Source organism: Mercenaria mercenaria, chromosome 14 (assembly GCF_021730395.1).
Source record: "Mercenaria mercenaria strain notata chromosome 14, MADL_Memer_1, whole genome shotgun sequence".
In the NCBI taxonomy this organism is placed as follows: Eukaryota; Metazoa; Mollusca; class Bivalvia; order Venerida; family Veneridae; genus Mercenaria; species Mercenaria mercenaria.
The window spans coordinates 46,132,302-46,238,733 of record NC_069374.1 but is presented as its reverse complement, the minus strand read 5'-3'; the positions used below and the strand labels follow the sequence as shown (position 1 = coordinate 46,238,733).

General features: G+C 36.0%; 2 protein-coding genes across 6 annotated transcripts; both read right to left on the bottom strand.

The window, feature by feature from the left end:
* Window positions 1-16,482: 16,482 nt before the first annotated feature.
* LOC123527459 (protein mono-ADP-ribosyltransferase PARP12-like) lies at window positions 16,483-45,388 on the bottom strand. Of its 5 annotated transcripts, XM_053523392.1 has the most exons (9): window positions 27,181-27,597; window positions 26,895-27,003; window positions 25,244-25,366; window positions 23,811-24,992; window positions 23,466-23,668; window positions 22,861-23,109; window positions 22,101-22,297; window positions 19,748-19,972; window positions 16,483-19,548 (listed from the first exon to the last, which is right to left on the bottom strand). In XM_053523392.1, the coding sequence occupies exons 3-9, from the start codon at window positions 25,272-25,274 to the stop codon at window positions 18,441-18,443; spliced, it is 3,195 nt and encodes a 1,064-aa protein (XP_053379367.1). In that variant the 5' UTR covers window positions 25,275-25,366; window positions 26,895-27,003; window positions 27,181-27,597; the 3' UTR covers window positions 16,483-18,440. The 5 variants fall into 5 exon arrangements, with proteins under 5 accessions (XP_053379367.1, XP_053379368.1, XP_053379365.1 ...); XM_053523393.1 differs by lacking the exons at window positions 26,895-27,003; window positions 27,181-27,597 and adding an exon at window positions 45,258-45,388 and having other exon boundaries at window positions 25,244-25,358; XM_053523390.1 differs by lacking the exon at window positions 26,895-27,003.
* Window positions 45,320-103,234, bottom strand: LOC123527460 (uncharacterized). Its single transcript, XM_045306923.2, has 10 exons — window positions 103,102-103,234; window positions 83,020-83,117; window positions 75,627-76,154; window positions 69,610-72,765; window positions 68,470-68,675; window positions 65,810-66,028; window positions 60,048-60,244; window positions 54,760-54,981; window positions 50,015-50,712; window positions 45,320-45,489 (listed from the first exon to the last, which is right to left on the bottom strand). Exons 2-10 carry the CDS (start codon window positions 83,087-83,089, stop codon window positions 45,320-45,322), a joined length of 5,466 nt encoding a protein of 1,821 aa, XP_045162858.2. The 5' UTR covers window positions 83,090-83,117; window positions 103,102-103,234.
* Between the last annotated feature and the right edge of the window lie 3,198 nt (window positions 103,235-106,432).

The following is a 106,432-nucleotide window of genomic DNA, read 5'->3' as shown; positions in this document are numbered from 1 at the left end:
AGGTCACATTTTTCGTTGGATATTTATGAAAGTTGGTGAGAATGTTCATCTTGATAATATCTAGGTCAAGTTCGAACTGGGTCACATTCGATTAAAAACTAGGTCAGTAGGTTAAATAATAGAAAATCCTTGTGACCTCTCTAGAGGCCATATTTTTCAATGGATCTTCATGAAAATTGGTCAGAATGTTTACCTTGATGATATCTAAATCAAGTTTGAAACTGGGTCCAAAACTAGGTCAGTAGGTCAAATAATAGAACAACCTTGTGACCCCTGTAGAGGCCTGTTTTTCATGGGATCTGCATGAAAATTAGTCAGAATGTTCGCCTTGATGATATCTAGGTCAAGTTTGAAACTGGATCAACTGCGGTCAAAAACTAGGTCAGTAGGTCAAATAATAGAAAATCCTTGTGACCTTTCTAGAGGTCATATTTTCATGGGATCTGCATGAAAATTGGTCAAAATATTCATCTTGATAATATCTAGGTCAAGTTTGAAACTGGGTCACGTCCGGTCTAAAACTAGGTCAGTGGGTCAAATAATAGAAAAACCTTGCGACCTCTGTAGAGGCCATATTTTTCTTGGGATTTGCATGAAAATTGGTCAGAATGTTCATCTTGATGATATCTAGGTCAAGTTCGAAACTGGTTTATGTGCAATCCAAAACTAGGTCAGTAGGTTTTAAAATAGAAAATCCTTGTGACCTCCCTAGAGGCCATATTTTTCAATGGGTCTTCATGAAAATTGGTCAGAATGTTCAACTTGATGATATCTAGATAAAGTTTGAAACTGGGTCTTGTGCGGTTCAAAACTAGGTCATTAGGTTAAATAATAGAAAAACTTTGTGACCTCTGTAGAGGCTATATTTTTCATGGGATCTGCATGAAAATTGATCAGAATGTTTATCTTGATGATATCTAGGTCAAATTTGAAACTGGGTTACATGTGGTTAAAAACTAGGTCAACAGGTTAAATAATAGAAAAACCTTGTGACCTCTGTAGAGGCCATATTTTTCATTGGATCTGTATGAAAGTTGGTCTGAATGTTCATCTTAATGATGTCTAAGTCAAGTTTGAAACCTGGTCAACTGCCGTCAAAAACTAGGTCACTAGGTCTAAACATAGAAAAACATTTTGACCTCTCTAGAGGCCATATATTTCAATGGGTCTTCATGAAAATTGGTGAGAATGTTCACCTTGATGATATCTAGGTCAAGTTCGAAACTGGGTTACGTGCGATCAAAAAATAGGTCAGTAGGTTTAAGAATAGAAAAACATTGTGACCTCTCTGGAGGCCATATTTTTCATGAGATCTTCATCTTGATGATATTTAGGTCAAGTACAAAACTGGTTCAGATGCCTTCAAAATCTAGGTCATTATGTCAAATAATAGAAAAACATTGTGACCTCTCTAGAGGCCATATTTTTCAATCGATCTTCATGAAAATTGGTCAGAATTTTTATCTTGATGATATCTAGGTCAGTTGAGCTCCAAAACTAGGTCACTATGTCAAATAATAGAAAAAACGACATCAAACTCAGTTCATGAGGGGACAGGTGACCGATTCAGGACCATCATGGTCCTCTTGTTATTATTGTAATATTACACCAAACTAAATGATAATAATTAACGTCGTGTCTAATTTTCTTGAAATATGTAATAACTTAGCAAATAAACAACAAAGTAACGTGTGTATAAGTATATATATTTCTATAACTTAATTTGTATATTTTATTATGTACACAGTTCAATTTCATCATGTCCGTCCTCCGTCCGCGCGTGTTTGCGTCCGGTAAATTCTTGTCTGGGCTGTAACTCTTTCGTTCAGAAAGGGATTTTAAAATAAATTGTCATAAATGTTCACCATAATATGACAATGTGTCTTGCGCAAGACCCAGAACCCTAGCTCCAAGGTCAAGGTCACACTTAGAAGTTAAATGTTAACTGGGTATGCTTCGTGGCAAGTCCATAACTCTGCCATTCATTAAGGGATTTTGAAATTTCTTGGCATAAATGTTTTTCATGATCAAACGATATGTCATGAGTAAGACCAAGACCCTTAGCTCCAAGGTCTATGTCGCACTTGTCAAAGGTTAATATGGTCTGTTTTCTGTTCGGTCCATAATTCTACCATCTAGATGAAAGGATTTTGAAATTACTTGGCATAATTGTACCCTATAAAAAGATTAGGTGTCCTTAGCAAGACCCAGTCCCCTTGCTCCAAGGTCAAGGTCACATTTAGAAGCCAAATGTGTTTCTTGTCTGGTCCATTACCCTGCCATTTACCGAGGGTTTTGAAAATTATTTGACACAAATGTTAACCATATTGAGATGGGTCATGCTTATTACCCGGGCCTCTTATGCCAAGGTCGCATACAACTGGGCATTCTTAGGCCGGCTTTAGGGGCATTTGTCACTAATAGTGACAGCTTTTTTTCATTTGCTTTGAAGTAGTATATAGGTGTTCAAATAACTTTCTCGAATTAAATTATTAATTATTATAGAAAAGCTTTCTTTACCGTTACCAATGATGTTATTAGTGACACATTTGCAACATTTACGCATACTTGTATAAAGTGTTTATTTTATAAACATGAAGATATTTTTATTAATGCTTCCCGAAGGGCGAGCATATAGTTGCCGCTTTGTCCGTCCTTTCGACCGTCTGTCCGTCCGTTCCACTTCTGACCGGAATATAACTCTACCTTACCTAGTTTTTGAATATCTCCCTTTATTATACATAAAACGCTTTCTTGAGCATTACTTGAAAAGTATAATTTCACTGAAACTTCACAAAATGGTAAAGACCATTGACGGAAATAACAGTGTTAAAGAACCTTAACTCTACATAACCTAGTTTTTTAATTATCTACCTTTATTCAAGTTTCTACATTTTATTATCTTTTTTTTTTTTTGTTTCTAAATTGCGACAAGCACATGCATCGGGGAGCGTCATTTGGTTTTACCGATTTCTTGTTTCTTTTCAGGTTTGTGTATGCAATTTAGCTTTAGATTTATTCATGTAACCTTACTTATTTTACATACATGTAACAGCAATTTCATACCAAGTGTGTTGTCATGTCTTGTAAGATAGATATTAACAATATACAATTATAATGAAGTGATATTGAGAAAAGGCACTGCCACGAGTGTTATGCTTCTCCTATAGTCATGTAATATGATCCGTTTTATATTTTAGATTTAGATTGAATGGTGTGAAGTTAATCATTCTAACATGTGTTTGATATTTCTCAAATAAAAAAAAGCTTTTAAAACCAATCTCCAGTGAGTTAAACATTGAAATCCAGAATGTCATGTTACAATCTTAACATGGACGAAGATGCAATTTGAGCGGACGGATGAACGGCCTAATTATCCATCCATTGAAAGATATTGTTGTTTTGGCGTTGTCGTTCCCGTCCGTGCTTGCGTCCGTCCGAAATTAAAATAATTCAAACTATTTAAGATAGAATTACCAAACTTCAAATAGCTGTTAATTAACACATGGTCTTTGCTCACATACGGTATAATCCCAATTGACCCAGTAAAAGCAGGGATTTTTCTTCTTTGATTTGGTAAAAGAATGAAGATGCTTATAATTAAGTATTTCAGATAGACTCACCAAACCTTACAGCATTGTAAATTAGCACAAGGTCTTTGCTCTCATACAGTGTCCTTTCACTTAATGTTTATAAATAAAAAAAGTATATGGTTATAATTAAATAATCATAAAAACTCACAGAATTATTAATTAGCACATGACCTTTGCTCAGTTTAAGACTTCTTCACTTTACCCAGTAAACCAAGATTCTTTCACATTGGTTTGGTAAAAAAAAATCCGGAGTTTTCACTGTTTCTAAGTTACCTATCAATGAACCTTTATGGACTTCTACGCACATTTATACCACTTTAGGGCGATGGTGCACATGCAACTTTTGACAGGTTCATTTCTTAACCTATGGTACAATAATAAATTCCCACAAAAAGTAATGCATTGATGGATCTTTATGAAGTTTATGACAAATATAGATCGTTAAATGGCAGTGACGGATTCAAAATTTTCATCAAGATCTCTTAAATTATTGTAATTGTCAGAGTAATTTTTCTTGAATTGTTTTAAAATTTACAAGTTCCCACATAACAAAGTAACCCGTATACAAATATAAAACCCATTGATGGACCTTCATGAAATTTTAAACAAATATAGATCTCTATAGGACAAAGATTTTCCTGTTGATTTGGTAAATGAAGGAATCAACAACCAACGGCACAGTCCTATTATACCTGACTTGTTGTGTATATACAATGTATATGTGGAAATCAAATACCTTTTAGAGTATAGTCCCCTCATTCACAACAAAAAAAACTTGTTCGTCAGACGGATGTAAATCTACTGAATTTGCTAGTTATATAGCAATTTCAAGTTTGATTGCATGATGGTACAACTCGAATGCATTTCTATTTTCAACTAAAAATCCCTAATAGCTGGGATCAAAGTTTTTAGTGGAGAGAAACTTACAATACAACCAGTTGTTCTAAATATCTATAATCCAAACTAAGCAGCCATTTCAGGGTACATCTACAATCCTGTTTCTGTTAAATGCATCCAACCCACACCTGGTTCCTTTAAAGCACGATCGACATTGTGTTAAATGAAGATGTCTCTCCACCTAAAAGGCATTTACTTTTCCAATTCTTATGGTTTACAGGGGTAAAACTTCGTGAGAGAGTTAAAAGTGAGGCTTGTGTTGACTGGTGATTATTATATTTGAAGGGACACACCTCCATATATTTATCACAAAACATTTTTAAAACGGATATCACCGTCTTCGAAATACAAAATGTTGAAAACAAGTATCAATATATTAGTTGATACATTATGATTATGATCCTAAGAACAGCTACGGTTCCTCAATACCAAATCGAGCTTTTAAAGAAGAAACTTTTCTGAATATTTCACAGACTGATCGAGTGCTAAAAAATATAAACAGTCTAAAACTTTTTGAATCGTTAAAGGTTTACTTATCATTTACCGCCATTAAAGTTGTTTTTGTGGGACTGAATGTGTCATACCGACACAATTATAGGTACAATTATGGCCATGTTCTCCACATTTTCATGGTGATGGAACATAATAGTAGGGGCACGAACGGGCACCTGGGAAGAACCAAGACCTTCTACAAACCAGCTAGATGGTTTCCGCATATGAAAGATTCCTTCACTCAAACCCACTGAGGTTTTACCCCGTCAGTTTAATATGTCAATAATATAACTTTCCCACAGTATTAAAATCTTTGTAAACAACTTGTACCGCTACCAGTTAGTAATAAATAAATTTTAATGAGGGGATGTTGCACAATATACCATTTTAGATTGTTTATTTGTAGAATATATATTATATGATATGTAGACCGTGCCTACTTTATTCCCCTCATTAAAACTTATTCGTATAAGGGATATTAATTTACAAACTTTACTAAATTTGATACAGAAATTCCAAGTCTGATTGCATATTTGTAGAACTTTTATTAATTTCTAACGCTGAAAGGAAGTTTAAAGTAGGACCACTATTGGAAAAGATTTGACAGTTTGAAACTTAAGAGAAGGGCTGATTATGGAGGCATTTGAACGTCATTTACACATCAAATATTAAAATAAAAAATCCGCTATTTTTTGTTGCAATGGAAACAAAATGGCTGCCATTTCTATCAAATATCTAAATGTTCATAACTTCCTTATTTTCTGCCGATTTTGAAAATTCTTAAGAAATCCTAGCAGATGGATCGGAATTAATATAATAACAGCATTGCCTCAATAGATTGTGTAATAAAACATAAACTTCGTAAAAAGGATCCGTAGTAAAAATGTACCAGATATTTGCAGCCATTGCAGAAACACTACTTATATATCTTTTTATGGAGCACAAGACTCTTTTTTTTTCAAGAGAGCCCTTCCTTTAAGGTAGCGCCTAATTACATATTACTTCTGTGTTCATACCACATCTTACCTACCAGTAGGCTTCTTTTAAAAAAGAAACCTAGGAGAGGTTCAGTGTTGCTCCTTTTAGAATTATATCAGGGAAATAGATGACAATATTCAATTGTTATCAATGTCTCTGGTTAAATGCTAGGTTGTGCTATATACGAAAAACAGTTTACCTGATGCAGATCACTGTGACCTATTAGGGATCATCATTCTGTAGGTTTATAGCCAACCTTCGTGCCAAGGTTAGAGATTCTAGGCACAAACTTTCTTGGGTTATAGTCTGGAAACTGTAACCACGTAACCACAATCTAATGATCTCAAAATCAGCAAGTCATCTTTAGGATATGATCAATATCCGCCAATCCGAGGACTGTAGACCCAAGCATTTCCTAGTAACTGAATTTCATTTAAAAATGTTGTTTTAAAAGCTGCCACTGCAATAACTGTGCACTGAAGTCTTTGGTTCTAAGTCCAAACTTGGCCGTGGTGAAAGTTGTCAAACTGACATCTTACCATTTTTTGCGAAAACCTAACCTGACAAGATTCTTTGTCAACTTCCCCGTTCGTTTGGGCCCAAGAGAATAGCTTCCGAGAAGCTTTAGAAAAGCTTGGAAGAAAATCCCAATCGAACGGTCGTCTGCCGGAAGTGAAAAAAATACTAGTATTATTCTTTTCTTTTTATTGTTAATGTGCTATTTGAAAATGAAATACCTAACATTTTATTTGTTCTAGTCTATTACTTAGTTTGTAAGTTTTATATGTCGAATTGCCGCCTTGTTTTGATCACGTGATTAACATCTCTGCTACCTCTTTCGACCATCGGGCGGTAGATACAGAAGATTTAAAAACAGAAAACGCACAATCGAACATCTCTTTTTTCGGGAGATCTTGGTGGCCCAAACGAACAGGGCAAACGACTCGCCAGTTACGGGAACGCAGACTTTGAAATGAGAAAAAAGGTGGGTGGAGTATTATAAAATTTATCTGCAAGAAAAAGTACAAGTTTTTGGTGTATGAAATGGATACGGTTTCAATTGTTATTAGTATAGATCTACAAAGGAATGCTTACTAAAATAAAGATGAAAAATAAACTCAAACGTAGAAGGTTATTGTTGAATTACATACACCTCATTGTGTACATACAAGTCAACAATTTATATCTTTGTGTGAAAATAATAGCACATTACCTTGTCCAACAATTTATCAATATCCTACAGATTCTAAATTAAAGAAAAAAGTGAAATAACATCTCTGTCTTTATTTTCATTTTGCAAATGTAAGCTAAACCACTGTATTTCCTTCGTTTACGAAGTCGCGTATATGAAAAGATATGGTGGTCAAGGAAGGCCACATTCCAAAACTTAGAGTATTAAACATTTATTGTTACAGAAGGGCCTAGAAATGGTTCCATTGTTGCAATAGAGCCTAGAAATGGTTCCATTATTACTTTTCAACTTGGTATTCTTGAAATACAATGCACTTAAATATTAAAACACATTCAACAAACTTTTGAAAATGTATTGTCTTAAAAATCCTTAAAATAAGGTATGAATTTGGTTGAGAGGTGGAATCAATGTTAATATGTGCAAAATAAAACTTTCAAGTCAAATTCACAAGAATTACTAATATACAGAAGGAATGTCAATGATCTAAACTCGACAAAAATACAATTAACCTCACTTTTATGCCATTTATAATGTGTCCTTGAATTCTCCACCATACTTTTCATAACTCTGTTTGCACAAATTGCACGAGACTGCTGTCATTCACGTAAAGAAACGGGATCAGACAAATTGTAAATGCAATATCATCGAAACGTAATTAATTGATAACGCAGTTCAAGAAAAACTTTATCTCATAACGTAATGAACAAGAGTAGTAACATCTACACTTACTTTGATCCGAGTAGCAGTCGGTTTATATGTGACTTTATTAAATGAAGTAGTTGGGTAGCTACTTTTATGCTAATAGTATTGTAATGAATGAAATGTTCTTGCTTGTGTGTATATTTATTCGTAATGCTTAATATGTTTATAATTGATTATACATCCCACTCATACCATATATGACTCATACTTTTCTGTAATATGTGTATGTACCGCCACATTGTAATTGGCGATGAACATGTATATGTTTTTGCCGAATAAACTTTGACTTGACTTGACTTGATTAATTCATTTTGTATCAAAAAGTATAACATGTTCAGGATTATTACAAAATAAGTAATCAAATAGTAGGATAGAGCGCTCTAGATAACGAAATAAATCGCGAAACTGTACCTAGTCCTGGCTTCCAAAACTCTAAATGCCGCTTTTTCATATTTTATTTTTTCATAGTTGCGGCTTTAGAGTTTTAGACCAGGCCTACTATGAAACCATACCAAAATAAAAAGTTGTCCAACTTTTCGTCGCAAACGTAGTCAACTGAAATTTTGAACGAAGATGTTTGGATATCTTGATAAAGTAATCACTTCTACATCAGTTAACACCATTTATCAAATTCTGGAAGCGAATCCTACAATAAAATCGCCGATTTTTACAAGTCACTGCTAGATCAGCATCATTTCGGCGGCCATTGTTGAATAGCTACGAGATTCTCGCATGACGTAACAGCGCGAGCCGCTAAAAATATACATGTAGAGCACCTTGTAAACAAAAGAAATGATTTATACATACAAGTTTTCTAAAGGATTTATCTATGAAAGTAATAATTCAAATCAATTTCAATAAAAAAATAACCATTTTCCCAAGTTTTTGTGCCACCGGGATGTTGATGCAACTTCAAATACGAAGCGGCACATGTGAGTGCTCTCTTAGCGGTTCGCGCGGGTGAAAGGTCAGTCTCGTATTTCAAAGGAGCAAGATGGCGACGTAGAGTAAATGTTTCAGACCAGCTCTAAATTGTCAGGTAGTTCTGCCATCAATTATGGGTTTTAATGCGTAAAATTTGGCACAATGGTAGATTTTACTATATATTAACTGATCAGAAAGTGCTGCTGCCGATTTCTTTTAAAATGTACAAACGCGAGCGTGTCAGATTTCTGGCACGATTATTGGTATGATTTCCCTACGGAGTGCACTTCAGCGCTCCCGTCCAAATCCAGTATATAAACCGAGAGCGCTGAAGATCTTAAGCTAAACTGTACCTAAATTGTTAAACAGAATATGAAGTAAGCAATGATAGCGTATGAAGCAACTTCCGTTGCATGATATAGACTTCTTATTGCAACGAAAGAGATTAGCCAATTTAATTGTGTGTTTGCCAGATTTTCACTACGCAGCTGCGTATCTGCGTAAAGGCAGCTACGCGCCTGCATTCGGATCAATATTTTCTCCAAAGTAGAATTTTTTCTTTTTAACTTTTTCAAAAAACATTTGATAGATAATCTACCAAATAGAAAGATAGGGTCATGTACTTGATTTTTTCTAGACTGATTTGACAAATTTGGATCTCACACAAGTTTCCATAATGGGCGTCGATGGGAAAATCACAATTTTGATAACATATTTGTAAACAGAGTTATTTCTACAATGTCGAGTTTCATGAAATTTCTCACAGTCGTAAATAAACATATGGTCTGTAATACGGTGAAATAAAATGTTCATGTCATTGTGATTGTTCGAGATATTTGCCTACGATCAAAGAGATTGGATATTATACTCTGATTTTAATATATTATTCGGAATCATTTTAAGATATGTATGTTGTGACTCATGTGTCCTTTGTATGATTACATTATGCGCTGTATTTAGGTAAGATATATTTTACTGTTATCTCCAAACATAACATTTGTAGATATTTAAGAAATATACAAGTATCGAAAAGTTTGTATCGTAGAATAACCCAAGTTTGAGGTTCATATGCGTGTGGATATACCACGAAGGCCTGAGTGATATATGTCTACGCTTTAAAACGACAAAGGTTTATTCTACGATAAACTTTATTTAGATACTCATTATTTCGATTCTAACACGACTTGTAGCCCGCCCGCTTAGCTCAGTAGGTAAGAGCGTTGGTCTACGGATCTCGGGGTCGCGAGTTCGGAGAACAGGTTTGTACTGGTACAGGATCCAGAAATACCGGTTAGGTTAACTACCCGCCGTTACATGACTGACATACTGTTGAAAAACGGCGTTAAAACCCAAAACAAACAAACAAACAAACACATCTAACACGATTTACTTCAAATGAATTTATACGAAATTTTCATCAAACTTGAATTTCAGCTGCGAGCTATAAATGTTTGATAATTATGATTTGTTTCAATTTTCAGTATGCTCTTAAGGTTTAGCAGTATATCACAAAACAACAGATTGTTTGAACGAATGGACAGCATTTTGACACACAACTTATCTGTCTAATACATGTTTTACTGTTCTGTCCCATGTCTAATACATGTTTTACTGTTCTGTCCCACAGAGTTGGATACTTTAAATATTCTGAATGAGTTGTCCCCCTTTAAATAAGAATGTCATTTGTAAACAAATTAATGTAAAATGTGCGCGCACAGTATATTTCAAGATATTAACCGTAAATATTAAACCTGGCTGGCTAATTTTGGTCTATAAAATTTGGGTGATTTGGCCGATTTTCACTACATCTGGCGTGGAAAGCGGCAGGTGCATAGGACCGGAGAGTCGTCTTTATGTAGTCTATAGTATTTGCAGTGGTTTATAGTAGTTTCAAAGAAAAATAAGCAAAAACGAGATTTCTGTGGATATCTCAACACTGGTACCCACACGTCAATGTGGAATTCGCAAATCTGCACTCCCCTGCCACCTTAAGGAAAATAGACACATTTTTAAATAACTCAAATATTGACTTTTTGCATTTATTTAAACCCATTACGGAATGAATTGTAACATAAAGTGGTTTTTATTCATTTCTGAGTACTAAATTCGGTCTGGCGAGTCCCAAAATGGCAGTGGGTGGCCATATAGCAATGAAGCTAAGGACCCCCAGCCAGTAGGATTCGTATCATAAAACGACCAAAAGAAGAAAATAGTGCCTAGATAATGACTATTTATGCCATTTTGTTTAAAAGTAGCACACGTGTCTATATCTAGCAATGCCATCAAGCTGTATAGTGACGGGGGTGGCCCCAAATGATGGATGGGTGGCCTTTAAGGGGTGTCCCGATAGGTTAAATATGGTAATCTGCATTTGTATACCAAAATTATGTTAAAAGTGTATCGTTTTAACAATTGAAAGGCTTTAAAATGTAAATATCATGTTGAATTAACTTTAAAGGCAGTAAATAGTTTTTCGGGGTTACTTTGATTCAGAATGCAAATTTTGGCTGATTTTTGCGTGGAGGGGTGGGCATTTTTGTTGGCTTATTCACCGGCTATCTTGTAAGGTACGGCAACACTTTTTGTTCAGTTGATATCAGCATATGTGTCTTAGGATTCAGGACAGGTTACATTTTATTTCATTTAAACATCTAAAAAACTTAAGGTGGCAGGGGAGCGGTTTCGTAGTTTTGGCCCCGGTCGATTTTCTGTATAAACAGGACAGGGTAGATATAAAGGCATATCTATCTTACTGGTTATTTATCATTATTAATTCTTTAATATATCTGGGGAATGGGGAACGGTTAATGATTCAACATGGCGGGTGTTTTAAAATTCCTAGCTCCGTACTTCCGGTTGAGGCTAAAACATAAATATCAGAACAAAAAGTCGGCCAGACGCGCGGCTGTCATCCATCCACTTTTTTCAAGTGAAAATTAGGGAAATAAAGTGGTGGTTGGCAGACACATTCCACACCACCTGGGTATGCATCTATGTTCGTACTATATATATATGCTACGAAATTGGATTTAAAAATATAAAATGGATGAATGGCAGAGTTCAAAGTGAGGCCCGGTTAGGCTAATTTTGGTCTATAAAATTTGGGTGATTTGGCCGATTTTCACTACATCTGGCGTGGAAAGCGACAGGTGCATAGGACCGGAGAGTCGTCTTTATGTAGTCTATAGTATCTGCAATGGTCCATAGTAGTTTCAAAGAAAAATAAGCAAAAACGAGATTTCTGTGGATATTTCAACACTGGTACCCACACGTCAATGTGGAATTCGCAAATCTGCACTCCCCTGCCATCTTATTGATTACACTGGGCGAGTCTACTTACTTATTACTTGAGGATGAAAAAAACGTGCTTTTAAATGTTGGCGGCTGAACTACAAAAAGTACAACAACAGTTAATTCACAACAAATCGTACGGTATGTTTTATAATCAGTAGAAGCTGGTCGCTTATGAGACCTGTTTCACCCATAAGTAAAGAATTCACAGGTCCATCATGAAATATTTTCCCCAGCGCGCATATACTTCACCTATTCCATATGATCGCGGCCTCCAGGTATACATAAAAGTTTTATATTAAGGTGGAAAGGTTGCAGTTTCGAATTATGGCCCTGGTCGATTTTTTTGAATATTTAGGATAGCTTTGTTCAAAGTGTATTAATATTAATGTTTTAATTATTGAAAGTTTATTCTAAAAGAAATAAATAATAAATGTGTACATGCATGAAGCTATAAATAGCAGAAGATGCGAATATTTTGCTACACATAGATCCATAAATTTTGTGAGTCATTATTTATGGAGGCAGATTTGAACGAATCAGGAGTTTTGTACAGCGAAATGGACAGTAAGTGTCTTTGACCTGCTTTTTCTCCTGAAACTTGGTGGTTGACAGACACTTTGCTTAGCAGGACTTTGCAACCTACGGGTTGATTTATATGAAAACCTGTTGTAATTGTATGTAAATTTACAAACGAGTGCATTGCATGTGTTGAAAGTAAGGAAAAAATGCTCAAATTTTCTTGATTTTAAGAGGGGTTAGGAGTAGGCTGTAATGTCTACTCCTTTTAAAGTTGACCACATGGATTAAAATTAATGCTTTCATTTTGAAGCTTACCTTAGTGCCACATCACAATGTAAAGCAGAAGTACTGCTTTTTTTATACTGATAAATTATAAAGAAAATAGTTACGAACCATGGACTTGCTTAAAATCTAGCAAAAAAACTGCTCCCCTGCCACCTAATGTTTATCAGCATAATTGCACTAACTTCATTTGTGTTTAACTTTCATTTGTTCTTATTTAGATATAAACGTATGTGTTGTGGTAGATATTTAAATAATGTTAATAAAGTACAAATGTATTCAATCTACTTAATTAAGAAAGACCATTACGAAGTCGAAGGAATATTGTCTATTCTGTGGGCATGAGATACCGGTACATTAAGTTATAGTTGAAGCTTTTATTTCATGAAAATATTTTCTAATGTAATTCGCATATGTATAAACCTGCCGGTAATAAAATATGATTTTTGTGTGCTTAAGATGGGGTATAATATTTCACTAATTTTATTCACTGAAGTCTTCGAGATTTGTATCCTAATTACATTTACATTGTTGAAAAGCTCTTTTAAATTCCTAAACAGGTGAAAAAAAAGTCCTTACCACTGTAAAAGACAAAAGTCACCAAAGGGAATAGAGTCATCAATTGTTGAGTAATGTAACCCCTGTGCTCAAATGTTTTTATGGCAATTTATACAGAATTTCCTGCTTAAAAGAACTGTGTCCCAGAATTTACATATTTGTTTTCAATTTCATTTTATGTAGGTCCTCAAATATGCAGTGATAGTGCTTTATTCCACATTTTAACATACAAAAAAAAGGTAATAAAAATTGACACAAGAAAACTTACATTAACCTTACAACAAGAAATATCTTTAAAAAAAAGATGGTCGGCGTGATGTAACTGAAGTACAAGTTATATATGGGCAGAAACCTGTATTTTAAATCTTTTGGGAATGTTGAAAAGGACCTCTGTGAAGTTTTGTATAAGTGAGGACAGTAGTTCTGAAGAAGACTGTGTTTAGAAATTGTGGAGGGACACACGACGGACACCAAACAATCACAAAAGCTCACTTTGAGCCTTACCCTACTTCAACTTATTATCAAATTTGTCTATCATTCAGAATATGTACAGTACTGTTTTCACCGGAAAGATTAATTTAAAATTTAGAGTCTAATTTAACAGTATCGGACATGTTGTTGCAGGTTAGTAATGATTTGCACTGGTTATAAATTGTTGCTGTAATGCAGGGTAAGAGTTAATGACTGTATAAAACAAATAACCTTTTTGTAAAAACAAAACTTAAGGAAAGAAAAATTAACAAAACAGAAATAACTTAACAAGAAAGCTTAACAAAACAGAAATACCGGTATGTCCGGATAAGCAGAAGAGTATTTGGTTACGCACACACCTGTTCAAGTGGTACGCATACAACCCCGTATCTTTATGAAGCAGTTGCTCCATATTGTAAACATATAACTCCATATTGTCCACATCTGCTTGTCCTCTTTCATTGGTTCCGAAACCTTTTAAAAATCTTGTACAGATGTTTGTGCTAAAGGAAAGAGGAAATGCAAATCTGAGGACGAATTAACAAGTGATGTTGTTCCTCATAGATATCAAGAGCACATATGTGTCGTTTATTGGGTTTCTGAGTGCAGTCTTGTTTCTTTCTTTTTTTGTGTGTGTGTGTATACAAGAAAAGATGGCAATCCAGTTTGAATTAACAAATAATCAAGGCCTTCTTGAAAAGTGGTTTGTTGCCTATTTTATCACGACTCCGAGTTCTGATGCGCAAGAATTTAACATCTAAGCATAGGTATAGGAACGATGAATGTTGATTTTAAATTAGTTTTTTTTTAAATGGCATTCATTCTTATGATGTGTAAATTCCTAAAGACTGATATGACCAGACCCTGTCAAAAGATATTTGATTCTTTTTATTTGTTATCATATTATAGTGCACAGGAAGAGGCTTTAATGCACCCTTCTTTAATAAGCAGATGTTTAAACGAAATGTTGAAAATATGACTTTCATCATTGTAGTTTCGTGATTTCGAATTTCGAGATATGGGGTTCAGAAATAAAAAATATATCGATGGTCCAAACGGAACATCGGCGTATGAATCAGAGGGAACGCCATTCCAAGTTTTTTTACCAGTCTGTCCTCCGCATAACATTGTTCTATCATGGTTAAAAGCTGTGGAGCTCACGGTGTCACCTTAATCCCATGTTGTTGAAACATTAAATACCACCTGATTTATGTTTAAATGTTAAACACGGTGTTCATGCTTTTTTTTTTTTGGGGGGGGGGGGGGGGGGGGGGGGGGGGGGGTTGGGTTGTTTTTTTTTAAATGCCAGTATAAAATGCCGTCTGATCTGTATTTACAGGAGGAAAGGTTTAAGGTGATGATCCAGAAGAAATCTCTTTACCGGACTGGGTGTATTGCCGACCTCAGAGATTTGACGGTCAGTAACAGCATTGACGTTGCGTAAGTTCGCATTTCCTCAACGTACGTGCGTAATTTCTGTGTTCAATAGATAAATCCACAAACTGTTGGTGTCTTTTATTATTTAATCATGACTGCAATATAAGTATGACGAATATTTATTCTCATATTCTTTACATTTCATTTTTCTTCAAAATTAATAAACTAGGTAAAATTTTCTATAGTTAATGCTGAGGCACGACTACGGAAAATATTGCCGTCCTCTGTTTAGACTCTTAGCGTCATATACATTTTGCTTGTTCAGTAACGGCAACAACGTTAACGGGGGAACCGTCAAACTGACTGACATTGTTACCTTGGTCATGTAACTCGACGCTAATATCGGTATGTAGGCCCCTATATTCTGTTTCATTCATATCTGTAATTTTGGTGAAGAAAATGAATCAGTATTTATTGTTGGACAGTTTATAACCAGCACACTGTTTTATGTTTAGTTTAATTTTGTTACAGAAAACAGCGTTTGTTCTTCTATCTCCATAGCAACAGAGGAAGTTGTTATTCAGAGTAGGCTAAGTTTACACAACGAGTACATTTTACGGCATCAGTATGCAAAACAAAATAGATTAAAAATTTTCGTTAAAAATGATACCCACATTTTTTAGTTTATGCTTATTCATTTATGAAAGCTTTAAGATTATCTGAAACACTACTGGGTCCGCTTCCTGAAAACAAGTACTGAGATATAGTCATGATCCCAATGAAGCTCAAATACTGTGACCTCCGTGTTGAGAGGTCGACATCTTAGCCACTAGACCACAACTTTGCTCTAAAACTCATGTTTCGCATCAAGCCTATGAGGTTGGTATTAATAAACGAACGAAATGTATTATCGTTCATATACGGCGAAACATGCTGTCGAATTTCTCTGAAGTGGCGAAAAACTTTGAATAATTTAATATCAGTGGCGTACAAATGGCAGTTTAGGTTTTGGGAACATCGTTACATTTTGCAAATTAGGGGGCGTACTTAAAGAAGATTTAGAGCTGTAGAAAAAAAACTTCAGTGAAACAGGTAAATTAATAAAAATACAACAAATGTAAAGCAATGTGATGATGAATTTTTCCCGGAGAGAAAGGTCGTCATAAACGTCTGATGCATGTTGAGAAGACTTCAGTTACTTGATAAGAGCATTTGCTGCTTGATCGTTTGTTCTTTTTTTTTTTTTTTTTTTTTTTTGGTATGGCCCAGTTTTTCAACAGTATTTCACTTATGTACCTGTTGAATATTTATGATATAGTCATACATTTAAGTAGAACATAATCAAAACATTGTAGACTTCTGTACATATTACACCCTTTAGAATTTCCAAGAAGTAAAACATAAGCTTATCTTTTCAGTTTTTCAGTTTCAAACAATTCTTGAAAATATACAATTCTCATAAAGCTTTAGTTTCAAAAATGTACAGATATAGGTAGTGATACTAAAAAGATCAAATCGATACCAAGACATCTACAATAATTTTCGACGTTTCGGCGCAAGCTAAACAATTAAAATGGAAGTTGTAAAATTTCTATTTCAGCTTCACCCGTATACAGATGTTATTATTTAAAATTAACAACTAGAATTATTATGTACTCATCTCACGTTGTATGCTATTTACATCAGAAAGCCATCAAAGCTTGTGTTTCTACCTCCTAGGCTCCGATCTAATAAACAATTTGTGGGATCTTGATAGTGGGATTTGTATGCTGGTTATCTTCAAAGAAGACCGGTCCTTCTAATGACACTTAAATGATAAAGTCAGTGAAATGGGGTTGATGAGACCTGAGAATGAATGTTAATAAGGGACTCTTTTGTATTAAAGAAGAAGACATTGTCATACACTTCAAAAATCAAAATGATTTTGATACCACAGTCGCTTGAAGCTCTATCAATAAATATATTTACATTATCAATTCCCACCCACTTAATATACAAGAGGTCTAACCTGCACATAAATAAATTTTATTGATAGAGCTTCAAACGCCTGTGTTGACACAAATCAATATGTAGACAGACAAAAAAAAAACATAAAAAAAATGTAAGATTTCAGATGAAATCTACGAGCACAAAGATATAAATACAATACGGCAAGTGAATACTTGGACCAGAACAAGTCTATAAGTATCTTACCTGGTCCTGATATTTATGATTTAAAATTTCAACGACATTTAACCCACGAAAATATTAACCTGCTGGCGTCAAGTGATTCTGCCTTTACCAACAGTGCATACCAGGAACAGCCTTCACGTCCGCCTGCACTGTTCGCTATTAAGTCAGTAATTTTCAATGAACACCCCTTTGAATAATTTATAAAATGGTATTGCCAAAATTGAACGACGAACCAGTCCATTTTAGAAATTGAGCAGATCAAGTATGACTCGTGCTGACAATCGACAATTTTCGTGCTTTCCCGTAGCATTCCGGTATTCTTCGGACGTTTACGTGACCTTTTTGAAGTGACTTTCTAACTCTGATGAAACTAGAAACTGCGTACCAAAGATATAAGATCAGAGAAGCTATCGCTTATATTCAAAATTCAGTTTTTCCAAAAAGTTCTAGAAAAACAACATTCCAAGAGCTTCTCTCAAATTCTTTGAAAAACGGCGAACATTGATTCCAATGGTTCTACGCGAGGAATAACTCGACTATTATATGTTAAGGCAAATGAATATTGACGGCTACTACAACATCCGAATAATTTACATTTGAAAGAAACTGAGTTATAGATTATGATAATTAAATCATACATAACACACTGTAAAGACAGAATCACCTGCCGCTAACAGGCTAAATGTTAATAAAATTTGTTAATTTACATGCGTCTACTGTACACTCAATAATTTTTCACTAGTCAAAATTCTAATTCAGAAAAAAATTAATTCTATTAAATAACCACGTTAACTCTGATTTGTTAAACCAAAGAAAATTAATTCATTATATCAAAGCATTGTAACCTTTGAAAGTGTTTTTTTTTTCATTTTTGTCACTAAAGCAGGTTTAGTCCAGGAACAATCCAGTTGTTCTGTGGTATAAGTAGGTAACTCTGGTACATATACCCTAGATACAGTTGCAAGTCTTCCGTTGGACCATGACTGTTTCTAATCTTTATATTGGTTTATAATACGTCTGGATCTAGGTGGTGTTTTAGGGTAACGCTTTTTACCCGATGAATCCGATACTGTAGTCGCTGACCCATAGTACTGCACTGGATCGTTGTATCCAACCCTAGATGGATCATTCAGAGGATGTTGCTTTGGTTCGTATTGTTTTGGTTTGTTAATCCTGTCTTTTTTATCGTCAAACATTTCTCTAAGTACACGTACAGGCGGATATATCACTTGCTGCATTTTCCCGTCGGTATCATCTACATCTACGAAGATGTTTCCATGCCCTTTATCAAAATGATCTGATTGCCTTGATACAACGTCTGATTGTCGGCTGTCCTTCGTCGATGTTTTAATATCTTGTGGGGTCCATCCACGTCCGGCTGAATCTATATATTTAATTCCATGCGCCAATTGTCTAACACTTGCGTCGGAAACGCTGGATCCGGTGTCAGTATCATCTGAAGAGGATACGTGTGGTTTCTTTAATGATGGCGAATTATAAACATGAGAACTATAGTCTTGTATCATTTGCTGTTTACTCAAGCTATCGATTTTGTCACTACTCTGCTTTCTAACTGCTCGAGAACTACTACTGGCAACGCAAGGTGTAGACTGTTGATTGATCTTTGTAATCTGTGTTCTATCGTTCGCTTTTCGAGCGACATTTTCTTGCTCTTCATCATGATACGTTATCAAGTATTCCGGATAATACTGGTTCTTGTCAAAGACAACAAATATAGACGGATTTGTATCATTATCCACACATGAATCAAACAATTCATGGTCGCTTCCTGGTTTATGAGGCGGTCTTCTGTAAGATTTACTTCCCTTGGTATACTGTCCAACTAGGACATTTACAACAAACATGTATCTTTCTGGTCCTTTAGTGTAAGCATGGCTGTATTTTGCGTCCCTGGCAAAGTAGGCACCATCACCGTATAATATCCCAGATTTTCCAGATACGCGAACATCGAAGTTGTTAACACAGATTCCACGAACAGCATCTATGCCGTCGGTTCCATGGAATAAGTATCGCTTGTCAACCGGAATAGATGGACCTCTAACTCTCATGGCATTGGCTTCCATTGTCCTTTCTTGGCTGTATAATTAACGAGTCACATTATTACTGAAATTACGTTTCGATGAAATGAATGGGCGCATTTTTCATTAGGTAAGAGCAAATTAAGTGTTTTAAAATTACACGTTTTTCTGACCTTCATTTGAGATATATCTCTATGGCCTGATAGTTTTTTTAAACGTTATGAGTGTTAGAATTTAGTATTTATACAAAGACATACCTACAGAATAGCCCCCAGAGTTTATGATTTTGCAGTCGAGAAATCGTATCTATTTTCTCTTTTCGGCAATCTACAGTGTTGAAGAAAAGTTTCGTAACCTCCTGAAGTTCCAATGTGTTGCTGTCAGTAATATCTACCAGTTCAAATGGATGTATCAGATCCCATGGCACCCAAGATTTAGGAAGCGGTGTCTCTATCAAATGGATATCTGATAAAACATTTGGACTGAAACAAAAAATATAGGTGATACAGCAGAGTTTGGACTAAAACAAAGTGTGTGTGGTGCTGTTAACTGAAAAGCAGAAAATGTAAATAAATTACATACTTGGCCTTTTCAATGAAATCAGTGATGTAATGGCGTACGAGCGATATGCATGGAGCATGAGGTGTGGGGGTCAACCTTCCATAACTGTCCTCATTTCTTCAGAGGAGTTTTGGGATCCAAAATATTTTTTTCCTTTCTCTATTGTACTTCAATGTTGAGATAATAAACGTTTTTTTTTCGTGTATTAACGTCTGCAGAAGCACACGGGATTGTTACGCGGGATTGTTTGTGACCGAGACCAAAGGTCGAGGTCAGACACATATCCCAAGGGCTTCTGCAGACGTTAATACACCAAACAAACGTGTATTGTCGCTATTCTTGCATAAAAACCATTACACGACGACTAAATGTATTGTTTTCATATGTGATGACTTTACGATACCGGTACATTTTTACTTACCATTCTGTTGTTCTTGGAAACGGTAAACATGTTTTAAATATCCATAACCAGGACCCAGAAATCAACAACATTACCAAAAGCACATACTGAAGATTTTTAAACGGTTTTTGGTTGCGGGTTTATCCCGCTACCGAAGTTAAGTGTATTTCTGACAATCATGTAGCATCTTTATTTGATTCCAAATCACATCCAAAGGAATTTGTTCATGTGCTACACAAAGTATTCCCATTCATGAACAATGCGGATGAATTATCAATGATCAAGCAGTTCTTATTCATCCTCTATCCATTCACACTGGCCATTTAGATTATATAAGATCTGTCAATGATTAGGTATTCCAGCCCATGGTTACATCACAGACTTCCAGCTATTCATGTAAGGTCAGGCAGAGTTTATCTTAGATATGAGGTACATTAGTATTTGTTTCTTATACTTGTATATTTATAGATTGGCATTTAAAATGAAAATAACTCTAGCAAAACCCGCAACCACCAGACATCTCAAGGCTTTGATTTTATCTCTCGTTATTACAAACATGAAATTACCAATAAGTGTTCATATAACTTCAAAATTTGGTAAACAGGGCACAATTTAAATAATAATAAGTTTACAGTCGAGTTACTTTGAGTTCGGACACATTTGGAGTACGGATGAGTACGAACGTAGTGTCAAGCTTTCAAGCGGTTCATATAAATTCTTTGAAATATTAGATAAAAACATACCGACTGATACATACCAAAATCATACATATGATTCCTAAAAACAAACAATCGCACAAGTTACACGCGATTCTTAAACATTCACGGTTATCTATAAAAACTGAAACGACGCTGAGTTCTAAAAGGGGGAGTAAACAAGGGAAGAAGCGAATACGAACATTGTTGGGGGCAGTGCATTTGGCGTTGGTAACTGATACAACAAAATATTCTATGGTTTAGACTGCATAATTTATGCTATAAAAAGATATAAAAAGAGGTTATTATGGAAGAAACAAGACGCAGATACCAGATGTCAATCTGCGGAGAAATTCATGTACGTTCCTGGGAAAGCATTTTAAAAATCAAAAACATGTATTAATAGCACGTGAATTGCCTTGTTTGCACACGATTTTTCTCCAGTTAATACATGGGCGGATCCAGTGAAAAAAGTAGTTTTTATGCAAGAATATATTATCATATCAAAAAGTCGCACAGTTGTTTCTGCACGCTCTTATCTTTGTTTTTTCTTCTGCGAAGAAAAAACATACAGCGGCAAAAAGTCGGGAGACGAGACATAACCTACTAAACCCACCACCCGCTCACCAAATGCAAATGTTTTAACACAACACCTAGCTCCAAAGTATATGAATACCGCTTATATTCTGACCTGGTGGTCTAGTTGTAACACATTTCAATGTCAATCCAGAAGTCCTGGGCTGGAATCACGATACAGGCACTGGAAATTTCTGAAATGCCTTCGAGTGTCTCCCATCCAATTAAGAGAACAATACTGGTTCTCCCAGGAAATCGGGTTTCGTGTGCATCTTGGCTATGCACTGGGTACATTAAAGCATCTTGATCTCTGGGTAAATCATTATTAAGAATTTCAGTATTAGACTATCTAGACTAAGATGTTCCAAGCAAACTTACAACCTCTTCCTCTTCACATCTTCTGGCGTCACTAGAAGTGGGCGGCGCCTAATAGCCCTGCTTTTTCTAGTATCGTTGTTGGTTTGGTACATCGGATCAAATGATATCGTATAATTGAAGAAATAGTTCTCTCTTGAGAAAGTGAATGTCTTTTGCTTAGCCAAGTATTTTGCTTCTAATGTGTGTTGAAAAGCGTCCTGAAAGGATTAAATTTCAAAAATATCTTAAAAATTAGATGCTGTATATGAAAATGATACGAAATTTGAAATCATACAGTGTCATGTAAGAACATGTAAGAAATCGAAACTCAAAAGATGTTAACAAAGATCTTATTTTGTTTGTATACTCTGGTACTCTGCGGCTGGGCATATCTATAGACGCCGTATTGACTGACTTGACCATATTTCTGCTGTTTGAATTTCTTTACATTTATAGGCATCAAATAACCTATTAACTTTCGATTTAAACTGATGCTTCTTTAAAATATTCAGAATTTGAATATGCTAATAGAAAATGGCAATGTACTTCTCACGCATATTTTCAACCAACGGAAGTGGATTGAATCCGGCTTTGCAATGAAAACGACAAATCCGCGATAAAGGTAGAAATAGCTAGGTTCCCTGCGAGCGCAGGCGTTTTCATTGCCAAGCCGGATTCAGTCCACTTCAGAATCCGTTGGTTGAAAAAATGGCATAAGAATTGCCTTGTCCTTACACTCAACATAAAAAAAAAATTGTGAACAATAGAAAAGTAAACTGACTGGTTCAAACAAAAACCACTGATTGAGATCGTCCTTCCAGTACCACCTCCACTGGGTGTAAAAACCGTCAGTGTTCTCTTCTCGTTCATTTTCGAACGATGACGAAATATCATATACTCGATTGTAAGACATGGTTGACAGACGACGTGCTTCTGTTTCTGTGGGACTTTCATCAGTATAAACGATCACTCTCGCCTTAATTGTTGGTTCAAACAGCAGCAGGGTAACAAGTTCCATTCCATCGTAAGTCTGAAATAGTAATTATTTGCAATTGCTTCTACTGACTAAACACAAGCTAATTTATGTCTCGCGCCCCTCTACCTGTTCAAACCGCCTTGTATGATACGTGTCATAATGCCTTTATCAATATTTCTTTACATGCAACAATAATATAATCGTTTATAAATAGTTTTGGTTAATTGATCTTCTTTAGCTGACTGGTTAAGGTTATCATATAGGTTTAGTTATATTTACAAAAGAATGAATTTGTGATTGAAACTGAATACCCTTTTTAGAAATTACAAGTAAGTATATGCAAGTCCATTACGAAATGTTCATTTCAATTTAGTCGAACAAATGGTATACATAAATTCAAAGCTATGTACCATGCGAATTCTGTCTGACCTATACGCATTGTCTGCAAAGGCTTTTTCGACATCTTCTGATTCATTTAGAGATATCCATGTTCCAAACAGTTTTATTTGCCATATATATGGTAGTCTGCTATTGCTGTGTACATACTTGCAGCTGCGGTCATGACATTCCTCAAGAAGATGACGGGTACAGATAAACGTATCCCCGGCGGCATCTGTACGGAAAATGCTGTCGTTATAAGAATACGGCAAGTCATGATGTAGCACATGTATACATTAAACTCAGTGATTATAATTAAGGAACAACATAGATACAAAGAACTATTACTAAAACTGTGAATTAAAGCCAGAATATACCTGATTCCTCTTTAATAAGATTTTTGTTGCCGAATCTCGGTTTATTTCCCGGAAGTAACGGAGAAGCGCCATCTGCAGCAATCTGTTCATTTCTTTTCCAAGCTGGATTGTTGATCATGAAGACCCGCCACTTGAACACATTGTATTGCATTTCTGACATTTCAAATGCATCTAAGATCGGCTTATTATGGTCAGATTTTCTGTCGTGGATGTGGGAACAGTTTGGTCCCTTGTTGCATTTACCAAGTATGTATCTAGGGCAGATATGTAACTCAAAACAGTTGGGTTTTCCACAGAAGCCTTTCAATGCCCACTCGGTACAAACATGTGGAAAACTAACCTTAAGAATAGAACAAATCTCCTCATTTGTGTACAAGTTATTGTACCCTAACGCATTAGAGATTTTTAAGTTGTTTTCATCGAAACAATCATGAGAAAAGTTACAGTTCTTTCGGCCGAATACACATTTACCTGATAACAAGTTTTTGCATATGTGATATCTATGACAATCGCTTTTACTACACGAGACCTTTCGATAGTAATCTAAGCAGCAACTGACCTGTTTGCTGTACACAAGTACATGCGAGACACTTCCATTCTTTTCGATAAGTGTAAATCTACTTTTATTCTTACGGAACCAGTCGCTTATATCAACGTATGTCGGAAATAATCTAGACTGGGTCTTTATGTCTTCTGGAGTACCACTTCCTTCCATGTACTTTACCATGAAATTGAAAACATCATCAGGCGATGTTATCTCTGTGTAATGTGGACTTTTGCCTCTAAAAGCAGAAAGTGGTCCAGAATCTAAATTACTTGTCTCAGTAGAGAAGTTTTCTGTGCCTATTTTAGGGTTTGCAATTTGGTGATCTGTAAATTGCTGCCGCCCTCTGGCGGATGTATGCTCCCCTCGCTCCACCGAATTCCATCTGTTACCCGATCGTGTCCGATTTCTTTGTATGGATGAATGTCTACTTCTTCTCGAAGATTTAGAACAATCATTGTCGTTTATAGATACACAACAACTCCCTACGTTGGGTTGTATATCAGAGCTCAATACTGGAGGAGGGGTACTGAATTCGGAATATGGGCGCGTAGCTTTAATTGGTATCCTTGGAGGTTGTTTATTCGTATTTGGAGATTTAAACATTGGTGCCATTGTATCGGCATCGTAAATAGGTACTGTGGAATAAAAATGGTGTAATTATTTTTAAAAACGAACCAAGAACTATGTATTTGAATGCAGATATAATTAAGTGATCATGAAAAGAACTAAAAGAAGGAAATTCTAAGGCGATATTTATCGAAGGAATTTATGAGAAATGCAGAAAAAATAAAATCAGAATTTACATTCATTCAAATCCTGTTGCAAGTGAACTAAAGAAAGAACCACTGGTAAATTATAGAATAAAAATATTGTCTGTGAGGATTACATTGCTGTGGAATCCTTCTGGCTCCTGACATTACTTAGGTTCTTTGATACTGTTCAGCAAATTCGTCCGTCGGTGTTTCTGGATGTTCTTGCTGATCTCGCCCTTGTATGTTTACCTGTCTTTCTGAATTAAATAGATTACCAGGTATACTTGAAATAATAAAGCTCAAAATAAAAAAAAATGTAAAAAAAACAGTTCCATTTTGTAAATCGTGAATCAAAGCTTTCAGAACTTAAATTGATATTTCATTTAAAGTCATCAATAAACGGACATACCCTTATAAACTGTCTTATTTTGCAACTACATGATCATATGGGCAGTTTCATCTCAACAACATCTAATGTTTGGCATAGTAGAACAACATCTTTTGTTAGCATATTCTACTGAACTATTGATTTAATGTTACGTCCATTGCAATGCAGTCACTTAAACTAAACTAGGCAATGCTGATGTTTGTCTCCTATGTAATCAGTAGGAGATGAAATGCAAGATTTGCACAAACAAGTTCTTTGCGGTTTTGTAGCAAATTGCTTAATAGTATTCTGTACCTTTTACATGTTATGTAATTTTGAAAATAACAATATTTGAGAGAAATTATCCATATTGAATATTATGCCGCACAAATAATCTATGATAAAAATTTATGGCTTTTTACACCTGAATACATTGTTTTCAACCATTGTTTTATCATTTTAGAACAAATCACTTTTGATAAGCTTTTCCATCTAGGTAGATCAGGGGGGTGACTGACACAGGATTTTTCTAATGAATGCAGATGTACAAAAAAACATAAAACGCACCTGTATATTGTTACTTTCAGTAGCTATGATCAATCTCATTATGTAATTTTTATTCGTTAAACACCCTAAAAAGTCTCTAAAATACACGTTAAGATTTACGAATCAACGAATTTCATTATATGGAAAGACCACTGTATTAACACTGATTTTTGCAATGAAAGCAGATGTACAAAAGTATTGGAAAACGCCTGTAGGCCTATATATTGTTACTTTCAGTAATCAAAAATGCCATTATGTAAAGTTATTCGTTTTACAACCTTAAAAGCTTCTAAAATACACATTTAGATTTATTTACGAATTTCATTATCTGAAAAGATGATTGTATTACACATAAAAAACGTCAATATCAGCAGGAAGTTCTATTTATGTCTGATATATGATATGCCACCAACTACTCCCCTCTTTCTAACTACAAATGATATTCAATTGATAAAATATATAGCATGCCAGTGTTCGAGGTTGAAAGGATTGCTTTTTGAAAAATTTATATAAAAATTATGTTATTGACAACGTAAGTTTACCAAATCGTGGGCTGAGCGCGAAACTATTGTAACTGTATATAAATAAACAACAAGATACAATAGTTTCGCGCTCAGCCCTCGAAATGTTTTAAAGATATTGGCAAACTATCAAATGTTGCATTAAGAGATTTGTTTAATTAATTTATTTTTGTTCATTGGCTAGGTACGTTTTTAAATATAAAGTAGAATGTGGACTTATAATTTCATCTATTATTTCATTGACCAGGATAAACTATGTCTGGCTGTGAAATATCATTCTGCAGAAGAAATAATCAGAAATATATTAGCAGTTTTACAAATCCAGAACTTAAAGACCCCTTTAAATACAACCGTGTGCCATTCCTCTTCTAAACGTAAGGTGGCTTCTGAGACGACACAGCTGATATCAGTTACTCCACTGATTTATACACAGCGGATCCCCGTTAAAGAAATTGTCTTCCTGTAAAAGCAGCAAATTTGAAACTGATCAGGTATAACGATATTCGAGTCTTAAATTCATCATTTTGCTTAATGTGAAACAACAAAAACACAAACGTCGTTAATTCTTTAAAAGTGAAATAAAATACATTCAATATGCATAACAAGGAAACATTGTAATTTATTTTTCAATACTCACAAAACGTTGAGAAAATATCCTACATAAATACGCACGTCTTCACCCGATAATTCTATGTCGACGTTATTCAATAAAACTTCGTATTGGGCATATCTAAATTATAGGTCTTTGATTTTCATAAAAGTACGGAAACCTTTATAGGTTAAGTAAATGTTTATAAATTTGTTCACGCAGTAATACCGAACCAAATATACGTTTGTGTCCCTTTCAACGGTCATAACGTTTCCGTAGAAAGAGCATTCACGTCTGGCGAGAGAAATGGGCCTGACCAAATGTTTGGAGATTTTTTCCCCAATATGGAAGAGATGGACCGGTTTTAAAACTCCTTTCTAAAATTCAACTTTTGACAAACATGAGGCTATGTGTACATATGCGGACAGTGAAATGGCCTTGGAAATTGTTTCTTGTTTTCTTTGGATCTCCTCCGCCGTCATGTGCGGAATCTCCATAGTCGTTAGCGTTTAAAAATAACCCATACGTGTTAGGCGAAAAATATTTTCCTTAAAAATCTATCAAAAGTGAGTAGTCTGGAAGTGACTAGTGGTACAAACTTCCTGACATAAGAATTTTGCAAGATATTGTTATAAAGGACAAAGAATATTGTGTACAAATTAGAAAACCGTTGCAACGCAGAAAATTTACATTTTTTTGACGAATACTAGTATCTAAAATTTATTTTCACTTATTTATCATTTTTCAGTGTTCATGCCATGAATATACTACCACTTTAGATTTCATACAGTTTGCCGGGTTGTAGTGATGAATATAGCCAGTCTATCCATCTGGTCCGTGACATTCCGTGCAAAGCATGATTGCAAATTATCTAGATACATGTACACTGCTGACCAGTGTACAAAATAAACCAACTACAGTTAAAGCCCTGCTTCGCTGCTGTTCAAATTCTTTTGTGTGTATACAACCCATGATTACAATAGGAAACAGTTAACGGCCACGTGCCACACTTAGCACGCATAACCACAGGTATTTCATATAGAATTTTATATGAAATAGACTCTATTTTGACAGGCGCAACTGTTCATAGTCAGGATTTTCATGCTTTTTCAGTGACAATTCAAGGTTACAAGGTAGGACGGGAGCAGGGCTTAAATGCGGTCCCAGTCAAATTGAGTTTGCAATATTCACTATTAGCCTTGTCATCAGTGCTTCCGAAGGATCCACTTTTCAGATTTTGATAATATATTTTGTTAGTATTAAGTAAATTAGTATATATCTATTTCAAGAATTTACAAAAGCAGTTGATAATTTTAGGTTTTATTTATCAAAAACATCCTTACATCTTTTAACGATGTTTCAGCAAATAACTTCTTATTTACAGTATATATAGTACAGTATGTTTTTTTTTAGCTCATCTGATTTTTTGAAAAAAAAAAAAAAGAAAAAAAAGATGAGTTATTGTCATCACTTGAGCGGTGTCGGCGTCGGCGTCTGCGTCGGCGTTGCCTGGTTAGGTTTTATGTTTAGGTCAGCTTTTCTCCTAAACTATCAAAGCTATTGCTTTGAAACTTGGAACACTTGTTCACCATCATAAGCTGACCCTGTATAGCAAGAAACATGACTCCATCCTGCTTTTTGAAAGATTTATGGCCCCTTTTGTACTTAGAAAATATCAGATGTCTTGGTTAAGTTTTATGTTTAGGTCAACTTTTCTCCTAAACTATAAAAGCTATTGCTTTGAAACTTGCAACACTTGTTCACCATCATAAACTGACCCTGTACATCAAGAAACATAACTCCATCCTGCTTTTTGCAAGAATTATTGCCCCTTTTGGACTTAGAAAATCGGTTTTCTTGGTTAAGTTTTATGTTTAGGTCAGCTTTTCTCCTAAACTATCAAAGCTATTGCCTTAAAACTTGCAACACTTGTTCACCATCATAAGTTGACCCTGTACAGCATGAAACAGAATTCCATCTTGCTTTTTGCAAGATTTATGGCCCCTTTTGGACTTAGAAAATCATTTTTTTGGTTGAGTATTATGTTTAAGTCAACTTTTCTCATACACTATCAAAGTTATTGCTTTAAAACTTGCAACAGTTTATCACCATCATAAGCGGACGCTGTACATCAAGAAACATAACTCTATCCTGCTTTTTGCAAGAATGATGGCCCTTTTTAGACTTAGAAAATCACGAGTAGGACAATATTTCTATTATACAAAAAAAATCAGATAAACGTCAGCACCCGCAAGGCGGTGCTCTTGTTTATTTTTATGCCTCGAAGGTGGGCATATTAACTTCGGCTTGTCCGTCCGTCCGACTGTAATTTTGTAAATTCTTGTCCATGTGGTAATTCGATCTGCCATCCATGAAGGAATTTTGAAATGGTAATTCGATCTGCCATCCATGAAGGAATTTTGAAATAGTTTGAAAGCATTAACCTTAACAAGACAACGTTTCGTGTGTAATACTCAGACCCCTAGCTACAAGGTCAAGGTCACACTTTGAAGTCAAACGTTAATAGGGTTTGTTTCGTGACCGGTTCGTTACTTTGCCATTCATCAAGAGGTTTTGAAATTATTTAGCATAAATGCTTATCTTTATCAGACGACATGTCATGGGCAAGACACAGACCCCTAGCTCCAAGGTCAAGGTCAGACTTAGAATTCAAATGTTAACAGGACTTGTTTTTGTGTCCGGTCCATATTTCTGCCATCGATGATGGTAACAATAATCAGACAATGTATCATGCGCAAGACCCAGATCCCTTGCTCCAAGGTCAAGGTCATGCTTAGAAGTCATAGGTTAATAGGATCTTTTTCGTGTCCGGTATATAACTCTGTTATCCATGAAGGGATTTTGAAATAAATTGGCATAAATGTTTACCATAATGAGGCAATGTGTTACGCTCAAGACCCAGACCCCTAGCTCCAAGATCAAGTTTACACTTAGATGTCAAGTCAAAGTTTTATAGGGTTTGTTTAGTATGTAAACTCTGTCCGGTTCGCTACTATGTCATTCATCAAAGAATTTCGAAATTACTTTTTATAAATATTCCCCATAACGAGAAAACTTGTCATGCATAACAAATAGACCACTAGCTCTAAGAGCAAGGTCACATTTAGAGGTTGACAGTTAACATGGTGTGTTTCTTGTCCGTTCCCTAACTCTTCCATCGATTAAGACATTTTAAAATTACATTGCATAAACGTTCCCTATATCGAAATGACGTGTCAGACACAAGCCCAAGACCCCTAGCTTCAAGGTCAAAGTCACACTTGGGCTTAACATTGTACCCTTCTTGTGCAGTCAGTAACTCTGCCATTCATCAGGAATTTCTTGTCACAATTCTTCCCTATGATGAGCTGGTGAGTCATGCTCAAAACCCAGACCCTAGCTCCAAAGTCAAGGTTACCTTCGGAGAACGTGTTTAATTTGGTCGCAAAATGAGTCATACCTAAACTATGCTGGCATATTTTGCACGGACAACTGTAGCATTTTTCCTCACACTTCGTGATTTCGGGGGCGTTAGTCACTAATAGAGATTTTCAACTTACTTTGACGCGAACTGCGGACAGCGGACTGCGTACTTACAGTAGGGGTTTTCTCAAAATATTTAAAGCAAAAAAGAAAACATACTTAGTATATATGATTCTTTTACCTATATGTGTAGTAACTTTTGTCTTCACTGTACAAATTAGTGTATTGTGATATAATTATCTGCTATTATATGCAATACCTACGTTTGAAAATATATGGACAGTGGACAGGCTACATTTAAAACACGTAATCGCAATATTCAGATGTCATATAAATACTCTGTCGCATTTTACTTGCGCTAAGCAGGATCTTCAATTATCCGTATGCTTTAACATTTCGTTTTTTATATTTTGAGACATTTCTGGCATTACTTAACCTCCGCGCGAATCGAACGACAGGACTTGTGAAGTTTCGAACACACTTTACTATAATACCTTAATATATTCGTGCATTAAAAATATAACTTGAAACATGGATTTGAAGATATCGGCGATTGCTGGTTTTAATATGTGTCCGTCAATACAATTCCTAGACTATTTTTTTCCTAACAACAAAATAAGAAAAAAATGCGGTACAAAATATTATTGTCCAAAAAAAAAAAAAAAAACCTTCTGATTGAAATAAAAGTCCGTTTATTTTTGTTGCACAGTATAAATACGGTGTTCTCGTAGACTTCTGTACGAAAAAGTTTTTCATTAATTTTGATAATTGTATCTACTGTTCGATAAAATAGGAGTTTTATTGAAATATCTTGAATGATTTAGTTCAACACTCTGTCTAAACATACAGGAAGTTCTCATACATGTATCTTTCAACCCCGTCGAAATGAGACACAATAAATAACCGTATTTTAGCTAAAAACATCCTGAATGAGTCGTATATCAGCATGTTTGGAAATAAACAAAGGAAATAGCCTCTTCGTATTTACATAATCTGATATCAGAATTGCATGTTGAAAGTTGTTTTGAATTTACTATCTTAAAGTGACTACTCAGTATGGATTATCAGTTTCTACAGGAATTTAATCTTTAAGTACTATTAAAACTGGCTTTCAAAATGTCGATCTAAAACCCAGCGGAGACCGAAAATTGTTTGGTGAACATTAGGCATGGGACGCGTCCAATGTCAAATTCAGATCATATTCAAAAACTGTTTTATAGCCAGTGCATGCACAAAATTGTCAACGAATTTATATTTTTGACACCATCTGAGCAATTCTGTGTGGTCATTTGATGCAACCAGCTTAGTCCTAAATATAAGACCTGACATAACTCATATCACTTTATAAGTTCATTTTAATTGATATTTTACATTTTTTATTTTCCATGTTATGTCAGGACGTCGAAAAAGGCTTTGATAGTAAAAATGTAAAATGTCAGAATATTGACTGTTGAACGTCAAATGACAACTTTTTCACGTCTAATTATTTGGACTAGCAACCAGCTTAGTATACATGCATACATATGGTCTGTGTAGATACTCGGCTTTGGGGAACTTGGACAAATACTTAAACTCGTCAAAACTCTCGTTATGTATTGGTTTAAAAATTACAATGTAGCCATCTTTTATATCCTGATAACGTGACCGGAAAAACTGAATTAATTCAGTACCGTATTGAAATGAATTTGTAGGGTTTGAAATAGTTCAGAATATACATGTATAAGACACTTTTCACCGCGGTGCATTAAACTGTCACGCTTTGTATCGTGCATATTCAAAATTGTGCGTTGTACAATAGCATTTCAGCGACCCGAGTGCAATAATACGAAACTATGTTTCCAAAATCACTGTATACATTCTTTGATACTAAATATTCAACTAACTTGTAACATATGTTGTTTTGATTCCCTGATTTAAAAAAGGCGAACCTCTTGAGGCACAGGGGAAGCGGGTCTGTCTCCTTACCAGCTGGTCATTGGTTCATCCTTGAATAAAAGGTATGTTGATCGTTGAATAATCAGCCGTTTTCACTGCTAACGAATACTGGCTAGAACCTCACGAAATTGACTATAAAAGATAAAAGGATATATTTTTAATGCGCCCGCGCTGTTAAGAATGCTTGTAAGACAAAATTCATGACAAAAATCGGTAATTCAAATATACAATACAAAGGATATTTATAAATCTTATAACTGTCTTTTCTCGGATAGTATTACATGCTAAATATGCCGCTGTTCAGTTTTGCATAAAAAATGTATATACAGTTTGAGAAAACCCCTATTGTATGTTCGCAGTACGCGTCGAAGTAAGCTGAAAATCTCTAATAGTGCCAGCTGTTATTTGAGCTTTAATTTTAAATACTTAGTACATTTTGAGAGTTGTATCAATCTGACTAAAGTACATCTCCTATTACGCTACGCATAGGATCTGAGAACGACCTATTCATAGCCTCTGTTTGACGACCATGCCGCTGTAGCCTTGACTTTTGATATTTACAATTCTTATGTCATAATGTGGCTTTAAAAGCGAGGGATCCCGGGTTCGAGCCCTGGAATGGCTGCACATTTTTCTTTTCTCTTTGACATTCGAACAAGTCTTCTGATTGGTTAAAATAGAAATAGCAATACTGGAAATCCAAAATATACAGAAGACGTAAGTGAATGGTTCGTTCTCAGATCTTCGTTTAGAAGATCAAGTACTTAAGTCAGACTGAGAGTTGTATATACTTGTATTTTTTCCTATAAAATGCCAAGGTCATTAGTGGCTATTGTTAAGTTACCTTTAAGACACACCACAAAATAACTGTAATCTATTGTATTTCCATGATGGTAATTATACATTTTTATATGAAGAAATGAAAAATAACAAGTATCTAGTTATAATTTGACAGTTACAGATATAGGGCTTAGACAATGTATTTAATGTCTAAATATATTATTAAATGAATGTAGTAGTATGCACGATTATTTGCACCAAGTTCATGTGAGAGGAAAAGGTGGACCACTAGCTATTGGTGGGTCTTTAACACTTCTAATTTCTTGAATACCGATGGATAAAAATAAATGTTATAGCCTATAATTAACGGTTAAAGCCCTGCTCCGCTGCTATTCAAATTATTTTGTGTGTATGCAACCCATGATTACAATAGGTAACAGTTAACGACCACGTGCCACATTGTAGCACACAACAGGTATTTCATATATAATTATATATAAAATAGACTCTATTTTGACAGGCGTTACTGTTCATTTCAGGATTTTCATGCTTTTTCAGTTACAATTCAAGGTTAAAAGGTAGGACGGGAGCAGGGCTTTAATGCGAACACGATAATGTTACACACCGATAACCACACGAGAACTACATGCAGATATAGACTTGCCACAGTTCGCTACTGCGAAAATACAAAGTGGTAATATTGGACTTGGAATTCACGGCATGATATAAACATATAAACTTGGCGAAAAGGAACATGTTGAAAATTTTCATCCAAACAGTTCAGCAAGTAGCTTTAAACTCAGTGCGAAAACTTTTCGTTTCTGGTATTGACAAGGTCAGGGAAACTTAATTTGTACGATATAATTATGTAGGAAATTTAACCTGCATGCAGCATGTAAATATCGAACTCGATAACAGGTAAATCTACCTTTACTTCCCTTTAAAATACGACAAATGTGGTTCAACTGAGATGATGCGTCTTGTGACGCGAAGATTGAAATACAGCTATGGTGGTGGTTTCCGTTACAAATGACATATTAACCAGAGTAATCAGTGTAAGTTTCATACCTTTTTTACTTTATATAGATTCTATTGTTTTATATTCGACCTAAAATAAGTATAGTATAATGGGAATGGTCTTATTTAGTCTTTCGCTATTACCTGAAGATTTATTCTAGTGGTTCTTCTCGAACTCCGTATATCACAAAAACATGCCGAATCAATAGGTATGTTTTGCAATATATTTACAGTCCTTGAAAATACACGACCGATGATAAAATTGTATTTTCAATTTCAGTTTAAAGAATATACGATCTGAAGTCTGTTTTTCGAAAAATCGACCATATTGCACGCCTTGTTGTTTATCGTGCTGATTGTCGTCTAAGTGTGGAACTTTTTTTATATGACTGGAACCAGATCAAAATACGGGGGCTAAATATTCAATACATTTGTTCAATATTCTTAAACAAGTTTATTTGTACGCAAAATGTACACCAAATTTCTGAAATTGATTTAACCCAATTATTTTACACTGAAGTTTCCGAAAATACAAGATATCTTAAAATAGTTACCTAAGTTCTCCGCTCTTAAGACAGTTTGTAAGTGACATATGATCATATCAAGTGAGATATTGACGACTAGCTATGTCACGACACAACATAAAATAAATTAAAGTTCTTGATTCATGTTATATTTAGTGTATGTAACATTTTTCGTAAGAGAGTCATTGTGTATAGCATGAAACTATATCTATTAGGCCTACACTTTAGACTTATAGTCTAGTTGACCTGGGTCCTTTGACCTTCACATTTGCGCCACTGACACTAAAACAGAGCTGTCTGCTACAGGCACATACAGAACCTGGACACGGTAAGAATGCCAGTAACACTGGTCGTAAAGAGAGAAAGATTTATTGAAAACAAGTTTTAATGTATTTAAACATACTTCAACATTAAAACTTGTTTGCAATAAATCTCTCTCTCTCTCTCTCTCTCTCTCTGCCAAAGTTTTATTGAATTTTAAGCTTCAAATCGCACCACTGCACCACCGATGTAAAATACGTTGTTTTTTTTTTTTTTTTTGAAAACTGCACTACTTTTCATTTCAATCTATTAATGTATTATGTATATTAAAAATCCATTATTGAAGGTACAAATATTAATAATGATCAATAATGGAGTTGTTTTTCAAGGCCTTTGCATACTGTCTCGTTGCCTAGCATCACTAAATTAAAGTTCCTTGAAATTGTATTCAGTAGTTGCAGTTATAGTTTTGAGCAAACATTGAAAATAAATACTAGAAGGAAAACAAATCAAAGATCATCTTAAATGTTACAGTTCTTGTTAACAAAGTACATAAATATGAAGATGCGCATGCGCAAGTATGGGATATATATTAGTTGAAAAATGTTAAAGAAATTACTTGAACAATTTTTGATTGCTGAAGGACAGTAAATTTGAATGTGGTAACCCACAAAGAGCCGTACCACATTACCTCGGATAAGTACATGTTTATCTTGACAATGTACGCAAATAAATGCTGTTTGTTTCAAGTTTGGGCCTTATCCACTGAAAATTGTGGATAAAATTTTGTTAAACTTCAAAATGGAGAAAACTTCTTTTAAACCGGACATGGTACGCGATGTCACGACAGTGTTTAAGTCGTTAAACTGTCAGATTTTATTCGGACAGGCCTTTCCATAGTGTATAGCGCAATAATTATTTATAAATTTTCACATAGTTACATTTCGAACTTTCAATTTTTCCAATAATCGGTATAATCTTCTTTTTTTTTTACTCATAAATACGATTATTTGTTATATCTTTTAAATTGTGTAAGATATCAAATTTGCTTCGGCGGCCAAAAAATTGTTTCAATCTTTCCTCTAATAAATGATTATACAACTTTAGAAATTGTAAGTTTATGATTTCACTTACCCTTTGAATCTTTTAAACTGCCACTAATGTTTTCCATTGAAGTCAATAGTAAAAGTCTAATTTTGAGTAACTCAACGGGGTTTGGCATATTTATTTCCCAACAATGCGCGCATGTCCGGTCCATTTATATATGAATACATTTTCTTTTATCAACCGGGCTTACAAAATAATTCGAAATGTCAGATAGAATTTAGTACTGAGTCTAACAAACAAAAGGCTTAAAAGTTAAGACAGTATTTTCCATCACTGATGAATGCGATTGATTTTAATTGCAGTACACATATTTAACAATTAACTCACATCTGTAAGATTCTTTGACCATCGGCAGCATAAAGGTACAAACCCAAATAATTCAGTAAGCCAGCTGGATGGCTTCTTCACGCAGTGAATAATTCTACGCCACAAGAGAGGCCCGAGCAGACATCGGTGAGAGGCAAGTGATTGGGTCAGTGACCTCAACCACAAGGCCGCGAAGGTCTCTTCCTCACATGATGAATTCTACATCTCAAGCGAGGTTTTGATTTGATTTGAACTGGGTTTTATGGCACATGACATAGTACAGGTTATAAGGCGCCAAACAGGTCTAAATCTTTAGGTTCCATAAGAGATATGGAATCAAAACTTTTATACCTGCTGGAATCAGCTGGACACAGCAAAATCAGGCGTTGAGAGCCTGTAAGTCGCCTCTAACAATCATGCAAAGGTAGGACTTTTCATATTCAAGTTGTCCCAAAGCCACGGGCCGACATCGGTGCGGGACATGCGATTCAGTCAGCGACCTTAACAACTCGGCCATGGAGGACGCCTTTTAATCAAAGGACTTCAGAAATAATATAAACTTATGAACAGAAAAGAAGTTAACTTTATTCGATAAATCAACTAAACAATAATGAAAGACATAAACGCAAATGTTAGATTAGCCTGGCTCCCTGGCTGCATGGTTATTTTTTTATATAAATGCTGCAAGCAAAATAAGAAAATCTTTAGCCTCTAAAATAGCACATTTTATCTGATGGCTGAACTATCCTATGTTCGGAGCCAGGGGCAATAAAAAAAGTCAATGAAGAAACAACCTGCTGGAGTTATTTCCCTCTTAATGAATAAACATATATGTAGAACAAACATAGGGACGGGAGCCAGTCTAATGTTAAGATTGTTTTACAGTAATTAATAATGACAAGATTACTTTTACAGAGCGGTTTCCTTTCAATCAGATACATGCTTTACTTGTGTCGCCAATTAACTCTAAAATACAGAAAACTGTGCATGAAGGCTGTCAATTTGTTTGGTATAAATTAACTGTTTTCATCAAACTTGGTGGTAATCGGATCAGCAGGACAGTTGTATTACCATTTATTAATCATACTAAAGGCTCGTCCTATCATCCAACCAAAACTATTCAAACAGAACATCAGTGGACTAGAAGTATGTGTTTGGTTTAATCAAAGAAGTATAAAATACAGCTCTTTGGTTTAATCAAAGAAGTATCTTTGGTTTAATAAAGCCGTAATGTGAAGCTAAGCTATTTTCTTTTTGTTTTCAAAACTTAGAAGGAAAATGATTAAACCACAAATGCCGAGAAAATTAACAACTAAACTCGTCACTGATCCTTCCGGATTAAATTTGTTTAAAATCGTATCAGGCAAGCCGTGTTAGCCAGGTAAAACTTTACCAACAGACAGCCGGGAATCATCGTCTGCAAATGACAATACTCGCTACATAAGGGTCCGACATTAGAAAACATGCAGCCAATAATCTCTGCCTGCAGTTGACAAAAGTACACCTGATTAGGGTATGACATCAGAAAACATGTAGCTAAGAATCACCGTCTCCAGGCGACAATGTTCACCTTATAAGGGTCTGACATTAGGAAAACGTGCAGCCAAAAATAACCGTCTCCAGGCAATAGAAAACATGCAACTAGGAATCACTGCCTGCAGGCGACAATGTTCACCCGATAAGGGTCTGACATTAGGAAAATAAGCAACCATGAATCACCGCCTGCATGTGACAATGTTCACCCGATTAGGGTCTGACATTAGGGAAATAAGCAACCATGAATCACCGCCTGCATGTGACAATGTTCACCCGATTAGGGTCTGACATTAGGAAAATAAGCAACCAGGAATCACTGCCTGCATGTGACAATGTTAACCTGATTAGGGTCTGACATTAGGAAAATAAGCAACCAGGAATCACTGCCTGCAGGCGACAATGTTCACCTGATTAGGGTCTGACATTAGGAAAATAAGCAACCATGAATCACTGCCTGCATGTGACAATGTTAACCTGATTAGGGTCTGACATTAGGAAAATAAGCAACCATGAATCACTGCCTGCAGGCGACAATGTTCACCTGATTAGGGTCTGACATTAGGAAAATAAGCAACCATGAATCACTGCCTGCAGGCGACAATGTTCACCTGATTAGGGTCTGACATTAGGAAAATAAGCAACCATGAATCACTGCCTGCATGTGACAATGTTAACCTGATTAGGGTCTGACATTAGGAAAATAAGCAACCATGAATCACTGCCTGCAGTCGACAATGTTCACCTGATGTGGGTCTGACACTAGAAACCATGCAAGACAAAGTAATGATTTTTGTTTAACTAATTCCATTAAAGATAATGTATAAGTGCATCAAGTTATAAAGCTATTATCTAAACAACTGGGTTAAGATGTATGCAGGAGCTACGGTTCAGGCGTACTTATGAAATTATGAAAACTTAAGATAAAGCTCTAACTGTAGCCAAGAACAGAGGACGAAGGCATACATTTTCACAAGAAATAACACTTTCAATTAAAAAATGCCTAATTTGACAAAAATCAAGATGCAGTTATGGTTTTTGACCGAATTGTTTATCAATCACACAAACCTGTATCTCAAACAGCTTTCAAAAAAGTGGACCCAAGTAAAAATCTGAAGAAACACAAATGTCATATAATAGTATGACAGCTGTTACTTACAATAAAGTAATCGAAATAATTTAACCTAACAATAGCAAATGGCATTGTTTCAATCATAACACCCTGTCATACTCATTTAAGCATCATTAAATACCAATATTGACAATACTAATATTGACAACTGTCTATTAAATAAATTCAAATTGACATTACATATGTATAATTACTTTAAATACATATATTTTGTTACCAAACTCACAACCCTAATAATTAAATGAATAACAAGAAGCATTGTGGTAATTTCATGTATAATAAAACCTCGGCTATATTTCTATCTTTGCTGTGTATCACCAATCACTAAATAAGAATGACAAAAAAATATGTGTACTGATTTGGAAGAAATAATTTAAGGTTTCGATGGAGGACTTGAGAAACAAAAATCAAACAACACCAAATCATAGAAAGAAAAGAGTTGTTTGACATGAAAATTGAACAGCATGTAAAACATGTATATTACTTTACGAAACAAGTGTCAGTATACTGATATAAACATTGAATTCCGGAAAAGGGCTGCCTAAAGGGGCTCCACTTCCGGACAGTTAAACGCCTTTAAAAACTCACCATTTTCAAAGAACTGTTACACATGTTTGTTTTGATGCATTTGCAATAGCGTGCGAGTGGTGAAATTTCGAATAACAAGGTGGAACATAGTTTTCAGCAATTGTTTATCTTTTTTCTTTACAAATGGCATTCATTTTCAACGGGAGACAACTTTTTCTCAAAGATTACTTAAAATAATCGGAAAAAGTTGTTTCCCTTTGAAAATGAATGCCATTTGTACTTAAAATAATCGGGAACAGTTGTCTCCCTTTGAAAATGAATGCCATTTGTAAAGAAATAAAGATAAACAATTGCTGAAAACTGTGTTCCACCTTGTTATTCGAAATTTCACCACTCGCACGCTATTGCAAATGCATCAAAACGAACATGTGTAACAGTTCTTTGAAAATGGTGAGTTTTTAAAGGCGTTTAACTGTCCGGAAGTGGAGCCCCTTTAGGCAGCCCTTTTCCGGAATTCAATGTTTATATCAGTATACTGACACTTGTTTCGTAAAGTAATATACATGTTTTACATGCTGTTCAATTTTCATGTCAAACAACTCTTTCTTTCTATGATTTGGTGTTGTTTGATTTTTGTTTCTCAATGCCTCCATCGAAACCTTAAGAAAAAAAAAAGAGATAAATTTGAACTGTGAGATACAATAGATCCTTTTTATTGAAAAGCATCAGCTAAATCTTACCCATACTTTCTAGATCGCAGGGCAAAACTTTCCATTATCAATTCTAAACCATTTCATTTCAAAAAAATCTTAAAACTTTTTTACTTTAAAATCTATATAACTGATTTGTTTGTTTTTCACTTTCTGGTTTAATGACATTTTTCAACAGTATTTCAGCTAGGTAACAGTAGGCAGTCAACCAAACCAGTGTCTCTGGATTCTCTACTAGTAAAAACTTGTTCTCCGCAAGTTAATGCCAACGTCTCCTCATGTTTGAATCAGAGATGGAGGATAAATGATTTCAGACACAATGTCTTTCATCAAATCGTCATGTAGAACATACGCCTTCCCAAGAATGGAACTCTAAACCCCATGATCTGTAGACCTGCACTCCCCCTATTGAGCTAAACAGGTTGGCTCTCTATCAAAATGAATAAAATTAAGCAATTAAATTATTAAGACTACATGTATTTCTCTTAATTCATAAGCTCATCTGAAACTATGTATACCTTATCAGACCTCATTAGAAACACAGATATCAAGAAAGCTTAAAAAAGCTCATATTTTCATGACTTCTGTTATGGACCATGTAAATCTGAAATACCACCGGACATCAATTATAAAGCTTAAAGAAAATATGAGAAAAAGAAAATTGCTATAAAACTTTAAATGTTTCAAGGAAAACGCAGACTGAATTCTTAATTTGTAATATTCTGTTGCACTTTGTATTTGGAACAGCAACATCTAATTGCTTATCAGAAAAAGAACGCTTGTAGCAATACTCTAAGACATGATCATCTGACAAAAGCTGGTAATGCATATAAGCCAGTGGGAACTGTCCCAAGAACATAAATATGGCATGTCATTGTACCATTAAATTACTTAGTATCTTTACCATGTAACCACATTATTTGGTAAAATAATGAACATCCCATAGCTTATACTTTAAACCAAATGGTCGAATTATTACCATTTTTACAAAACTTGTAAATGATTTCAAGTCAGTCAGGCAAAAGAAAAATCATATGAATGAAAGCACAAGTAAAAACAAAATTCAATAAGCGGAACTTTAACACCCATCCAAATCATTTCTAATAAATCATTATAACTATACTAGATTTTCAATCCCCATTGACTCATAAGTTAATATCTAATCAAGTGCAAAAGGCAGGGTTAACAACTTTCAAGATACACAATAAATTTAGTACAGATTACATTGATCCTTTATCCATATCAGTAATAATTCATCTCCAACGTCTTTCATCCTAATGGCAGATAATACTGTGAACTGGACAACGCTTAACCTGCTTATGTATAGCCATAAAACACAGCAGCATTGAGAGTTCAAATGCCTTATGAACTTGGCCATGCAAGGGTTGAACTCAACACACAGCAGCATTGAAGGTTCAAATGCCTTATGAACTCAAGACCCATGCAAGTGTTAAACTCAACACATATCAACATTGAAAGTTCAAATGTCTGGTGAACTTGAGAGCCATGCAAGAGCTGAACTCAACACACAACAACACTAATAGTTCATATGCCTTATAAACTTCAGGGCCAAGCAGTGTTGAACTCAATTCGCAGCAACACTGAGAGTTCAAATGCCTTATGAACTTGAGGGCCAAGCAGTGTTGAACTCAATTCGCAGCAACACTGAGAGTTCAAATGCCTTATGAACTTGAGGGCCAAGCAGTGTTGAACTCGATACGCAGCAACACTGAGAGTTCAAATGCCTTATGAACTTAAGGGCCATGTAGGGGTTGAACTCAACACACAGCAACATTTAGAGTTCAAATGCTTTATGAACTTGACGGCCATGAGGGGTTGAACTCAATACACAGCAACATTGAGAGTTCAACTGCCTTATGAACTTGAGGGGTTGAACTCAATACACAGCAACATTGAGAGTTCAAATGCCTTATGAACTTGAGGGCCATGCGGGGTTGAACTCAATACACAGCAACATTGAGAGTTCAAATGCCTTATGAACTTGAGGGCCATGAGGGGTTGAACTCAATACACATCAACATTGAGAGTTCAAATGCCTTATGAATTTGAGGGCCACGCAGGAGTTGAACTCAATACACAGCAACATTTAGAGCTCAAATGCCTTATGAACTTGAGGGCCATGAGGGGTTGAACTCAATACACAGCAACATTGAGAGTTCAAATGCTCTATGAACCTGAGGGCCACGCAGGGGTTGAACTCAATACACAGCAACATTGAGAGTTCAAATGCTCTATGAACTTGATGGCCACGCTGGGGTTGAACTCAATACATAGCAACATTGAGAGTTCAAATGCTCTATGAACTTGATGGCCACGCTGGGGCTGAACTCAATACATAGCCACATTGAGAGTTCAAATGCTCTATGAACTTGATGGCCACGCTAGGGTTGAACTCAATACATAGCAACATTGAGAGTTCAAATGCTCTATGAACTTGAGGGCCATGCAAAAGCTGAACTTGACACATCATTCTGTACTATTTCTATTTTTAGGTATTTCGTAAAAGTTCTCACTAAACCCATGATTAGATTTAGAAATTACCCGGAATCAGGACACAATAGCAAATTATTATGTGAATCTCTGTAGATTTTCTTTCTGATTTCACAAAAATTTACTATGTATACTAAATTGCGCATTAAAAGAACACTTCAAATTGTAAAACTGGAAGTGGATTAATGGTCATTCTGAGCATGTCATGGTCCTTTTATAATTAAAATAAAGTAATTTAATCACAAAAACAAACAGTACATATATAACCCAAATATTTTACAAAAATCTTTTGGACTCGTATATACACCCGGACACCTGCACTCTGTCAAATGTAATTTATTTAGCCACTGCACATTCAATCCAAGACAATACTGAGAAAGTATTTGTTTACAATCCTGTACCATCAACCCCAATAAATTATATTTATTGATGAAATGCACCTTCTGTCTCACACACTCTGAAACTAAATGGACTTGCGACTTAGCCCTACGGCCAACGTGTATCCGAACAAGTTTCAACATCATACACAGTTCATGGTACCCAAGAACAGCAGCAACTTACTTCAGCATTTCATCCATTTAATGGTACATGTTGCATCAAAATGACAGACTGAATCTGTGGCAGACATGACACTTTATACATACAAAATGTCATAAGATGCCCTTACATCCGAAAAAAAACATTCCAACTTCCAGACTTTGTCGAAATGCAGTCACCATTATATTGGTCAATTATAACGACAAACACTCGCTGATACTTATGCCTAATAGTAATGGCATGAACTTCCCATTATGCCTGTTAAAGCTGACCACCATACAAATGCCAAGATATCTTACAAACTTTACGGTAAATTACCAGCATGAACACACAGTAGACATTACAGCTGCCCAACTTCGTTGGCAGGAAGAAGGATGTCTACATGATCAACAATATCATAAAACAGAGATATGTCATGAATAGATACCAAAATCTAGCATGATTCACTTTCTTTGTACGTCTGCTGACTGCCATGAACAACATTCAGCTTTATTCATTCAGGTAAAATTTCGTCTTTCTCTAAATTAAGCATGTATACAACACCAACTGATTGCGAAAAAATATCAAAATTTGATACATTTTTAAACCAAACAAAACAATCGTAAATCAAATAATCAGTACTCACAACAACAAAATGATATATATTAACACCGAATCCTAGGACTTTCAAATTTTTAACTAAACAAAACTGTCATTATATGACAAATCAGATTAATACAATTAATTTAATTATAAATAAAGCACTAAATTGCTTTGAATTATCACATACCTCATAATTCATCATCACAAACAAATTCTGTTGTTCTTTCTTTTCATATAAAGTTGATATTTACTCCATTTATGGCAACACTGATATGGCACATTGTATAAAATACCTAAATAAATATATACTATGCTTCAAAACAAAACTATAAAAATGGCTTTCTTTGAAAAAATACCCAAACCAATGATTTGGGTTTTACAGAGCACAATATTATACTAAGTACAGATTACACGGCACCAATTCGGGTTTCACACCTCATTTACACCGAAATAAAAGTATGAGATATGGAAACTGCTGTAATTACAGTGTTACAATAAAAGCAAGTCTTCAGACCCCTATTAGCCACCTTTTACCAGCGTAAAGCAAAAGGGAGCGGTGGTCTAGAGGTTAAGGTATTTGCCCCCTCAATCCAAAGGTTGTGGGTTCGAGCCCCACTGGGGTCACATCCTCGCCGTCTCATATGACACCAGTACCAGTACTGGTTTTTCCAGGAAGTGGACTCAAGAGAGGTTCAAATAATCTTGAAGCTTTCGTCACAACTGAGCTAAAATAAATTAGTATCAGCTAAAGCAATTGATTACAATTCTTTTCATATAAAAGTTGTCCGCAAACCACATGGGACATCCATCATTAGATGACCATACTTAAAAAGGTAACCGACTAAATTCTGACAAACATTAGCCATGCATTCTACATATCTCAACTTATAAGCCTAATTAAGTGTTGTACTATTAAAGTGAAATTTCAGAGAAATCAATATTAAAAAAAATCACTTTTGCCATTAACTTGAACTACCATAACCAATGTTAATACCATCTGCCACTGATTACATCAGTTCCTTGTTGACACAGCAGATTATCAACTATAATTCAGCTTTTCAATCAAATCGTTTTTACAGTAACTGTATGCTCACTCTCTTTAACCAATAAGTATTGATATAAATAAATCACAAAAAAAACACTCTTATAATGCACCAAAACCAAAATAAATAATCTTACACTATGATGTTACAGTCTTAACGTGTGTTACAAATACTACACAGCGTTGTCCTTTGTCCATGTTACTGAATACTGCAAGAGGAATCGTCCTTTTTCTTTGGACTTACAGGATCTTTTGTAGGACTTCTTGCTGTGTTCGTAGATGAATATCCGTCAAAAGGACTTCTTGCTGTGGTCCCCGATGGTCTAGAGTAGTCAGATGCATAGTGTACAGATGAGTGTCCACCTAAACCTGTAACAGACAAAAACATTTAGAACTAGAAAATGCTTTTGTAAAAAAGCGCATGTCTCCCCCAATGCAAAGTCCTATAGGCAAGAAGTCAATAGGGGTCAGGAGCAAAAATCAAAGAGACACTGATGGTTGGCTGCAATAGGGATCATCTACTTGGCATGTCCCGTCATCCCGCTAAATTTCAACACTCGTGGCCTAGTGGTTCTCAAGTCACTGTTCAGGCTCCTGTGACCTTTGATCAAGTGACCTCAAAATAAATAGGGGTCATCTACTCTGCATGTCCAATTATCCTATTAAGTTTCAACATTGTAGGTCAAGTGGTTCTCAAGTTATTTCCAAAAAATGATTTTACATGAACAGGCCACTGTGACCTTGACCTTTAACAGACTGACCCCAAAATCAATAGGGGTCATCTACACTGCATGTTCAATCATCCTATGAAGTTTCAACATTCTGGGTCAAGTGGTTCTCAAGTTATTGATCAGAACTGGTTATCAATGTTCAGGCCCCTGTGACCTTGACCTTTAACAGAGTGGCCCCAAAAACAATAGGGGTAATTTACTCTGCATGAACAATCATCCTATGAAGTTTTAACATTCTGGGTCGAGAGGTTCTCAAGTTATTGATTGGAAATGGTTTTCCATGTTCAGGCCCCTGTGGCCTTGACCTTTAACAGAGTGACCCTAAAATCGTTAGGGGTCATCTACTCTGCATGACCAATCATCCTATGAAGTTTCATCATTCTGGGTCAAGCGGTTCTCAAGTTACTGACCGGAAATGGTTTTCAATGTTCGGGCCCCTGTGACCTTGACCTTTCACAGAGTGACCCCAAAATCGTTAGGGGTCATCTACTCTGCATGACCAATCATCCTATTAAGTTTCAACATTCTGGGTCAAGTGGTTTCTCAAGTTATGACCGGAAATGGTTTTCAATGTTCAGGCCCCTGTGACCTTGACCTTTAATGGAGTGACCCCAAAATCGATAGGGTGATCTACTTTGCATGTACAATCATCCTATGAAGTTTCAACATTCTGGGTCAAGTGGTTCTCTAGTTATTGATCGGAAATGGTTTTCCATGTTCAGGCCCCTGTGACCTTGACCTTTGATGGAGTGACCCCAAAATCGATAGGGGTCATCTACTCTTCATGACCAATCATCCTATGAAGTTTCAACATTCGGGGTCAAGTGGTTCTCTAGTTATTGATCGGAAATGGTTTTCAATGTTCAGGCCCCTGTGACCTTGACCTTTGACGGAGTGACCCCAAAATCAATAGGGGTCATCTACTCTTCATGACCAATCATCCTATGAAGTCTCAACATTCTGGGTCAAGTGGTTCTCTAGTTATTGATCGGAAATGGTTTTCAATGTTCTGGCCCCTGTGACCTTGACCTTTGACGGAGTGACCCCAAAATCAATAGGGGTCACCTACTCTTCATGACCAATCATCCTATGAAGTTTCAACATTCTGCGTCAAGTGGTTCTCTAGTTATTGATCGGAAATGGTTTTCAATGTTCAGGCCCCTGTGACCTTGACCTTTGACGGAGTGACCCCAAAAACAATAGGGGTCGTCTACTCCAGCAGCCCTACAACCCTATGAAGTTTGAAGATTCTAGGTCAAATGGTTCTCCAGTTATTGCTCGGAAATGAAGTGTGACGTACGGACGGACGGACGGACGGAAGGACGGATGGACGGACGGAAGGACGGACGGACAGACGGACGGACGGACAGGGCAAAAACAATATGTCTCCTGGGGGAGACATAATTACCACTAATACCATATGTGTTAGTGGTCCTTCATTCAATTTGGACAGTACCATTAACTGTTAGAAGGGGTGTTAATTTACCAAAAAGATAGACTGAATGGCGAACAGTGCAGATCATGATCAGACTGCATGTAAATGTAGGCTGATCATGATCTACACTGGTCGCAAAGGCAGACTCGGTCATGTCCAGCATTATAAAGGTTAATACAACTATTTCTACACCTAAGTGTGTGAATCGGGGACCAATAGTGATCAAAATAATTAATAAACAATTTATATATCTCAGACTGTTTTCAGGCTACAAATATTAACATAACTCAATTTCTTAAAATCATGTTCAAAGGTATTTATAAACAATGTACATTATAACAATAGCCGCTAGCCTGGTCCGGAAACATTGCTCTTTAATAAATATGCCTGTATCATTTACTAGTAAGGTCATTGTGAACTAAAACTTTCTGTTGAGCTAAAAACTGCTTTTAGATTGGTGGAGGGTGTGATGGGGGTGCAGGCAGATAGGTAAACAAACAGCTGTTTGAATGGCAATTCTATAGTCTTCCTTCCAATGCACAGCAGATAATAACAAAACATACTCAAGATGACCCTTGAAATTTTATTTGTTTAAAAAATGCAAAAGTACAAAAAGAGATAAGATTTCATCAAAATGGGATGTGGAAACTGTATGTCATTCAGCTAGCATTATTATGGTAGGAAATCTGTGAAATTTCCTTCAGTTGACAAAATGATCTGTAGTTACTGAGACACTACTGATAATAGCAAACGATATTGTTCAAAATGTAAAAATATGCAGTGGTGGCGCTGGGATAAATTTTCTTGTAGCCAAGCTTTTAGCCAAATGAAAAATCTTGTAGCCAAATTTGATTACCTTTACTAAAAAATTCAGCCAACATTGCAGATGGAGTAGCGAAACAATCTGAGACCTTACAGCAATATTTTTTGCGACTGACAACTTACATACAAACTTGCACGTACATGATTTCATACTGCTATCCAAAACTTGTATAAATCTTCATTTTAAACTTTAAATCAGAAAATCGACTGCGCCAGCGTAAGAGGTTCTCTAACTTTTTTTGCCAGCTTCCAATCAATTATCACGTAATGTATCAGCTAATTTGTACAGTTTTTAAACAGAATAATTTAGTCAAGTTGTAAACTGTATATTCGCACCTCCATGTGTGACAGATATTAACCTTTTGATAACCCGGATAATGTATTGTAGTCTGGTATCGATTTTTTTTGCCTACAGACTTGCGCTTTGTTGTACTTTCGGTGAAGACAAGAAAACCATTCTGCGATTGTAAACAAAATGCTGTGTGAAAATGCTTCGCCAAAAGTTATTTTTTGTCCCCATATTTTTACAATTTTTGCTAATGGCGAATTTGGCGAATGACAGCACAAGCCCTGAAATATGGCTTAGAACAAAAAGGGCATAATTTCATCAAAATGAAAGCAAGAGTTACAGTACCTAGTATTTTATTCAGTTCAAGTATTGCCATGGCAAAGAAGCAGAGACCGTACCACAGCTCTTCACATACTTCGATTTTTCAAACTATAGTGGTTTTTACAAGTGCACCAGATTACAATTAAAAATGTAAACAATGGACTCTGTCCATGAATCATTTGAATGAAGGAATGGCAGTCGATCTTAGTTATAATACTGACTGACAGTGAATGCTAATGACTTTGTGTGCTGCAGAAAGTTATTTAGCTTGTAACTGCAATTTCCTATCAATTGATACCCTCTCAAAATTGGTAAAATGATTGCTTAAATTTGGACAAAGCTCACTGTCTCTGCCATTCGCCAGCTGCTAAAAGGGCAAAATATAAAAGATTCAGTGTAAGTTATATTTCACTGGTTCTTCCAGTTAGTAAGTTCACACTTTAAGAAACACGTCACAGAAATGTAGGTAGTTTTGACTGATTAAAATGTTGGCATAATTAGATTTCTTTTTCTTTACAAGAAAAATTCTGTTACGCCGATAATCTGGAGTACACCGAACATGTTATTGTCACAAAATTGCTTCAGTTCACGTAATGCAGTAGTGAAAAGGGGTGCACTTGAACTGCCTAGTTATAGCTACTGCTGTTATAGGGAAGTGGTAAAGTGTTTCCCTTAGGTGTGAGAGGTCCTGAGTTTGAGTCCTGGTCAGAACTGAAATATCTGCATTCTGCTACAGCATGTTTTTGCTGTTTTTAGACTGTTCTAGATGTACTAAATTATAAGCGAACAGTATCATGGATCATTATTTAGCAATCAAAATCACAGTTGGATGTTAAATCAAATGCACCCAAAAAGAAAATGTTCTATATATTATGTCTCTTTGATGTTTCTGCTGTCCCTGTTCAAGAAGAGTTACATTTCCTTGATCACAAAATTTTCTTTTAATATATGAAAAAATTAAATGCCCATAACTCCTACGCTTCTGGTTAAAATATTGTCAATAAATCTATTTTTGAGAAATTTATGAACATTTGCCTTCATTTCAAATCTTTTTAACTTCATACCTATGAGTTGAGAAAATTAAGTACTATCTCTAAAAGAAGTATGAGAAGTGTACGAAAAAGAGGCATATTAATTTCACCAAAACTAAAGCAAGTTTTTTTTTTTTTGAACTTCTATCATTCAGTTGGTATTATCATTTAGACATGTATGAAATATTGTTCTGTTGTCATGAGTCACATACACACAATACCAAAGTCTGTTTCAGATGAATGAGAATGTAATTTTGACTCATACCTGAACTTTGATTGGCTGTATTTCCAGCACTAGTAGATCTTGGAGGATAGACTGCTGCTGGTGGACTAGGAGCTCTTCTCCTTGCTGGTGCGATTGGTGGTTGTGAAATACTGGAATGCACTCCACCAACTGCTCCAGGCACAGTTCCAGTACTAATTGTCCTACTAGAGGCTGAGCGCACTGTTCCAGGCACAGTTCCAGTACTAGTTGTCCTAATTGGCGTTGGGCGCACAGTGCTTGTACTCATCTTAACCTCCTCAGTTGAAAATTCTTCATACAACTTATGATACTGGATAAGGTACTCTGGGTAATATTGGTTCTTGTCGAAAATAATGAATATTGATGGGTCATTTATGTTGTCAACACAAGAGTCATACAGTTCATGATCGCTACCAGGCTTGTTTGGAGGGCGTCTGTAAGACCGGTTTCCCACTGTGTAATCCCCAACCAAAACTGTCACCATAAACATAAATCTCTCTGGGCCTTTTGTGTATGCATGACTGTACTTTGCATCCCGTGCGAAATATGCCCCATCACCATACACTGTGGCATTCTTACCAGATACTCTTGCATCAAAGTTGTTTATGCTTATGCCACGCACAGCATCAAGGCTATCGGTCCCATGGAATAAGTATCTTTTGTCAATCTGCTCTTCCTTACCCAAACGTTTCAGGTTTGCCAGCATGGACTTTTCCTGACTAAAGAAAACAAGCAAATTCGATGAATTGGTATCCCCCGCCGAAAGGTTTTGTGGTGAGGAATGGCAAAAAGATATATCCGGCAAAAAATTAAGGATGTTAATAAGAAGCAAATAATTTCATAAGTCAAAATCAATTTAACAGAAAACAAATGTTTAATTAAAGAGTACATAATAAATGTATGATACGTTGAACCTGACTACAGAATTTATTTTGAATGGGATATGCTTACTGTAATAAGCTTAGCTTTTAAAATCAAATGCAGTTAATTGAAACATGAGCTTGAAGTTTAATTGGAACGAAATATTGTCTTTGAGTGGTTTGGCACCAGGTGTTGCTGTTTAACATGTACATTTCAGCTTAAAAGAAAGATGTCCTTAAGAGAACACAGGTTAGATATCTTGAAAAAAAAAAATTATTTTTTTTTGTGGGGGGGGGGGGGGGGGGGGGGGGGGGGGGGGGGGGGGGGGGGGGGGGGGGGTGTGACCAAGGCAAGTGGGTGACCAGGTTTGGGTGCGCAACTTCACATGTTTATAATAAATTTTCACAGAAAAGAATGAAAGAAATTTAATGAAATTCTGTCAAACGGTAAGTTTGTTATGTACAAATATGTGGATTTTTAGATAATTAAAGGGCAATAACTCTGAAGTTACAAAAGAAATCGGTACAAAATTGTCTGTGCACAACCACATTATAGTGCTCTAAATTCTGTGAAAGTTTCATAGTTCTAGGTTAAATATATCAAAAGTTATGATGCAGAAACTTTAGATCTGTAGTACCCTATATAGCACTAGAAACTTCTAAGGGCCATAACTCTGGTGTTACTTGGGCAATCTGTCTGAAACTTGATGGGCCCCATAACCTCATAGTGGTGAACATGCATATGAAGTTTGTTTGAAAAAAATCTAAAAAAAAGGAAAGATTTTTTTGGGGGGGGGGGGGGGGGAGGGTGGGGGGATGAGGGGAGGTGTGTGATCAAGGTAAGAGGGTGACCAGGTGTGGGTACACAACTTCACATGTTTACAATAAATGTTCAAGAAAAGAATGAAAGAAATTCAATGAAATTCTACCAAATGGTAAGTTTGTTATGTACAAATATGTGGATTTTTATACAATTAAAGGGCAATAACTCTTAATTTACACATAAATCCGAATGAAGTTGTGTGTACACAACCCCTTTATGGTGATCTAAGTTCTATTTAAGTTTCATAGTTCTAGGTCAAATATATCAAAAGTTATGATGCAGAAATTGCTATATTTATAGTACCCTATATAGTTAACACTAGAAACTTCTAAGGGCAATAACTCTTGTGTTACTTAGACAATCTGACTGAAACTTGACGGGCCGCAAGAACTCATTGTGTTGAACATGTATATGAAGTTTTAAATAAATATTCCCAACCATTTCCTAGATATGGCTCCGGACGGACAATGCCAAAACTATATCCCTCCGACTATTATCGGGGGATAATAATAAGGGTTTAATACAACTATTTCTACAACTTACACTGGACATTTGATAAACTGAAATACATTAATGACCCCAAATATAAAACAAGAGGGCTAATACAGCCCTATATCACTCACCTGAGTTTAGTTGCTTGCTTGAACAAATTTCTTTGCTAAAGCTTCACAAACAAAAAACTAGGTGAGTATGTCATAGTAAAGATTATTCATTGCACACAAGATAACTACTGAAATCTATTAAAAAATTCAACAGGTGGTCCAAATTTCTTTGCTGTAGCTTCAAAAACAAGGAAGTAGGACAGTAGGTCATGATTTAGACTATTCAATATGAGTATTGAAATCTGTATCAAACATTATACTTGTGGTCCAAATTTCTTTGACATCCCTTTAAAAAACAAATAAGTCTAAGTAAAACAAGGGACTACCCAGGCATGGCCTATATTGACCCCAGGGTCATGATTTGAACAATCTTGGCAGAAATCCACTACAGCAGGCCACATACCAAATATCTAAGCTTTGGGCCTAAGGTTTTCAGAAAAGATTTTTTAAAGGTTTTTCCCTATATTTATAAGCCAATGTAAAAACTGTTGGTTCTGGACGAGAAGATTTTTAAAGATTTTTCCTATATAAGTCAATGTAAAATGATGAACCTCAGGCGTGGCATATATTGACCTCAGATTTGAACAATCTTGGTAGAGAACCACTACAGCATGCCACATTCTAAATAAGCTCTGGGCCTTATATGGTTTAAGACAAAAAATTTTTAAAGGTTTTTCCCTATACAAGACTTAATATTATTTAAACCATGTGCACACCAGGGCAGGGCCGGTTTTAACCCCAAGGGGAATATTTGAACAATCTTGGTAAAGGACTACTTCACGATGCTAAATACAAAATATCAAAGCCCTAGGCCAAATGGTTTTGTACTAGAAGGTTATTCAAAGTTTTCCCTACACAAGTCTATATAATCTGTGTGACCCCTAGCCAGGGCCATATTTGACCCTAGGGGAGATAATTTGAACAATCTTGGTAGAGGACCGCTAGATGATGCTTCATACCAAATATCAAAGCCCTAGGCCATGTGGTTTTGGAGAAGAAGATTTTCAAAGTTTTTCTCTCTATAAGTCTATGTAAACCCTTTGACCCTAGGGTGGGGCCATATTTGACCCTACTCATATAACTTGAACAATCTTTGTAGAGGACCTATAGATGGTGTTACATACCAAATATCAAAGCCCTAGGCCATGTGGTTTTGGACAAGAAGTTTTTAACTACACATGTCTATATAAACAATGTGACCCCTAGGGCGGGGCTATTTTTGTCCCTATGGGATAATTTGAACAATCTTGGTAGAGGACCACTAGATGATGCTACAAAACAAATATCAAAGGCCTAGGACCTGTGGTTTTAAGTTTTTTTCTTTCAGTTGCCATGGTAACCAGACTTCTGTATGGAATTTAATTCTTTGAACAATTTTTAATGAAGACCATCCAGGGGTGTGGAATTCCTATGTCCGACTCAGGAATTTTTGATGGAGGACAAGTGAGTTTTGACATACCGTTTGTCTGCAGACAAGCACAAATTTTCTGGTTTGAAAGGAAAGAATAATTTAGAAATGCTGAACAGTCCTTCAAGTTTACGGAGTTTATAAAAGAATTTGACGTACGAAATGATTGTTTCACCAGCTGAGTGGCCTCTCGATTTCTCATGTTTTGGAAAAACCATATTGCGTCTAAATTTAGCATGATTTTTGCACACGATAACTCGGCGAATAGGAACGGGAAATGCAAACAAATATCACAAAGTTTTGGACAAATTCGTTGTTACAACTTCGTCTGCCAACAAAAATGAAAGTCAACAGTCAAAGCCCAAAGCGCCCGCTAATACGAGCCAGGAAGTATGTTTTCTGACTGTCAGAAAGTTCCATGCTTTCTCATGTGGCTTCACATGGCATGATGAGCAGTCTTTTAGGCCTCGCGGACGAACACAAGCTAAAGTGTCAAAAGCTTTTTTTTTTGAAACAGCTACAGTATTACACTTTACTATGTTTGCTTTTGTAAACTACTTGTAGATTTTTGTCCAAAATAAAGAATTATTTGCTAGCTAAAATGTTGAAAATCCGGGCAAGTAAGTTTTGACTGCGGGCAAGTAGATTTTTAAGTCTCACTTGTCCGTGACAAGTGAAAATATTGGGATTTCCACACCCCTGCCATCCAAGGTACATCCCTTGTGAAGTTTTTTTTTCAAAATTGCCCTGGTGGTTTAGAAGGAGATGCTGTTTAAAAGAAAGTGTGGATGGATGCTAGAGGGTGAACCATCACAAAAGATCAACCTGAGGAGCTAAAAATGTTGAAGAAGTTTGCTGCACAAACCTTTGGCAACTGATTGACCAGCCAACTGACCGAAAGACGACTCCTACAGATGCTCAAACTTCGTGTTTTGGGGTGTAATTAAATCAAATAAAATCATTTAAGATTCCTCAACTACCTATCTGTTTTCATATTTATCAAAAATCAGCTGTATCGCTTGCATTTAGTCTATTCTATATATGGAAGCGGACAGAAAAGCCGATTATCTTACTTGCAGTAAAGGCTCCACAACTTGTGATTCTGCATTCGGAATATTGAGTCAATTTCTAGCTGTCTTCTATCTAATGTTCCGAAGAAGCTGTCCGACACCTTCTTATAATCAGAGGTGGTTTCATCTAATGTTACAAGTTCAAATGGGTAAGCAAGATCCCATGGTACCCAGGATTGGGGCAGAGGAGTTTCAATCACAGGAGCTGCCGTCAAGGATGCCGGACTGAAAAGGATTATATAATAAAATGTTATATGTGAAATTTGTGGCCTGAAAACCAAATGTAAGCTATAAATAAGCACGTTTTTCTAACATAATTCTTTCACTATGAACATTGTCAACTATAGCTTTCACATTAACAATAAAGAAGTCTCTTAAAGGATTAATATATGCTATTTTCTTACTGATCTAGGACAAAATTTCTTGCAATTATCTTAACAACAACTTCTTTAAGTAGTAAATATCAGGCTGAAATCTCAACATAATCATAGCACATCAATACAAAACATGTGTATGCATTTTTGTAACATTTTAAGTGGTGTGGTAGTAAAACTTCAAATTCTACATAAAACAAGAGCTGTCGGAAGACAGCAACACTCAACTATTTAAAAGCCTTACCACTAAAACAAATTAAATGAATGAATCCTTGTGTTGAAACAGGGGCATAATTTTGTAAAAATGCAAAACAGAGATATGGAACTTATGCACTGCATGTCAGTTCATCATAGTGAACAAGTGTGTAAAGTTTCAATCCGTTCCCACATACGGTTACCAACATACCAGCTAACATACTACAAGAGTGCCGCCTAATGGGACATAATATGTTTGTTCGCAGACTGGAACAGGGCAATACAATTTTTTTTATTACAGAGATGGAGGAGGGGTTATTTGGGATTGCAGGAAGTGTAGGAGAGATTCTTAGTGGTCACTGTGTTAAGTCTGAAAGTTACAGCTATTATACTTTATGACTTACAGTCCAGGAACCATTTTCACTCTCCTGGATCCTGTGACCTTGACCTTTGACTTATTGGCCCCAAAAACTACACTGACCCTCCTCAAGTGGTGCTAAGTCATCATGTATAGTTTTGAAAGCTGTAGCTATTATACTTTATAGAATCAGAGCCTGGCAATAAAACAAGAGGGCCATTGTGGCCTTAAGTTGCTCACCTGAAATTGACAATTTGACTTTTTTTTTTTTTACTTTGAATATAATGTAAGACACACTGAATCATGAATGGTAACAATAAGTATAACAAGAGGGTCATGATGACCCTATATCGCTCACCTGTTAAACTTGGCCTTGGAATCATCAAGATAAACATTCCGAAGATAGGGTCATAAATGTGGCCTCTACAGTGTAAACAAGCTTTTCTTTTGAATTGTGTGGCAACCTAGTTTTTGACCCCAAATTACCCAGTTTCGAACTTGATATAGGAATCATCAAGATAAACATTCTGACCAAGTTTCAAGAAGATAGGGTCATAAATGTGGCCTCTAAGGTGCTAACAAGCTTTTCCTTTGACACGGTGACCTAGCTTTTGACCCCACATGACCCAGTTTCAAACTTGGCCTACAGATCATCAAGATAAACATTCTGTGCAAGTTTGTATGAAATCAAAGCATAAATGAAACATATGGCTGAAAGGGCCAGAATAGAAAATTTGCACCTTTCAGGGGCAGTAACTCTAGTAACTCTAGAATCTATGATGGAATCTAACCAGTTTTCGAAAGGAACTAAGGTCTTATTTTGACTTCAGTTCTTTGTAAGTGTGGTTAAAATTGAATGTAAAATGTTGTAACTCCAGAACCTATGACTGGATCTGATGGATTCATCATGGAATCCAAGATCTATTGATGTTAAAGATATTTTGCAAGTTTATATCAAATTAAACCATAAATGAAGTCTCTATATGGCTGCAAAAGTCAAAAGAGCAAATTTTGGCCTTTTAAGGGGCCATAACTTAAGAACCCATTATGGGATCTGGCCAGTTTTCAAAAGGAACCTAGATATTATGCCAATACAAGTTGTGTGCAAATTTGATTAAAATCTATTGCAAAATGTGGTCGCTATTGTGTTCACAAGTCAAAATAGCAAAATTTGGCCCTTTAAGGGGCCATAACTCTAGAACCCATGATGGGATCTGGCCAGTTTTCGGAAGCAACCGAGATATTATGCGAATACAAGTGAGCAAGTTTGATTAAAATCTATTGCAAAATGTGGTCTCTATAGTGTTCACAAGAAATTGTGGACGGAAGACTGACAGACAAAGGGCGATCACAAAAGCTCATCCTGTCACTACGTTAAATTGGTCAAGTGCTCCCATTTTAACAAATCTGAGAGGTCCTTACAAGAATGCTCGGACTAAATTTAATGAAGATCTGAGCTGGGAAAAGTCATATAAAGATATTTCTATTTTTAGGTAAAGTGTCCTCTTAAAAGGGCAAACAGCCCCCGATTGAAAAAAATTAACAGAAGACTTTATAAGAATAATACATACTGTAAAAGCAGAAATTTTCGCAAGGTTTAATTTTCGCTATATTTGCGAGGCCCTACATCTCGCAAAAATTAACTCTCGCGTAAATATTCACCATTAGTATAATGCTTATTCAAGTAGGATACCATTTTTACAATTTTGCGAATATTAAACCTCGCGAACATAGTCAAAATTCCAAAATCTCGAAAATATATGCTTTTACAGTACAAAGTTTGATGAGCAGATGTTGTTTAAAGTCATTTTTCTATTTTTTGCTCTGGCAGTCCTGAAAAGTCGCCAAGTGCCCTCAATTGAACAAAATTAAAGGAGGACCTTACAATGATGCTACAAGCCAAGTCTGATGAAGATCCATTTGGCTGTTCGAGAGAAGAAGTCATTTAAAAGTTTTTTCTTCTTTTAGCCCTAGGAGACCATAAACAAGAGGACCATAATGGTCCTGAATCGCTCACCTCTTCCCACATGACCCAGTTTTGAGTATGACGTCGTTTTTTCTATTATTTGACATAGTGACCTAGTTTTTGAGCTCATGTGACCCAGTTTTGAACTTGACCTAGATATTATCAAGATAAAAATTCTGACCAATTTTCATGAAGATCCATTGAAAAATATGGTCTCTAGGTTTTTCTATTATTTGACCTATTGACCTAGTTTTCGAAGGTACGTGATCCTGTTTTGAACTTTACCTAGATATCATCAAGGTGAACATTCTCACTAATTTTCATGAAGATCTCATTAAATACGGCCTCTAGAGAGGTCACAAGCTTTTTCTATTTTTATACCTACTGGCCTAGTTTTTGACCGCACAAGACCCAGTTTCGAAACTGACCTAGATATCATCAAGGTGAACATTCAGATCAATTTTCATGAAGATCCATTGAAAAATATGGCCTCTAGAGAGGTCAAAAGATTTTAATAATTTTAGACCTACTGACCTAGTTTTTGACCGCAGTTGACTCAGTTTCAAACTTGACCTAGATATCATCAAGATGAACATTCAGACCAACTTTCATACAGATCCCATGAAAAGTATGGCCTCTAGAGAGGTCACAAGGTTTTTTATTATTTGACCTACTGACCTAGTTTTTTATGGCATGTGACCCAGTTTCAAACTTGACCTAGATATCATCAAGGTGAACATTCTGACCAATTTTTATGGAGATCTATTCATAAGTATGGCCTCTAGAGAGGTCACAAGGTTTTTCTATTTATAGACCTACTGACCTAGTTTTTGACCGCACATGACCCTGTTTCGAACTTGACCTAGATATCATCAAGATGAACATTCAGACCAATTTTCATACAGATCCAATGAAAAATATGGCCTGTAGAGAGGTCACAAGGTTTTTCTATTATTTGACCTACTGACCTAGTTTTTGATGGCACGTGACCCACTTTCGAACTTGACCTAGATATCATCAAGGTGAACGTTCTGACCAATTTTCATGAAGATGTCATGAAATATATGGCCTCTAGAGAGGTCACAAGGTTTTTCTATTTTTAGACCTACTGACCTAGTTTTGATAGCACGTGACCCAGTTTCGAACTTGACCTAGATATCATCAAGATGAACATTCAGACCAACTTTCATACAGATCCCATGAAAAATATGGCCTTTAGAGAGGTCACAAGGTTTTTCTATTATTTGACCTACTGACCTAGTTTTTGATGGCACGTGACCCAGTTTCGAACTTGACCTAGATATCATCAAGGTGAACGTTCTGACCAATTTTCATGAAGATCTTATGAAATATATGGCCTCTAGAGAGGTCACAAGGTTTTTCTATTTTTAGACCTACTGACCTAGTTTTTGAAGGCACGTGACCCAGTTTCGAACTTGACCTAGATATCATCAAGATGAACATTCTGACCAACTTTCATAAAGATCCCATGAAAAATGTGACCTCTAGAGTGGTCATAAGGTTTTTCTATTTTTAGACCTACTGACCTAGTTTTTGACCGCACGTGACCCAGTTTCGAACTTGACCTAGATATCATCAAGATGAACATTCTGACCAACTTTCATGAAGATCCCATGAAAAATGTGACCTCTAGAGTGGTCACAAGGTTTTTCTATTTTTAGACCTACTGACCTAGTTTTTGACCGCACGTGACCCAGTTTCGAACTTGACCTAGATATCATCAAGATTAACATTCTGACCAACTTTCATAAAGATCCCATGAAAAATGTGACCTCTAGAGTGGTCACAAGCAAGTTTACGGACGCACGCACGGACGGACGACGGACACCGCACGATCACAAAAGCTCACCTTGTCACTTTGTGACAGGTGAGCTAAAAAGGGCCAAATGCAGTTTCAGAGAAGACGATGTTTATGCAAATTTTGGACAACGGACGCAGACGATGGACAACGGAACATCTACCTATCCTAATATTAGCTCACCCTGAACCTTCCGTTAAGATAAGCTAAAAATACACCTGTGACCTTGATCTTTGCATACTGACCCAAAAATCAGAGGGGATCTTCCTCTAGTAGTAATTAGTAACTGTATTAATTTTGAAAGCCACAGCTGTTTTACTCCATTACTTACAGTCCAGAAATCATTGTCAGTCTCCAGGTCACATTGATCTTGACCTTTGACCAACAGACCCCAAAAAACAAGAGGTGTCCTCCTCATGTGGTGCTTAGTCATTTTGTTCGAAGTCTGAAAGCTGTAGCTATTATACATTGAGTCTCAGAGCCCGAAAACAAAAATTACCAAATTGGGACATGGATGCCAACAAATGCATGAAAGCAACAATTCAACCTCTTCTTCAAATAGTCAAACTACAGACTTACAACTGCTTGTCCTTAACATTCTGCAGTGATACAAAGACTGGGCGTCGGTTAATTTCACGTAGTTTTCTAGTACCAATATTTCTCTGCATCATACCATTGAAGTCAATGACATATTTGAAGCGATAGTTTTCTCGGGAGTAGTTAAAATCTCTTTGCTTTCCAAGGAACTTCACTTCCAATGTATGCTGCATAGCATCCTAAAACAATTTCCATCAATAAATACTTAAACCCACTTTTGATATTTTTTTCTAAAATAATCAAATAGTTTTTTTTTGTTGTTGAAAAGGGATGAATATTTAAAATTCTAACACGACCAGCCAATAACCTACATACATGTAGAGCAAAATCTATCTCGGGTTATTCTGCAATAAACCACTCGCGTGCAATGACATCAACCGATTCAGGTGCATAGCACGGTCGTAAAAAGTAGTTACCATTTTTTTAACACTTTTGATACTAGTATGTCATGTTAGAATCGAAATAACAGGTTCCCAAGTATGATTTATCGTAGAATAACCTTAGTTTTTCGTTCTTATGCGAAACAATATATATCACTCAGGCCTACGGCGTTCGTGATATATTCTTATTTCTTACCCATAAGAACTCAAAACACGGGTTATTCTACGATAAACCACACTTGTGAACTTATTATTTCTTAATATATCACTACTATTTTCACTAAAATTAAGATCTGCTGGATTATACCGGTCACAATTACTTAAAAGGATACCAACAGTACAAATTAATTTTCTATAAACTACAAACAAGAGGGCCATGAAGGCCCTGTATCACTCACCTGACCTATTGACCTAAAGATCATCAAGATAGTTTCATTAAGATATGGTCATAAATGTGGCCTCTAAAGTGTTAACTAACTTCTTCTTTGATTTGACCTGGTGACCTAGTTTTTGACCCCACATGACCCAGATCCAAACTTGACCTAAAGATCATCAAGATTAACATTCTAAGTTTCATGAAGATACAGTCATAAATGTGGCCTCTAGAGTGTTAACAAGCTTTTCCTTTCATTTGACCTGGTGACCTAGTTTTTGACTCCACCGGACCCAGATTTTAACCTGACCTATAGATCATCATGATTAACATTCTGACCAAGTTTCATTAAGATATGGTCATAAATGTGGCCTCTAGAGTGTTAACAAGCTTTTCCTTTCATTTGACCTGGTGACCTAGTTTTTGACTCCACCTGACCCAGATTTTAACTTGACCTATAGATCATCAAGATTAACATTCTGGCCAAGTTTCATTAAGATATGGTAATAAATGTGGCCTCTATAGTGTTAACAAGCTTTTCCTTTGATTTGACCTGGTGACCTAGTTTTTGACCCCAGATGGCTCAATATCAAACTCATCCAAGATTTTATTGAGCGCAACATTCTGGCCAAGTTTCATTAAGATTGGGCCAAAATTGGGACCTCTAGAGTGTTTACAAGCTTTTCCTTTGATTTGACCTGGTGACCTAGTTTTTGAACCCAGATGACCCAATATCAAACAAGTCCAAGATTTTATTGAGGGTAACATTCTGACAAAGTTTCATAAGACTGGGTCAAAATTGTGACCTCTAGAGTGTTAACAGTCAAATTGTTGATGACGGACGACGGACGGACGACTGACGACGGACACAGGGCTATCACAAAAGCTCACCTTGAGCACTTTGTACTCAGGTGAGATAAACAAGAGGACCATGATGGTCCTGAATCGCTCACCTGTCCCAACATGACCCAGTTTTGAACTGAGTACGACGTCATTTTTTTCTATTATTTGACATAGTGACCTAGTTTTTGAGCTCATGTGACCCAGTTTTGAACCTGATCTAGATATCATCAAGATGAACATTCAGACCAACTTTCATACAGATCCCATGAAAAATATGGCCTCTAAGAGAGGTCACAAGGTTTTTTCATTATTTGACCTACTGACCTAGTTATTGATGGCACATGACCCACTTTTGAACTTGACCTAGATATCATCAAGGTGAACATTCTGACCAATTTTCATGAAGATCCATTCAAAAGTATGGCCTCTAGAGAGGTCACAAGGTTTTTCTATTTTTAGACCTAATGACCTAGTTTTTGACCGCAGCTGACCCAGTTTCGAAATTGACCTAGATATCATCAAGATGAACATTCAGACCAACTTTCATACAGATCCCATGAAAAATATGGCCTCTAGAGAGGTCACAAGGTTTTTCTATTATTTGACCTACTGACCTAGTTTTTGAAGGCACATGACCCAGTTTCAAAATTGACCAAGATATCATCAAGGTGAACATTCTGACCAATTTTCATGAAGATCTCGTGAAAAATATGGCCTCTAGAGAGGTCACAAGGTTTTTCTATTTTTAGACCTACTGACCTAGTTTTTAACCACAGTTGACCCAGTTTCGAACCTGGCCTAGATATCATCAAGATGAACATTCAGACCAACTTTCATACAGATCCCATGAAAAATATGGCCTCTAGAGAGGTCACAAGGTTTTTTTATTATTTGACCTACTGACCTAGTTATTGATGGCAGGTGACCCAGTTTCGAACTTGACCTAGATATCATCAAGGTGAACATTCTGACCAATTTTCATGAAGATCCATCCAAAAGTATGATCTCTAGAGAGGTCACAAGGTTTTTCTATTTTTAGACCTAATGACCTAGTTTTTGACCGCAGCTGACCCAGTTTCGAACTTGACCTAGATATCATCAAGATAAACATTCAGACCAACTTTCATACATATCCCATGAAAAATATGGCTTCTAGAGAGGTCACAAGGTTTTTCTATTATTGGACCTACTGACCTAGTTTCTGAAGGCACGTGACCCAGTTTCGAACTTGACCTAGATATCGTCAAGGTGAACATTCTGACCAATTTTCATGAAGATCTTGTGAAAAATATGGCCTCTAGAGAGGTCACAAGGTTTTTCTATTTTTAGACCTACTGACCTAGTTTTTGACCGCACGTGACCCAGTTTCGAACTTGACCTAGATATCATCAAGATGAACACTCTTACCAACTTTCATAAAGATCCCATGAAAAATGTGACCTCTAGAGAGGTCACAAGCAAAAGTTTACGCACGCACGCACGCACGCACACACGCACGCACGCACGCACGGACGGACGCTGCATGATCACAAAAGCTCACACTGTCACTTTGTGACATGTGAGCTAAAAAGAGAACAATGGCATAACTTGTATTTCTACACAGTCATGCAAGTGATAAGATGTACTGGTACATCTTCCCATGGTGCATCCGCACAGTCTGGTCAGGATACATGCTGTTCGCTTTCAAAGTCTCTTGCAAGTAGAGAAACTGTTAGCGAACAGCATGGATCCTGACCAGACTGCTCGGATGCGCAGGCTGGTCTGGATCCATGCTGGTCGCAAACCCACTATGTTGGTTTTGTCATAGCGCGGCTCATTTGTACTTAAAGATATCAATGTATCATAATAGTAAGGTTTTAAATGTTTCCATCATGACCTGAGGTAAGATGCATCATTTGCACGGTAATTTCATGACAATACATAGGCCAACTTATCTATTTTGTATAAATATTAAAATATACTCACACAAAAAAAGAAACTGTGCACTTCTAATTTTTATGATTTTTTTAACTACTAAGAGTAGCTGAGTGAATTTTCTAATTTACCTGGTAATGTCATCCCTTACCACTTTAATGCCCATAAAGCCCATTAACCCTTATCACGCTGCACACAATTGATTCTGCCTTTGCGACCAGTGTAGATCATGGTCTGCACTGTTTGCCATTCAGTCAGTGTCTTTTTGGTTAGCACCCCTTTTAACAGTTCATGGTACTGTCCAAATTGCAAGATGGACAAGTTCATTACAGAAATTTAGCAGGGTAAGGGTTAACAACATTCTCTATCCAGTGAACTGCAGTGGTTCTGTTTCTGCATCAGCATTCAAACAAGCTGATGCAGGATAATGCAAGGCCATATACTGCTTGACTGACACAAATTTCTCACTTATCGGACAGAAAAATCTCTATTTTTAGAAATGCTGGAAAATCTTATCTCACATGGGTTATCCCACACTCCTGTGACGGACTACTTCATGCACTGAATATACATATTATTTATGTAAAATAATTAAAAATCTGGTACTTTTATTTTTTCTCTCCGTTCCTTATAGTGTATTTCTCGATTCAAAATTCGTTACTTTATGATAAGAACGTACCGTTACGCTACAAACGATAACACTAAAGCGGAACTTTGTTATTGTGCGTCACTGAAATGTCATGACGTCTTTTCTGCTTACGGACGTCAATTTCCCGCGTTTTAAATTGTTCCGTATTTTCATGCTTGTTTTCATTGTTTCTGTTGAGGTAAGTGAGAAATAGAATCCATCATTGATGTTCGGTGAAAATCAGAAATCCCAACCCTCGGGCGCACCGCTCAAGTCTTAAACTCGGCACAGCCTCGTTTAAGACTTGAGCGGTGCGCCCTCGGGTTGGGATTTTCTGATCTTAACCAAAGACCAATGACAGATTCTTTATTTCCACACACAACCTTAACATTCTTCAATGACCGGCTTGCTCAGCAGACACGACTCCAATCTAGGACATACGGGAGGTTCTTGAACAGAGGGAAGGAATGAAATCATGTTATCATCAACAATTATGGCCTTACAGTAGCCGTCGTCCAAGAATGAAAAATTAGTTCTTTTGACCTTACGTTCAGTCTATGTGGTCAAGAATCGTTGCTTTGATTCACTGGAAATGTGGACACAATCAGTATTTTACAAATTACAGAAACTCAAAAATATTTAAAGTAAACATGTTAAGAAAATAACACTGACAACTGACAATTCTAAAATTGCGATTTTCTGTTTTGAACCCATAGTCATTTAATATGGAATAAACCAATGTCTTTTGTCTTCAATTAAGATGGAACAATGCCATGTGTAGGCAGATAAATATCCTAAATTTTATTACCAAATTTGTATATCTTTTTACAGAAGTTGCCTCATAAAAATAGTAAAATAGCTCAAGCGCACAATTTCTTTTTTGGCATCAGTATATTTTGTTATACCAGATTTATATAGCACCTTTTTCATGATAAACATATTCAAATGTGCTTTAATATATACAAAGACAGCCACTCTGGTCGCCAAGTTCATCCTCTACCAGTACATACACAGTGATCTAACCAAAGGGTCAATGTGAGAGATATCCCTGCAGCACAGAGAAAGCGCAAGAAAGAGATCTTTAAGATGCAGGCAAGTCTGGCTAACTTAGCCTAGCTGTTTCTTTAATAAACAGTCTGATTCTTTATCATTTCTGGTGTAAAGCACTAACATACCTGCAGCAGTCTTCCCTAACAGGCCTCAATACAATACACCCAAAGTCAAAGAACATTTTATTATTTCAATTGCATTCAAATTATAGTTTCAATCATGACCGTATTAATTTACCTGGACTGAAACTCTACTTGGCTGTAATAGTGGACACTTTCATTGTTTCACATTTATAGACAGAATAATGTAAGTTGTATTGATGTCTTATTAACCTTTAGCTTCCTGATGGCAAGTGATTCTGCCTTTGCGACCAGTGCAGACCAAGATCAGCCTGCACATCCATGCACGCTGATCATGGTCTGCACTCGTCACTATTCAGTCAATAAATTTTCATTGAAACCCCCCCCCGGCACCACTTTGTTAAACAAGTGAGAGTTCTCGACTAATAGACCAGTCCATTGCAGAAATTTAACAGAGTAAAGGTTAATGATTATACCTGGTCAAACAATTTCCATGTATTGTAATCATCCATCCAGTACCACCTCCACTGAGTCCTAAAGCTATTAGTACTGTCTTCTTCCTCTTTGTACGACATGGTTGACAGACGTCGAGCTTCTGTATGAATACCGCCATCTTGTGTACCGATTACAACAGCAACAGCGCGGATTTGTGGTTTGAAGACAATCACAGCAGAAAATTCCATTTCATTGTGTAGCTGAAAAGTAAGCTTGCTTTTCAACATAGTACATCAAATTATACATTAGAACAGACTGGCAATAACTTTGTCAACAAACAACGATGAAAAACCTAAGCCCTACCAAGATAGGATAAAAAAAACATGCACTTGCTTTCTTTCTGTAACAGTAAACGTTTGTGAACATTTTCAAATTTGGTATTTCCGTTACTAGGCGCAACGCAATGTGCTTTTATGCTATACTTTTAGCTTTTTCTGTATTTTCATAATACAGTAAACCTCACTTATAAGGAACTCGGATATAAGGAACACTCGGTTATAAGGAACAGTTTTCAATTCCCCGATCTAATTCCTTCTTTATTCAATGTAAAAATCCTCGGTTATAGGGAACTCGGTTATAAGGAACACTCGGTTATAAGGAACACTTTTTCCTGTCCCAAAGTACGAAATTCAATGGAAAACCCCTCAGTTATAGCGAACAGACATAAAGAAAAAAAATATTGAAAACCGAATATAAACATGAGAATCGCTGATGACGTCCGAGTAACGTCGGCACTATCACGCGCTTTCATGCACATGAATAAACACAAATTATTTCATTTCTATGATCTTTAGTTTGTTAATTCACGGATACGATAAAAAATATATATAATATCATCAAATTACCAAATACTAGACGATAGTAGACTAATATTTACTCAAAATTATGTTCGACAGCTACATGTATTGGGTATTTCATGTTAACCGTGAATAGTGACTGTCATGGTCATACTATCCTAAATAAATGTGCTAATTACACGTGATTAACAATGGCAAACACTCCAATTAACCAAATCTCCAATTGTAAAAATTATAGCGGGTGCTAAAATGGACAATAGCAAAAGTATAGGTATAATTTACACTTTAATCCATATGTATGGCGCCGTTGTCTAGTCGTAATACACTGTATGTCATAAACACCTTAAATGTTAATGGGTAGTCTAATTTAACATTTTTGTAATAAAAAAAAACAACAAACATTAGTTTTAATTAGTATTGATGTCTATTCACGTAACATGCAGTCAAGCAAGGTAAGGGGAGTAATTTCAACATATCTTATAGTCATCATGTAGCGCTCTCTAAAAAGAAGATAGAAATAACCGACAAAAAATAAACATAAATTACGGTCATTCTTACCGACGAACATTATGGCTTCGTTTAGGTGTAACTCTGCGTTTAAACATTATTTTAGTCATATACATGCAGGCAGTTTACCTTACCATCTCTCCAGGATAGGACCGGTACTAGAAAAGCAACTTCCTCACATAAAGATTCAAGGTCGGCCCGGAGTGTGAACACTTGGCCTTTATCAAACGTCAGTCAAATAATGTTCGCTATACAAATTGTGTTCGTTATACAAACCTCGGTTACAAGGAACTAGTTCGCTATACGGATATAAGGAACCTCGGTTATAAGGAACAATTTTTAGAGGTCCCAAGCTGTTCCTTATAAGCGAGGTTTACTGTACATATATAACTGTCTCCAAAACATCAGACAGGCTGTTAACGATGACCAAAATTACTTTACAAACTAACAGCAGCAACACTTGCTGGTCAAGTTAAAATGATTTTTTAAATAATGGATAAAATGATTTTTCACTTTGACACTAGCATAATCTAATCTTAAGGTAGTTCTGCACGTTTGATAGACCGGAAGTGATGGCGTAACGTCATTTATCCAGAAAATGTAGAATGAAGCCTGGATTCGGCGTACGGAAATGAAAATCATTTTATGAATTAATGATAACCTGTTAGCAAATTAATTAAAATGACACTGTTACTATACTTCTAAAGTCAAAACAAATGATATTAAAACATATGACACGTTAAATAATTCAAATAATGTCTCAAAATTAGCGTGGAATATTTGGTGCACTTTAATCATGGTCAAATATCTCAAAAATAACCACACAGACCTATACATTTTATTTTACCATATTATAGGCCATATGATTATTTACAAGTGTGAGAAGTTTCATCAAAATCTACATTGTAGAAAAATTTCTATTCGCGAAAATGTTATGAAAGTTATGATTTTCCCATAGACTCCCATTATGAAAAATTGCGTGAGGTCCAAAATTTTCAAATCCGTCTAGCAAAAAATCAAGCACACGACCCTATTCTTTTTATTTGCTGGATTTTCTAGATACATTCTGAAGTTTTGAAAAATTGGAGTTTAATCAAATTCTACATTGTAGAAAAAATCTCGATCCAAACGTGCAGAACTACCTTAAGACACTTTATTAAATGATTACTTGTCCACGTAATAAAACTCAATTCAAATGGTTCTTTCTATAGCACAGATTTCTTTAAATACAATTATTTTGTCTTCACACTCAGTAATGTCTGGCATCGTAATATATTCATTCTCAACTGCCTCAAAGTTTAACTCTTGATTATTAATCCATCTAAAGTATTACTCACCAAGCGAATTTCATCTGAAAATTCTTTGTTATCGCAATATGCCTTTTCTATTTCTTCTAACTCTTTCAGATTGATCCACGTTCCACACAGCTTTACCTGCCACAAGTATGGCGACATTCTCTGACAGTGTAGGTATCTACAACGCTGACGTCGACATTTACCAGAAAGGTACCGCTCACATATTGCCCTTTCAACAGCAGAATCTTCTGCAAGTAAATGTAATACATCAAGCCTGCTATACATAATGAACAGTTGATGATTTAACTGAAATACATCTTACCGAATATTACTCCTTTCTGGAACTCAGGCCTGATTACCAATTTACATTAAAACTGAAGCCACATATTCTGTTTACATGAGCTTACATATTCAGGCAAGATTACCTCCTTCTCTTCAGCTAGGCCTCGACCTCCAGTGTTCTATCATAAAGGTCCACTAAAGACGTTAAGATTATGTTAAAGGCACCCCACATACTTTTTTGCAAGTCAAAACCTAGTTCAATTAACAAGAAAATTTAGATAACTTGGCAAAATGTAAAAAGTATTTCAAAAATTAAGTGTTGGGTACTCCTTTATAGCAGTTAACGGCACTACTGTGCCACATAACCTAATTGCCTGTGGAACTGTCTTTAGAATCACGTGCCCACTTATTTCCAAACGGGCAGCCAAATTTAGCTGAAGCACAGGTAAATATGATCTTTATACAGAAAACTAATTCATATTGGAAATCGGAATATTTTAGTAAAAAATCAAGGAATTCATTAAAAGAATAAAATAGATTTGTTTGTTTGTTTTGGGTTTAACGCCATTTTTCAACAGTATTTCAGTTACGTAACGGCGGGCAGTTAACCTAACCAGTGTTCCTGGATTCTGTACCAGTACAAACCTGTTCTCCACAAGTAACTGCCAACCTCTCCACATGAATCAGCAGTGGAGGACGATTGATTTAAGACACAATGTCATTTATCAAATCGTCACAGAGAACATATGCCTCGCCCAGGGCTCAAACTCGCGACCCCACGATCCATAGATCTGCGCTCTCCCTATTGAGCTAAGCGGGCAGGCTGAATAAAATAGAAACCAGTGGAATAACATAATATCAAAAAATGAATGAAGTAGAAAACTTTAAAGAAAAGCATACCTAGTTCTTGACTGATGTGTTCCTGGCCTGATGAATCACCCCTCTCTCGTCTAGATGAAGCACTCTCTGGTATTTCTGACACATGTTGGTTTGTTTCAACAACTGGATGTTCTTCATTACCAGGCTGTCTCACCATATACACCATTTTCTTAAAGATGCTCTCAACCCAAGTTCCCATACCGTATGCATCAACAATCGGCTTATTATGGGTTGAGCATTTGTCATGAATAAGTGGACAAGTTTCTCCCTCTAGACATTGACCAAGTAGATATCGTGGACATAAGTGCAGACCAATGCAATATGGTTCCTCACAAGAGCCATTATCAATCCAATTATGGCATATGTGTGGATATCGCACTCTTAGTATGTAGCATATCTCTTCATTTGAGAAGACATTGTTATAACCAAGACGTTTTGAAACAATCATATTCCTGTCATCTAGGAAGTTATGTGAAAACTTGCATCTATCTCCAAAGACGCAGTTCCCGGCCAACAAATTCTTACAAACATGGTATCTCTTACAATCTGCTTTACTGCATGATCTGTTTGTTATATAATCTAGGCAGTATGTGGCATCCCTGTTGGACACCAAAACGATTTCAACAGTTCCATTTCTTTCAATTAGAGTGAATCTTCTTTTCAATTTACGAAACCAGCATATCTCACTACAGTCAACAGGGAAAAGGCCTGATTCTCGTTTGACTTCTTCTGGTGTACCCTTTCCTTCTAAAGTTTTCACCATGAATTTGAAAACTTCATTTACATCTGGTCCATTTGGATTAGATTCACTCACTTTCCTGCATTTTTCTGCTGACTTTACATTTGGATCTTTTTCTCTTGTATAAATAGTTTTTTCTTGTTCGTGTGTTTGAAAATCAGTATCACTCATTTTCCTGCATTTTTCTGCTGACTTTACATTTGGATCTTTTTCTATTGTATAAATAGTTTTTTCTTGTTTGTGTGTTTGAAAATCAACACTAGGGTCATTCATGGAGCTTCCTCGAGACCTTGAGCCTGAAGAATCATTCAATGAACTGCCCGTCGATTTTGAAGCTAAATTTCCATCACTGCACTCTTCATACTTTTCAGTGTGTTGTTCCTGCAAAGAAATATCATCTAATCTCAACAAAAGATCTTTCAAAACCTTTTCCCTTTCCTTATTTCCTTTATCTTCATTTTCTTCCTGTTTTTTCTTTTTCCTGTTCCTGTTTCTTTGCCGTTTCTTCTTTTTCTCTGTTCCAGTTTTCTCAGTGTTTAATTCTTCATTTCCTTCTTCTTTATCTGTATTATTACCTTCAATATCATCTTCACTTTCCGTGTCAGATATTTCTGTTGTAGTAGTCTTTATAACAGGTTTTCCTTTCACCTTTTTCTGTGTTTTTGGTTTAAAAGACACATGCCCTTTAGACATTGTAACACCATGCATTTTCTTTGACTTTGTTCGAACCTCCTTTAATTTTATTTCTGTTTCAGATTCTTCAGATGCAGATAAGATTTTTTCAGGATTACTTCTGTTTTCATGTTTTTGTTCTTTCTTACCTTTCTGTTTACCAGTACCTAAATTCTTTCTTTCCATTTCCTTCTTTTCTGAAGCCTCTCTCTCTTGAATGGCATTTCTAATAGTATTCACCTTATCCTCGTACTTTTTTATTTCATCTTTGTCTTCCTTCTTTTTCCTCATATCAGCCAGCTTTCTCTTGTACCTCATTACCCTATTTCGTAGTGTGTGAAGTTTAACTGTATATATGTCATCAAGGCATATTTCGAATTTATTTCCCTCGTTACCAATTTCAGATACATTATCAGTAATACTAGAGTCTGCAAAAGATACCTCTGAAGATACGCTTACCTGATCATCGCTTTCAAAATTACCAATTGTTGAAGAAGTGTCCTTGTCTTTCCCTTCTTTTCTATTACCAACAAATCCAGACCATCTACCTCTAAAGAATCTTCCTCGGCCACCCCTGGGACCTCTGAAAGGAACTCTACCCCTAAAGCTTAAACTGTTTAAAAATCTCTCAAACAGTTCCGAATTCATTTCATTTTTCCCTGGATGTGCCCCTACAATGTCTCTTTCAAGTAGACTCTTTAATGCTCCTCTTTGTCTTATTGTAATGTTACCCCTACCTCTGTTACCTCTTCCTACAAATCTTCTTGTATTTGATGTTCCTCTGCCTCTAAAACGTTGGTTTTCATGACTTCTTTCATTATCACTTTCTTCGGAAACAGTTCCAAAACTCTGTTGATCAGACTGATCTGAAACTGACATTTTTCTGCTGGCTAAAGGTCTTCTGTTCCCTCTTAAATATCTTCTACCCCTCCCTCTTCTTCCACCTCTTTCGGCATTTCTGAAATTTGGTCTATTATCCTCACCTGGATTTCTGTCCCTGCTTGTATTTCCTCTTTCATCAGTATTTTCGTCACCATGTCTATTATTCCTTTCACCACCAGGTCTTTCTGGTAGTCCTCTTTGCTTTCTATCCCTGTTCCTACTATTACCTTGTACTGCATTTTCACAGCCTCTGTTCTGTTGTCTACTGGTATCATTTCTGAATTGTTTTGGCCTTGCTCCATAATCAGGATTGTCGTTTTGTCTGTTTCTGGTATCACGCCTGTTACATCCACAACCTCCCTCTCTGTTGGGTCCATCTCTGAAGTCTTGTCCATGCTGTTCTGATCCAACACTGTCTATACTCAAAGTGCTTGAACTTCTTCCCATATTTCCATTTCCTCTTGGTACACGCCCTCGATCAGAACGATGTGCTCCTCTTCCCCTACCTCTAAAATTATTGTTTCTTGATTCTTGTCTGCCATCATGGTGTGATCCAACACTGTCAATGCTCATTGTACTTGAACTTCGTTCCATATTTCTATGCTCTCTATCTGGAGGATGACCTCCTCTTCCTCTATTGTTTCTGTTCCTTGGTTCTTGTCCTTGCCTGTCATCATGATGTGACCCAACACTGTCAATACTCATTGTACTTGAACTTCGTTCCATGTTATCATTTCTTCTATGTGCTTGGCCTCTATTTGAATTTTGTCTACCTCGACCTCTCGAGTTGGTAAAATTATCACTAGGATAAGAAGGGACATTCATCAAGGGCGGTGGTTGCTGGGGTGGCATGTAGCCAATTACAACTGGTTGATACATAGGACCTGAAACAACAAGAACAGGCACCTTTTATTGAAATATAATGATCAAAGAAGTATGTTAGGCAAATTAATTTGGACGCAGTTATGTTACATCAAGGTTTCTGGTCCACAAATACGCAAGTTCTATATAACAGTGCAATTAAAACATATAAACTATTGATGCCTGGCAAGCTCCTATAATTTTGGTATTATTTGAAAGTGTATTGTCTACTGAAAAAGAAAATTTTATAACTACAATAACATGACAAAATATGTTTCAGAATTTTTATTTTTAGCCATTGCTTTAGCAACTGGCTATAGCTCTAAATCAACTACACTGTACCAAGTTTCAACCTTGCGTCGTCTGAGTTTTCCTTCTATTTCTATGTGACAACATCACACAAATATTCTGGTTTTATTGATTGATTCGGGTTTTACGGTGCACCAACACAGTATAGGCTATATGGCGCCAAACAGGACTAAAAATTTTGGTTTCACATCTCATTTACATCGAAATAAGATCATGGAATCAAAATTTTTATACCTGCTGGAATCACAAGAGTTACAACAAAACCAAGTGTTAAGACCCTATTAGTCGCCTCTTACGATCATGCAAGGGTAAGGCAGTGGTTCCAATTCTTTTCATACACAGATCGTCCCAGAACCACATGGGGCACAAATACTCTGGACATGTTAAAAAATAGTCCCATATTTTTTTTTTTAATCTTGGTATTGTGCGAGTGTGTGAGCAACTTGGGACTACTGTTTTAAACAACAAAAACAAGCAGCAATTGATTCTAGAATAATTATGCACTTTATTTTCACATACGAAATATTCTGAATCACTCCGCTCACTCTGTCTTTTTGAAACAGTTTTTCTACATGAACTAACTATCGCGCACACCTAAAATTCTACTCGTAATGCAACATGTGTAAATAAAATTCTGTGCGCTTTGATTGGTTAACAGCATGGAGAGACGGAGTTTTGATTGGTTAACAGCATAAAATGGCGCCATACTCTAGGAAAGTTGAAGTTAACCCTAACCCTGAAATATCACTCAATAAGCACTGGCTATCAGTCCTTTCAGGGCTTTGATCTTCCTTTATAGTTTTCAATGATACTTCAACAGATATCCAGTTACTACAGTGTAAGATTTATCATTTCACTGTCAAAAAACTTGACAGTAGTGATTCGTGCATATTATCATGGTCATCTTATTTACCAATTCTTGTTCAGCAGACACAACCCTTTCAAATGATACAAAAAAAAAAAAAACATGGGGTCACCAGGCATCGAAATTTTATCTATTTATATGGATCAGATACCTTCAAATCTTTTCCATCTGTAGACAATTTGGTTCCTGATCAATGATCAGGCTTCGATCTATAGCTGGAGAATGCTTGGGTCTTTTGCCCTCAGACTTCATAGCATGATTGTTTATGGTCAATAGATCTCCCCTGGTAAGGACACTGCATACTTGAGATTGAAAATCAGACACCAAGATACCTCTGACAGGCTATCATAGAGGGATATGTACTTTCTGAATCGACTGTCTGTCCTTGAGAAGTAATGATATGTGCAAAGTGTTCAATGCTATGACCCCTAACAGCAGATTATTGGAAACTCTTTTCATAAAATAACAATGAGTGGACTCTTTTCCTATGGACTTTGAAAAATGACAATGTTCACTTACAGCCATAGTTAAGTTTTCATTTGTAAAACAAATAATCATTAACATGGTATTGTAATTTACTGGTCAACTTTCACCATGACATGCTAATTAGGCACATAACATACAAACTAGAAATGTGTTCTGCGCAATTTCATATAATGGATTTTTACCTATGCAACTTTAAGCCCATTCCTTCAAAGAGTATAAGGAGTAAAAAGTTTATCTGTACCCTGTTTCAAACACTTCAATTTTGAATGGAAAAATGAGTAAAAACCACTAATTCTTATGTGTTTCCATAATACATTTTCTTGCATACCAGACTCGGATTTCTGGTTATTTCACCGGTGCTGGAAAAGTGCTGGGGGTGCAAGATGACTCTCGTGCTGTAGATATGTATAACAGACTACATCTGTGTAGTAGATTTGTGTAGAAATTATTATCTTTTTATTAGAAATCCGTTCAAAATCAAAATACTTCCCAATTCAAAAAATGTTATTTTATGTAAAAGACATAACGTTTCACTACAGATGATAGAACAAAATCGAAGCTATTACATTGTTTTCAGCTTTGTAACATCATGATGTTTTTCCTGTTTACAGACATAAAGTTCCTGTGCTTTGTTAAAACGCTACTGTAAGAAATAAGTGCTATAAGAAATCCATTTGTTTGAATTTATTTTTACTTTTATTTGTTGAATATGGCATGCAACGAAAAGATTTAATCACTGGTTGTAGGTGCATATTGAAATATCCAACTTTCGAGCAACTGTGCAACTGTTTAGGTGGTACCTCATCACAGCCTCATCACCATCAAAACAGTTCCCCTCAAGCTGGATATTCCATTCTGTAGCTTCATCCAGTGGAAGAATCTTATAATCTGTCAGTAACCAAGTTTCAAAGCCTTTTTTAAGAAATATACAAGAATATAGCAATAATTTTCTGATATCTAAAAATTTTTGTTGCCATATGATCTAGACATCAGTGCCTTTAAAACAGAAGACTGATGCTGAACTTTCTGAGGTAGCATATTAATACATGTTCCACGGGCAAGCACAGGTAAACTTTTTGTTCACAATGACACTGTGATTTCAGTAAACAAATCCAATCAAGCTGACTCCCCAAGAGGACAAAGTCAAAAACGTTCATTAGAAATTGGATTATCTTTTTTTTTTCATTAGTTAGATAACTGCAATATTTTAATATTCAAATTTACCTGGTGGCATCATCTGTGGATACTGCATGTTAGGTTGACTATTGTATGGGTGTTGGATGGGCTCTGGAAGGAGGCCCCTCTGTTGGTTCTGATTCATTGGTTGCTGAAACTGCCCTCTACCTTGCTGGCCTTGACCTTGATAATATCCTCTCTGGTCATCCTGTTGATTCCATTGATTCTCATAGCCCTGTTGACCCCTGAAGTTTTGATGTCCTTGGTTCTGACCCCTGTAGTCCTGATGTCCTTGATCTTGACCCCTGTAGTTCTGATGTCCTTGATCTTGACCCCTGTAGTTCTGATGTCCTTGACCTTGACCCCTGTTACTTTGATGTCCTCGGTTTTGACCTCTGTAATTTTGATGTCCTTGATTCTGACCTCTGTTATTTCCTCGGTTCTGCTGGTTTCTGTTCCCTCTTTGTTGTTGTCCTTCACCATGTATGTTAGGTTCTTCATTCCATCCCTCTCTAGAATTGTTATAATCCCTCCTTTGAGCTGAACGCTGGTCTCTATTTCTTCTAGATTGGTTATCTGCAAAATGCAAATATAAAACGTAAAACCGAGTCTGTTAGATCTATATTATTTTTTGGTTGCATTCTATGCTTCCAAGGGACCGTTTTTCTGATTTTATTAGAAGTTACCTCATAATTTTGGACCTAAAAATGCACCAGAGGCCACCATTTCGTGCCTGTATTTAAAAAATTTCAAGGGGGAGAGCCTCCTAACCCCAATAAACATTTTAACAATTAAATAATGAAATAAACCATGAAATGACAAATTGTTGAAACATGTGCAAAGAGTTGGAGAATTGCACGCTCCACTGCACACTTCCCCCTTCCCCCCACCTTACACCCTCTCAAAGGTGTCACTGACTTCCAATATTTTGCGGTGGAAAAAAAATTTGGGCCAGTGGAAACCCTGCATTAAAACTAAGGTATCACTGCATGTTTGGATCAAATTAACTCTGATTTTTCAAAACATTATGATTGTTATAATAAAATAATTAGCTAACCAAAAGATATGATCAAGTAGTAACCCAGATTCAAATTTTAACTGAAGATCATCAAGATTTATATTCTGACAAAGTTTCATGAAGATACAGTGACAAATGTGGCCTCTAGAGTGTTAACAAGCTTTTCCTTTGATTTGACCTGGTGACCTAGTTTTTGACCCAACCTAACCATAACAGTGTAAACATGGAGACAAATATTCTCACCAATTTTAATTATGATTGGACCAAAATATATGGCTTCTTGAGTGTAAACAAGCATTTCCTTTGATTTGATCTAGTTACCTAGTTTTTTAACCAACATGACCCTTATTCGAATTTATCCAAACATTTATGAAAACAAACATTCTGACAAAGTTTCGGGAAGATTGGAGCAAAAAGGTGGCCAACAGAGTTTATACAAGCTTTTCCTATGATTTTCCTAGTGACCTTGCTTTTGACCCAACATGCCCCAGATTTGAAATTGTCCAAGACTTCATGATAACAAACATTTTGACCAAATTTTATGAAGATAAAATAAAAAATATGCCCCCTTGGGTGTGAACAAGTTTATTATTTGATTCGACCTGGTGACCTAGTTTTTGACCCCATATGACCCAGATAAAAATTCATCCAATATTTCATGCAGACAAACATTCTGACCAAGTTTTATGCAAATCAAATGAACAAGAGTATTAATAAGCTTTTCCTTTGATTTGACTGGGTGATCTAGTTTTTGACCCCATATTATAAAGTTTCAAACTTGAAGACAGGGTCAAGAAGAGTGTTAACAAGCTTTTCCTTTGATTTGACCTTATTACCTAGTTTCTGACCCCATATGACCTAGTTTTGAACCTGACATAGGAATCATCAAGATAAACATTCATACCAAGTTTCATGAAGATAGGGTCATAAATGTGACCTCTAGCATATTAAGAAGCTCTTCCTTTGATTTGACCTTGACTCATGATGGAATCTAGCCAGTTTTCGAAAGGAACCAAGATCTTATTGTGACTTAAGTTGTGTGTAAGTGTGGTTAAAATCAAATATAAAATGTCACTTCTGAAGATATTTTGCAAGCTTGTATCAAATCAAATTGAAAATGAAGTCTCTATGTGGCTGCAAAAGCCAAAATTGCAGATTTTGGCCCTATAAGGGACTACAACTCTGGAACCAAAGATGGGATATGGCCAGTTTTTGAAAGGAACCGAGATATTATGCCATGACAAGTTGTGTGCAAGTTTGATTATAGTCAATTGCAAAATGTTGTCTCTATCCTGTTTACAAACCAAAAACCATGATGGCCCTACATATCACTCAACACAGCTGATCTGGCCTACTGACCTAGTTTTTTACCCCACATGAGCCAGTTTCAAATTTAACCTAGAGATCACCAAGACAAACCTTCTGATCAAGTTTCATAAAGATTGAGTCACAACTGTAGCTTTCAGAGTGTTCACAAACTTTTCCTTTGATTTGACCATTTGACCTTGTTTTTGACCCTAAATGACCCAGATTAAAATTTGACCTAGAGATCATCAAGACAAACATTCTGACCAAGTTTCATTAAGATTGGGTCACAAATGCGGCCTCTAGAGTGTTCACAAGCGTTTTCTTTGATCTGGCCTACTGACCTAGTTTTTGACCCCACATGACCCAATTTCGAACTTGACCTAAAGATCATCAAGACAAACATTCTGACCATATTCCATAAAGATTGGGTCACAAATGTGGCATCTACAGTGTTCAAAAGCTTTGCCTTTGATCTGGCCTACTGACCTACTTTTGACCCCACATGTCCCAGTTTCAAACTTGACCTAGAAATCATCAAGACAAAGATTCTGACCAAGTTTCATACATATTGGTTCACAAATGTGGCCTCTAGAGTGTTCACACTCTTTTCCTTTGATCTGGTCTACTGACCTAGTTTTTGACATCACATACCCTAGTTTCGAATCTGACCTAGAAATCATCAGGACAAACACTCTGACCAAATTTCATAAAGACTGAGTCAAAACACTGGCTTCTAGAGTGTTCACAAGCTTTTCCTTTGATCTGACCTACTGACCTACTTTTTGACCCTACATGTTGCACTTTCGAACTTTATCTAGAAATCATCAAGACAAACATTCTGACCAAGTTTCATACAGATTAAGTCACAAATGTGGCCTCTAGTGTGTTCACAAGCTTTTCCTTTGATCTGGCCTACAGACCTAGTTTTTGACCCCACATGACCCAGTTTCAAACTTGACCTAGATATTATCAAGACAAACATTTTGACCAAGTTTTGTAAAGATTGGGGCACAGATGTGGCCTTTAGAGAGTTCTAAAGCTCTTCCTTTGATCTGATCTACTGACCTAGTTTTTAACCCAACATGACCCAGTTTCGAACCTGACCTAGAGATCATCAAGACAAACATTCTGACCAAGTTTCGTAAAGATTGGATCACAAATGCGGCTCTAGAATCTTCACAAGCTTATTCTTTGATCTGGCCTACTGACCTAGTTTTTGACCCAGCATGACCTAGTTTCGAGCTTGACCTAAAGATCATCAAGACAAACATTCTGACCAAGTTTCATGTAGACTGGGTCACAAATGTGGCCTCTACAGTGTTCACAAGCTTTTCCTTTGATCTGGCCTACAGACCTAGTTTTTAAACCACATGACCCAGTTTCAAGCTTGACCTAAAGATCATCGCGACAAACATTCTGACCAAGTTTCATACGGATTGGGTCACAAATGTGGCCTATAGAGTGTTCACAAGCTTTTCCTTTGATCTGGCCTACAGACCTAGTTTTTAAACCCACATGACCCAGTTTCGAGCTTGACCTAAAGATCATCAAGACAAACATTCTGACCAAGTTTCATATGGATTGGGTCACAAATGTGGCCTATAGAGTGTTCACAAGCTTTTCCTTTGATCTGGCCTACAGACCTAGTTTTTGACCCCACATGTCCTAGTTTCAAATTTCACCTAGAAATCATCAGGACAAACATTCTGACCAAATTTCATAAAGACTGAGTCAAAATACTGGCTTCTAGAGTGTTCACAAGCTTTTCCTTTGATCTGGCCTACTGACCTACTTTTTGATCCCACATGTCCCAGTTTTGAACATGATCTAGAAATCATCAAGACAAACATTCTGACCAAGTTTCATACAGATTAGGTCACAAATGTGGCCTCTAGTGTGTTCACAAGCTTTTCCTTTGATCTGGCCTACTGACCTAGTTTTTGACCCCACATGACCCAGTTTCAAACTTGACCTAGATATTATCAAGACAAACATTTTGACCAAGTTTCGTAAAAATTGGGTCACAAATGTGGCCTTTAGAGTGTTCTCAAGCTCTTCCTTTGATCTGATCTACTGACCTAGTTTTTAACCCAACATGACCCAGTTTCAAACCTGACCTCGAAATCATCAAAACAAACATTCTGACCAAGTTTCGTAAAGATTGGATCAAAAATGTGGCCTCTAGAATCTTCACAAGCTTATTCTTTAATCTGGCCTACTGACCTAGTTTTTGACCCAACATGACCTAGTTTCGAGCTTGACCTAAAGATCATCAAGACAGACATTTTGACCAAGTTTCATACAGACTGGGTCAAAAATGTGGCCTCTAGAGTGTTCACAAGCTTTTCCTTTGATCTGGCCTACTGACCTAGTTTTTAAACCCACATGACCCAGTTTCGAGTTTGACCTAAAGATCATCAAGACAAACATTCTGATCAAGTTTCATACAGATTGGGTCACAAATGTGGCCTCTAGAGTGTTCACAAGCTTTTCCTTTGATCAGGCCTACTGACCTACTTTTTGACCCCACATGTCCTAGTTTCAAATTTCACCTAGAAATCATCAGGACAAACATTCTGACCAAATTTCATAAAGACTGAGTCAAAATACTGGCTTCTAGAGTGTTCACAAGCTTTTCCTTTGATCTGGTCTACTGACCTACTTTTTGATCCCACATGTCCCAGTTTCGAACTTGATCTAGAAATCATCAAGACAAACATTCTGACCAAGTTTCATACAGATTAGGTCACAAATGTGGCCTCTAGTGTGTTCACAAGCATTTCCTTTGATCTGGCCTACAGACCTAGTTTTTGACCCCACATGACCCAGTTTCAAAACTGATCTAGATATTATCAAGAGAAACATTTTGACCAAGTTTCGTAAAGATTGGGACACAAATGTGGCCTTTAGAGTGTTCTCAAGCTCTTCCTTTGATCTGATCTACTGACCTAGTTTTTAACCCAACATGACCCAGTTTCGAACTTGACCTAGAGATCATCAAGACAAACTTTCTGACCAAGTTTCGTAAAGGTTGGGTCACAAATGTGGCCTTTAGAGTGTTCTCAAGCTTTTCCTTTGGTCTGATCTACTGACCTAATTTTTAACCCAACATGACCCGGTTTCGAACCTGACCCAGTGATCATCAAGACAAACATTCTGACCAAGTTTCGTAAAGATTGGGTGACAAATGTGGCCTCTAGAATGTTCACAAGCTTTTTCTTTGATCTGGCCTACTGTCCTAGTTTTTGACCCAACATGACCTAGTTTCGAACTTGACCTAAAGATCATCAAGACAAACATTCTGACCAAGTTTCATAAAGACTGAGTCATAAATGATTCTAGAGTATTCACAAGCTTTTTCTTTGATCTGGCCTACTGACCTAGTTTTTGACCGAACATGACCCAGTTTCGAGCTTGACCTAAAGATCATCAAGACAAACATTCTGACCAAGTTTCATAAAGATTGGGTCACAAATGTGGCCTCTAGAGTGTTCACAAGCTTTTCATCTGATCTGGCCTACTGACCTAGTTTTTGACCAAACATGACCCAGTTTCGAAATTGACCTAGAGATCATCAAGACTAACATTCTGACCATATTTCATAAAGATTAGGCCACAAATGTGTTCACAAGGCAAATGTTGACGCACAATGCATGATGGATGACACACGACAGACGCCAGACAATGACTGGTCACAATAGCTCGTGAACCTTGAGCACTTTGTGCTCTTGAGAGCTAAAAAGTAAATTATGGCCTTTTAAGGGGCCATAACTCTGGAACACATAATGAGATCTGGCCAGTTTTCGAAAGGAACCCAGATATTATGCCAATACAAGTTGTGTGAAAGTTTGATTAAAGTTTATTGTAAATGTGGACTCTATCGTGTTCACAAGCCAAAAATAGCAAATTTTGAACCTTAAGGTGCCATTACTCTGGAACCAATGATGGGATCTGGCTAGTTTTAGAAAAGGAACCGAGACATTATGCCCATAAAAGTTGTGTGCATGTTTGATAAAATCGAATACAAAATGTGGTCTCTATCCTGTTCATAAGGAAATTGTGGGCGGGAGGGTGGACAGACGGACGAAGGGCGATCACAGAAGCTCACCCTGTCACTATGTTACAGGTGAGCTAAAAAGAGTTGCCATTTATCCTTGACATGTCTGACATTTCTGTTTTGTGTGTTGGGCGGTTTTATTCTAAGCTATCAAGATAATCATAAATGAAAATTAGCCAAGCTGGACTACGCTTTCAAGATAAATGATAAAGCTATAATAAACATTCAAAACAACTTGTGATAACTACACAACACAGAGATAAACCTGTCACTTCACAAATTAAATATCCCTCTGATAAAATATACAGACAAGTTTACATTATTTCATCAAAATACAAAGGTAACAGCTGGCTGACAACTATACAATCAATCCATGAGATGTATTTTGCTGTAGATTTTGGTTTACCACTTACTCTGCTACATTTCTGTAATGCACTTGTCTATCTTTGTTAAAAGAGATGCTTACCAAAAAGGTACTGACTGAATGGCTGACAGTGCAGATTTTGATCAGACTGCATGGATGTGCAGGCTAATCATGATCTACATTGGTTGCAAAGGGCAAAATCAATCGTATCCAGCATTATTTTGTGGTTAATGGGGAAGTTGAGACACAATTTCTAGGAAGGTCATCTCAAATTGTACATAATTTAACTAAAGTTGATTGTGGAGAAAGTTCTACAACTTAATTATTAACTACTCTCGACACCTCATTCCTGATAGAATTCATCACCATGAGGGTATGAGAGAAGAGGCCAGTTTCCATTTTAATGCTGAGCGTCAAGAAAGGGAGCTGCTGGTAACATTTTTCACGTCTTTGGTATGACGCGGCCAGGGATCGAACCCACAACCTCCCACACTAATGAAGCGGTCACTCTACCACTAGGCTATTGAGGCTGTTAAAAAGCAATTTCACCCAAACTATAATTTTGACTTGTTTTCACACCTTCTGCTTCAGCTTTTATAAATATGTAACATGTTGCAAGCAAAGTGAGCCTATTTTCTTTTCTCTGAAACAACTCATTTCTCATCTCGCTTTCAAAGATGCCATGAATAAATACCATTGCCGCCATCATCTGTAAAACATCCGTCCCTCGAATTCCACACTTTAGCTTTTGGTTTAGATGCCATCTCAGCAACTCTGTCATCCTATGCTCACCTGTAAAAATCAAACAATTGTAAATTTTCATAAAATTAATATAAAAATGATGTATGTCCACTGGTAGCCCCCCACTTTCTGTCACTATCGTCAATATGTTCGTTGATGATAATGTAAGACTAAGAATTCTTTTATATTACCATGGGTTTCAGGATATACCGTAGTCATCAATGGGATGGGGGTGGGGGGTATATGTACTGCAAAACATCACCCAGAAACACAAGTTAAAAGAAATGGAAAGAGTAGAAACAAGAGGGCCATCATAAGTGACCCTTAGTCACTCACCTGACCTTGACTATTTAATTTTAAATAAACACATTTAATCATGAATCGTAATATCAATCTGTGTTTAGCATACAGTAACATAAAATAGGTTAAGATTTAGTGTCCTTTCATATTTGAACAAATTTAAGTGAGGACCTTTAGATAGAATGATTCTAAATACCAAGTTTGATGGAGATCCATCAAGCAGTTCATGAGAAAATTTCATTTAAAGACTTTTCTATACTTTAAGCTAAAATGGTCCCTTAAAAGGTGCCAAGTACCCCGGTTTGAAAAAAAAATGTGGCATCTAAGGTGAACATGAAAAACAATACATTTAATTCTTAGATTTAAACAAGAGCTGTCACAGGAGACAGCACGCTCGACTATTTCCATGCTGGATAGTGTAACTTGGCACATTTGAGGAAACTGGAGCTGTCACTGGAGTGTTTAATGAGTCCAATTGTGGATGAAGATATTGCACAATAGTCTGTTTCAAAATATTAAGTAATAAGAGAGGTAAATATAAAGTGTATCAAAACACTACTTAACCATAACTCTAAGCAAAAAGGGGGCATAATTCATAAAATATTGGTGCAGGAGTTATGCACCTTGTGTCATATGACGAGGATGATGATGTGGAACAACTACTTCATGTTTGAATCAAATGCATGTCGTAATAACTGAGATATAATGAAAATGCATCAAAATTAACCTTAAATTCTAAGTAAACTGGGGCATAATTCGTAAAACATTGTTGCCAGAGTTATGAACCTTGTGTCATATGATGTGAGTGACGAAGATGAATAACTACTTGAAGTATGAATCAAATCCAGGTTTATATTTGTATGTGTATTATCCTGATGAAGGCGTTAGCCGAAACGTTGATGAGATAAAAAAAAAACTATACATAATACGTGTTGTTGTTGAAATACCTATCGCATCAAATCCATTCAGTAATAACAGAATTAAGAGTAAAAGCGCATCAATACTTTAACCTGAAATTCTAAGTAAATTGGGGGAATAATTCATGAAAAATTTGTGCCAGAGGTATGAACCTTGTGTCATATGATGTAGGTGATGATGTTGAACAACTATTTTAAGTTCGAATCAAATTCATTCAGTAATAACAGAGATACAGTGAAAGTGCATCAAAACTTTAACCTGAAATTCTAAGTAAAAGGGGGGAATAATTCATGAAAAATTTGTGCCAGAGTTATGCACTTTGCGTCACATGATGTGGGTGATGATGTTGAACAATTATTCAGTAATAACAGAGATGGAGTGAAAGTGCATCAAAACTTTAACCTGAAAAATCTAAGTGAAAAGGGGAGATAAATCATGAAATATTGGTGCAAGAGTAATGGCCCTTATGTCAGATGATGTGTGTGATGATGAGGAATAACTATTTTACGTTTGAATCAAATCCATCAAGTAATTACAGAGATATGATGAAACAAGAGCCGTCACTAATGGTGACAAATGCCCCCGCAGCGCCTTGGCTTTTGAAAGTCAATAGGGGTTAGGTATTTAGCATGTAAAGTTTGAAAGTACTGGGTGCAGTGGTTCGCAAGTAAAGTGCCTTTATGCAAAAAGTTAACATTGGCCCCTGTGACCTTGACCTTTGACCTGGTGACCCCAAAGTCAGTAGGGGTCATGTACTCAAAAAGTACTATCAGTATGTAAAGTTTGAAGGTCTTGGGTGCCGTGGTTCGTCAGTTAAGTGCCTTCATGCAAAAAATTAACATTGGCCCATGACCTTGACCTTTGACCTGGTGACCCCAAAATCAGTAGGAGTCGTGTACACAATAAGTTCTATCAACATGTGAAGTTTGAAGGTCCTGGGTGCAGTGGTTCGCGAGTAAAGTGCCTTCATGAAACAAGAGGGTCATGATGACCCTGGATCGCTCACCAGAGTAATATGAGCTACATGTTTCAAATGTCAAAATGATGATTTTTAGAATTTTTTTGGAAGATTTTCTGATGTACAATCAAGTAACCCCTGGGGCGGGGCCAAGTTTACCCCGGGGGTCATGAATGGAACAAAGTTTGTAGACGTCTATTAGGCAATGTAACATATCAAATATCTAAGATCTAGGCCTTCTGGTTAATTTTTAGCAAATTTATGAAGATTTCCCTATATACAATCAAGCAACCCCTGGGGCTGGGTAAATTTGACCCTGGGGGGTCCAGATTTGATTTTTTTTGTAGAAGTCTACTAGGCAATGCTACACGTCAAATATCTAAGATCTAGGCCTTCTGGTTTATTTTTAGAAAATTTTTGAAGATTTTCCTATGTAAAATCAAGTGACCCCATGGGGCGGGGTCAATTTGACCCCGGGGGTCATGATTTGAACACTTTTTGTAGAAGTCCATTAGGCAATGCTACACATGAAATATCTAAGCTGTAGGCCTTCTGGTTTATTTTTAGAAAATTTTTGAAGATTTTCCTATGTAAAATCAAGTGACCCCTGGGCCGGGGTCAATTTTGACCCCGGGGGTCATGATTTGAACAAATTTTGTAGAGGTCCATTAGGCAATGCTACATGTCAAATATCTAAGCTGTAGGCCTTCTGGTTTATTTTTAGAAAAATTTGAAGATTTTTCTATGTACAATCAAGTAACCCCATTTGATCCCGGAGGTCATGATTTGAACAAATTTTGTAGAAGTCTACTACGCAATGCTACACGTTAAATATCTAAGATCTAGGTCTTCTGGTTTATTTTCAGAAAATTTTTGAAGATTTTCCTATGTAAAATCAAGTGACCTCTGGGGCGGGGTCAATTTTGATCCTGGGGGTCATGATTTGAACAAATTTTGTAGAGGTCCACTAGGCAATGCTACATGTGAAATATCTAAGCTCTAGGCCTTCTGTTTATTTTTAGAAAATTTTTGAAGATTTTCCGATGTAAAATCAAGTGACCCCATGGGGCGGGGTCAATTTTGACACCGGGGTCATGATTTGAACAACTTTAGTAGAGGTCCTCTAGGCAATGATACATGTCAAATATCTAAGCTCTAGGGCTTCTGGTTTTTGAGAAGTAGATTTTTTAAGATTTTCCTATGTAAAATCAAGTGACCCCTAGGGCGGGGTCAATTTTGACCCTGGGGTCATGATTTGAAAAAACTTGGTAGAGGTCCACTAGGCAATGCTTCACATCAAATATCTAAGCTCTAGCACTTCTGGTTTTTGAGAAGATTTTTAAAGTTTTTCCTTTCTGTTGCCATGGCAACCAGAGTTCTGCACGGAATTCAATTCTTTGAACAACTTTTAAAGAAGACCATCCAAGGAACATCCCTGTGAAGTTTCATCAAAACTGGCCTGTTGGTTTAGGAGGAGATGTTGTTTAAAGGAAAGTGTGGACGGACGGATGATCGGACGGACGACCCACGGACAGACGGACGCCGGACGGTGAGCGATCACAATAGCTCACCCTGAGCACTTTGTGCTCTGGTGAGCTAAAAAGTTAACATTGGCCCCTGTAACCTTGACCTGGTGACCCCAAAGTCAGTAGGGGTCGTGTACTCAATAAGTACTATCAGCACGTAAAGTTTGGAGGTCCTGGAAGCAGTGGTTTGCAAGTAAAGTGCCTTCATGTAAAAAGTTAACATTGGCCCCTGTGACCTTGACCTTTGACCTGGTGACCCCAAAGTCAGTAGGGGTCGTGTACTCAATAAGTACTATCAGCAAGTAAAGTTTGGAGGTCCTGGAAGCAGTGGTTTGCAAGTAAAGTGCCTTCATGTAAAAAGTTAACATTGGCCCCTGTGACCTTGACCTTTGACCTGGTGACCCCAAAGTTAGTCAGGGTCATGGACTGAATAAGCACTATCAGCACGTGAAGTTTGAAGGTCCTGGGTGCAGTGGTTCGCAAGTAAAATGCCTTCATGCAAAAAGTTAACATTGGCCCCTGTGACCTTGACCTTTGACCTGGTGACCCCCAAGGTCAGTAGGGGTCCTGTACTCAATAAGTACTATCATCATGTGAAGTTATAAGGTCCTGGGTGCAGTGGTTCAAAAGTAAAGTGCCTTCATGCAAAAGTTAACGTTGTGATGAACGAACAAACTAACGAACAAACGCTAATATGCCTCCTTTGGGGGGCATGAGCCTTCATGCAAAAAGTAAACATTGTGACAAATGAACTAACAGACGGACAGTTGTAAACTATATGCCTCCCTTCGAGGGCATAAAAAGGGGAAGTGTTAAAAAACTATAACCAAGATGGGGACATGGAAAGATGCCGGGTCAAGTAGGATAGCTCTCCTAATACTTTGTATAGTTGAACTAAAAATACATTCTCATATTTGGTCTTTACCATGCATACACTAATATGAGATTGATACAGCTTGAATGAAATGTCAAATATTCACATTCGCCCTATTCTTTTCCATTGAAAATTATGACGTTCATTTCGTATAAACAGCAAAAGGAAAGGCGCGAAAGTTACGTCATTATAATCACTCATTGCTGCTTAGTGATAACCACTGCTGTTTTGACGACGTCCGCGTATAATCAGGGAGAGAGTTTCTTAGATGATGTCGCATTAGTTCCGTTTGGTGAACAGAATGGCCGGGAAGCTGATTTTAATGTTAAATGCCACAAAATATGTGCAATTTAAAATATCATCTTACAAATGTACAGGAAATATAATGTAGATTAATTAAGTAACAACAAGAGGGCCAAATTTAATTTATAAGTAACAACAAGAGGGCCATGATGGCCCTATATCGCTCACCTGAGTACCATTGCTCTTAATGATAAGATCAAGTTTTGACATAGATCACACAGGCATACACTTTAAACATCATCAGGATAAATGTTTTCTTGTAACAGCCCCTTTTGACCAGTATGGCTGACATACTTGTTTGAGTGTCTTAGGCTCAAATGCTGCATTTTTGTACTAGAATGACTATTCCTTACCCTGGAAGACTTAAACAAGCAAATTCGATGAATTGGAATCCCCCGCCGAAAGGGTCAGAGGTGAGGAACGGCAAAAAAATATATCCAGCAAAAAGTTAAGAATGTTACCAAGAAGCAAATAATCTCATTAGTCAAAATCAAATTAAAAGAAAATGAATGGTTTGTTTGGGTGGGGGGGAGGGGTGAGGATACAACAGTTTACATGTTGATTATAAATATTGATAGAAAACGAAAACTGAAAAAAAAAAAAATTGGGAGGGGGGGGGGGGGGGGGGGGGGATGGGGAGTGGGTGTAAGGTGGCGACCAGGTGTAGGTACACAACATCACATGTTTATAATAAATGTTCATGAAAAGAAAAGAAATTCTTCCCATTGGTTGGTTGGTTTGTTATGTACAGATCTGTGGATTTTTAAACAATTAAAGGGCAATAACTATATGGAAAATTGACCAATCGAAAAAAAACTTAAAGGGCATCATCGCAGTATCTTGGTTCATGTCTATTTCAAGTTTGATGAAATTCTACCTGCTAGTTACTGAGAAATGGCTGCAGACGGACATTTTTCATTAAATCAAGGGCAATAACTCTGAGGGAAATTGACCTATCAAAAAAAAAAAAAAAAACTTGACGGGCATCAGCGCAGTATCTTGGTTCATGTCTATTTCAAGTTTGATGAAATTCTACCTGCTAGTTACTGAGAAATGGCTGCAGACGGATATTTTTCATTAAATCAAGGGCAATAACTCTGAGGGAAATTGACCTATCAAAAAAAAACTTGACGGGCATCATCGAAGTATGTTGGTTCATGTTTATTTCAAGTTTCATGAAATTCTACCAAGTAGTTACCGAGAAATGGCTGCGGACGGACGGACAGACAGACTGACGGACGGACAATGCCATTTCAATACCCCCCTCCCGATTTCATCGGCGGGGGATAATAACATTTAAAACCAATCTCATTAGATGCTGCTGAGGTATATTCATTTACATAAAATAAAGGGAGGTAATTTGTAATAAATTCAGTCAAAAGTTATCTACCCTGACTGTCCGAGTCCATCTTATGGCATAAATGACATTAATTCAATACCCCCCTCCCGATTTCATCGGCGGGGGATAATAACATTTAAAACCAATCTCATTAGATGCTGCTGAGGTATATTCATTTACATAAAATAAAGGGAGGTAATTTGTAATAAATTCAGTCAAAAGTTATCTACCCTGATTGTCCGAGTCCATCTTATGGCAAAAATGACCTTTCAAATCAGTATCTTTATTGGTTACTGAGATACATCAATTTTTATTGAAACAAAGGGAGGTAATTTGACATAAAATCAGTCCATAGTTATCAACCCTGACTGTCTCAGTCCAACTAATGACAATAATGAAATTTTAAATGAGTCCTATAAGTACTTACCGATATAAATCCATTTAGATTAAAATCAGGATAAAATAACTCCAGAACCTATGATTGGATCTGACAGATTCATCATGGAATCCAAGATTTATTGTTGCTGAAGATATTTTGCAAGTTTGTATCAAATCAAACCATAAATGAAGTCTCTATAAGGATGCAAAAGCCAAAATAGCAAATTTTGGACATTTAAGGGACCATAACTCTGAAACCCATGATGGGATCTGGCCAGTTTTCGAAAGGAACCAAGATATTATGCCCATACAAGTTGAGTGCAAGTTTTATTAAAATCAAATATGCGGTCTCTAATGTGTTCACAAGGAAATTGTGGACGGACGGACGGACGACAGATGGATGATCACAAAAGCTCACCCTGTCACTATGTATATTTGATCTCATACTGGTGAATATGTGACTCATATTAGGTGTTAAGGAGGTAACCTAAAATGTTACCAGTGAAAATTCAAATACGTAGAACTGCAGAAATTGTTTGTATTTCAGGTAATCTAATGTTTTAACTGCTTCAATCTCAATTTCATTTATCTCTGTCCCTTCAAGTACAATTTTCATCCAGGTTTTAAGAGCATGACCCGCCAAAGATAATTTATATTGAAAGAAGAGGGAAAATACAGATATTTAACACTTTTCAGTGTTTTTTGCTATCCGTACAAGTCTGCATAACAGACAATTTTACTAGTATGCGCATTAGCTTTCTAATATGAGCTTAAAATGTATATGTCGCGGGGCTCGTGTTTCCATGGTAATGCATTTTCTCTCATTTTTCAACACTTATGTATGAAAGCGGTGTTTTCGATGGGTTCAGTGCCATTCTGTTAATGACCAACATGGAATATTTGGGTAACATTATTAGCAAAATACCAAGCACTTTACATGGTACCCTATTTTTTCTTAAAGTTTAAAGTAACCATGGCAACATGTTTAAAATAGCTGATACCTTGCTTTATATCGTAATTTCATAAAGAATATTACATAAAATGATCTTTCATGTTAATATAGCTTTATATCATCTTATTTCTAACGTAAGTTATATTTTCGAGTTATTTGCATTTATTAAAACCCATTTCACAGCTTAAAATACCTACAGCAGTACCCCTCGTCTTGAAATTTTTATGGAAAAATCGTTCTGCATGCTGCTATTATTCTCATGAATATTGTTGAAATGCAAATAAAAAGCAAAAGCTGTGTTCCTTAGATAGACCAGTGTCAATGCTTTTGAATGTAACATTTAGATATATAGGTCACGGGCTTCGTTTCCATGGTAACATCAATTTAATTCAAAAAACCACAATTTTCTACAGTAGCAAATTATCAACAGAAACTAAAACAAGAGGGCCATGATGGCCCTATATATCACTCACCAGAGTTGATCCGGCCTACTGACCTAGTTTTTGACCCAACATGACCTAGAGTTGACCTTGACCTAAATATCATCAAGACAAACATTCTGAATAAATTTCATAAAGATTTGGTTATAACTGTGCCCTCTAGAGTGTTCACAAGATTTCCCTTGATTTGCCTGGGTGACCTAGTTTTTGACCCAATATGACCCAGACTGAACCTGACCTACAGATTATCAAAACAAACATTCTGACTAATTCTTATGAGTTTCAAACTTAAGTTGTGGTTTCTAGAGTGTTGAAAACATTTTCCTCTGATCTGGCCTAGTGACCTAGTTTCTGACCCCACATAACCCAGATTCAAGCTTGACCTACAAATGATTAAGACAACCATTCTGACCCAGTTTCATAAAGATAAACTTATAACTGTGGCCTCTAAAGTGTCCACAAGCTTTTCCTTTGATTTGACCAGGTGACCTAGTTTTTGATCCCACATGACCTAGATTTAAGCTTGACCTAGAAATCATCAAGCCAAACTTTCTGACTAAGTTTCATAAATATTGGGACACAACTGTGGCCTCTAAAGTGCTCACAAGCTTTTCCTTTGATTTGAACAGGTGACCTAGTTTTTGATCCAACATGACCCAGCTTCAAACTTAACCTAGAGATAATCAGGACTAACATTCTGACCAAGTTTCATAAAGATTGAGTCAAAAATGTGGTCTTTCAAGTGTTCACAAGCTTATCCTTTGATCTGACCTACGGACCTAGGTTTTTACCCAACATGACATAGGTTCATAATTGTTTAGAGATCATCAAAACTAACATTCTGATTAAGTTTCATAAAGATTGGGTCAAAAATGTAGTCTCTAGAGTGTTCACAAGCTTTTCCTTTGATCTTACCTACTGACCTAGTTTTTGACCCAAGATGACCCAGTTTCGAACTTGACCTAGAGATCATTAAGACTAACATTCTGACCAACTGACCTAGTTTTTGATCTCACATGACCCGGTTTCGATCTTGTCCTAGAAATTATCAAGACTAACATTCTGACCAAGTTTCATATAGATTGGGTCAAAAATGTGGTCTCTAGAGTGTTCGCAAGCTTTTCCTTTGATCTGACCTAATGACCTAGTTTTTGACCTCACAAGACCCAGTTTCGAAGCTGATCTAGAGATCATCAAGACTAACATTCTGACCAAGTTCCATAAAGATTGGGTCAAACATGTGGTCACTAGAGTGTTCACAAGCGTTTCCTTTAATCTGACCTACTGACATAGTTTTTGACTTCACATGACCCAGTTTCAAACATGACCTAGAGGTCATCAAGACTAACATTCTGACCATGTTTCATAAAGATTGGGTCAAAAATGTGGTGTTTAGAGTGTTCACAAGGCAAATGTAGACGGACGCCATATGATGCACGAAGGATGCCGGACAATGACCTTTCACAATAGCTCACCTTGAGTGTGCTCTGGTGAGCTAAAAATAGGTATTACAAATCAAACTGCCCAATTTTTGTTTAACAAGAGGGCCATGATGCCATCATGGCCCTATATCACTCAGCTGAGTACCATTGCTCAAAATGATATGATCAAGTTTTGACATAGAGCACATAGACATACACATTAAATATCATCAGGATAAATATTTTCTTGTAACAGTCCCTTTTGACCTAGTCAGGGCCAATTTCCATACCAAATTTGAGGGTCCTAGGCTCAAATGCTGCTTTTTTGTACTAACATGACTATTCCTTACCCTGGAAGACTTAAATAACATTTAAAACCAATCTCATTAGATGATGCTGAGATATATTCATTTATATAAAATAAAGGGAGGCATTTTGTCATAAACTTAGTCAAAAGTTATCTACCCTGATTGTACAAGTTCGTCTGGTGGCATAAATGTATCCATTTTAATTTGAAACTAAGGGAGGTAATTTGGCATAAAATCAGTCCATTATAAGCTATCTACTATGATTGCCTCAGTCCAACTAACGACAATAATGAAATTTCAAATGAGTTCTATAAATATTTAACAAGGTAAATCCATTTTTATTAAAATCAGGGGAGGTAATCATGCATATATATATATATGCATTGATATACCCATGTAGAAGATACAGAGTACAAGCCTATACAACAATATATTAGAAAAGTATTCATATCGATAAATGTTCAATCAAGAGTTATCTAACATGACTATTTCTTACCATGGAATACATAAATAATGTTTCAAACCAATCTCATTAGAAGCTGCTAAGGTGTATTCATTTAGATAAAAAAATAAAGGGAGGTAATTTGTCATAAATTCAGTCAATATGTATCTTCACTGATTGTCCAAGTCCATCTGTTGACATAAATGAAATTTCAGATCAGCATCTTCATTAGTTACGGAGATATACCCATTTTAATTTGAAATAAGGGATGTAATTTGACATAAAATCAGTCCATAGTTATCTATTCTTAGTACTTACTGATATAAATCCATTTAGATTAAAATCAGGATAAAATAACTCCAGAACCTATGATTGGATCTGATAGATTCGTCATGCAATCAGAGATTTATTGTTGTTGAAGATATTTTGCAAGTTTGTATCAAATCAAACCATAAATGAAGTCTCTATATGGCTGCAAAAGCCAAACTGGCAAATTTTGGACCTTTAAGGGGCCATAACTCTGAAACCCATGAAAGGATCTGGCCAGTTTTCGAAAGGAACCGAGACATTTAGTTAATTAATACAAGTTATGTGCAAGTTTGATTAAAGAAATTGTGGACAGACAATGGACATAAGACGGATGGACGGCGGACGAAGGGGGTTCACAAAAGATAAAAATGGCCGTAATTAGTTACATTTCATCCAACTAAATTCCCAATAACATCAGTTACCATCATCTATTTTCTTACATTCCGTGTAAGATTTCAATATAACTACATAAAAGAAGCAAAATATTGATCATTATTCAGAGCCAAAGACTCAAAAAATAATTCAGCAAATAACAGCTGTTTAAAAATAATTCAAACAAGAGGACCATGATGGTCCTGAATCGCTCACCTCTTCCAACATGACCCAGTTTTGAGTATGACTCCCTTTTTTCTATTATTTGACATAGTGACCTAGTTTTTGAGCTCATGTGACCCAGTTTTGAACTTGACCTAGATATTATCAAGATAAAAATTCTGACCAATTTTCATGAAGATCCATTGAAAAATATGGTCTCTAGAGAGGTCACAAGGTTTTTCTATTATTTGACCTATTGACCTAGTTTTTTAAGGCTCGTGACCCAGTTTCAAACCTGACCTAGATATCATCAAGGTGAACATTCTGACCAATTTTCATGCAGATCCATTCAAGGGTATGGCCTCTAGAGAGGTCACAAGGTTTTTCTATTTCAAGACCTACTGACCTAGTTTTTGATCGCAGTTGACCCAGTTTCAAACTTGACCTAGATATCATCAAGATAAACATTCAGACCAATTTTCATACAGATCCCATGAAAAATATGGCCTCTAGAGAGGTCACAACATTTTTTCATTATTTGACCTACTGACCTACTTTTTGATGGCACGTGACCCACTTTCGAACTTGACCTAGATATCATCAAGATTAACATTCAGACCAATTTTCATACAGTTCCCATGAAAAATATGGCCTCTAGAGAGGTCACAAGGTTTTTCTATTATTTGACCTACTGACCTAGTTTTTGATGGCACGTGACCCACTTTCAAACTTGACCTAGATATCATCAAGATGAACATTCTGACCAATTTTCATGAAGGTCTCATGAAATATATGGCCTCTAGAGAGGTCACAAGGTTTTTCTATTTTTAGACCTACTGACCTAGTTTTTGATCGCACGTGACCCAGTTTCGAATCTGACCTAGATATCATCAAGATGAACATTCTGACCAACTTTCATACAGATCCCATGAAAAATACGGCCTTTAGAGAGGTCACAAGGTTTTTCTATTATTTGACCTACTGACCTAGTTTTTGAAGGCACATGACCCAGTTTCGAACTTGACCTAGATATCATCAAGGTGAACGTTCTGACCAATTTTCATGAAGATCTTGTGAAATATATGGCCTCTAGAGAGGTCACAAGGTTTTTCTATTTTTAGACCTACTGACCTAGTTTTTGACCGCACGTGACCCAGTTTCAAACTTGACCTAGATATCATCAAGGTGAACATTCTGACCAATTTTCATGAAGATCTTGCGAAATATATGGCCTCTAGAGAGGTCACAAGGTTTTTCTATTTTTAGACCTACTGACCTAGTTTTTGATGGCACATGACCCAGTTTCGAACTTGACCTAGATATCATCAAGATGAACATTCTGACCAACTTTCATAAAGATCCCATGAAAAATGTGACCTCTAGAGTGGTCACAAGCAAAAGTTTACGGACGGACGGACGACGGACACCGCACGATCACAAAAGCTCACCTTGTCACTTTGTGACAGGTGAGCTAATAAAGAAAATGCGCAGAATTACGTACTTTCAAAATAAAAGCTATTAATTTTGCACAGTAACCCAGGGCACTAGACAACTTTTGGGGACAGGTACCCATACCCTCAGGAAGGGGAATTTTTTGACATTTTAAGACGAAAAGAGAAAGTTTAAGCCATGTATATGTAACTACTTTTCACACTTATTAATACCATTTTCAATCATTTCTAACTGATGTGACTATATTGCAACAGTAATCTTCCTTAGAGGCACTATATAATATTAAAAGAAAAGAGTTAATATCAATTTGTGTCAAACAACCAATCATCAGGGGAATTTTCTTCTGAGAAAGGGGAAAAAAACATTTTAAGGCAACAATGTTTTGAAGCATTCCTGCGGCAATAAGTTACATCATTTTTGCTTTATTAAACAATGAAGCAGCAGATCTGAGACAGGTTCGTGATTTTTCTTTAGAAGAATGGATATACAAACACATTTAGTTTGTCGTAAACGTCCTTGTAAATCGTCTCGTCAGCTTCCGATTGGGCTAGTCCAACTAATTGTACGTGAGTCACGATATTGTAATAATTTTTGCATAGGTCAATATTTTTCCTCTACGTACAACATAGGAAGGACCTTTTCTGTGGTGAACCTTCCGTGACAATTCTAGGCGGCGAGACGGCGATTTTTAAATAACATTTTAACCATTTAAAAACCAAAAACATTAGTGAAATTTTAAGATACCTGGAAAGAATATCCATTTTTCCTTCCATTCAATTGATGTTTATGTGAATAAAATGCAAAACACGAGTTTGTCACTGTTTTAAACAACACACCATAAAGTTTACACCAATTTTACATGGCTCCGATACATGTTACATGATCGATAACGACCAACCGCACTGTCAGCGTGTACTGAGTGTAATGGCAGAGGTGTAAATACAGCAAGGTAGCCAAAATAAAACATATAGTGTTTATGCTTTATTAACGTGTTTTACTGTTATGTTTAAACCGTAAAATGATTCAATTTTATTTTGTTTTACGATTTCATCATTTAAGTATATTGCCTGATCGTGTTTTTACCTAAATCTATTTTCACCAAAGAAAAAGTCTTTATTGGTTTTGACGTAAAGAGAGGGATTATGACCTATCACAGTTACTGACCTGTTTCAGTGACCTTCTGAAAATCTGCTGCCATTTCCAAGTGCAATGATTTAGGCAACTAATTATAGTAGGGTTGTTAACAGTAACATTGCAGCTTTCGATACGCCCAAAGAAAATGTTGTGCTTACAATGACAGTTTGGTGGCATTGTTATTTCCATGGTAATCCCAATTATGAGACATTTTTCTTATTACTTTTTTATGCTCTCAAATTCTGATCTAGCTCTTTAGTTATACAGTAAGGAACAGTTTGATTTATTTTCTTTTTTGATGCAAATGTCATCAAGATTGTTTTCTGTCTGATTTGATGCAGATAGAACAGTCCGACAATTACTTTCAGGAAACATACAGCTTTGAAATCCATGATTGGCTTATATATCTTTTAACCAGAAATTATAGCCAATCTGAAAAATGACAACTAACTTTCCAGTTTCGCTTCTGATACTGTTGACATGAGGTGGCCAGCGTTTCCATATTTTATCAAATGAGATAACAGCATTTTGTTGAATAATACAACACAGTATGTTTGAATAACTGTTTTGCTCTGTACTTTATTATGAACAAGGCCTAACATTGTTTTTACCTGGTTTGTTGTTCAGTTTGTGTAAGTTAACATAATTTGACGAAAGGCCAATTACTACCTTGACTAGTTTAGAAATAAGGTAGGGGTCACTGAAACAGGTCCCACAGAAAATCTGTAGATCCAAGGCAGATCAGGGTTGGTTGTGATAAACATGTAGTACCAAATAGTTTTCCTTCTATTTTACATCCTCTGAATTGGGGAAAGGCTACACTATAGTAATCCACTAGTTCTTCTCCAAGAATTTATCTAATTCTGCCAGTGGTATTATTTCGGTATGACTGAATAGCGAAATCTAGTAGATTTCGCGAAATCTAATCAAATTAGCGAAATCTAGACATAAAATTTAAACTAATGAACACTTTTAAAAATCGTTTAAAGCTTTTATTTAAGATATAAATTTACGTGTGTATGCCAATTTTCAAGAAAAAATATTTATATTTAAGGTGTTTTTAAAGCGAAAAACGTATACGGATCAAGATTTCGTCCGATTCTACATGCGCGGAAATCTCAAGTGTCAGGCAAAATCAAGATATAAAATCTAAAGTGATGAATTTTCTTTCTAAATCTTTTTAGGCTTTTATTAAGAATATATTTATAAGTTTGCATGTCAATTTTCAAGAAAAAATATTTATATATTAGGTGGTTTTGAAACGAAAAACGTATACGGGTGATGATTTCGCCAGAGTTTATATGGGCAGAAATTTCAAGTGACAAGTAAAATCAAGACATAAAATTTAAAGTGATGATTTTTAAAAAAAAATCCTGTAAAGCTTTTATTCAGAATATATTTCTACGTGTGCATGTCAATTTTCAAGAAAAAATATTTATATAAAGTTTGGGTTTAAAACAAAAACGTATACGGATGTTGATTTCGCCAGATTTTATATGCGAAGAAATCTCAAATGACAGGCAAAATCAAGACATAAAATCTAAAGTGATGAATACTTTTTAAAATCCTTTTAAGCTTTTATTAAGAATATATTTCTACGTGTGCATGTCAATTTTCAAGAACATTTTTTTATACTAAGTATTAATTAGAAACGAAAAATATATACGGATGTTGATTTTGCCAGATGGTCAGTGACATGCAAAATCAAGTCATAAAATTTAAAGTAGTGAATAATTTTTAAAATCCTATTAAGCTTTTATCAGGAATAAAAATATACATTTGCATGTCAATTTTCAAGAAAAAATATTTATATTTAGGGTGGTGTTGAAGCGAAAAACTTATACGGATGTTGATTTCGCCAGATTTTATATGCGAAGAAATCTCAAGTGACAGGCAAAATCAAGACATAAAATCTAAAGTGATGAATACTTTTTTAAATCCTTTTAAGCATTTATTAAGAATACATTTCTACGTGTGCATGTCAGTTTTCAAGAAAAAATATTAATATTTAGCAAGGTTCTGAAAAGAATATCCTATGCGAGTGTTGATTTCGTCCTATTCTGCGCGAAAGAAAAACTTCCACTCGAAAAATTAAAAGTTTGTATTATTTATTAAAATCGTGTTGAGCCGTTATTGAGAATAAAATTATGTTTGCACGTGTCATATTTATCAATCATCATCTAAATTTTTTAATACCTGAAAGAGATTGTATTCAACAATGATTGGAGAAAGAATGCATATATGAATGACATTAAGAAAATGGGCCATATCCTAAACATTTAACTTCAATTTAATTCTTAGAAAGACGTTTTCATATGGAAAATGTGTTAATGAAAAATAAATTGCAAATCTAAATAATTACTGTTTGTTACATAATAAACTAATAATTGTCGGATGATCTAAATCGGCACAATTTTGACCGAATGATTACCTGCTGCATTTCGCACCTCTTTAAACGTGTGAGAAAACCACCTTTAATTAAATTATCGTTTACCCCCGCTTAACTAATTGGATTAAATTTAATTTGATTAACTAATCAACTGTATGTGCCGACCAGTGTGACGACCGTTGTATCTTCTGTGAGGTAAGATTAGAAATATTTAACTTACAGAAATTAAATTTTTATAGAAAATTATAGTCTCTGTATATCAACGGATTGCAGTTCCGTGAAAATTGTTGGAACGAGCGTAAACACAATCGCATTATTTAGATACATCTGGGATTATTTTCGTCATGTTGAAATCTTAATTTCAAATCCAAGTGATGTTTAAATATTAGTGTACTGATTATACACTCATAGACTTTTAAAATCGGTCACGACTATAACTGCGATATTTTTAATAATATTTAAATTACACGACTGAAATTTCATTCTTTAAAACTTAAAGAGTTGATTTTGCCTCTCAGTTGAGATTTTAGCACATACAAATTCTGGCGAAATCAACATCCGTGTAAGTTTTTAGTTTATTAATCATACTAAATATAAATACTTTTTCCTGAAAATTGACATGCGCACATAGAAATATATTCTTGATAAAAGCTTAGAAGGATTTTCAAAAAATATCCATCACTTTAAATTTTATGACCTGTCACTTGAGATTTCCGCGCATATAGAATCGGGCGAAATCTAGGCCCGTATAATTGTGTTTTTCGCTTCAAAACCACCAGAAATATAAATATTTTTTCCTTGAAAATTGACATGCTAACGTATATTTATATTCCTGATAAAATCTTTGTGTATTGTGTTGTATATTGCCACCGCGTGCATTGCATGTAACACTGTCCCACTGCAACACGGTCCAATTATTATCACACCTTCCTTATTTGATTAAATTACCAGATTATTATGAAAATAAGTAGCAACTTTAAAACCCAATTTAGATTTAATATTGGAATAATGCATCAAGATACACCCGTATACGTTATACAAAACAATACTATTTTTCGACATATAAATGTGGAATTATATAATAAATAATACAAACATATAATTAACGATTTGATTTTGCTTCCGCGCAGAATAGGATGAAAGGACCACTCTTATAGGATTTTCTTTTCAAAACCATGCTAAATATTAATATTTTTTCTTTAAATTTGACTTGGACAGGTAGAAATACATTCCGAATAAAAGCTCAAAAGGAGGTTTAAAATATTCATCACCTAAGAATACATGTCTCGATTCTGTCTGACACTTGAGAGTTTTGCGCATATAGAATCAGGCAAATTCATAGGCTTTCTTTTCAAAGCCACACTAATTATCATTATTTCTTGAAACTTAAAATGGACACGTAGAAATATATTCTTAATAAAAGCTCACAAGGATTTTTTTTAAAAAACTCTCATTCCTTAAAATTTTAAGATTTGATTTTGCCTCTCAGTTGAGATTTCAGCGCATATAAAATCGGGCGAAATCAACATCAGTATATGTTATTAAATTAATCATACTAAATATAAATATTTTTTCCTGAAAATAGACATGCACACGTAGAAATTTATTCTGAATAAAACCTTTAAATGATTTTCAAAAAATATCCATCACTTTCAATTTTATGTCTTGATTTTGCCTGCCACTTGAAATTTCTGCGCATATAAACTCTGGCGAAATCATCACCCGTATACGTTTTTCGTTTCAAAACCACCTAATATATAAATATTTTTTCTTGAAAAATGACATGCAAACTTATAAATATATTCTTAATAAAAGCCTAAAAAGATTTAGAAAGAAAATTCATCACTTTAGATTTTATATCTTGATTTTGCCTGACACTTGAGATTTCCGCGCATGTAGAATCGGGCGAAATCTAGACCCGTATACATTTTTCGCTTCAAAACCACACTAAATATAAATATTTTTTCTTGAAAATTGGCATGCAAACGTAGATTTACACTTTTAACAAAAGCTTAAAAGGATTTTTAAAAATATTCATTAGTTTACATTTTATGTCTAGATTTCGCTAATTAGATTAGATTTCGCGAAATCTAGAAATTCAGTCATACCCGTATTATTTGGGTCACTGCGACACTGAAACTGGTATACATCGAGGATACATAAACCATTACGTTACCATAAACTTCAATTTCGACTATTCGCATGCTGCAAATGAGTGTCCATTTAGGGAGAATGGCTGTATGGCCACTGTGAGGTCTACTTGATCAAAAACGAAGCTGCAAACATGAATTAAAAAAACGATGAAATATCAATACAATTTTACAAGTTGAAACGTCCTTGGAATTCACCATGAAATTTATTAAGGATGTTACATGTGTTGGTTTGCTTTCATTCCAGAAAGCATGGAGTAATAGTATTTTCTCTGGATAAAAAGTACTATATCCTTACAATACAGGTTTTGATAAATTTCTTACAAGAAGAAGTTGATTGGCATTATCTAATTTTGGTTTATCACAATTTCCAACAAGTGTTTCATCAAAAGTATCACACAAAGTTAGTAATGCTGATAATTGTCATTATACATGGACAAATTGTTATATTGTTTATAAATATCATAATCCTAACACATAGAACACAATTAAAATGTAGCAACAACAATATCATAATTGATTGATCAATGTCAGCTTTGATTACTGTTTTACAGCTGGTAATTCAATCAAGAGGTGTGAAAGATTGACTGGTTACCATTTTGATTAAATTTGTTTATTGCAATAATGTCATTACGCGATTCTGGTAATCAGCACCTTTCAATCGAATTGAGAAGTCAGGAACAATGATTTGTTTGTATGTATCCCTTAATTATTATACATTTTAGGGTTTTTTTCTGGAATAAAATATCCCAAAAAGGTTTGAGATTTATTTTATACAAGTACTATTTCCTGTTTCATGTGTAAATAATCCTTCTGTAAGATGGAAGTATTTATCATATTCTACATATATATAAAATTAAATAAAGCAGATGCAGTGGTCCTGTGAGTTATAATTGTCCGTAAGTACTGACCTGGCACTCTTTTTTTTTTTTATTTTTAAAACAATATTTTCTGGCGTTCTCATATTTTATGCAATATTTGTGTCCTGAAAATATCTACATTAGTTAAAATAATAGATACAGTTAACCAATGGCACAGTTAACATAATTATTTAAAAATCTCTTTTTGAGTCTTTTGGCTGAATTTTGTTCTTTAATAAGTGCATCAGTTATCGATATTATACTCTATGATTATAATTATTTTCAAGACACCTCTTTCCATTCACATTCATTAGATGTAGATAATTATAGATATTGAAAAATCCGCAGAGGATTTTGTCCTACACTCAATATACAGATATTAGAAAGAAGAACCTTGGTAATACACAATGGCCCACTATTCAGAAAAATAATAATAATTCAATGTCTTCGAAAAATGCTAAGCTGCTTCTAATAAGAAAATACTGGAGTCAATACCCCTAAAATGTACCAGAACAAAAATTTTCCGGGGAGCCTCCCCGTACCCCCATTATGGGAGGAGGTATCTCCCTCCAGTACCTACCCCACCTTTCGCGGCCCCAATATCAAACACCTTCCGACGCCCGTCCTAAGAATATTTTCACAATGTCTAACTAAAAATATAGATAATAGAATAAAGGATATAAATATAATTATCCAATGAACTGTTAGTTACCAGGTCAAAGAATAATAATTTCTTCATGTAGAATAATAAAAAGCTCACCTTAGGACAAAATTAGTAAAAAAAAAGATATTTTTACATCAGTATAAAGAAAAAATAATATAAATAAAATAAGGTGACAATTCCCCCCCAGTTTGGGGGGGAATCGTCAGGGGGGGAATTGTCAGAGGGGGAATAGTCTTGGGGGGGAACTGTCTGGAATTCTACGTGATGTAATGTGCAGAAAATTTTAAAGCCCCAAGTGTCTCCAGCGTTCCCAATTTTTCGATGTACTGGCAACTTACAAGTCCTGTCATAATGAACTTTTGTTTAAATGTCAACCATACTTACCATGTGCTGACGTTACACAATGTATGCGCCTTTCTGTAACGCAACGTTGGCCTACATATACTTTCTTCCTTAAAATTGTACAGTTGTTGTTTCCTACTTTCGTTTTTTTCCAAAAATATCTTGTGTCCGGCGCTCGGCCCAAAATGAAATTTAAAGCTGGGAACCAGTATTCCTTGAAAACCAATAACTTCGGTGATTTACGTCATTTTCCGGAAAAGTGATTCGTAACAAAGCTTAGGACGTAGGCGATGGGTGCTACGCGTGTGAACATACCCCAATTTTTCGGTAGAGTTTGCAAGTTTTATTCCATCAACATCTGCAATCATTTTTTTCAGCTCGCATATAGGCCTACAGACTCAGTGTATTAATAAATCCTATCAAAGAAGTATAAAATACATTTTTATAACTCTTTGATCCTATTTACGTTGTCAGATGCAAAACAATTAGGCATAATTATGGCCTACTTTATGAAGACCTGGATTTGTTTTAGACCGCGTTTGAGGTTTACTATTTGGTACATATTTATACATTCATGCATCCTTAAAGGTGTTTCAGGTAGCAGGAAAATGCATCTTTTCATGTGCCATATTAAAAATTTACAAATTTGCAAGTGTTTTTACAACTGAGATTTTACCCTAGATAGGCCTACCCAGCATTGAAGATAAGCCCCTCATTAAACCATTAAACAACGTAGTGATAACTCTGGAAAATGTTAGCCTGTGCATCTTGAAATTATCGAACCTACACCCTATGTTGTTACAGGAATGCATAGAATAGATCTAACTATGCGTTTTCACACCCTGGTACCGGCGCTCCCAAGTACAGGTGGCACTCACACATACAGCGCTCGATAAGCGATTTTGGAGGAGCGGTGGTGTAAGTATTTTTTATTGTATCTCCGGTAATTCAAAAAATTTTGTAAAATGAAAGATATATGCGCCCTGGTGAATAATTGATGACTATGCTCTGTGAGTGTCACAACATTTCATCTTGAAATAAACAAACTACGGCGAGTTAAACGTGAACGTTTGACTCAAAAATGTCAAATGTCAAAAAAACACGTAAAATACTCAGTAAATACACCAAATGTATTCATTTTTGATACAGTATCGTATAGTCATATCTTCCTACAATAACCAGTTCCAATTCCAAGACTTAATTTGTTATATTTAAAGAATTACTCGTGTTTAAAGGTGGTAAGGGGTTTCAAAACGGCACTCACATGGCACAGGTGTGTATTTTTTTGGCGCTCACCAAGTACAGCTAAAGAAAGGTCTTCAGAAATGTGGAGAAATCGTCAGCTCTAAGGCAACTACAACGGAAAACAGATGAATCGGACTGGTTGGTTATGTGTGGTAGAGATAACACCACCAAGAACAGTCTGATGTTGGATTAAACAGTAGTTAATGGAACTAGTCATCACGTCTCATGTCTGCTATTAAATCGGAATGACTCACATCAATTCATGAGAAAGCCAAACAAGAACTCATTAATTGATAAATTCCTTGAATTAATAAGATATTAAAATATGAGCGTCTTTTGAACCTAACAGACATTTTAACAAAATTCTTTAGTGGCTGATATATGCCATTCCGTCTTTCCGCTAAATTTGGGCGCCGATTTATAACGTAAATATCGACTTTTCGCTCAGCGCCCCCACTAATTATCATGTTTTCAATCCACGCTCCCGCCCTGTCTTATTCCTAGTATTTTCTCTATGGAGAATCGCAGACCAAAAGTTTAGATTTCATATGTAAATCGTTAGGGGGAGTCGAGCTAAAACTGGCAGGTCAGCGGGCTCCGAGCAAGGAGTTGAGGTTTGAAAGGCATAACATTGGTGGGCACCCGGGCACCCAGCCGCTTTACATCTTGAATCTCACTCAACGCCAGCACCACCGCCACCCCCTCCCCCATCCCCATAATCGTGTTTTCGCTCCGCACATGTTATCAAATTTTTGCTCGCTAAACACTCCGCGTTTAAATTTTTTTAATTCTCGGAGTCGCGTGGCGAATTGATGAAATGGTATAAATCAGCCACGGTACCGTAAAAATCTTCCATTTCTCTGTTATGAGTGTTTACTGAATCTTAAATCTAATAATACAAGTAAAATATTGTTCGTAAGAAGTTCAACATTTATTATACATTCAATGTAGGCGTATGGTAAGCTGTTAAAATTAAAATAAAGAAAAGAATAGAAAACTTGTCAGTCCGTTATAAATGAGTTTTACTAATTCTATAATCAAACATTTATTCCACACCCCAACAAAAAGTATCGATCTGGCTCTCCCTCTATATATATATTTCATACGGATGCTCATAGCATTATACTGGTACTCAAAAACGTTGAGATTGACCTGAAATTTTGTTTAGTAACGGCGTTTAACCAAACGCATACGCACGCACAAACGCACGCAAGCACACACATATCTTCTTGCAAACCTTATCGTCCACTGATCCCACTGAGAATGTTTTGAAGCACGTTTTTCATTTTTCAACGAAATCCTAGGACATATGATATCAAATTTCAGCATTTATCAGTTTTCAACAAGCTTTTTCATAAAAAATAACGTTAAAATATTGTCGCCGTAAGTTTTAACATAAAAAGGTCGACTTCTAGAGTCAGTTTTTTAACGGTATAAAGATTTATGATCAAATATACAGACACAACAACAAGGTCTACATTTCTGAAGACTTTTCTCTAGCTGTACTTGTTGAGCGCCAAAAAAATTAACACCTGTGCCATGTGAGTGCCGTTTTGAAACCCCATACCATCTTAAAACACGAGTCATTCTTTAAATATAACAAAGTAAGTCTTGAACTTTGAACTGGTTATTGTAGGAAGACATGACTATACGATACTGTATCAAAAATGAATACATTTGGAGTATTTACTGAGTATTTTACGTGGTTTTTTTTTACATTTGACATTTTTGAGTCAAACGTTCACGTTTACCTCGCCGTATTTTGTTTATTTCAAGATGGAATGTTGTGACACTCACAAAACATAGTCACCAATTATTCGTCAGGGCGCAGATATCTTTCATTTTAAGAAAAGTTTTGAATTACCGGAGATACAATAAGAAATACTTAAACCACCGCTCCTCCAAAATCGCTTATCGAGCGCTGTATGTGTGAGTGCCACCTGTACTTGGGAGCGCCGGTACCAGGGTGTGTTTTTTTACGTGAAATTTTGTCAAAACTTTTTAATATATCCATACAGAGTGGATCACTACCAACCGCACAGGTGACCCCTCTTTTTATGAAGGGTATGCCTAGTAATCATTTATGTTCAAATTATCGACCAGTCAGTTTAACAGTCATACTTTACTA

Excerpts from the sequence above, each read along its gene's own strand:
- LOC123527459 (XM_053523393.1), bottom strand. The coding sequence starts at position 25,274 with ATGTCAGGAGCCAGAAGGATTCCACAGCAAT. Across the intron at positions 23,110-23,465 it reads GGTCAGACAGAATTCGCATG|ACTTACGATGGAATGGAACT; the intron begins GTACATAGCTTT and ends TTACTATTTCAG. Across the intron at positions 22,298-22,860 it reads AGTGGTTTTTGTTTGAACCA|GACGCTTTTCAACACACATT; the intron begins GTCAGTTTACTT and ends TAATCCTTTCAG.
- LOC123527460 (XM_045306923.2), bottom strand. The coding sequence starts at position 83,089 with ATGGCATCTAAACCAAAAGCTAAAGTGTGGAATTCGAGGGACGGATGT. Across the intron at positions 72,766-75,626 it reads TCCACAGATGATGCCACCAG|GTCCTATGTATCAACCAGTT; the intron begins GTAAATTTGAAT and ends TTGTTGTTTCAG. Across the intron at positions 68,676-69,609 it reads ACACATCAGTCAAGAACTAG|AAGATTCTGCTGTTGAAAGG; the intron begins GTATGCTTTTCT and ends ATTTACTTGCAG.